The sequence below is a fragment of the Podarcis vaucheri genome (assembly GCF_965113315.1).
Source record: "Podarcis vaucheri genome assembly, chromosome: 5".
Classification (NCBI taxonomy): domain Eukaryota; kingdom Metazoa; phylum Chordata; class Lepidosauria; order Squamata; family Lacertidae; genus Podarcis; species Podarcis vaucheri.
Window position 1 is genome coordinate 93879204 of NC_138763.1, and position 124361 is coordinate 94003564.

Below are 124361 nucleotides of genomic sequence, written 5' to 3' on the forward strand. Positions count from 1 at the left end.
AATGTAGATCCTTTAGGACCGGTGTTATATGGTCCTGTTGGCTGCTCCAAGTCAGCAGTCTAGCTGCTGCAGTCTGGATTAGATGTAGATTCTGAGTCACCTTCAAAGGTAGCCCCACATTCATAAGAATGTGCAGCATCGTTCAGCATGGTTTTTGATACCCTCTTTTTGTCTGAATTTATAGATGCAAGAATGATTTTTTCCTTGATCTCAGTGTGTACTATTAATAAGTATTGGTGATTTTTTGAAATTATAATAAAAATAGAATAATTCATCATTTGCACGATATGCTGACTGGGCATATAATCATTTTAATTGCTGCTATCCTTACAAGCCAAGAAAGTGAATAATTGTCCTATTCTTTTAGCTGTTATTTTATTTGCTGGATTAACAGTTGTAAATGAAATAGAAATGTTAAATTTCAGTGTTGGGGGATATCTACACCTAGGTATTTATTTATTCTTGCATATTTGCCAATTCGTTTCCTTCAGTTAAAGAGCTGCTATATATCCATATTGTTTAATTACATTCATTACATGTGGCATAACTTCATTTAGGTTCAAGATCATTAACACTATGTCATCTGCAAATAAATTAGCTAATGTGCTTCACCATCAGTAGCGTTAGGATTATTGTGTGACATGTTTGCCTTGGCAATGGAAACCTTGCCTAATAACATCAGCGACAATGGACAGCCATGTTTTGTTCCTTTATTTGCTTGAAAAGCATCAGAGTCCTATCTGTTAGCTCTGATGCATGTCTGGCTATTTTTATATAAATATCTTTATATTTGAATGGCTTGTCAATTCCCATAAATTCTAAGACCTTAAAAGAGAATCCATTCCAATTTGTCAAAGGCCTTTGTCACATCAAACAACACAAAGTGCCTTTGACTCTTTAAGATTAGTATGATGAATTACATTTAACATGTGGCTGAAGGAATTAGCAGTTAATCATGTTTTAATAAAACCAGTTTGCTTTAATTGTATGTATTTTGGTTTAAATTTAAAGGATGTTATTTGAACAATTTAGCATCAGTGTTAATTGGAAACACAGTACAATCGTATTTAACTTGTGCAATTCCAACCCAGTGCAAAAGGAGATTTTAAGCTTTCTGCCTTGTTTGGGAAGCAACCTTGTTTAGATGAGGGGCGCAGGGTGCTCCCACAAGATCTCACGAGAACACCCCAGGGCCTCCAGGGTTGAGGCATGGAGAGGGCCTTGCTTCCCAAACAAGGCAGAAACGCCTGGCACAAAAAGAACTTTTCAGCAAGGTTCTCCATGCCTGTCTCTGGAAGCCGCCTGATGGGGTGGTTCCCATGGTTTGAGTATATGTGTTTTTGCGTATAAGGTAAAGGGACCCCTGACCATTAGGTCCAGTCGTGACCGACTCTGGGGTTGTGGCACTCATCTTGCTTTATTGGCCGAGGGAGCCGGTGTACAGCTTCTGGGTCATGTGGCCAGCATGACTAAGCTGCTTCTGGTGAACCAGAGCAGTGCATGGAAACGCCGTTTACCTTCCCGCTGGAGTGGTACCTATTTATCTACTTGCACTTTGATGTGCTTTCGAACTGCTAGGCTGGCAGGAGCAGGGACTGAGCAGTGGGAGCTCACCCCATCATGGGGATTCGAATTGCCAACCTTCTGACTGGCAAGTCCTAGGCTCTGTGGTTTAACCCACAGCACCACCGGAACCAAACCCCTGCATGCTTTATCCGTCTATGAGTCAACCTGTTCTTTATCTTTGTTTGGTTTAGGTAACACTATGATTCTGGTTCGTTTCCAGGACGATGGAATCTGTCCCCCTTCCTTAACTTCATTAAAGAGTTTTCCAGGTAGAGGCAATAGAATATTCTGAATTTCTAAATACAAAGCTCCAGCAAAACCATTGGTTCCTAGTGCGTTTAAGTTTAGATGCACATTTTAAATTTCTTCCTTTGAGATCTGTTTAAACAATGATTTGGAGCATATGATTTGCATTGCAGTCGACTGACTGACTGACTGACTAAATTAATGAGGTGGGTGAAAAGCAGGCAAATGCAGCCATGTTGGGGCACAAGACATCACAACCCCTTTCTAGAGTCTGGCATTTCTCTTACAGCACTTAATTGTCTTGTTTGGTGGAGCTAATGGGGGAGAGGGGTTTGGCAAAGCCCTCAGATTTGCAGTTTTGAAGTGAATGGTGTCTCTTGTTCAGCCATTGATGAATTCTGAACCCTACTCACATTTATTGACACATGAGACCCAGTGCTTGCCAGATTTCAAGATCCAGATAAGGATAATCTAATGAACAGTAATGGTATTGGTCATCAAATAGTTTTAAAACTGGAAGTGTTAATGCTCTAAACTAGTTTGCCCTCAAAATGATATAAACCTGGTATAAATATAGTAAAAAGAGCCTCTGGTAAATAGAATGCCAACTTGCTTGAATGGGGATGTTGCCTGGGTAAGTTTCTGACCGCGTGCTCTAAATTATATTAAGTAATATACACCAAAGCAGCATTCAAAATAAATAAATATTCTAATACTAATGGTTCTTCCTTTCTTTTTCTTCTGTTTTAATGCAGCGGTACAACTGGAAATCCTTTTGACTGAATGGATTTCAAAAGTAGCTCTCTGCTTCTAGCCAAAAAAAGGGTCAACCACATCAAAATGAAGCAAGTACCAGAGATCCTTGGAAATCCTACAGGGAAAACACAGAACTGTGAAGTGAATCGTGAGTGTTCTGTTTACCTAGGCAAAACACACCTTTCTGCTACACTACAGGAGGACGTTATGCCGAAATATAATGGCCACGATGCTCTCCCATTTATTCCTGCGGACAAACTGAAAGATCTCACTTCTCGTGTGTTTAATGGAGAATCGGCAACACAAGACACCAAGCTGCGCTTTGAGTCTGAGGATATAAAAGAACCTGCAACTCCACCTAACACTACACCTGTCAAGAATGGTTCTCCAGAGATTAAACTGAAAATCACTAAAACCTACATGAATGGAAAGCCTCTATTTGAATCTTCAATTTGTGGTGACAATGGAATAGATGTGTCTCAGGCAGAGGAGAATGAGCAGAAGCCAGTAAATAAGGAAAGGAGGAATAGAAAAAGAAGCATCAAATATGATTCCTTACTTGAACAGGGTTTTGTTGAAGCGGCATTGGCATCAAACACATCTAGTTCCTCTGATGAGAAGGTACAGAATTTATTTGCTACCTCTGCTCTTTGGGTAACTCGTGTCAGCCAAAGTTACCAATGTTTGACCTGTTTTTTCCTAACTGATCAGTCAGGTAGCAGCTGATGGCTCCTCCAAGGTTCTGAGTTTCAGAGTCTATTAATAAGTCTAGCAAATGAAGTTGGAGAGAATAGACATTCATCCCCATGCTTCACTCATTTGAGTCCATTTCATCCTTCCCCTTCTCTGGCGCTCCCCAGAGTGAACTTGAGACAAACAATCTAATAATAGGGGAAGTTTTAATAATGTATTTAATGATAATGGACCATTAAGGTCCAGTTTTGAATCATAATTATGAAAACAATTTTTCATCTTCGTTTTGATGATGATGAAACAATTCCAGTTGACGGGCTATTGAAGAGGGACTATTCGTATTAACTTTGATGCACCAAAGCAACATCATCATCATAAACAATAACAATAATAATACCTTTATTGTCATTGTACAACCTGTGTACAATGAAATTAAACGAGTCTTCCCCCCCCCCTCAATCTCATTCCACTCTTTGTGCTTATTGAACAACCCCCCCCCCCTTTCAAGGCAATTGCTCTATGTTATTTTCCGTTCAACAGCCTAACACCCCACGGATGGAAGCTATTTTTTAGCCTGTTGGTACGGCTGATTATACTTCTATATCTCCTACCCTACATGGGTAGCTAGCCAACATGATGCCCTCCAGTTAAAATCTCCTTCAGCCCCAACCATCTTGGTTTAGCTACCTATGTTTAGATGGACCGTTTTACTGAGACATTTTGCTGTTCAGACTTTGTGCAACGGAATGCAAAATGAATCTAGCGTCTCACACACACACTCATTCTGAAGCACTTCGTTATTAATTAAAAAGGTAACAAGGCTATACCAAGCAACTTTGGTATAGCGCTTTATGATCGGTAAAGAATGTGTTTCATGGATGTGAAGGAGATAATTTTTCTCAGCTGGGCTTCTGCCTATGCTGCCCTTGAATTTTTTTTAAAGTTGTATTTGCTGTATTGAAGGGATAGCTCTCTAGGGTCATTGTTTGTACAGTTAGGTGCCAAGTACCTTTCACTCAAAGTGTATGAATGTCCCAGCAAGAGACCAGGGAAAATAAAGGTAAAGGGACCCCTGACCATTAGGTCCAGTCGTGGCCGACTCTGGGGTTGTGGCGCTCATCTCGCTTTATTGGCCGAGGGAGCCGGCGTACAGCTTCCGGGTCATGTGGTCAGCATGACTAAGCCGCTTCTGGTGAACCAGAGCAGTGCACGGAAACGCCGTTTACCTTCCCGCCAGAGTGGTACCTATTTATCTACTTGCACTTTGACATGCTTTCGAACTGCTAGTTTGGCAGGAGCAGGGACCGAGCAACGGGAGCTCACCCCGTCGCGGGGATTCGAACCGCCAACCTTCTGATCGGCAAGTCCTAGGCTCTGTGCTTTAACCCACAGCGCCACCCGTGTCCCTAAAAATAAACTTAGGAGTAAAAAAAAGGAGGTGTCAGTATTGTTGTGTTTCTTTTTTGAGTTACTTATTTTGCCTTACGTAGGTGTAATAATCGGAAGACAGCTAGAAGCTAAGTTGTCCTTTCAATATGCAGTCCTGCAAGATGTTAGTAAAGTACCAGAGGGGCCCATTTACCTCTGATCAATAAGAACCTCCATGTGTTACAGATAACCTCTAATCCGCGGGCCACTTTTGGCCAGCTATGACATTTTCCACCAAAAACCCATACCCACCTGCCAATCAGACTCTAATCAGGTTTCTCTGAAGTTGTACTCTTCCTGAAATGGCAGGTATAAAGTTTTCGTGTATTTCTTAATCTAAAATAGTCAATGTCCTATGTGGTTCAGAGGGTCTTTTAGCAGTGACTGCAGCCATTCCTGGACATGGATAGTCACGATGATTCACACTCTGGTAGTCTCCTAGTTGGATTACTGTAACGTGTTATATGTGGGACATTCCTTAAAGATGACTCAGAACGTCCAGTAAGTGAATAACACAGCTTCCAGCATTTTGACTGGTACATCCATGACTGCCCATGTTATAACAATTTTGGAAGAATCATACGTCTACCTACTTTATTCAGAGTCCAATTTAAGGTACCTGTGCTTTACCTTTCATGTATGCTCCTCTCCATGTGTGCACCTGCAGCCTCAAGTAGTACAATGCAAGAGGAGCTTTATGAGTTAATTTTATTGGATGTATAAACTAGCCTTAAATAGTACTGGCTTTCTGATACAGCATATGGAAAAATTGTTTGTTTGCTACCATTTAATTCTCTTGACAGCTTGAATCACAAAGGTTTCTTGGGAGTCCTTGCAGCCTTTGCATGTGGTGTATGAAATTATTCTGGAAGACTGACCAGAATGAAAGTTCCTTGACCTTTCTAGAATGGTCCACAAACACACACTGTGATCACAGCCTTGGAGCTAGAAACTCGATTTTGTAAAATGAATACAGGGTTGAATCGCATAAACACTAATAATATATCCTCAACCTGTTTTATGCATGTGCCTAAAAACGTCATGTGTCTGTACAGCAGATATGAATTTTATTGGTGCATATGTCAGAAAGTCAGGACTCAGCCATTGCTCCCCACTGCACATGAAATGGCAAGTATATGCTTTTTGACACATTATGTGTGAAGTGGTAGTGAGACTTGTGTTCCTGAAAATTCCAATAACAGTAATATCTAGGGGCTCTAAAGCAACAATTAATACCAGTTGTGGCTTTCGGTAGCTGTCGCTTCAACTCCTTTTACTTCCAGAGAAGCTGAGGCTCCCTTGTTCCTTTAAAATTGGAGTTCACTCTTCATTTCAAAGTAATATATTTTCCCTGTTACCAAATAACAGAAAGTTCATAGCCTTGAAAAAATACGATGGGTGCCCTGATAGTTGTATCCCTTTAGCTGTGGATCTGTGACCCAAACTTAGTTAATATGGCTAAACGTTTTCATGAACATTCCAGTTAAAGTTACCATTCATTTGCAATGCTCCAGGCACACGGTGTATTGTTACCAATTAAGCGTGATTTATGGAACATTCTTCATTCCCTGCGCACTCAAATATGAAAATATTTTTGTTTGATCAAGTTGCTAGAATTTGTAAATATCTGCCTTTTTCTTTCTCTAAAAAGATTCCTGCTAAAGAAGATTCTTCTTTACTACTTGGAAAAGATGACAAAACTCATGTATTGAAGTACAATGTAGGAGACTTGGTATGGTCCAAAGTATCTGGCTATCCCTGGTGGCCGTGCATGATTTCAACTGATCCTCTTCTTTACAACTTCACAAAACTAAATGGTATGTCCTCTGTCTTTGGTAGTTTTGCATTTGCAGCTATTTCTATGTTAGGCCCAAAAACTAAAAGGAAAACCACTAGTAAACTGGGATATTTTATGTGTCTTTGTTGGCTTAAATAAACAAAGAAGATGTAAGCTTTACAAGTTGTACTAAGCTTTGTATTAGAGAAATAGCTAAAATAAATGTGAATAGTGTTGTAATTTGAATAAGATTATTACAGATATTTTGATCGTGGTGTATTGAACTGATCATTTACTACTCATTGATTTATTATATACTTTACTGACTCTATAGATAAGAATTAAACAGTTGGTGTCATGCTTTTTGTCTGCTAAGAAAAATAATTTGAGTTCTTCTGAGTCAATCTCTTGTAGGCTACTATTTGTATTGGTTTTCTTTTCCGCTCATGCAATTTCCACAGTTAAATGACAAAAAAAGACTTATAAGCTTGTTGCAGACAAGATATAGGGACAGTGTTTTTGATTTGTTTTGCTAATTTTCAGATTTAGCATGATACCACAGCTCAGCCAAGAGTCCTCCATATGTTTTGGACTTAACAGCTATCAACCCCAGCTATCGTGCCCAGTTGTAGTACAAACATAGAGAGCACCAGGTTGGGAAAGACTCACATAGTCTCTGACCTGCCCCCTTCTTTCAACCATACCCTATAAACCAGGCATCAGCAAACTCTGCCCTCCAGATGTTTTGGGACTACAACTCATGATCCCTACCTAACAGGACCAGTGATCGGGTAGTGGGAATTGTAGTCCCAAAACATCTGGAGGGCCGAGTTTGCCTATGCCTGCTATAAACCTTGCCACTGCACCTTCCTGTGATCCAGTGTAGGTGGAAGTTCTCCCAATAGTATAATAGAACCCAGTTATGTAGCTGTTTACATGGTGAGATTGTCTTGGCCAAGCTGTAACTTCATGTGTGTCACGGTTGCTATTTTTCAATCTTTAGCCCCTCACTACTGAATGCTTCTGAAAAAAAATAACTGTTTGAGATTAGTAATATTATTGACTTTTGCAAGGCCTTTTTCAAAGGACTGCATTGAGTAATGCCCTATTTCTTTAAACTGTCCAGCTAAAACTAATTTATATTTCCGAACGTTTTCCCCCCCTCTCTCTCTGCATGTGTGTGACATAACAGAGTTCATGATTTTTTTAAAAAAAGAATCTAAACCTATGTATTAAGAGATCAGCGCCTGAAAGAAACAAAGGTTAATCCTTTTTCCATTTTTCGTTAAATGTGTTTTTACATTTATGTATGTCCATATTAATATTTCTAGGTGACAAAATAATTATATAAGTGTGCCTGCTACCTTTTTCAGGACAAAAGAAGAGCTTTCGCCAATATCATGTTCAATTTTTTGGAGATGCCCCAGAACGAGCCTGGGTATTTGAGAAGAGTCTTGTACCTTTCAAAGGAGAAGAGCAATTTGAGCAATTGTGCCAGGAAAGTGCAAAGCATTCCCTTACCAAAGCAGAGAAGATAAAGGTAAAGATTAATGTGTTATGTATTAACATAGTTGTTCAGTTATTTGCTTGAATGTTCACATGTGCCACTGCATGCATGGGTATTTATTTATCTCAATTTATAAATTTATTTGTAAAGGGACCCCTGACCATTAGGTCCAGTCGTGACCAACTCTGGGGTTGCGGCGCTCATCTCGCTTTATTGGCCAAGGGAGCCGGCGTTTGTCCACAGACAGCTTCTGGGTCATATGGCCAGCATGACTAAGCTGCTTCTGGCGAACCAGAGCAGCACACGGAAACGCCGTTTACCTTCCCACCGGAGTGGTACCTATTTATCTATTTGCACTTTGATGTGCTTTCGAACTGCTAGGTGGGCAGGAGCAGGGACTGAGCAACGGGAGCTCACCCTGTCACGGGGATTTGAACCACCGACCTTCTGATCGGCAAGTCCTAGGTTCTGTGGTTTAACCCACAGCGCCATCCGCGTCCCTCATTTCAGTTTATATACCGTCCTTTATCCAAAGATCCCAAGGTAGTATACAACATTAGTAACATAATTTACACATCATAATAACAGGCTATAGAATAAAGAGGATTGTTTTCACCTGGCTCCTAAAGATATGCAATGATGACACGAGGTGAGCCTCTCTCTCTCGAGGGCATTCTACAGGTGCCACCACAGAAAAGGCCCGTTCTCATGTTGTCACATTTACAGTTTTAGCATAATGCCATAGCTCAGCCATGTTACTTCGTATGTCATGTTGTTATTGGGTGTATTACTGCTTCAGCCATGGCACATTTCTTTCCAAGTCATTGTTCCCTGCACAATTCAGCATCCCTTGTTTACTAGCATATATTTTTTTTACATTTTGGGAGTAAAAGCTTCATTTGAATATATTAATAGGAGACCGACATTTTTCATGATCCCTACGGGTAAGGGTTTCGTTTCATTCTCTTGTTGGTGTGCTTCTCTGCAGATGTTAAAACCTGTTTCAGGAAAACTACGCCCCCAGTGGGAGATGGGTGTTAAGCAAGCAAAAGATGCATTGTCCCTGACAGCAGAGGAACGAAAAGTCAAGTACACCTTCATTTACGTTAGGGGAAGACCTCTTCTCAATCCTCAAGTGGCCAAAGAAGCAGGTCTTGCTGTGAAGTCTCTGGAGGAAATGGATAAAATTTACACAGATGAAGACATTTCTCAGACTTTGAAATCAAAGAAAGAATCTGATATTCCTACCAAGAGGAGGAGGAGAGCAAAACTGCTTGCATTGAATGAATCAGACGAAGGCATTGAACCAGTTAAGAATATCACCCCTGAAAAAGTCCTTGAAGGCAGAGAAGCCAAAAGGAGCACAGGCTCTCCTGTTGCTAGGAAAAAAGTTGTTGCGTACACCCCACGAAACAGAAAGGGAGATGCAGTTTCTCAGTTCTTGGTTTTTTGTCAGAAGCACAGAGATGAGGTTTGTGCATTTGCTTCAGAACTTGTATTACGAAGCTTAAGTCATATGCATATCTGTTTTCCTTGTGATAGTGTCCCAGAGGTGCCACAAGCACTCTTAATACATGAACTCTCTCTGTTCTCTCATAAATATACACACATGCACACATGTGTGCATACAGAAACCTATTAATATACCCCATCTTTCCTCAGGAGATCAAGCATAATGCACGGGGTTAACTTATTTTCTCCTGTTATCAAATATGTGAAATAGTTTAAACTGAGAGAGTGACTTGTGATGGCCTAGAAGCATTTGATCCCCAAAGCAGCATTATGCATAAATGGGCTTTTAAATCAAAACAGAAGTCTTGGTTATTGAGGGTGGAACTGCGAACATTTCTTCAGTGTTGTGGTCAAGGTAGATAATGTAAACCAGTTCAGATCTCATCCTCACTTCAACCACTATTCTGTATACAGACTTAAAGGGTTGTCCATCTCTGACCCAGTGTTTGTTTGTTTGTTTGTCTGTCTGTCTGTCTCCCTCGTCTGTCTCCCTCCCCGCCCCCTCCACCTATTTGAAATACATTGATAGTTCTGAGTTTTCTCTGGTGGGGCAGTTCAGTTTGGAGGGCAGATTTAGAGTGGAAAAACAGCATAGATGAAAGGTTAAGCCCTGTGTGTATTTTGCAGCCTCAATCATTACCTTGGCAGATGCTTTGAGGGAAAGGGGGATATGTGTTTGAATCTTATGTTTGTGTGTATAGAAACGGTGGTCTTGGTAGCAGAGTACTCCTGGTGATGAAGAGAGAATCATAAATTGAAAATGATCACCTTTTAGTGGTATTTTAGTAAGTGAAACATACACCAAAATTTTCCAGGCAAAGGCCAAAAGTATCTGAGGCAACATGAGTACAGCTGTTAAGAGAGCTTGGCGCAGTTGCAAAGAACTTCCACTTTCGTTTTGATTAATCACAGTTTAGTGTGTCACCCGAACCCTGAACTGTGGTTAACCTTAATCGTGGAAAGTTGGCGCAAGCCACCTTCATAATCATGTTACAACATATTTACGATTAGCTGCAGCTTTTGGATATCATGACAAGGTGTGGCAAGTCTGAAAAAGACCTCACCATTTATGGTTGGTTTAGAGAGAAACAAACTACAAGCCCAGGTTTGGATGATTAAGCAAGCCAGACTGGCCTGGTTTGTTCACAGTGGGGGAACCTTTTTCAGTGTTAGGACCACATTTCTGTGTGGGTAACGTTTTGGAATCTTCATGAGTGGATGCAGCCAGAGCCAAAAGTGAGTGAGGCCAGAGTCAAAAGTAGGCAGACTTTCACCTTTTGCACAATAGGTTGCATTCCAGCCACACAAAAGCCAAATGTTTCAACCCCCTCTCCATTCCTCCATCCTCTTGTCTCCGCGCAAGCAAAAGGCATCACAGTTCAAGTACACATTCCAGCAGTTGAGGAGGGAGTGAAGTAAAGGCAGTGAAGGGTGTAGCCTGGCAAAGGATAGCGGCCTAGGTCCCAAGGACTGGATAGAGGAGACTAAAGGGCTGCATTAGCCTGAGATTCACCTTCTCTGTCTTCAACCATAGTACAAACCAGGCCATTATCACTGTCATTTGTGCTGTAGATTTTTACATACCAAAGAACAAAAATCAGTCTATCGCAAGAATTGTTCACTAGATTAAATATCTATAATTTTGTCATTTTATTTTTATGTTTTGAACAATTGAATAATTTCTGACAGTGTTAGAAACTGAGATATGAAACCTAGGAGCCTAGATTATGGGTGCAACAATGGAATGCCTAGGCATGCTTTTTTATAAGAAGACTACAAAGTTGAAAATAAATGAACAGCAGCTAAAATATCATGTTCATTTTTCACATGGTCTAGTCCTTCCCCTGCCCACCTCCCTAATATTCTTAAGAGGGTCTCTTACCCATTCTTCAGAGAGTGACTAGAAGTGGGGAGGCAGAAAAAGGTCCTCCTTTCCTTCCACTCTGCAGTTTTAATCTGAAATTGTAGATGCAGTGTTGCGCCCAGAGCTCTGAAACTGCGCTAATGAAATTCCCTGTTGCAAAATGCTCCTAGAACAATGGGGGGGGGTTTCGAACACTGGTTTCTCTCTCCCTACCACAGTTGTTTTAACAGAGGGTCCCATGTAGGTTTGCATGGGATCCTCTGCTAAAATGAATGGGGGTGGGGGCATCATTTTAGTAGGAAGTCCTGATTCAGGGAGGGGCTATGCGTCGGAATCCCCTGCTGAAAGAGGGGGTTTCCCTTTATTGTTTTAGCAGAGGACTCCATGTATATTTGTACAGAACCCCCTCCCAAATCAGGGAGGGAAATGCCCCTTTTGGCAGCAGATGCAGATTCGCCATGTGAAAAGTTGTGCTAAAGAGAAACACGTCCGTTTCCATTTCTCTCACCCATCAGTCCTCCCAGCCATCCTGGGTCCTGTAGTTTCAGATGGGATGGAGTGGGAATGGCAGGATCTTTCTCAGGAAGGGGAAGAGGACCCCACAGCTGACAGTGGGGGAAAGTTCAGGTAGTGAGAGAGTCCTGCACTGCCGTTGCCGGGTGCCAATCTCAGGGAGGCAGCATGAACTGGGCCAGTTCCTTCTCCATCTCTTCAGAGCCAAATTCCCAGGTAGCCCAATAGGTAGTTGGAGTATGAGTGGAGCTGGTTGAATTGGAGGTGTGATGAGAGCTGGAGAGTTCAACACAGGTCCCATCGCCAGTGCCCCTCCCAGCAGACATGCCCCTTCCCATCAGGAGCACCCGCTTGCAAGCAGAGTCTTCTCATTTGGGACCAGAGCAGGAGGGGCGAGTCCATTGTTGGGATGCCTTTGCTTATGTCTAGCTGTGTATCCAAAAACTCCTACTTGTGGATCATTGAACCATACACTTAGAGCTGATGCTGAGACTGTGTGCTGACTTTATCAATAAAGCTTTCAGCATTTCCTGAGTTGAGATTTGGAGTGTTTCATCTGATGGTGGGAGTCAGGGCAGTGATGTCAGATGATGGGGGGGACTGCCTCACAGGTAAAATTTGGGCACCTGCCCCCCGCAGGCAGGCAGTTTCCTCATCCTCCCTTAAATTGACAAAATAGTTGGCATGTTCCATAAGAAATCCCCCAGCAGACCATCTTGATAACATATATTGAAACAAAAGGTGACAACCCTGGACATTTGATATTTCCTTAAATGTATCCCATGTCTTCATGGAATGTTATGGAATCTGCTTTTAAATAACTATATAGTGGTGGCTTATTATGCCTATATGGAATGATGTGTGCCCCTGCAAATTAGGATGACACTTCAGGCTTCTGATGAACTGGATTATAGTCCACAAAGATTATGTCAGGGATGGGGAACTGGATCTATCTGAGGGAACTTGCTCACCCTCCATGGGTCATTTTGACTGCTGGGCGGGGTTACTGGTTTGTCAATCACTTGGTGTCATGTTCAAAGCTCTGGGATAAAATGGGAAATTATCTGCCTTGGTTGTCCTCTTCCCTTTTTTTGGTGTGCCCCTGTTGATTTTTTGACGGCTTTTGATACCATTTACCATGGCTTTTTTGTGGAGAGGATGTTGGGAGTGGGTGGCATTGCTTTGCTAACTGGACGGCCACTTAGGGAGTTTTGTACGACCCTGTGGAACCTTCAGTGTTGAGAAGCCAGGGTTTGATTTTATCCCCCATGCTGTTTAAAATGTATATGAAACCACTGAATGGGATCATCCGCCATTTTGGAGTGTGCCGTCAGCAATATGCTGATGCTGCACAGCTTTAGTTCTTTACGGCTGCAGGTGTAGCAGCAGGTGTGCTGAATCAGTGTCTTGCCTTAGTAATGGACTGGGTGAAAGCCAATAAACTTAAGCTCAATCCGGACAAAACTGAGGAACTATTTGTGGGTGGTTACCTAGACCGGATGAGTGGGATGTGTCCTGCTCTAGATGGAGTTACACTTTTTCTGAAGGAGCTAGTACATCACCAGTCTCAGGGTGGTGGTGAACAGCTCTCCTAGCTCCCCCTCTGTGGATGCTGAGCAAGCTGCTGTCAGCTGCAATGCCCCCCCAGAGCATGTAGCTGCTGGCAGTTCTTGGGCTGGGTTAGCATTTCCTGCTTCAACATCACAGTAGTTGCTGGGCTGACCCCTCCCTCCTATACTAATGGGTTGACTGAAGTGCTCTCAGCAGTGGCACCAAGCACGCAGCTGCTCAGCAGGGTGGCCTAGCAGTGTGATTCCCCCAGCATTAAATAAAGCACAGGGCGAAAATCTGTAAGCAAGGGCAAGCAAGGAGGAATTGCCTGAGCGACTGAATGAACTGAATGCCTGCAGCATTGCCCAGAAAAGGCTAAGTTGAAGGTGGCTTTTTGCTCTCTTCTTCCGTGAGACGATGAAGAAAGGGTGAGAGAGCAGAGAATTCATGGCAGAGACAGGACTCAAACCGGGGACTTCCTGACTCATAGCTCAGTTTCTTGACCCCAGGCCATGGTGGCCTTCCACATGTTGCTGGACTACAGCTCCCATCCTCCTTGACCATTGACTGTTTTGGCTGAGACAGATGGGACTTGGGTCTAACAACACCTGGAGGATCACAGATGCTGTGCCAGATCAGAAGTTTTCCACTTCATAATTACAGACCATATTTACCTGTTTAGAAAAAAATGCTCCACTTTTCCTTATAAAATAAACTCAAAAATCTTTGTACACAAATGGAAAAATAACAGCAAGCACAATAAAATGTTCAAATTAATGTAAAGCTAGTTCAGATTACTAAATTATGCTAATAAGCATACATAAACGCATACAAATAAATATTTTGCCTTCTGGATCCCACAGTATGAAAAGGAACCTTAATCTCTACTTTATTACTTTTAGATGCAGAGTGTTAGTTTTAACTATGTATATGTTTTAATTCCTACTTTGAACAAATATTATGTTTGTTCAGGTGATTGCTGAACATCCAGATGCCTCAAGTGACGAAATTGAAGAGCTGCTGGAATCACAGTGGAATATGCTTAGTGAAAAACAGAAAGCACGCTATAACACAAAATTTGCCATAGTGACCTCTCCTAAATCTGAAGAAGACACTGGTAAACGTAAAACTGTGCTAGTATACTCTAACTAAGTTTAATATATGTGGTGGTGTTAACCTAAGCACACAGCTTGAGACTTGTTGGGGGGCGGGCAGACTTTGCTGTTCTCCACTTCTAATTTTGGTGTGTCGTGATGATAGCCGTGAATGCAGTCTTTACAATAAAAGTCAATAATGTCTGCATTTCTTGGTCATTGTTCTGCGGAGTTTTTCTGTGTAAAACTACTGTTTAGATATTGCTGGTTTCTCATTCCTTTCCTGTCTATAAGCAGCTGCCTCACTGTTAGCAAAGTGAGAATGGTGGAAATGAGGAGAAATAACCTTAGCATTTAAATGTTATCATTAAACATAATCAGACTTCTTAAAATTACAGTGTCATTTGTAATTTTATTTCCCTTTATAATAAGTGAAACTGTTGACACATGCATAAACATCAGAAATGCATGTTTCCAAATTATAAATGACCAATTGAGCTAGAATAGCATCACAGCCTGCAAGGCATTTTGGTTGGTTGGTTGATATTAACACTTTGCTCAATATCCCGATATAGTACTAAAAGTTCTTTGGAATAATTAATAAACCTGAAGGAGAAAGGGAGGGAATTATATTAGTGATCTTTCTCAGTAAAAGTAGTAGCAGTAGTAGTAATAAAGTAATAAATATTTAGCATATTAACTTCATTAGATTATTATGGAAATTTTAAGCCATCAGGTTGCTGCTTTGGGCAATGAGTGGAATGAAGGTGTGTTTGACAGGTTTGTCAGTTTTGGAAAAAAATGTATAAAAAGTGCAGTCAGTTTTGTTATCTGTGTATGAAATAACATCTTGTGGGAAAGTTAACAGCTTTGTCTTAATGTGTAAAATAATGGATGTCTATTTTAAAACAAACAAACACAAACAAACAACACTGCACAACATTCTGTATCTCTAAAGGTTCGTCACAGAAGAATATGGGCGAGGCCAAGCGTAAAGTGTTTCAAGAATCCCCTAAAAGGAGATCAAGATCCAGAAGTAATTGAAATCTGTGCTGTGTACTATTAATTCATTATGAGTAATTCTTAAGTCTGCCTTTTATGTAATTGCTCACAAATCATCGTTTTTCTCTCAGATGTTGTGTTCCTTTGGCTTCAGAATTTTTATGGCTCCCGAATTAAATACTTGAGTGCTGTAGTGCTGAATTTTGTTCCAACTTCCTGATAGCTTCGTCCTACAAAATAATCAAAATGAATATAGCTTACTTCATATCTATACAATATGTATTTCATGCTTGGGCATGTTTTTAGCAGTCTGCAAATGATCACCATTGTATGCCAGTATAGATTATGCCAATATATTATGTTCAGAAAGCAGTGGCGTAGTATATAATAACTGCTGGCTGTGGTATTTTTAAGCTTCCTAATTGACATGAATCATGTCTGGACAGTTATCTGTAGCTGTAAAAAAAATATAGTTTATTAGCATTTGTTACAGGATATCATATTATGTTCTGAAGTTGAAGTTCGGACTGTTACATGAAGCAGCTGCTCCTCAAGGCACTTCTGCTGAGATGGGGAAAGCAGCTGAGATGAAGTTCATTACTATTACTTTTTCCATATAGATTCAGACTGCTAAGAAGTTTGCCTTTTTTAAAGTAAGTCTTTACACCAGAGCAGAGCTCTTGAAACATAGTTTGGCTGCTGATCCTTTTGTCTTGGAGCTACCTCTCTGTAACATGGAATTTGACTACTTCATTTCCCCTCAATATGTAAACATTCAGGGTGTTGATGGCATCTGTTCTTCTAGGCTTTGATTGAGACAGAACATTTAAAACGGGGTTTTCTTGGCCTTCGTACAAAATAAATTCACATGCTACATATATTGCTATACGTCTGCCAAATTGTGGGAGAAATGGCACTAGTGATCTCACAGACAGGGGTAACTGAAGCCTTCTATTGTATAAGACCTTAATTCCTGGAAGAAATTATTTTAAACCAAGAGTAAGACTTCAAATTGTGGGTCCATTGGTAAACTGCTTGAAACAAGAAAACGAATGTTAACTTGCGCAATAACCATGTGGTGTGTTTTGATAAGAAGCTTAGCCCTGAAAGATTTGTACTGTAAAACTAATTTTAGAAACAGGACTTCCAAGCCCCAGGTTTTTAAGGGTTAATAAAGCATATTAAAACTGATGAAAACTAGATGAGTTCAAGATACTTTCTAAATGAGCTTTAGATCTTTTTCATGTAAGTTTCCCCCCATCCCCCTGCTCCAAGGTAACTTACATGGAAATAAAAGGAAACCAATAAAGAGGACAAGGAAACCTAAAGAAGATTTTGAACTTCAGGAACTTCCTAGGAAAAGGCTCAGGATGGATAAGAAGAATTACCTAAAGGTAACTACATTGTTGGCTTGTTTGGTACATTATAATAGCACCAGACTTGATTATATCTTTCAGTTTTTCAGAGTTTCTATAATGTTCTGCTTCACTGCAAACAAATGCATTAGCTATGAAGTGGTTACTCAGAAGGAATTTAGAACACAAGTTTGGGGTGTATTTGAATACATCCTCTAGGATGTCATATGCATCATTGAATGTGACTCTTCCTGGACCTTTTTGCCAAGTAAGTGGGAAAGGTGTCAGGAAGCCAAGAGGGGGGGGGAAATAATGGACTGTATTTGGGAAAACAAATAACTCACATGGCTCTTTTCCTCAGGAACACTATATAGGAATATCAGTGCTTTAGAGAGCCATCACTGCTTTTTTAATGCAGCATTCCTGGAGCACTAATCCTCTTTCCATCTGAGACCTATTTGCATATCTAACTACCCTTCACAATGAGCAAAGGGGCAGAAACACTGAATTTTAATAGGCCTCAATTCCAGAATTAAGATGGACATAAATAAATGAGAAAGAACGAGCATAGCTAGACCACACACCATTTCCACATTGGGTTTAAACACTCACTTGCTAACAATGTTCAACCAAAATTAGCTCTCCTGGAACTTAAACTCATTAGATCTAGTCCTGCCATTTGGCAGAAGAGAACACATCTTTGCCCTTTTCTGTGTGATGGCCTTTCAGTTTTTTTAATAATGTCTTCTCCAGGCTAAACATACCCAGATCTTTTAACCATTTCTCATACCTCTGACCATCTTCGTTGCTCTTCTCTGAATACATCCCAGTTTGTGCAGTGCAGAGCAATAGGGCAACTTTCTGAAATATTTTGCTATGCAAAATGTAATTGTACACTACAGTCATGTGAACACCAGTGGCCATCTTTAATACATAGATCATGGGATATATTTTATAACAACCTTTAAAAACAAATTTTGAGGGTAAGACATGCATGCTTAAAATTGCTTTCAGTGTTGTGCAATTCAGTATCAGAAATCAGTATACAATAAAGTATGTTTCTGTGGGCTCCTGTTGATTGTGGGGCTGGTGTTTTCTCGGTTTGGATTAGAGTGCATTGACTTTCTGCTCTTTGATTCTATGAGTGCAGCAATTTCTCAGTTCTTGTTCATGATGGAGGTATTTGCACATAAATTGAAAATATGCATGAGGTGGGCTTTGTTGTTCTTACTCAAGGTAGCCCAGAATTTGCAGAACTGTTGGTTAAGTTACACTTTACGTAAGTAAAGCTTAATCTTAAACAAATGAGACTCTTACCTGAATGTGTACTCAGAATTTCAGTGTTAATCATTCATGGAAGAATCTTTTAGACCATAAACTTATAACTTAGTATATTTAAGGCTTGATTCAGACATCTTTCTAGAGTGCAAATTGGGTGGGTGTGGGGGTTCTGCTTGTTTGGAATTTGCGGGTTCCATTCCTGTCTAACAGCGTTCTGAACAATTGGAAGGGGAGAAGAAGGTTTAGGAACTGATGGATAGCCCTCATTTTCTTGAATATGGAGCTTTTCAACACCAGCTTGTCCTTTTCAACAAGTGCAACTGTCTTTCTTTTAAAAAATACTGTTGGTCACTTTGCTCCAGCAGCAGCTTGTGTCTATGATTTGCCCAGTAAAGCAATATAAAAGATCTTGCAGATATTTGTTGCATAATGTTGGGAAAACAGCCCGCAAATCTTAAGAGCCTTGCTTGTAAGTATTTTGGCTTCCAAGAGGCCAGCTGCCTCTGCCTCTTCAGAATGCTGAAGGGCTCCATTCCACAAGAATCCCAATAGGAAGGAAAGCCTAGAACAAACTGGCTTTTGCCCCCTTGCTTAACCCATTTTTTATTTTATTTTTTAGCCACTAGTCTTTCCCTGCTCCTCCCCTGTCCAGGGAAGAACTCCAGCCCTAACCCCTTCAGGAGCTGCTGCTGTGAGCTTGCCATACTTGGGGGTGGCAAGGGGAAGTACAGCTTGAGCAAGCTCAGTGCTTCCTAGCCTTCGCTGACAGATGGTGCGGCTGCAGGCAGGGAGCCATCCAGGGCTTTGAATGGGCAGAAGCAGCCTCTGTAATCAGCCACATTAAGAACATCATACTGTCCCTGGTAGTGCAGCATTGTGGATAACATTGCAACGTCTTGGTGTTTCTGTCGGTGTGTGAGAGAGGGAAATTCTTTCCTTTGGTTTCAGTTTTGTGCTGTTCTTTACACTGGATTAGGGTGTCCATGTGTCCTCTTTTTCCAGGACACATTCTCTTTCTCAGGGGTAAAATTTATGTCCGGGTGGATTTTTTTTAATTTGCCCAAATGTCTCTGGCTATACTTTCTGGATGAGACATAGACGTAACTGATGGTTGATGTTACAGGTAGGTAGCCATGTTGGTCTGCCGTAGTCGAAACAAAATTAAAAAATTGCTTCCAATAGCACCTTAGAGACCAACTAAGTTTGTTATTGGTATGAGCTTTCATGTGCTCATACCAATAACAAACTTAGTTGGTCTCTAAGGTGCTACTGGAAGCAATTTTTTAATGCTGGTTGAAGACTTGCTTTCTTGTTCTCTTCTCATGCTTTCTTCTTCTCTTCTCCTGCCCCCCTCAGCAATATATCGCCGATTCTATTCTTCTTTCTTTGGTGATCACTCGTAGCCAAGTAAGATTGTCTTCCATAAACACGGTTTTAACAATGAGTCTGTAAGTGACTGTGGAGGCCAATCCTGGATCCTTCCGTCCTTCCACAGAGGGGACATAGGTTTCCGGGTGGGAGTTGATCACAGTGTGGATTTGCCAAGCATGGCTTCCTCTTAGCACATTTCTCCCTTGCATCCTGAGTTCGAGTGTCTTCAAAGCCCATTACACCTTTGGTAAAGGCTGTTTGTTCTCCAGTTGGAGCGCTCTCAGGGAAATGTTTCCCAATTGTGGGTGTTTATACTACTTTTTTAAAAAATTGCCTTGAGACAGTCTTTAAACCTCTTTTGTTGACCACCAGCATTACACTTTCTATTTTTAAATTCGGAATAGAGTATTTGCTCTGGAAGACGATAATCAGGTATCCGCAGAACATGACCAGTAGGCGTATTTAAAATGAGAGTCATCATAGCATCCTCTTTTTTGCTCTTCACAATCTGGCAACCATACACTGGAAATAAGTGAGCACCTTTTTGCGATGCAGTCTCTGCCACAATACTCGCTTTGTCCCTTTTTTATGAAATCAAAGCATGTGGTTATAACATGGTTTTTTTAAAAAAACAGTCTTCATTGAGAATAGAATTGGGTGGCCTTAACTTAGTGAACACAATGTAATTTCGTGCATAAATGGAACATTTCATACTTTTATCAACTTGACTTAGTCAAAACACAGTTTAGCACCTTCTAAAATTCATTATAGAAACCCTTGATATAAGCACCAGTCAGATTTATGGTTACAAAAATACTGAGTTCTGGATAGACCATGCCTGCAACAGGTTTGTATAATACTAATACACCTTTAATAATACTAATAAATGATTGTTTTGACTGATAGTTTCTCACCTTCAAGAGATTCCATATAAATGAGATGGATGTGTTTTTTTTTTTTTACCTTTGTAGTATCTTCTGTAGTTTTGTATTGCAAAGACCTTTGCCTGGTAACGTCCACATTTATCCAGATTAGGTTTTTTATTTTTTCATTTCATTTCATTTTTACTTTTATTTCGTAACAGAGGGAGACAAGCAATGACAAAACAGCAAAAACAAACTCAGCTAAAGTCACAGAAACCTCTTCTTCACAAAAGAACCAGTCAGGTAATGTGGTCAGAACAAGCTTTGATGTAACATTTTCAATTAAATTCTTATAAATTCCAGTTGTTGAAGATTGCCAACTCCCTAGTTTGATGGGAAAGTGTGGCTTTGTTTGAATGCTGGCATGAGTTGTTGTTTTCCTGTATTGCTGTTGTTGGCCCATATCTTCTTCTAATATTGTGAAGAATGGGATTCATTAGACATACCTGGTAAAGTAGAGTACAGTGAACCCCACCCCTCAGTCATTCTATGGGCTAGTTTTTAACATGCCACAGGATTCTTTGGCTTGGACCTGGTGGCGCACTTGGCAATGAACAGAGACCAGTTGTGTTTACACAAAGTGGGATCTTACTGCCCATTTGGCCCCTTGCATCTACGGTGCTACGCCACACCAGACACCGTGTTGGAGAGACCCCCTGAAACAGCTTTTATGAGACCGGAAACCTCTGTTGTTCTGCTTGCAGTTCTTAGAATTCAAATTCAGACCTTTGTCATTCAATTAGCATTGCGTTTTTCCATGCCGTTTTGGTAGATTTAGTTCGACAGAGCAGTGATGAGGAGTGGGAGGTAGAGAGGTAAAGGTAAAGGGACCCCTGACCATTAGGTCCACTCGTGGCCTACTCTGGGGTTGTGGCACTCAGCTCGCTTTATTGGCCGAGGGAGCCGGTGTACAGCTTCCGGGTCATGTGGCCAGCATGACTAAGCCGCTTCTGGCGAACCAGAGCAGCACACAGAAATGCCATTTACCTTCCCGCCGGAGTGGTACCTATTTATCTACTTGCACTTTGATGTGTTTTCAAACTACTAGGTTGGCAGGGGCAGGGACTGAGCAATGGGAGCTCACCCCGTCGTGGGGATTCGAACTGCCGACCTTCTGATCGGCAAGTCCTAGGCTCTGTGGTTTAACCCACAGCGCCACCCGCGTCCCTGGGAGGTAGAGAACCAGTCTCTAAAAGCTATTGGTCTAGATACACCTCCGTGACAGTGCAATCCTAGAAATGTGAGCTCAGAAGTAAGCCCCACTGTGCTCATGGAACATGCTTCAAGGTAAGAATGCATAGGATTGTTGCTTTAAAAAGAAATCTGGGTGTTGTAGTGTGGCATGTTTCATCATAACTACTCCCACCATGAGGTTGTTTTTGAAACTATTTTATCCTTGAAAACAAATTTGCTAGTATTTTTTAAGCTCCAGTTTCTACTTAATGGACAAATTGAGGAAAATCCAATACGTGCTGCTCCACGTTCCATAGAATACAAATTAATTAACAAGTGACAAATGTGCAGACTTGTTTAACTGAAGTGTTTCTTAACTATGAGTGCCTTTTGAAAGTGCTCTACAGTTCAGTACTGCGGTAGTTTAAAAAGTCCGGTGCAAAAGGTTCCCGCACATTTGAGGGGAGGTTATCTACAGAATTCGAGAAAATGCGTTAGAATTCCAAGTTCACATTGTAAACAAATTATTTTGCCGCAATGACAGGTCTTTCAGATGCATGTAAACCCCTGAAGAAGCGAAATCGGGCTTCAGCAGCAGAATCGTCAGATCTTGCCTATAGCAAAACTTCATCTCCTTCTGCTTCCTTAACTGAGAACGAGGTAAAAATATGAATGAATAGTGGCGTTCATGTAAAACACCATAACTTCTTTTTTTTAAAACCATTCACAAAATCCACATAAAACAAGGCGATGAAATTTAGAGCGAGGCATTTCTGTTCTGTGAACACCTCTCCTGCACTTCACCGCCTCTCTTCTTGCTACACACTGGTAGACTGAGCTGTGCAAGGCAGGGAGAGGAGGAAGGGCTGGTGAATATCTGGCTCAGAAAGAAACTTCATCTCAGATGGGTCCAACAAAAGCATTCCTCATACCCAAATGCTCGGGAAGAGATGCTCCTATCACATGCACAGTGTCTCCTGAAATAGCACTCTGGATAACTCAGTGCCACCCATGATTATCGTGACTTTCTTCCTTGGTCAGCCCCTTCTATGTAGAACTCTGTATTGCTTTAAAACTATTAAAGGTAGAAGAATGAATTGAAAAGCACCTGGAAGAGCATACTTCAAGCTTCCAAGTCAGTATATAACACTTCGAATGTACATACAATTCAAGCTGTACTAGGACTAACGCAAGTTAAAATGCTGTGTAAAAATTGCAAAATCAAAAGTTTGGCAACTTCTCTGAACATTTTAGAATACGTTTGTATGTTGGCGTATAAGATATACTCAAAGCTAACCCGAAGGAGGAAAAAAAACCAGCCAACTAAGGAACTGCTTTACTTCCAAATGCATCTTATTCTGGTAAATTGTTACATAATTTCACATTAAATAGTATCATATATTTATGCCATCTTGTGTTTATATCAATGTTTTATGGAACTAATTGGAATAACTAAGGTATGTATCACAATGTATACAACAGTGTAAGTGTACATAGATTGAATAATCTCTATAAAAAGTTAAACACTCTGTTCCAAGATTATAGTTTATTTCAACTACACAGAAAGCTGTGTAATTATTGTTGCAACAATGTAAATCACAGATTGCATGTATGGTTGCAATTTGCTGTAAATACAGACATGGTGTAACCAGCCTGGATAGCACGGTGCTGATAACACCAAGGTTGCCGTTTTGATCTCATAAGGGATAGCTGCATATTCCTGCATTGCAGGGGGTTGGACTAGATTATCCTCGGGGGGTCCTTCCAACTCTGATCCTATGTCTTGGATAATGAATATGGCTCCTGAGAGAAGTAACAGAAGCTTCCCTCCTCATCCCTGCGATTCCTAAAATGTTCCTTTGGATTTGGATTGTTGCTCTTGAACAAGGTGGGGTAGGGCTCAGGTTGTTGCTGGATCAGGCGGGAACCTATTTCTCAGCAGACGTGTAGAAGTGTACTGTTTGGATCCAAGTCATTATTTTTAGATAATTCTATAAACGCACTGAACTAATATTCAGTTTGGGCCGTGCAACTTTAAGCCTCTCTTAGCTGGAGTCTGGGCTGGCTCTGGTTGCTTCGTATCCCCCACTCAGCTCTTGGTGTCCAGGCCCTCCTTTTGGACAGGAAAACAATCTTCAGTGTCACAGTGCCAGGTAGCATTTTCAGTGTATCAAGTCTGAAGGTCTGAAAAATACTCATATAGACTTGGTTGACCGAACTACATCTGGCATGGTTTTCGATTGCACCTTCCCTTCCTCTGACTCCTTTTCCCTTTGGGCATTTGAAAGAGCCTATACTTCAGGCATACTGAAGTTTCTGGGGGTACAAATTATTCTGGGAGACACAGCAGCTCTCGCAGTGGCCCTAGGAGGAAACACTACAGGTGAAATGTCTGAAGATCTGATTAGTTCCATGATCAATTCAATTACTCCAGTGCTGGATATCTCACCTATTTGAGATGAGAATAACTTAGTCTAGATGATGATCATGGATTCCTGGCTTGGTAGCTGGGGAAATAGTTTTGAGAAGGAAACTGCTTGGTCTCACAGGGATTCTATAATGACAATTTCCTGAAGCTGAGGGAGATTGTGGTGGCAGCGTGTTAGTACTTCTCAAGGCAAATGGGGGGACGTTGTGTTGCATCATGTAGACAGACAGCAAAGATCATTGTCACAATCTCTCCTAAATGAAGGCCTTCTGCTCTTCTGGGGTCCTGCAGGCAGTGGCCCTAAATACTTAATGAACAAACACCAATCCATTGGTTTCTGAATTCCAGAGAATATCCTTAGAGTAGTGACCAAGGTTGGGTAAGTGGTGATGTGACTTTTTCTTCTCTGTTTAGCAATCCACTGATACTTTTTTCATTAGGAGAAGTAGTAAGAGACAGTCAACCCACTAAGGGCAGATTGGCCAGTTGATTTCATAAACACCTTTCCTCCATTTCTTTATATCTCCTAGGCTAGCATAAAGTTCTGTGAGCAGCAGATAGGGATGTTCCTTGTTGCTGCACAGTGCTGAGGAGACCATGGTTCTCAGATTCCAACATCCTCGTGTCTCTGTCATGCACTAGAATCAAAAGTATAAGCATTTAACTGCTTGGAGGTTGAAAAGAACCTCCCCCTAACCCATGATTACTCCAAACATGTCTTTGGTACATTTCTGGCTTGTTCTGTGACCAATAGTTCGTGGGATTGCAAGAAAGGATTCATCAGCAGGTTGGGTGGGTCTAGTAAGATCTCTTCTAGAAGGGGTTTTGGAAGTCCTGGAGTTTCTGCAGGACAGTCTTAACACATTTTGCAGATAGGCTTCAGCTTTGGCTAACATTGTAGGCCCCTTGACATCTACTCCAGCTTCCCACTCTCATGTGCACCGGCTTCTGAGACCAGTGTTCCTCATTCTTCCCACAGCTTGTATAGTCCTTGTCTATCATAGTTCTGTGGGCACTAGCCAAAGCTCTTTCCAAGCTGTTAAAATTTTACATTTGTGTATGTGAATTTCCGCCCTGCTCTGCCTATACCAAAGGACAGTATACTTGCTCATGGCCTACTTCACTACAAAAGTGTGGCCGTACACTAAACATAGTGAGATTTATTTTTATACTTTGCTTTTTAACCAAGGTTGGCTGTCAGGGTAGTTTACCATCGGAATCCGCATAGTACAATATAATTGGGATTATGTTAGAATGCGTGTAGCAGTCTCTCCTGGACACTGGTGATGAAGTACATGATCTAAGTCCTTTTCTAGACGGAAGGGCACTGTAGGAGCTACAGAACTGATTTGACGGGGCAAAGCCTTAATTAACAGAAATCTCTTTAAAATGGCCCTTGGCAAAAGAGGTACCCATGGCATTTCTGGATCTTTGGTTAGGAAATACATTACCATTTGAAATGCATAAACCCGTCAATCCGTTTCCTAATGTGTGAAGATGTACACACAGGGTTCAGGGGAGCCCTGAGGTGGCAGCACTTGTTAGTAAGGAAACCAGGGTACCTTCTAGAATGTGGAAATCAATGGACAAACCACAGTAAAGCATTCTGTCCTGTGGGCAACCCCTGGATCACAGACCATATAAGTCCAACTGCTAGATTTTAGCGAGCCCCTGGGATCCCTTCCCCACCCATCAGCTGTTAAGTGGGGAGCATAAAGTGTGCAATTGCAGCTCCTTCCTCTGGAAGATGATAAAAGCAGAGAGGAAACATCCCAGCATAGAGGTATACTTGCGTTTCTTGAAAATACACAAAAAACACCCTTGCAGTCTGCAAATTGCATATATGCAATTATTGGGATGCAAACTGCATTTTAATGTTTGAGGCTTTGAATAGCTGCAAGATAGGGCTCGCTATTCAACTCTGCATTTTTTATTTTTTGCAGTCTTCTGAAATTTCTGAGTTTGGTTGGTTGGTTTGTTTTCCCTTGTTATGCAGTCATGATAAGATAAAGTGTGTTTCAGAGCTTTTTCATAAAGACAGCTATGGATAAAATGGAAGAGCAAAGTTGAGTGCAGTTAAATATACATCTATGTTACCATGGAACATCGCTTTGTATTCAGATCTGGCACTTGTATATAGGAGTGCGGCTCCTGACCGCTTCCCATCCAAGTAATGTATCCCCCCTCCGCCCTGAACTAATGAGCCAGAGATACTCAGTGCTAGTCTTTTGAAAGAGAGAAACGTGTATCTATGACACCGTGAACTCTTGGTCTAACAACTTCGAATTTGCGGGATCTGCAGTTCCTGCCTCTTCCCTCTGAAGATGACAGCCTAGAATCTAGACCGTGTAACTTGGAAGATGTGTCTTTATAGATAAATTCACAATCATGGGTTGGGTATTACTTTTTGGTAATTGGTAATGGAAATGCCCAACCTGAATATTTGAAATCCTTGCTATTTTTAAATGTACCTGTGCTAGACGCCCTATCACCCTTGAGTGGCAAAATGAGGATTCTGTTCTTGTGAATTAATGTGGATTTATGTCCATTTGGGAAGAAAGGGCTTATCTGTGCCTACCCTCTCTTGGTTCTGCTCCATTTCATGGTCTTATTCTTTCTGGGCTTTAGAAGGTTGAATTATTTCCCGTAGTGCCTGGTTGCTAGGTTATCATGTATTCATTGAAAGCTGTACGGCATCTCTAAAACTACTGAAGTTTCTTATACTGTTAGAACTTTTCTCCGTGAGCTCCATTTCATCAGTTAGGTTTTAGGCTAGTGGTTCTCAAAACATTTTGCAACAGCAGAACCTTTCACTTTGACCAAAACTTCAATGGAACCCATGCAGCAAATTGATTTTAAAATGATTTTTGCTCCTCGCTGCTTCACCCCTCTCCCACGCAGTATCCTTCAGCAACAAACGGCAATGGAAAACCAGGAAAGACGAGAAATGCTTCCTGCTATTCAATTCCTGGAAAGCACAGCAAGGGAAGGAGAGAAGGAGAAGGGATTCCCAGGACAGTTCTCCTGCCCCAGTGGTGCATTTAATCTCTTTGACTGTTGCAAAAATGGAAATTGCACATTGTTTGCAATTATCCGCCCTTACAAATACCTCCTTTTGGGTGAAGGTGATGGAGAGGGTTGTGGGGGAGCAGCTACAAGCATTCTTGGGTGACACAGACTATTAATATCCATTCCAGTGTGGGTTCAGTGCTGGCCAGAGCAAGATGGGAGGAGCATGACTTTGCTCCTGGTTCTTGGTCTCTTGCCGGCTTTTGATACTGTAGTCCGTTGTGTGTTCTTGAATGAGAATTGGGTTCAGAGTAGCAGTAGGAGAGTTCCTTTAAGTGCCATTGAATATCTGTCTGAAGCTTTTGGGGAGGAGTCATTAGGAGTTTGGGGTCAAGGTGCCACCAGTATGCTGATGACACTCAGCTCTTGTTTCTCCATAACATCTGAATCGGGAGAGGCCAGGCAGCCCTTGGACTAATACTTGGATGCAATGGTGAAGTAGATGAGGAAGAACAAGCTGAGCTTTGAATCCTGAGAAGACAGAGGCACTGTTGGTGAGTGGTTCCCATGTCTGAGAAATCAGTCAGTTGCCTGCCCTGGATGGCTTGCACTCCCCCTGAAGGAGCAGGTTCACGGCCTGGGGGTACTTCCGTATCCAGCTCTGTCGCTGGTGGCCGAGGTGGCCTCCGTGGCTAGAATTGCAGTCGGTATGACAGCTACGATCATTCCTGAGCTGGGAAAGCTTGGCCAACATGGTTCATTGCAAGCTTTGAACGGTTTCCTTGCAAAACCAAGATCTGTTCCTTGAAGGGCTGGTCGTTTTGTGCCCGAGTGATACACTGCTGCTCAGACAGAGGGGAGGGGATGGCCGTTTGTCTCAGCTCCTCCTCCTTCCCTGTTAGTTGCTGTGACTCAATTTCTCCCTGCGGTGGGGGTTGCCGCACAGCTGAAAAGCAGGTCAGCAGCTCCTCCTTCTGGCTAGCTACCATGGTGGTACATAGTGAGTAAGGCTCCTGGATCAGCCCGCTCTCCCATTCCTACTTCAAAACCCTTAGAAATAAATCAGAGCAGGCAGGAGACAGTGTTCACCAGCATCAGGAATGCTCAAGAATGCAATTCATTTTTAGGGGACAAAGGAAAAGAAAATAATTTTCAACATGTTTCTGGGTTAGGCTTCCAAGGACGGAAAGTATGTCTGATTGAGAAGCTTACTTGTGTTAGTATCAATTCTAGGCTGCCTGCCTCTAGAGTTGCCCTATTACAAGGGAATATTGTGCCAGTCTAGCACTTTTGCATCTGTTTCCTCATTCTTGTTAGGTCTGTTAGGTAATAGTTCACCTAGGCAGATAATACAGGTTTCCTATCAATAAAGCAGGAGTTACTTGCTACCTTCCTTCCTGTTGTTAATTTGATTTCTCACCTGCCTTTCACCATAAGGTCCTAGGGTTGTATTGGGCACTGTATTCAAAAATGGGTAATTTGCAGGTGTCGACTGCATTGGGTGTTGTGATACACTGTGCTATTGTTAAGTTTCACAAGCACTGCAAATAGGCAATGTTGATTCCCATGACCTTTTTGAGGTTATCAGACTAAACAGATATTTTTCTTTGCCTTGCTCCTGGGTTGCTTTGCTTTATCAGCAGCATATAGTGATCTTGTGTATTCTACCAATTTTTATGTGAACAGCGAGGCTTGTTAAATTTTGTCTTTTTTTGGTTTTTTTGAGAATTCCTTTCCTGAATATCTTAAGCAAAGAAAATATTTGGCAGTTCATTTTTTTAAAGGTATATTCAGATATTCCTATCCTCTTCAAGCCAACATAATTCTTGTCTGTAGCAAAGTATACCACATGGAATTTGACAAGATAAGCCATTAAACCCCTTCGGCTTCAACAGTTGTCTTTGTGTTATATGGGTAGATCTTATCTTATATGAGGATTAGGTTCCTGGGGACAGGGCGTCAAACGTTGTCAAAGGCAAAAGCTGAATAATTCCATTGGCTAAACAGCACCGTTAGTGTCCAAAAAATGAGAGTTTCGAGTTCTATGGTTCAATATATCCCGTAGGAGGGATGCCATCTTGCATCCAAATTGTAAATGACATTTTAGTTGTGTTTTGACTGCAAACCTTCATGGTAAAATCAGCCAATTGCTTTTAGATCAGCTAGAAAATTATTTTGTATGATAACTTATTTTAGAAAAGTAGTCTGTACCACATCATTTCCTATATTAATAGGAAATGCCAAATGAGTGTTATGTGCATGCACAGTTATGTGTGTTTCTGCAACATGCTAAAACTTGTTTGTTATCTAACACGTACTGTACTTTTCTTTCCTGCACATACATCATCCAGCAATAAATATGAATAAGAACCAACAAAGCTTCTGTGAGTGTCCCAAGTGTCATTTTTGTAGCCTTCTTTCTATAGTAATAATTGTAGCCCCTTTCGCCAAATGCCCAGGCAGGCTGATGTGATTCTTCATTCCTCCCCTTATGTTTCCCTAAATGCCTCCACTTTGCCTCTGCTCTCCGTTCCTCAGATTTCAGTTCACTTTGTGAACTTTGTGGCTTCACCTCTGTAGTACTCTTTTTCTAATGACCAAATGTGCTGGCCAAAGAAAGACATTAAATGCATCTTGGCATTTAATGCATAAGCAAAAAACTACTGGATAGGGTATTGATATTTACCGGGAGTGTGGCTGGCCGGTAAGGTTAGGTGAGGAGCCTAGTTTGTTAGTACAGGTTGTTTGGAATAACTATCTCTGTTGTTTTGTGGTTTTAAACATAGGTTTTATAGGAAGGGTGGTAGCTCAGTATAGATCACCTGCTGCTTTGCATGCTGGGTTCGATCCCTGGTATCTCCAGGTAGGTCTGGGAGATAATCTTGCTTTGAAACCCTAGATGGACCCAATGGTCTGACTCGGTATAATGGAGATTCCTAGGTTCCTATAGTTACAGATTAAAATGTTTTCTGGCTCCTAATTTAGAGATTATAAATTTCTAAAATCTCTATAATATTACTTTGTCATTATGCTCTTTTCACTGTAGGTTGAATTGCATATGAAATACTTAATTACTAACAATAACGAAAGCTATTATATATATCCTAAATCCAGCTGTTGTATATTTAAAATGGTCTATGTGGTTGACGCTACAGTTCTGACATTTGCTTTAGAGCCTGGTTGGCTCCAGAGATTGATAAGGCTGTACAAATGCAAAGGCCTAGCTTATAAAAATTCTCTTGATGTATTTCATTATATGACAGGCTTTTTGGAGATTTAAATATGAAAGATGGGTATAGGGCCATTTCTCTGTCCAAAACCACCCAGTGAGGTGAGATTCAAACTGGAAATTTCCCAATTCCTATAGTTTAAGATATTCCAAATGCGTACCATAAATTCCTGATGCTGTATTTTAAATTCATACTAGACATTAATTTTTATTTACCGTATTTTTTGCTCTATAAGACTCACCTTTTCACTCCTAAAAAGTAAGGGGAAATGTGTGTGTGTTTTATGGAGCGAATGCAAGCTGCACAGCTATCCCGGAAGCCAGAACAGCAAGAGGGGTTGCTGCTTTCACTGCGCAGCGATCCCTCTTGCTGTTCTGGTTTCTGAGATTCAGAATATTTTTTTTCTTGTTTTCCTCCTCCAAAAATTAGGTGCATCTTGTGGTCTGGTGCGTCTTATAGAGCTAAAAATCATGGTACCGTGGTGCCCCGCAAGACGAATGCCTCGCAAGACGGAAAACCCGCTAGACGAAAGGGTTTTCCGTTTTTGAGCTGCTTCGCAAGACGATTTTCCCTATGGGCTTGCTTTGCAAGACGAAGACGTCTAGCAAGTGTTCCGATTTTTTTTCGCTCCCCCCCCTTTTCTAAGCCGCTAATAGCCTTTTAGCCGCTAATCCGCTAAGCCTTTAATAGCCGCTAAACCGCTAATAACCGCTAATAGCGCTAATCCGTCAATGGGCTTGCTTCGTAAGACGAAAAAACCGCTAGACGAAGAGACTCGCGGAACGGATTAATTTCGTCTTGCGAGGCACCACTGTAGTTCTGACATTTTTTGTTGTTTCCTTTACCCTAGCAGACGTGGAAATGGATATGGCTTGGATGCAGGCTTCGGTTAATGCATATGCATTTGGACAGCACTTTGTATCCTCTTAGTTCTAGTCCAGTTGGCAGCGAACTCCTAATGTGGATGAAGTTGTGTATCTTCAGTTCAGGAACCAGTAGTATGACTAGCCGTGTGCAACTAGAGCTGGGTGCTTTGTCTGTCCAGGCGTGTTTAAAAGGTTTCAAAAATTTTAACAGTACTTGTTTGTCATATTCACTGTTCTCCTAAAGGTAAAGGGACCCCTGACCATTAGGTCCAGTCGTAGCCAACTCTGGGGTTGCGGCGCTCATCTCGCTTTATTGGCCAAGGGAGCCGGCGTACAGCTTCCGGGTCATATGGCCAGCATGACTAAGCTGCTTCTGGCGAACCAGAGCAGTGCACGGAAACGCCGTTTACCTTCCCGCCGGAGTGGTACCTATTTATCTACTTGCACTCTGATGTGCTTCCGAACTGCTAGGTTGGCAGGGGCAGGGACTGAGCAACGGGACCTCACTCCATCGCGGGGATTCGAACCACCAACCTTCTGATCGGCAAGTTCTAGGCTCTGTGGTTTAACCCACAATGCCACCCGCGTCCCTCACTGTTCTCCTACATTAGCCCAAATCTTATATTACGTTTGCAGTACATTCAGTAGACTTTCGGAGATGACACTTGAAAGTAAATAGAGGATTGTTTACACAATAAACAGTTTATTTAAACCCTTTGCTTCGTGCCAGAAATCCAAGATGGCTAACCATAAGGCTTAGCATTGCAATATAGCATAATTTAAATACTGTGGAATTAAATATTATTATTTTTTAAATCCAGATTGCATCAGTGTAACAATAAAATGATATAAAAATCATGCCTAGCCCTAACAACAAAAGCCTTCTTAAAATGAAAGCTCTTACTTACTTTTAAGGAAGGGAGTTGAGATTACATCAAACCTCCCTTAGGCGTAAGAAGTCTGAATATTATCACCAAAAAAGATGTCTAATTTCAGAGAGTAGGGGGAGCAAGGCTTTGATGATGACTTAAGCATCTGAACAGATACATACTGGGGACAAGTGGTCTCTTTCAGTTATCTGGCTCCAGACCATTTTCAGATTTTATAGGTTAATGCTAACACTTTGAATTGGGTCATAAAAACAACTGGAAGCCCATGAAGTGCACGTTCTTATTTTTATTCTATGTACACCACTATTACTATATCTATTTATCATATCTCTCTCTCCAGCTTTTGTATGCTGTGCAACTTACAATAGAAATAATGTAAATATAAAACATAAAGCATAAAATCAAAGCGAAACAAATACAGAAAAAACATTTGCACACAGCACCCTCAAGATTATTATTATTTAATTAAAAACTGAGAGGCCTGGAGCACACAATTTTTTTGGAAGGCATGAGTAAACAGATAGATCTTCAGCTGGGGCCAGAATGGCCACACAGACTGTGCCAGGCTAGCTTTCCTGAAAAGGCTGTGTACTATTAACTGGTATTAAAAAAAAGGTAAAGGACCCCTGACAGTTTAGTTCAGTCGCGAACGACTCTGGGGTTGCGGCGCCCATCTCTCTTTACTGGCCGAGGGAGCCGGTGTTCGTCCGCAGACAGTTTTTCCGCAACGGGAGCTCACCCCATCGTGGGGATTCAAACCGCCAACCTTCCGATTGGCAAGCCCTAGGCTCAGTGCTTTAGACCACAGCGCCACCCGTGTCCCTAGTTCCATCCGCTACATACCGTTTACATGGTAGTGTTGTGGAAATAATGCCTTCCCTTAATACATTTCTTTGTACACTTCGTGCAAAGGTGGAAAAGTGGTTTAGACCACAGCATATAGCCATTACCAAAACCAACCTCTTCCTGCTGCTAACCTGCCTTAAGTCATTTGGGGCGAGGAAGATGCACCCCTAGCAGGGTCTCCAAAGAGGACCTTAAGGTTTGTGTAGCTAAATATGGGAGAAGGTGGTCTTTCAGGTAACCTCAGCCCAAACCACTTAGGGATTTAAAGATGAAAGCCAGTATTTCATTTTGGGCCCAGAAATGGACTGGAAGCCATCACAGCTGACAAAGCACAGTTTCTAGAGACTTTCTTTTATAGGCAGCCTTACATACAATACATTGCTATGGTAAGTGGTAGGTTACTAGATTGTGGGGAATTGTGGTCAATCCAACTCGATCCAGACAAGGTTACAGTTGGTGCATCAGTTGAAGCTGCTAAAAGATACTTCAAGCTGCAGATGTTACTTGAGCTTCCAACAACAGTGCTTTACTAAGCACCCCTAGATGGCACCTCCATCTAGAAAAGACTGGACATCATACACTTGGATGGATGGTTGGATGAATGAGCCACCAACCAACAAGACATTGTTTTTATCTCGATTGGAACTTGGTTTATTCACCCTTATCTAACCAGTTCATCCAACCCATGCCCAAGCTCTGCTTCAGGACAACCACAGCATTTCCAGCATCTGATGAAAGAGAGAGATTAAAGTTGAGTGTCATTTGCATACTGGTGACACCTCAGAACAGATCTCCAGATGACCTCGTATTTCATGGAGATGCTAAACAGCATGGGTAAAAGAACAGAACCCTGCTGAACATCAAAGCACTACTGCCAGGGGATCCAGCAGTAACCCCCCAGCACTGTCTTCTGGAAATGGCTATCCCAAAAGGAGCAGAACCATCAAGCAGTGCCTCCTGTCTCCCAGACGTAATGTAGAAAGCTATATACAGAAGGCAGATTGTATCAAAAGCCGCTGAAAGGTCCAGGAGAATCAATAAGGAAGCAGTCCTCTTGTCTTTTTCTCAACAAACGTCATGCCAAGCATAGTTTCTGCCCCCAAACTAGCCCTGAAACCCAACTAAAAACCCCCAAAGTGAGATTAGTGTAATCCAAATCTTTTTATTACTGGTGTACTGATCTTTTGATCTCCTTGGCCAGGAAGGGAATGTTCACCACTGACTTATAGGCTAGATTTCTTCAGGGGCAATATAATAATGGCTTATTTTAAAGAAGCTGAGACTGCTGCCTCCGTCAGACATTTACAGCCCTCGTGGACCGACTCCCTGCTAGACAAAATAAGCAATGGATGGCAAGAGTCAAGTATACAAGTGGTTGACCAGACTCGCCCAGACACCTTGTCCACATCCTCAAGCTCCAATAACTCAAAAGTCATTCCAAAAAACCAAATCAGACACTTCCACGATTGACGCTGCTTTAATTGTGGAGCCCAAGTCTTGATGGATACAGGCAACTATCCTCGGAGCATCTTGCAAACGCAGCACAGCTTTCTACCACTGGTTCTGCTATCTCTTCCCTGGGCCATATTTCAAAAGGTCCTACACCACATTGGAAAGCCCCTCCGGACAACACTGAAAGGGTGCAATTGGGGGGGGGGGGAGAGAACGGTTTCTACACTTCCATCACTAACTCAGAGTGGACTGATAATAGTCTCTCACTTCAGCCAGACTGTCGTGAGCCTTTTCCCACTTGTGACCCGGCAGTATTCCTGCTTGCTTCATTGCCCTCCGTTCCGGTGTGTACCAAGATGTTGCGTGGATTCTGCTCAGCAAAAGAGGGCACTCGGGAGCAATCAATGGCAAGCACCCAAGTAATCCCTGAGGGCCACTAGGGTTTCAGCAGCTATTCCAACCATAGCTGCCAAAAAATATTCCAGAGCCCTTAGGAATTTATCAGTCTTTGGGAGGTGGGCCCCATTTCACAAGGCTCCCCCCAACTCTGCAGAGGGATAAAACCACGAAAAGCCTAAAATACCTTCCATTATATGTGGAAACTTACTGGAAAAGTGGTATATAAATTGTGTAAATAAAGTTAACTTGTTTATTTTATTTTATTTTATTTTATTTTGTAATTTATATTCTAGACCTTTATATCTCCAGGCAGTGCAATTTAAAATAATGATGACAAAGCATACAAACTAATATAGGAAACTAGAACAATGTAAGCATTTTGGTGGGACAAAATTTTGGAGCTGGCTTGGAGGAATTAAAACCCTCAACCTTCTTGGCTGAGACTAGGTATTAACCCAGTTATTGATATTGTTGCCTGCTTGTGTTTATGTATGTTAATTTAAGCATTTATATCCTACCCTCTTGATGGAAAAGACCATTTAGGACAGCTTATAACATTTAAAATTGCATTTTCATAAAAACAATAAGGAAGAGAGGAACTGCAGTTAAAACCGAACACAAATACATTATCTGCTATGTACAACGAACTGAAGAAAGTACTTTTTAGTGTGTTAGCTAATATGCAGCAGATTTAGCAAATAATTTTGGTAGTTCACAATAATATTGTGCAAGAGAATTCCTAGAATTTTTAGGGTTATGTAGATTTTGTACTTGTCAAATAACCACGAAGAAAATCTGAATTCTGCAAAGTTTGTAAGTATGCAGGTTAAGGATATCACTCTCAGTGAAGGAGAGCGTCCTATATTGAGGCAATGCACATTCAATTTTTCTTCTGGGGAAAGAGTGCCACTTTAGTTACTGTGCTGTCCTCACTGAGAGAAAGCTCTTCGTAAGCTCTGAAAGCTGTATTCTGAACTCTCTATCAGTTTCTACACTTGCATGTTGGAATCACATTGTATATGCAGGCAGGTTGTAAGTTTTAAACACATTTAGCTAAATTTCATGATCTCAAATTCAACTGTCTGGATTTATGTCTTAGCATTTATTTCTCCCGAGCACCATCAACTGACTCTTAACGCTTCTTTGGCTTCCCCTCTCACTTCCCATTTCCTCGTTACCTTGGCTCAGAACCAGATTCTATCGTGGTCCACTGATATTTCACTGGATATTGTTCTGTGCTGTGGGCAGAGATTCTGAAGCACTGCTAAATCTACAAGGGGATTTCTTGCAGAACCACAGAGCTGTCACCTTCAGCAGACAGGACCCTCTTGGAACTTTTCTCTCTTCCAGTTTTTAGTTTCTAACCTTTAAAGCCCTATACGGCCTAGGACCCTATACCTACGGGACTGCCTCTCCTGGTATGTCCCACAGAGGAACTTACGGTCTTCAAACAAAAACATCTTGGAGGTCCCAGGCCACAGAGAGGTTAGGCTGGCCTCAACTAGAGCCAGGGCTTTTTCGGCTGTGGCTCCGATCTGGTGGAACGCTCTGTCACAAGAGACTAGGGCCCTGCAGGACTTGACATCTTTCCGCAGGGCCTGCAAGACGGAGCTGTTCTGCCAGGCCTTTGGTCGGGGTTCAGTCTGACTCCCTCTCCCCTTTCATAAGAACTTGCATGAAAGTGGCCTCCCAATTTTTCTCACAGGCCCATATAAGTTCAGCACAAACAGTTGGGCCTGGGGAGCATTTAAGGTCCCCAACCCTAATCTGCGGGTTGCCATCCGATTGGATTTTATTCTGATCCTGATCTGATTTGAGGATGTATTTTAATTGATTGTCTGATTTTATGTTAATGTATTATATATTTGATGTTAGCCGCTCTGAGCCCGGCTTTGGCTGGGGAGGGCGGGATATAAATAACAATTATTATTATTATTATTATTATTATTATTATTATTATTATTATTATCAGTAATGGTGGATTTGATCCTAGAATAGGTTTTTCCTGCTCCATTCTAAGTACCCTTAGACAGCCTATCCACTAGGAAGCACCCATGTCAGAATATGAAACATTTCACTCACTGAGTATTTGACAGATGTTCCATTGAAATGTCATAAATGCTTTTTCTTTTTAGGACCATTTCCCTTTTGCTTATAGTAGAGCCTCTTCGATAACAGTGGGCCACACACACTCATACTTGCAGTGGTCTTCTGTCACACAAAAAAGGAGTTTGTTAACTGAGAATGTAAGAAAGTTTGGGCAGGATTCACCTAACACACCCCATCAGAGGAAGCCCTGTGCCGGGACTTGCACTTGCAAAATGGGGCTTTCCCCTCTCTCATGCCCCCTGACTGGCTCTGGGGAGGTTGGGGAAACCCTTAGCATGGGGGGCAGGGAGGGGAGAGGGGGTTGTTGCATCTGGCAAGCTGCAGTGCTTGCGCAGACAGTATTTGGAAGAATGTGACATTGTATTCCTCCTTTTATTAATTCTCCTTTAGATTTCAGACAGTCAAGGAGACGAGAGATCAGAGTCTCCTTATGAAAGTGCAGACGAAGGTCTTGCAGAAGCCTCTCTGTCATACAAAAAGTCGGACCGTGGAGGAGCAACAAGGAAAGAATATGTTTGTCAGGTAAGGGAGACATTTTGTTTGAGTAGGCGACAGGTTGCAGTTTTATGTAGCTTGGAAGTCAAACGGCTTAGTTCCTGAATGTTTTGCCTCCCAAACGCCGCAAACCCGGAAGTGACTGTTCCGGTTTGCAAACTATTTTTGGAAGCCAAACTTTCAACAGTGCTTTTGTGGCTTCCTGCAGCCAATCAGAAGCCGCGCTTTGGTTTCTGAACGTTTTGACTTCCGAGGTACGACTGTACTCTGAAGTGATCTCAGTAACATGCACTGCACTGTAGGCACAAATAGAATTGGGCAAGATTTTAATTGCTCTCACCGAAGGATCAAAAAGTTTGTCAATGAGTGGAGAGAGGAGGGTCTTCCTGTTCCTTTGCTCATACATACAGGATTGAAATTGTGGAATAGAAACGTGGTTTTAAATATGTCATAAAACTCAGAAAGGTAGCTGAGAAGGACAGAAACAGTTCATCAGTATCCTGTACCCTTTTTCAACTCTTTAACTTTTCTTCTCATAGCTCTGTGAAAAGCCTGGAGACTTGCTGCTCTGTGAAGGACGGTGCTTTGGTGCTTTTCATGCAAGATGCACCGGGTTCTCTGGAAAGGCCTCGGAACACTTTATTTGCAGCGAATGCTCTTCAGGCAAGTCTTCGCTCATGCATGCCAGCAATATTTGCATATTTTGTTTGAAGAAATTGTTATCTTTTAATGCCATGCTTACCTGGAGGATAAGATTTCCGTTATCAAGTTCACTCTAAGTTTTTTTTTCCCCTCTCCTGCAAAAAAATCTTTCTTATTTGGGATTGGGAAGGCTTTCCTCTGGTTTTCTCGGCTAGTGATCTGAAAGAGCTTTGCCTTCTCTTGCAAGTTTAGGACTTGGTTGAATTGCATGGGTAATCAGGAACAAGTTGCTCAGTAAACATACCTTGCGGTGTTGCTTTTTTCTGCTTGTGCTTCTGTGATGGATTGTGTGAACCTGCCTGTGGAAATGTACAGTGGTCCCTTGGTTCTCCAACTTAATCCATTCCAGAAGTCCGTTCCAAAACCAAAGCGTTCCAAAAACAAGGTGCATTTTCCCATAGAAATTAATGCAAAATGGATTCATCCGTTCCAGACTTTGAAAAGCAACCCCTAAAACAACAACTTAACATGAATTTTGCTATGTAACAAGACCATTGATCCATAAAATGAAAGCAAGAAACAATGTACTGCAATCACACAATCAATCAGTAGTTGAACTGGGTTCCTCACAGTCACACACACAGCCGCAAAAATAAATAGCAAAAACAGACAGACCTCAGTGTAACTCAAAATGGAAGCGTGGCACTCAAAACGGAGCACGTTTGGCTTCCGAAAAAGGTTTGCAAACTGGAACACTTCTGGGTTTGCAGAGTTTGGGTTCCAAGTTGTTCAAGTAACAAGGCGTTTGAGAACCAAGGTACCACTGTATCCAGAGGCAGTATGTCTTTCTCTGTTGTTGCTGCTGCGAATCACAAGTGGAAAGTGCACTGTTGCAGTCATCTCCTGCTTGGGGACTTCCCTTTGGCATCTGGTTGGCCAACTGTGAGAACAGGACATTGGGCTAGACCAGGTTTTCATGTCAATCCAGCAGGCCTCTTTTTACAGTATTAGAATATCACATCTCTCTCACTCTTTTCAGGTGTTGTGTTCCTTTCTTTATTACGGTGCTAAATGCATTTTCAGTTTGGGATACAAAACCCGCCTAAATCCCCTGAGCCATTTTAGATGTTCTAGAATCTGAATGTACTTTTGGAAAGCTATAATTTAAGGTAGATGTTTGCCCTGATCAGGGTTACGGCCCACCCAGTCTTCTCTCATAATGGCTTTCATCCAGAATGCGGCAGCTAGACTGGTGACTGGGGGTGGCCGCCGAGACCACATAACACCGGTCTTGAAAGACCTACATTGGCTCCCAGTACGTTTCTGAGCACAATTCAAAGTGTTGGTGCTGACCTTTAAAGCCCTAAACGGCCTCGGTCCAGTATACCTGAAGGAGCGTCTCCACCCCCATCATTCTGCCTGGACGCTGAGGTCCAGCGCCGAGGGCCTTCTGGCGGTTCCCTCATTGCGAGAAGCAAAGCTACAGGGAACCAGGCAGAGGGCCTTCTCGGTAGTGGCGCCCGCCCTGTGGAACGCCCTTCCAGCAGATGTCAAAGCGATAAACAACTACCTGACATTCAGAAGACATCTTAAGGCAGCCCTGTTCAGGGAAGTTTTTAACGTGTGATTTTTTATTGTATTTTTTGTTTCTATGGAAGCCGCCCAGAGTGGCTGGGGAGGCCCAGCCAGATGGGCGGGGTATAAATAATAATAATAATAATAATTATTATTATTATTATTATTATTATTTCATAGGGCAGTGTTTCCCAACCTTTTTTGGGCAAAGGCACACTTGTTTGATGAAAAAAATCTCAAGGCACACCACCATTACAGCCCCGTGACGTCAGCGCGCAGCGTCGCGCCGGGAGGGACGCACGAAAGTGTAAGTTTCAATTTTTTTCCCTCCCCTCCTGTGTAAAGGGGAATGCACTCTGCTAAGTAAAGGCACTTGCCACAGGGCCACGCAGCCAAGGGGTCTAACTCTGCAGGGAAAAGCTTCCTGTCTTTCCTCTGCCCCCTCCCCACCGGAAAGGGATGGTGGCTGCAGGCTCTGCCCCCCCTTAACATCTGCAAAATGATTAAGGCTGATACATTGTGTTACAGGATTTTATCTAGGTAACTTCCCTGAGCTGTCAAGTTGAAAGGGTACATTCAGGCATATTTGCAACATTTAACAACTTTAAAGATGTGCCCCCCCCCTGTAATTTCCATAACAGTTGGAAGGTCAAAAATATAACCTCCTATGACAACTCCTGCAACCCATGAGCTTTCAGACAAAGATCATGCATGGACAAATGTAAAGATCTTTGGAAAGTATTGATCGAAACCACAGTAACAAACGAATCAATGTATCTTCAAGGGAAAGAATAAGTAGATCCATTTGCATATATAGCTCTGTAGGCTTAATTATATTCCATTGCTATTTTGTTATTGCTCTTTTCCTCTGCTTCTATTTATTTTTAATGCATGTAACCTTTTTATTCCCCCTCCCCCCCGCCAATTTAACTCCTTGTAATACTCTCAATAAAATATAAAGAAACAAGAAAGGAGATTCCCACAAAACATTAGAAAGGCTTTCTGGTGGTGAGAGCAGTCAGACAGGGGAAGGGGCTTTTAGGGATAGGTCGGGGGGGGGGCATCTGCCAGGGATGCTTTAGCTGTGAGTCCTGAATTGTTGGGGGTTGGACTGGATGACCTTTGGGTTCCTTCCACCTCTATGATTCCATGACCTTTAAGGGAAGTCACCTCCATCTTCCTCTCAGAGCAGATGCCCACAAGCCCTGGGCGGGAAGAGCCAGAGAGAGAGAGAGAGAGAGAGAGAGAGAGAGAGAGAGAGAGGAGGAGGACATTCCTAAGAACCGGCAGCTCAGCTCTCGCCTCCTTCTTCTCCAGGGACACCCCAGGATGGCCAGAGCGTCACAAGAACCGCACCAGACATTCACCAGACCCCAAATCTTTCCCCCTTCCAGGCCTGAGAGGCTGCAAATTCTACCTGCCTTCCCCCCTCCAATTGATCAACACACAGAGATGCAGGTGGCCAGGGACCCACCTGTGCACACCTGAGCCTGCAAGGGGCAGCCAAGCCCCCTTCACCGCCTGCCCCCCCGCCAGCCCCCTCTCCCCTCCTCCCTAGGCGGCAGCTCCGCCATGACCACAAACGGCGGCGGCAGCAGCAGCCGCGCGCGGCCGGGGCTCCCCTCGCCGGCCGCGGGAGCCAAGGCGCGCGACGAGGGAGCCAAGGCGCGCGATAATTTTCTTAAATTATGTCAGCGGCGCCCGGCAGAGCAGCCCTCTCGGCCACGGCAGCCCGGCTCTCCCAGCCCCCGGGGGCCGCCCTCCTCCCTCGCGCACCCGCAGCGTTCCCGCCCGGAGAGGCGGCGGCGGCAGCAGCAGCCGCGCGCGGCCCGGGCTCCCCTCGCCGGCTGCGGGAGCCAAGGCGCCCGGCAGAGCAGCCCTCTCGGCCACGGCAGCCCGGCTCTCCCAGCCCCCGGGGGCCGCCCTCCTCCCTCGCGCACCCGCAGCGTTCCCGCCCGGAGAGGCGGCGGCGGCAGCAGCAGCTGCGCGCGGCCCGGGCTCCCCTCGCCGGCCGCGGGAGCCAAGGCGCGCGACGAGGGAGCCAAGGCGCGCGATAATTTTTTTAATTATTGGGGGGGCGCCTATGAATGAGAGGCGGGCGCTGTGGACGGAAGCGCTGCCCGCCGAGCTCGCAGGCAGGCAGACGGCGAGAGCCCCGCGCTGGGCGGCCTCTCCTCGCCGCCGCCCCGCCTCTCGCCGCCCGACTCGCCCGCCTCCGTCCCACGGAACACAAGGCAACGTTTGACGGCACACTAGTGTGCCGCGGAACACCGGTTGGGAAACACTGTCATAGGGATTGGATACATTTGCCTTTTGGTGGGGTGTCAGAAAGTGCATATACTTCATGTTATATATAATATTGGGAATGTTTTTATCTGTAAGAAATTGAGCCCTGCTTGCACATCAGGGCAGGGCAGTGAAATGTAAGAAAACTTAAGATACAGGTAGCTTAAAGGTAAAGGGACCCCTGACCATTAGGTCCAGTCGTGACCGACTCTGGGGTTGCAGCGCTCATCTTGCTTTATTGGCCGAGGGAGCCGGCGTACAGCTTCCAGGTCAGGTGGCCAGCATGACAAAGCCGCTTCTGGCGAACCAGAGCAGCGCACGGAAACACCGTTTACCTTCCAGCCGGAGTGGTACCCATTTATCTACTTGCACTTTGACATGCTTTCAAACTGCTAGGTGGGCAGGAGCAGGGACCGAGCAACGGAAGCTCACCCCGTCGCGGGGATTCAAACTGCCGACCTTCTGATCAGCAAATCCTAGACTCTGTGCTTTAACCCACAGCGCCACCTGCGTCCCACAGGTAGCTTACTGATGTATAAATAGTGCATTTGCTGAAAAAATGTGGCTGATAAAAGGTGAAAACTCTGGCTTCACTGATAGAGGCATTTAGGATCTTGGTGTTAAATATTCATAGGAGATGCATTAGTGAAGAAGTACCTGTGAAGACTAATCAGTCACAATGTTTATTAAGTGTGGTGGCGGCTTTTTAATTTAGAAATTTCAATTTCTTATGTTTTAATTAATTACCAGTAGAAGTAAGGTGTTTTTGTATTAGTCTTTAGAGTTTAAAAATATTCAACTTGTCTTTAATTCTTTTTATTAGGTGTTCACACGTGTTTTGTGTGTAAAGAGAAAAAGTCAGTAGTGAAACGCTGTATTGTATCCCACTGCGGAAAATTCTACCACGAAGCTTGTGTGAAAAAGTTTCGCCTCACGGTGTTTGAGAACAGGGGTTTCCGATGCCCTCTCCACAGTTGTGCAAACTGTCACGTTGCTAACCCTTCAAATCCCAAAGTATCCAAAGGTATTTATTTTCTGTTTCTTCCCCCACCTTACATATTTAGAGTACTGTTGCAGAGGTGATTCACACACCATGTTATCCACAGCCTAGATGCTACTGCCATTTGTCATGTGAACCCTCACCGAAAAGCATGAAGAGCTTCCATGCCAGCAGCAGAAGCTCTCAGAAATAACTAGTACTAGGATAAAATTCCATATACAGTGGAACCTCAACATCCTAGTGGTCCCGGGCCTTAAGGAAGTTAGATTAGCTTCAACCAGAGTCAGGGCCTTTTCAGCTCTGGCTCCGGCCTGGTGGAACGCTCTGCCTCATGAGACCAGGGCCCTGCAGGATCTGATTTCTTTCCACAGGGCCTGTAAGACAGAGTTGTTCCGCCTGGCCTTAGGCTTCAAGCCAATTTGATTCCCTCCCCCTCTTTCTTTTTTCTTTTTCCTTTCTCCTCCTGTGATGAGGCTGCATTTTAATTTTTTAATGTTTCAGTATTTTAATGTATTTTAATCTTGTTTTTAAGTTGTATTCATTCAACTTGTTTTTATTATTGCTTGTTAGCCGCCCTGAGCCCTTGGCTGGGGAGGGCGGGGTATAAATAAAAATTATTATTATTATTATTATTATTATTATTATTATTATTAACGGACATAATCAGTTCTGGAGGTTCATCCGTAAGTCGATCCGGGTCGCTGGTAGAAGCGCCGTTGTGCGCAGACGCATTCGGCGGCAGCTGCTTCTGCGCGTGCGCAAATGGCAGAAGTATTTACTTCCAGGTTTGCTGTGGTCGCAGCTTGGATTGGGCCCAAATAGAGGCGGTCATAAGTAGAGGTTCTGCTGTATTGGGAATTTCCACATGGCCATTAAGAATGAAGCCAGGATGTGGATAAGTCCTGTTTTGTCGAATGAATTTCATTGGAATGAGTTCTTCGCTATAAAACAGAAGCTGAGTGCCCAATCTTCCCCTACACACAGAGGGGAACCCAGAAGCGTCTCATGCTCGTCGCCGCTCATTGTACTAGCACCCCATGGTTTGGGAGGATTGTCAGAACTGAACCATTATATTTGTAGTCGTTTAGTAGTGTCCGACTCTTCATGACCCCCTGGACCAGAGCACGCCAGGCACTCCTGTCTTCCACTGCCTCCCGCAGTTTAGTCAAACTCATGCTGGTAGCTTCGAGAACACTGTCCAACCATCTTGTCCTCTGTCGTCCCCTTCTCCTTGTGCCCTCCATCTTTCCCAACATCAGGGTCTTTTCCAGGGAGTCTTCTCTTCTCAGGAGGTGGCCAAAGTATTGGAGCCTCAGCTTCACGATCTGTCCTTCCAGTGAGCACTCAGGGCTGATTTCCTTCAGAATGGAGAGGTTTGATCTTCTTGCAGTCCATGGGACTCTCAAGAGTCTCCTCCAGCACCATAATTCAAAAGCATCAATTCTTTGGCGATCAGCCTTCTTTATGGTCCAGCTCTCACTTCCATACATCACTACTGGGAAAACCATAGCTTTAACTATACGGACCTTTTTCGGCAAGGTGATGTCTCTGCTTTTTAAGATGCTGTCTAGGCAGTATTATTTAAAGAGCATTATTTGCACGGTCTCATTACGCAGGTTGGGGCTGGTGTCCTGATGGGACTTTTCTGTCCCATAACTGATTGCTGTGAACAGTTTATTGATGGACAGGACACTGTGAGGATGATGGGCATAAAATGGGGGAGAAGATGGTCGTAAAAAGGCTGAAAGAAGAGCGAAAATAATTTTCAACTTCCATATGTGGAATGTTATTTCTCTCATCTTGAACATACTTGACGATAGTTTGCATGTGTGGTCTTAAAACGTCACAGAAATTCTGTCGGGGCATGGTGGGGAGTGGTAAATAGTTGAGATGAGCTCAGTTTCTACTTTGCAAAGCAGTACAAAACCAAGCTATCCTTTCCTTTTAATGGTCAGCGTGGAATGAGGCAAGGATTAGTCTCCGAAGGGAGGCCATAAATCATTAAGTATTCAACAGAGGTGGAAGGTTAGAAGCTGTGTTAGTTTTGCAAACATGCAAAAGTTGTCATATTAATTCCAGCACATGAATGACTCCTTCATTAAAACCAATAAGACTTGGATTTTAAACTCTTATTTCTTATGCTCATTATAGATACCTGTTTCGCTTTACTGCCTTATGCAAAATAAGACCTTTTAGAGCAGAAATTGCCCAGTTCCTTAAACTTGTTGAATTTTTAGGGCAAGTCTCCTACATTTTGCATTAATTCTGTTAACAGAGAAATTTGCAAGATTAGCCCTGAGAGTTGATGCAAACAAAACGCTAGACAACGTATAACATTCAACATTCACCCTGACATGCACCCCGTAACGTTTTGCCACACTTCTGTTTTGCATCAGTTTGCTGGCGTTGAGGAATACAGTACCCTAAAGCCCAGACCTTAGTGCTTGCTTTCTGATACGGTTGTCTTAGGGTGGGGCATTGAAATCACTGTGCCAGAGCAGCCTTACTAGCCAAAAGGCTGCTCATCTTGTAGTTGGGGTAGACTTGGGAGCAGGGAAGGCAAAGGAGGTTCTTGCTTTTGCTCATTCGGTGCAGATCAGTGCAAATTAAGATGGAGCGCTGTCCGAGTGCAGTGCGCCTGCATCCTAAGATTTCCCATGCGAACCGTGGCCATTGGCAATGAAATTTCCCATTGATTCCCCAATGTTTTCAGTCAATCTTCTTAAAAGGTGATGCACACGTTTATTTTATTTTATTCATTTTATTTCATTTTATTTTTGTTTCTGCCAGGCAAAATGGTGCGTTGCATCCGCTGCCCTGTGGCTTATCATGCTGGAGACGGTTGCGTTGCTGCAGGGTGCTCAGTGATCACTTCCAGCAGCATAGTTTGCACCAACCACTTTATTGCCACTAAAGGGAAGAGCCATCACGCGCATGTCAATGTAAGCTGGTGCTTTGTATGCTCGAAAGGTAAATAAAGGAGTGTCTTTATTTTTTTCTTATAAAAGTAACGGGCGTTTAAATTTCAGTTTTGAAAAGATGATTATATTGAAGCTATTACTGCAGTAAGTTCTTTCCTTAAAGTTCGCTTATTCTATTTAAAGAACTTTCTTTGCCATTCCAAAATGTGTGTGTTGTGAGGGTGCGTGCGGGAAGACCGCACCCCCATCGTTCAGCCCAGACACTGAAATCCAGCACCGAGGGCCTTCTGGCGGTTCCCTCATTGCGAGAAGTGAGGTTACAGGGAACCAGACAGAGGGCCTTCTCGGTAGTGGCACCCACCCTGTGGAACGCCCTCCCTTCAGATGTGAAGGAAATAAGCAGCTATCCTATCTTTAAAAGACATCTGAAGGCAGCCCTGTTCAGGGAAGTTTTTAATATTTAACGTTGTATTGTTTTTAATATTCGGTTGGGAGCCTCCCAGAGTGGCTGGGGAAACTCAGCCAGATGGGCGGGGTATAAATAATAAATTATTATTATTATTATTATTATTATTATTATTATTATACCCAGAAATTTGCATGTTCCTGCATTGCAGGGGGTTGGTCGCCTTAGGTCAGGCATCCTGGTAGATGGCAGGACCCTTATCGATCGTGGGATTAAATAAAGTTTACCAAAAGTTAACAAATAAAAGCTGAAGAATGCTGGGCAATCCTACCCCCGAAGAAGCTCAACAACTCTGGGTTCAACAACTCTGGGCAATCCACCCACCCCACAGACGCTCCTCCTCCCTCCAGTGACAATGTGTAGATCACTGCCAGTTTTTTTATTCTGACAGCAGATCGCAGTCTCTTGGGAGTTGGACGTGCCTGCACAAGGTGAAACCTGGGGTCTCTTCCAACTCTACAATTCTGTATCTAAATGTATCAGTGTGTGGAGCACTTGCAGTAAGGCACGCAGACACATGTCCTTTTATTACAGTTTTATTGAGGTTAGAGAGGGCATAATATATGTGGTGGAGTCTCCTTCTTTGGAGGTCTTTAAGCAGAGGCTTGACAACCATATGTCAGGAGTGCTCTGATGGTGTTTCCTGCTTGGCAGGGGGTTGGACTCGATGGCCCTTGTGGCCTCTTTCAACTCTATGGTTCTATATCCTCTTAGAATATGGTTTTGTCCTCAGTCTTTGCCATAGATTCTATAGAGTCCCTCCTCAGTACTGGACAGTTAAGAAAACATCTGCCCATTGTCATGTGCCTGGTTTATGCCTGTATGGGTGACTGTCTTAGAACCACATCTAAGCTACATTGAGATATAAGTCTCTCTCAGGTGTCTTATAATCGTTAGTTTTAGCTCATCATTTTTACGTAATTTCTTTCACCGAGGTTGTGAATTTGTACAAAAACCCTTCGCGTTCTGTCATTGGTTGGTTGACCATAGTAAACGCATGGTTAAAAATGCAAGCAACAAGGTTTGAGGATTGTTAATAATAATAATAATATCCCACCCATCTGGCTGAGTTTCTCCAGCCACTCTGGGTGGCTCCCAACAGAGTAATAATAATAATAATAATAATAATAATAATAATAAAGCGATCAAACATTAAAAACATGTATTGGTGACAAATACACAAAGGTTTGTGGAACCTGCCTCTTTCCACAGACAAAAATGCATTTGTAAGAAATAGAACCATTGTGGTGACTGGCCAGTTTTCTTGGTAGCTCTTGCCTGCCTGCCACTGCCATGTGGCCCTTGGAAGGTTCCCCATGAAGAGATGTGCCCCCCCAGGCTAGAAAAGGTGCTCTCCCACCCCCCCACCCCTGGATTAGAAGTGCAACCTGTTCCAAACAAAGTTGCATTACCCCTGAAGGATCACGTTCACCGTTCGGAGGCATCTGGGAGGTCAGGCGTTCAGGCAGATCACTGCGTATTGTCCCAGGCTCCCTTTCTCCTCCCGTTAGGTGACTTGTGCTGCCGACCATTCAGCAAGTACATTACTATTTAAATGTGGATTTCTTTTCTTGCAGGGGGAAGCCTTTTATGTTGTGAATCTTGCCCTGCAGCATTTCACCCAGATTGTTTAAACATTGAAATGCCGGATGGAAGCTGGTACTGCAACGACTGCAAAGCAGGAAAGAAAATCCATTTTCAGGATATTATTTGGGTCAAACTGGGAAACTACAGGTTTGGACTTCTAAAAATAGAATGACTATTTGAAGTGGCCTTTATTTTTATTAATGCATGCTTGTATCCCAACCTTTCCTTGAGCAGGGGGAATTCCTGTACGAGCCCATTCATGACGGGGCTGAGATTCAGCAACCTTTTATTGGTTTTCTTCAGAGAGAACAAGGTTCTCAAATTCTCCCTTCTTCTTTTGGGCTAGGTGGTGGCCTGCAGAAGTCTGCCATCCAAAAAACGTCCCTCCAAATATCCAGAAAATGAAGCATGAGATTGGAGAGTTTCCTGTGTTTTTCTTTGGCTCTAAAGACTATTACTGGACGCATCAGGCTCGCGTGTTTCCCTATATGGAAGGAGACAGGGGAAGTCGGTACCAGGGAATTAAAGGAATTGGAAAAGTCTTCAAAAATGGTATGCCTATTTAATCATTTAGCTAAAAACAGAGTACAGTCCTACCTTGGTTCTCGGACGAAATTTGTTCCGGAAGCCCGTCCAGGTTCCAAAATGTTTGAAAACCGAGGCGTGTCTTCTCATTGGTTGCAAGAGCTTCTTGCACTCAGAGGAAGCCGTGTCACATGTTTGGGTTCCAAAAAAACGGAAGCATTTACTTCTGGCTTTTCAGTGTTCGAAAACCGAAACGTACGACAACAGAGGTGTTCGGGAACCAAGGTTCTGCTGCACCATAGGTTCTAGCTCCCTGGGGACCTGGGTGCCAAAGCACCCACAAAATTCCCCATGAAGGGGCCAGGTACCCACAAATTTCTGTGCCAGGGTTATGCACCATGATTGCAGAGCCAAGCTGGCACTCCTGCAGAGTACTGTAATACAATGTGATAGTTGTTGTTGTTTAGTTGTGTCTGACTCTTTGTGATCCCATGGACCAGAGCACGCCAGGCACTTCTGTCTTCCACTGCCTCCCGCAGTTGGTCAAACTCTTGCTGGTAGCTTTGAGAACACTGTCCAACCATCTCATCCTCTGTCGTCCCCTTCTCCTTGTGCCCTCCATCTTTCCCAGCATCAGGGTCTTTTCCAGGAAGTCTTCTCTTCTCATGAGGTGGCCAAAGTCTTGGAGCCTCAGCTTCAGGATCTGTCCTTCCAGTGAGCACTCAGGGCTGATTTCCTCAAGAATGGATAGGTTTGATCATCTTGCAGTCCATGGGACTCTCTCCTCCAGCACCATAATTCAAAAGCATCAATTCTTTGGCGATCAGCCTTCTTTATGGTCCAGCTCTCACTTCCATACATCACTGTTGGGAAAACCATAGCTTTAATTGTACGGGCCTTTGTTGGCAAGGTGATGTCTCTGCTTTTTAAGATGCTGTCTAGTGATAGTACCATTTTTAAAATAAAACACCATTGCACTTCAGCCACAAACCACAATGCTATAAATGGACTGAGGCTGCATTGGTCAGCTTTCAACTCTCTTTGTTTCTGCTTGCATTGCATTTGAAGAAGCTTGTTAACTTGCTTTTCACCCAAGCAAATGGGTATATTTATTTTAGAAATGGTATTAACAGAGGTTATTAAAAAAAAACAAAAACATAACTGCAACTGTGGCCTTCAGCAGATCCAGCAGCGAAGAAACAAGAATGAGCAGAGATGATCGGAAGATGCTTTGAAACACTATATTCCCCAGAAACCTCTGGGTCAAATCTTCTTTAGTGTCACACAGTGGCTAGGTGACCTTAGTCCTGCCACTCTATTTTCAAGCCTCTGTATCTGTACTATAGTGATTACTCACCTGCTTTACAAGCTTGTAAGGGTTACTGAGATAATGCATGTAATGCAATTTGAATAACTGAAAGCACTGTAAACACTAAGGATGCCAGAAATTGTCTGAAGGTGCAGGTCCCTACTGCCAGACTAATATCTTGTCTTTCAAGCAGTTAAATGATGTGTTTATGGTCACTGTATGAAGAAGTCTCTCACTGTGGTTCATCTGTATGTTCTGTTTACTCATTTCAAGTATTAGATTTTACTATTACGTTGTATGTTTTTAGGCTGCATTGTTAATTGCTGTAGGAACTCTTGAAGGTGTGGTGGGATAATGGGCAAATACATAAATATATTACATAAAAGAGTCTTGGGCATTGATTTTCCACTTCCTAAAAGTCCTCATAGTGGAGCTTCTTTAATTTGAAACCTGGCATTTAACATTGATGTCAACCCCAAAGATAATATGAAGTGCTGCTGGATCAAACAATTGAGGTACAGTGGTACCCCGCTAGACGAAAGGGTTTTCCGTTTCGGAGGCGCTTCGCAAAACGAATTTCCCTATGGGCTTGCTTCGCAAGACGACAGCCCATAGGGAAATCTCAGGGACAGCGGGGAAGCGCAGCGCGTCTTCCCCACTGTCCTCGGACCTCCTCCCGCCGCTGGCTTCGGAACGAAGCTCCGATGCCAGGCGGCGGGGGGGGGGGAACGCCTCCTCCCGCCGCGCGGCATCGGAACGAAGCTCCGATGCCGGGAGGGACACCTTCTCCCGCCACCCGGCATCGGATGGCTTTCCTGAAGACTTGGGGTGGGAGGAGGGTTTTCCTTCCCACCGCCAACATTCAGAATGCTGTTCTGAATGTTGGCGGTGGGGAGGAAAAACCCTCCTCCCACGCAAGCCCCGGGAACAGAGGGAAAGCGCTGCGCGCCTTCCCCTCTGTTCCTGTACCTGTCCTGAAGGCTTGTGGTGTGGAGAAAAGCCCTTCTCCACACCGCCAGCCTGGCAAGCGGTTTCCCTAGGAACGCATTAATTGATTTTCAATGCATTCCTATGGGAAACCGTGCTTCGCAAGACAAAAAACTCGCAAGAAGAAAAAACTTGCGGAACAAATTAATTTCGTCTTGCGAGGCACCACTGTACAAGTATCCAAGCACTTCCCTCAAATCCTGTGAGTGGGCATGTTCATAATCTCTGCCTGTGCATTATACGTTAGAGGGTAGGGTATGTTCATGTGGATAAAATATTTGTTCCTACAATTCATGCAAATAGTTTATTTTTAAAGCTTTGCAAGAAGCTGAAGCCCGCTTCCGAGAGATAAAGTTCCAACGGGAAGCCAAAGAAACGCAGGAAAATGAGCGCAAACCTCCCCCTTACAAACACATCAAGGTAAGGTGCTTAAGGGCAGGTGCTGTTCATTTGATCCACCCTGGAAGCTTAGTTCACCTGTTCTTTAGGACAGGATCCTAACATGCAGCCTATTGCTGTGTCCCAAGACCTTTTGAACTGGGACCAATGGATGTTCTCCTGGGAAACATTTTTCAAGCCCTTGTTGTTCACAGTTGACCTGAATATGGCACTTTGAAGAGCCTTGCATCAGTCATAAGGCTGAAGAAATAAAAGGCAGTTCTTCGGTTCCCTTACCCGTCTAGTTTGGGATGACAACAAGTTCATAGATAAATCAAGGGTTTTAATTTCATTGGAATATTAGAGAAGAATATATAAACCTGTTGGTAATTAAAATCCATATTTGAACGGAGGTGGAAAAAACCAAATCCTTACCCAAAACAATATTGTTCTTGAGGAATGGATGTGATTTTTATATGACTAGTTAATCTGTGAGTTTTAGGCTTGTTTACAGACCCAACTGAGGGCTCTTAATCTGTCCCTCACCTGGGGCAAGGCCTCACCTTGCCCTGAATCAGTTTGTGTCTGAGGGATGCTAATGCTTAATTATGATTTATTTGGTCCATCTTGATTCAACATGCTATCTGGCATCCAAATGTAGGCAAAGATTGCTGCCTATCCCACAGGAACCATTGTCCTGAGTTGGGTGACATTAACTTCAGAAGCATCCACGCTGGTTCTGGTTGTAACTGTCACACCAAATTTGACAAAGTCACGTCAAACTGGGTGGAAATATCTTCAGCGGCATACAAATCAGCACAGTTTGGACACTTAAAGTGAAGTCACGCCAAAGTCATGTTTCAGTCCGCCATCTAGATTCAAAATGGCACCTAGTATCCAAACATAAAGACTGCTGGTTCTTCCTCAAGGATCCTTGTGCTGAGCCAAGGGACAATATTTTCAGAGGCATCTGAATTGGTGTGTGTTGGAACTATCAAGCCAAACTGGGAGACGGTATCATCAGAGCTGGCCAAATTGGTGCAGGTTGGGTTCATTATGCCAGATTTGGCAGTGTACCGCCAAAAGGGGGCTATGATATCTTCAGAGGCTTCCAGACTGGCACAGTTTGAATCAAGCAAAGTCACATTTCAGACCTACAGGTTAATTTGAACTGGTAGTCAGCACCAATGAAAAGTGCTTCTCCCACCTGAGGAACATTCATGCCAAGTTTGAAATTTAAACACTTTAGTCCTGTCCCACCAAAAATCAGCAAAGTCATATTTCAAAGCGCCATCTTGATTGATGATTGCCTGAAATGGAATTGACTGCTGCTTCCGAGATTAGTTGGGGTGTGTGTGTTAATTTTAGAGATTAAAAGAGTTGGAATGTAGATTGCCTTTTTGAGAAATAATAGCCAATAACTGCTTCATTGTTGTTGTTTTTTAATATGTTATTCAGGTAAATAAGCCTTTTGGAAAAGTTCAGATTTACACTGCTGACATTTCTGAGATTCCCAAATGCAATTGCAAACCCTCTGATGAGAACCCCTGTGGTTTAGATTCAGAGTGTCTAAATCGGATGCTAATGTATGAATGCCACCCACAAGTATGTCCGGCCGGAGAGCGCTGCCAAAACCAGTGTTTTACCAAGCGCCAGTATCCTGAAACGAAGATCATCAAGACTGATGGCAAAGGATGGGGCTTGGTTGCAAAGAGAGACATTAAAAAGGTAGGCATTAAATGAGCTGGGTCCATTCATGGGAGCATCTTGTGATGCTTCGCTTTGGAACAAGAAGAATTCTTCCCTGTACACGTAGCGTTGGGTTCTCTATTTTGCTTCCTCTAGGGCCACCTTCCCAAACTAGTGTCCCTCAGATATCTTGGACTCCATCATCCATGGGTTGAGTTGTGATACAGAACATCTAGGGGACACGAGGTCTAGAAAGGATTATCTAAGAGCATCAGTGGTTGCCATAGGCCTCAAAATGGGCCTTTTCTGTGGTAACTCCCTGGTTATGGAATTCTCTCCCCAGGTAGATTCATCTGGTGCCATTAAACACCTTTAGGAGCCAGGTGAAAACATTCCTCTTCAACCAGGCCTGTGACTGGTTTTTAATGTGTTTGGGGCAGGGGAGTTAATTGGTTTGGTTTGTTCTTGTTTTTTTCTTATGCATTGTGTTTGTATCTTGTATTTTTTATAAATCAATAAAATGAAATATATGGGAGCAAAGATGGAGTAAGGAAAGAGAATGGGGGATAAAAAGGGAGATGAGATGGAATAGACAAGGTATGGATAAGACTCATTAGATTTATTTATTTTTTAATCTCCCTTCTTCAAAAAGACCATACATGATTTTGTTCTTTTCTGTTAAGTTTTATGCTGTACTTTACATTTTGGTTTTGTACGATTCTTATTTTGATACGTTATATATTATTGGATGGCATGCTGTTAATAAATACAGTGGTACCTCTAGATACGAACGGCATCCGTTCTGGAGCCCCGTTCGCATCTAGAAGCAAACATAACTAGCGACGGCACGTCTGCGCACACACACACGGCACTTTTCGTCACTTCTGCGCATGTGCGTGACGTCATTTTGAGTGCATGCGCAAGCGGCGAAACCCGGAAGTAACACGCTCCATTACTTACGGGTTGCCATGGAGCGCAACTCGAATGTGCTCAACTCAAAGCGTATTCAACCCGAGGTATGACTGTAATAAATAAAATTATCTATTCCTCAGGGTGAGTTTGTGAATGAGTACGTTGGTGAGTTAATTGATGAAGAGGAATGCATGGCAAGAATCAAGTTTGCTCAGGAAAACGATATCACCCACTTTTATATGCTTACTATTGATAAGGTATAGTATTTTAAAATGATTTGAATCTCATGGTTGACCTAGATAAAAGAAAAAACACAACTACAGTGGTGCCCCGCAAGACAAATGCCTCGCAAGACGGAAAACTCGCTAGACGAAAGTTTTCCGTTTTGGAGGTGCTTCGCAAAACGAATTTCCTATGGGCTTGCTTCGCAAGACGACAATGTCTTGCGAGTTCCTGCTGGTTTTTTCCCCTCCCCCCCCTTTTTCTAAGCCGCTAAGCCGCTTATCAGCTGATCCAATCAGCAGATAAGCCGCTAATAGCGCTAATCCGTCAATGGGCTTGCTTCGCAAGACGAAAAAACCGCTAGACGAAGAGAATCACAGAACAGATTCTTTTCGTCTTGTGAGGCACCACTGTACCGTAAACCATTGTGATCAGTGGCAGCTTGGCCATTTGTCAAAAGCTGCCTCGGGGTGCTTCTGAAACAGGAGTTTGTTGAGGAATTGGTGCTGCTCTTGTATACAAGCTATTCTCAGGGGTTTTTTTCTTATTTTTCTTATATATTTTGTGTTTTTTTAGTATTGCAATTTTATGTTTTTTAAAAAATACTGAATTTCCATTTTAACACTCCAATAAAAACCACATTAAAACATTCCAAATTATAATACAGTTTTAAAAAGCCAAATATCAATGCCAAATCATATGACTTTTGGGTGTTATCCCATGCTCTGAAGTTCGGGGAACTCCTGTGGAATTTTATGTTGTTAACTGCCCTGAGATCTATGGATACAGTGGTGCCTCTGGTTACAAACTTAATTCGTTCTGGAGGTCCGTTCTTAACCTGAAACTGTTCTTAACTTGAAGCACCACTTTAGCTAATGGGCCCTCCAGCTGCTGCACAATTTCTGTTCTCATCCTGAGGTACTACTTCCAGGTTAGCGGAGTCAGTAACCCGAGGTACCACTGTAATAATACTAATACTTCTCTTTGGTCATCACCTGAGCAGAACCTGCTGTTATGTGACTCCTAGCCCAAATTGATATGAGTGTGTCTATTGCAGCCAGTTGCTTCAGACTCCCTTGTCCAGAGCACCGCTGAAGTAGCAGCTTACCTGAGGGTGTCAAGCTGTTTTGTAGGGGTGCCTGCCTCTTAGGCTACAGCAGGGGTCAGCAAACTTTCAGCAGGGGGCCGGTCCACTGTCCCTCAGACCTTGTGGGGGGCCGGACTATATTGAGGGGTGCGGGTGAACAAATTCCTACGCCCCACAAATAACCCAGAGATGCATTTTAAACAAAAGCACACATTCTACTCATGTAAAAACCCGCCTATTCCTGGACCGTCTGTGGGCCGGATTGAGAAGGTGATTGGGCCAGATCCAGCCCCTGGGTCTTAGTTTGCCTACCCATGGACTACAGCAAAGCAGCATCTCAGCCACCTGGCAAAGGAGACTTTAAATGTCTACAGAGTAGATCTCCCAATATCCCCAATATTCTAGTATTTCCTTTAATACATGTGAACTAACACACGCTATCATTATAATTCTTCCTGCCAAATTCTCCAGACCCTCCTTCCCAAGCAAAGCAATAGGTTGGCTGCATTTTCATCTCCTGCTCTGTATCATTTTGAACGTTGTAGCTTACAGGATTCAAAAACGATTAGTATACCGTTTTTACATTTATCTTTTAAGAATCTAATACTGAGTAAAGCTATGCCGATTTTAGGGACGCGGGTGGCGCTGTGGGTTAAACCACAGAGCCTAGGACTTGCCGATCAGAAGGTCGGCGGTTCGAATCCCCGTGACAGGGTGAGCTCCCGTTGCTCAGTCCCTGCTCCTGCCAACCTAGCAGTTCAAAAGCACGTCAAAGTGCAAGTAGATAAATAGGTACCGCTCCGGTGGGAAGGTAAATGGCATTTCTGTGCGCTGCTCTGGTTAGTCATGCTGGCCACATGACCCGGAAGCTGTACGCCGGCTCCCTCGGCCAGTAAAGCGAGATGAGCGCCGCAACCCCAGAGTCGGTCACGACTGGACCTAATGGTCAGGGTTCCCTTTACCCTTTACCTTTTACGCCGATTTTAGTTATGTGAAAGATACACAAATCAAGACTTCTTTTGAAAGATGCTTCCAGTGGTGCTGTTCCTGTCTCTTTTTATAATCTGGGAAGATTCAGCAAATGTAGTGCAGTTACAACTAGGGATACGTTGGGAGTTTGCCGGCCTATTTTAGCATTGTGTTGGCGTGAAGAGCTACAAGTTCAACTCGACATGTATGATTAGCTCTGCCGGAACAACGCTTGCTTTGCCGTTAAACCAAATCCCGTCTGGTTCTATTCCCAACTTTTAGGACCGCATAATCGACGCCGGACCCAAAGGAAATTATTCCCGGTTTATGAACCACAGCTGCCAACCAAATTGTGAGACTCTGAAATGGACTGTACATGGCGACACTCGTGTAGGACTGTTTGCTGTGTGTAGTATCCCGGCAGGTACATACGAACGTTAGGACGGCAGAATCGTTTTCCGCAGCTCAGAGCCTTGTGTAAAATGTGTCCTCTGTAGTGTTCACAGGCTTCTTAATTTACTCCAGTGCCGGGACCAGTTCCGCATGTGTGGTGGACCTGCCTCGGTCACCAGAAGTGCACAGGGGATCCTTCCCACAGCAGATCAAGCTTTGCTTTGGAACCGACGTAAATCACTTGCATGCCTTTTGATCTCCCCTCTCTCTCTGAATAGAACTTTTGCAGCATACAAAATATTTCCTTTGAAATCAGTCAGTGTTTCCCAGAAAGCGAGATAAAAAACTAAGATCTTTTTAGCTGTACGACCACAGCTTTCCTAAAATGTAAGGATGTGAAACTTGAAAATGTAAACATCAATACAATATGGCACTGGGTCACGGACAGGAGAAACAGGCAAGAGAAGAAAGAATAGGTTGAAATACAATGTTAAAATCCTAATAACCATCACATGGTTGTTCTTGCTTTTGTTTATCTTCAGTTCCCCTTTCCGTCTCTTATACTGTAGTTGCTCCTATATTGCCATGGGAGGGGGGTTTCCAGTGGAAAAGGTGTGAAGTTGCAGTGAAAAAATTATTTTGTTTTTTCTTACTCAGGGACAGAATTGACTTTTAATTACAATCTTGACTGTCTGGGCAATGAAAAAACAGTGTGTAAATGCGGTGCTCCAAACTGTAGTGGCTTTCTTGGAGACAGACCAAAGGTATGTATTATTTGTTATTATTTTGTTTTGTTGTTGTTGTTAAATACCGCATTTTTCGCTCTATAAGACGCACCAGACCACAAGACACACCAGGTTTTTGGAGGAGGGAAACAAGAAAAAAAATATTCTGAATCTCAGAAGCCAGAACAGCAAGAGGGATCGCTGCGCAGTAAAAGCAGCAATCCCTCTTGCTGTTCTGGCTTCTGGAATAGCTGCGCAGCCTGCATTCGCTCCATAAGACGTACACACATTTCCCCTTACTTTTTAGGAGGGGAAAAATGAGCCTTATAGAGCAAAAAATACTGTATATACGCTGCCCTTCATCCGAAGATCACAGGGCAGTTTACAACATGTAGAGTGAATAAAGAACACAATGCATTCATGTTTTCACTTAGTTTCTATTTCACCCAGCCCAAGTTCTCAGGGTGACATATATGTTATGTGGAAATTGGTGCTCAGTTAGGGCCAACACTCCCTACCCGATTTCTTCTTAAGAATCTGGGTTCCTCGGTCAGTGAAAATAAAAGAGAGACCAACCAGGCAAAACCCAAAGCAAAGCAGGCTGTTAAGCCTTTTATCATTTTATTTGTTGCAACAAAGATTCGACCTCTCTTAAGGCAGCGAGAAACCCAAGACAAAGGCTGTTCTGTCTGTTAAAGGTTTACACTTGGCGTGAAACGGCAACAAGCCCCACCCACGAAAATGGGTAATCGAAGATAGGCCACCAAATTAGGACAGTTTACTGTTGGTCAGGGAGGTCAAATTATAACGTGTCAATCAAAGTGTCTGGAATTGGCAAGTCTTGGACCTTTTCAGACAGAATTTACATCTGATGACATTACATACAGGCAACATTTAGAGCAGTCGACATGATCGGTACGTACTAGACAGCAGACATAGCCATACACCGTCGAAGGGACTCTGCCCAAATGCTTCTCCTGGAAGCTACAGCCCTCTCCCTCAGGGTGGATTTGATTTAAATCACGATATAAATCACTATTAGCAAGACTTGGTTTATTTATTTATTTATTCCAGAAAGATTCATTCTTGCTGGAATAATCTTAATATTTACAACCAGAGGAAGGTTTCGTTTTTGGAATAATAAATTTTCAGAGTAGTTTTTACAGTTATATCAAAAATTACTGATTTGGTTATACTATTAGAAATACAGATAATTATGAAATTATTGTGAGGTTTAATAAGTTAACTGTTTATATTTGGACAACTTTTTGCGGTACTTTATTTTTCTCCTTCTAATAATCATTTCCTTCATAGCAATTTAAACAATTTATTTAACTAAAGCAATTACATTATAGCATATGTATCCATGTTTGTTAACTGATGTGGTTAAACTTTTCTTGTGGGTTGTTTTTTTTAAACAAAAAACTTAAGACTGAGTTTTAGCACACATGAAAAACTTAAAAACAAATCCTTATTTCCTGATGAATAGCCTCTGGACTATAATGTAACTTAAATAGAAAACTTATCTTTAGAAATACCTTTCTTCCAAAAGCATTTAAAAACCCCGATTTAACTCCATTTTTTTAAAATAAAATAAATAAAAAATCATTGATTTTTATCCACTCTGCTCTCCTTCCATAAGTCCCAAAGCGCAGAGATTTCCCAAAACTCGAGAGTGAGCTTATGATAGGAGGCAGTTGTTCACCTGGTGCTTTTTCTGTGTTTTCCCTGGTAGTCCGTTTCTGCTTTCTGTGACCTTACCTGGTGGTGCTTGGATGCTAATTTGGGCTGGCTGATCCCTACCAATCCTTGGAAGGGCTAGTATGGAAATCAGCATTTTCTAAGTCCAAGCTGCTTAGAGAAGGTGGGAAATCTTCATCCCCCCCCCCATGGACACCCTGTCACATGCCAGTGGTGGGCAGGGCAAAAGGAGCATCTCACCCCCATCGTTCTGCCCGGACACTGAGGTCCAGTGCCGAGGGCCTTCTGGCAGTTCCCTCCCTGGAAGAAGCCAAGTTACAGGGAACCAGGCAGAGGGCCTTCTCGGTAGTGGCACCTGCCCTGTGGAATACCCTCCCATCAGATGTCAAAGAGAAAAACAACTAGCAGACTTTTAGAAGACATCTGAAGGCAGCCCTGTTTAGGGAAGCTTTTAATGTTTAACAGACCACTGTATTTTAATACTTTGTTGGAAGCCGCCCAGAGTGGCTGGGGAGACCCAGCCAGATGGGCGGGGTATAAATAATAAATTATTATTATTATTAAAAGGGGGCAGGCAAGCAAAATGTATTGCCACAGTTCAAGGACGTAGCCTGTCTGGGCAAAGACACTTAAGGAGATCACAGAGCAGGGCTCGGGGGGACTGGGCTGCAGAGAGCATGAAGCTCAACACAGAGTGGCCTACATTTGGGTCCCTGGGCCTGAGAGTCCCCGTCCTTGGCTGAGCGCTTTATACATCATCAGATTTAGCAGTTACCTTGAAGGTCTGGTCTTGTAAATTCATTCCAGCCTACTCACGGCCAAAGACAAACTGCCACATTTTCCGCAAAGTTCAGAATGCCCTGCGCTGATCACATTGCCACATTTGCCCACCTCAGTCGCAGGACCCTATCCGTATTTAGCCTCCAGTTCACGAAAATAATATGAGCCTGCTGGACTGGACCAGTAGCCCACCTAAATGCTTATTGGAAAACCTGCAAGCTGAGATGCCCAACAGCTGCCATTCAAAAGCATACTACCTCCAACACAGATCTGGAACAGAAGCATCGTGGCTGGTAGCTGCTGGTAGCCCTTTCCTCCATGAATTTGTCTAATCCTCTTTTAAAGCCACCCAAGTTGGCCATCACTGGCTCCCACGAGAGCACATGCCAGTCTTCCAATATTTAGCTTTGCCAGAGGTCCGTGAGTTCAAGTGTTGCAAGAGACAAGAGAAAAACTTCACTGTGGCCACTTCCTCCATGCATTATTTTATATACTTCTGCTAAGTCACTTCTTCCTCATCTAGTTTGTCAAAGGCTGCTCAGAAATATAAAATATTTGAGAAAAGTGGCTGAACTGCTAGAGCGGTCCAGTGTTTAGCGGCTCTGGTTTGAGTCCAGCCACCTACTCCTTCTGGGGTTTCCTTTTTGCTCCAGATCTTTGCAGGCAGGTGTTCGAGGCTTGCGAGTATTGATTTCTGCAATTTCTCTTGGGAAGCTGTAACTCTGCAATGAACTGTTTGCTGCTGCTTCTTTTTTTTTAAAAGAATTCATCCTCTAATGCTTCGGAGGAGAAAGGAAAGAAAACCAAAAGAAGAGCAAGGAGACGCAAAACAAAGAATGAAGCAAGGAAAAAATCGGAGGATTACTGCTTCCGTTGCGGTGATGGAGGCCAGCTTGTATTATGCGACCGAAAATCTTGTACCAAGGCTTATCATCTCTCGTGCCTTGATTTGGTGAAACGCCCTTTTGGTGAGTAAAAGTGAAGGCTTGACTCTATGGCCTGCTCCCCCTTGTCTTCCCTTTGAAAAGGACAAGGGGAAGCTTAAGCAGCCTTTACTTTCACCTTCTTTTAAAACTGGCTTCTTCAACCACTACCCACCCTAGTCTGGACTTTATCGCAAACTCTGGTTGGTTTGAACAAGACACCTTCATAACACGTCGTTTGGAGTTGCTTGTATGGAAGCTGGCCAGAGCTTGTGAGCCAGCCATGAACTCTGACCTGGGTAATGCAAACAAGCTGACCACAAGGGGAACAGGGTGGTGCTGACGTCCTTCTCCCAGGAAGATGAAGCGGGGAGAGCATGGGAGTCCAGGGCTCATGCCCTGTTCATACATGGCTTGCATAGGTGACCCAGGTGGTAAGGGAGATTAAAAACAGAAAAAGGGTGGCAGAAAGAGAGGGAGAAAATGGACCTGTGGCTCCTGGCATACCTGCCCCCAAGGGAGTGCTCCACCATGGCACTGAAATTGTGTGTCCAGGACCAAGTGAATTCCTAGAAATCATAGCCCAACCATCTTTTACCATTGCCTTTTAGGAAGTCTGAGTAGATATTATCTGCCCGTGCTTTGGTTTAACACACGTACAGTGGTAAGTACTGAATTCGTTCCGGAGGTCCGCTCTTAACCTGAAACTGTTCTTAACCTGAAGCACCACTTTAGCTAAGGGGGCCTCCCGCTGCTGCTGCTGCGCCGCTGGAGCCCGATTTCTGTTCTTATCCTGAAGCACTATTTCTGGGTTAGCGGAGTCTGTAACCTGAAGCATCTGTAACCTGAGGTACCACTGTATATGAATGAGAAGGGGGAGGGTTCTTTAGCGACTGCCTTACAAGCTCAGAACTTGGTTACACAACTTTTTAATCCGCAGTAGTACCTCGGGTTACAAACACTTCAGCTTGCAAACTCCACTAACCCGGAAATAGTACTTTGCTCCCGGAATAAAAATGGAAATCCCATGCCAGCGGGAGGCCCCATTAGCAAAAGCGCACATCAGGTTAAGAACGGACCTCCGGAACAAATTAAGTTCGTAACCCAAGGTAATTGTAATTGGCACTGCCGAGATTATTTGCAACAAGAATGTTCCCTTAAGGCAGCTATTTCTGAATTGACTCTGTACCCTTTTTCTGCTGGCAGGAAAATGGGAGTGCCCTTGGCACCACTGTGATGTTTGTGGCAAGCCTTCTGTCTCCTTCTGCCACTTCTGCCCAAACTCTTTTTGCAAGAACCATCAAGACGAGACAGTGCTTGATTCTAACTTAACTGGACAGCTGTTCTGCTCGGATCACATTGGCGAGAATTTTGCTGAAAAGAAGGCGAAGAGACCCCCTAGAAAACTGGCCGCGCTGAAGTGCAAACGAAGACAAAGAAACAAATGGAAGAGGAAGGAATGTAAATAATGACGAACTGCAGTTCCTGCTGCCAACGCTGTCTTGTAGATAAGTTGTGAATAGGGTCAGGGAAGGACACGTCTTTTACATACATTCTGCAGGAATTGGGTTTGGGGCAGATCATTTTTAATCCACTGAGCCAACTGCAGCAGTGTGTTCTGTTGCTTCTGCACTGATCATGAACTGTGGCATGCAACGTTCAGCCACTTTCAGGACAAACCAGGTTTACTCTTCAGCAATAATGACAACACTTGAACTGTTAGGAGTGAAAAACCAATTCATTCCAGAATTTCCTAGTTGGAGGTGTGTTAATTTCCAACCAATTAAGGCGTATATGCATAGCTTTTTGAAATAGTAGTCACCACCCAGCAAGTGTTTAAATAGTGCTTAAGAAAGACATTATTAGCCTTTAAAGCAAAACGTTGTGCGTAGAGCTGCCTAAATTACCTGCATTAAGTGAGGCATATGGACATCGTACAGTTTAGAGGCACAGAGCTCAGTATAACAATATGCATTGAGCTCTGTTCAGAAGGATGTCTGGTTTGATTTGGATTTTATTTGGATTTTATTTTTGTTTTATTGTAATATTCTGCCAAGGAACAAGAACGTGATGGAAACAGGCAGCATACCACAACGAAAGCTTTGAAAGAAAGAACCGTCTCCTGTTGAGTTTCAAAGAAGGAAAATGATACCGTGACCACATTTAAATTGATATTAAAATCTATGCCCTTTTTTTTAGATTGTATTTGCATAATAAAAGCCTTTAAAAAACCATACTAATGCTCATTTACTATTCTTTTTAAAAGCCATGAATGTCTTCAGCAGTTAAATAGTGTTTTTTTTGTATCAAGGTAATAATGAAAAAGAAGTTAAGCAGCAGCTTCTAAAATAATACGGGTGGTAGGCCGATTCAAATTAATAGACCTACCTTAAAATAGACTCTCTGAAATTAATGAACATGGCTGAGTAAAACTTACATAGCACCCTAGATTTATTCTTTGGGTTCTTTTGAGTGTGGCATTGCAGTTATATAGTTGCCCTGTGACATGAGTGATTTTATTTCTCTTAATTAGCATTTCTAAATTTTGTTATCAACAGTCCTTTGGCAGATGCAGTTATGCAGACAATTGGGTTCCTTTCCTGTTAACTCTGCCAGTTTGAATGTTGTTTAGTTATTTAAATTCTAAAGTGAGAAAAATCCCGTATTTTTAGCTCTATAAGACTCACCTTTTCCCTCCTAAAAAGTAAGGGGAAATGTGTGTGCGTCTTATAGAGCGAATGCAGGCTGCACAGCTATCCCAGAAGCCAGAACAGCAAGAAGGATCACTGCTTTCACTGTGTAGCAATCCCTCTTGCTGTTCTGGCTTCTGAGATTCAGAATATTTTTTTTCTTGTTTTCCTCCTCCAAAAACTAGGTGCGTCTTGTGGTCTGGTGCGCCTTATAGAGCGAAAAATACGGTATCTAGTCTGCCACCTTTAAAATAATCAAATAAAAATTGCGGCCATTTCATCTTCATGGAATGAGCAGCCTTGTACTGAACTGCAAGGAACGAAGTTGACAGCCCATCTTGGTTCATGCCATTTGTAAACCATGTCATAGTTTTCCCAAATCAGCATCGTTGGGAACCATTTCTTTAATGAAACTCTATGATTCTTCCAGCAGTCAGCTATATGAATCTACTGGCAATTTTTACACGAAAAGTTTGACTGTCTCAGAGCATTGTATTCCAGTTTTAAGCTGCCACAATTTGACATAACCCTAATTTGGCACAATCGGAATTTGGGGTTACCACAGCTGTTTTGTAATGAACAAATCTCTTGGTATTCTTTTACCGAGATCTTGAGAAATACAGAATGTTATGTTGGACCTACCGTGAAGGTCCATTTTCTGCAGGGAATGGAGGAGAACCTGGAAGGGTTTGTCCCACTTGCCTGACTAATATGCAAAGTGGATGTCACTACCTCATGTGAAAGGCTGGTCTTCCTTACGATGCAGTTACACCAGCTGAAAAGAAAAACAGTTAAGCAGCAGCTACTAACATAAGCAGAGAGAGGTCTGAGTAAAATGAGTGCCAATTAAACAAGATGGAACCACCGCTAACATGAATGTGAGCAGTAGCAATATTGTGTACCAGTCACTCAAAACAGACCAAGTTGAAAAAAAGAACCATTAGATACTTTGCACATGTCATCTGTGTAAAACCCTAATTAAATGTTAAGAATAACTGCTGTTAAGAATTTTAAGAAAATACTACTCCAATACACTACAGGCCACAATTAAAAACCAATGGGAGCAGGACATAGGACATGGTTTAAACCATACCCAGTGGTCTAGAGGCTAGGGCAGGGGTCTGCAACCTGCGGCTCCGGAGCCGCATGTGGCTCTTTTACACCTTTGCCACGGCTCCGGGGCGGATACTAGCGAGGGGAGGAGGCGCATTGTGCGCCCCGACACTCCCCACTGTGGCGGGCGCTGTACTGGCTGTGACGTCGCATGGGGGCGGTGCGTGCGTTAAGCCACGCACCGTCCCAACGTCACCTTCCCGCCCGCTGTCAGATCGCAGCTCCGGAGATATATTTGTTTTAAATGTCACAATGGTTTTGCGGCTCCCAGGTTTTTTTTCTTCGGAAACAGGTCCAAGTGGCTCTTTTTGTCTTAAAGGTTGCAGACCCCTGGACTAAGGTCTAAATCACCATTCAAATCCATCTCGGCCAAAAGAACTCACCCTAAAACTTACATACCGTATTTTTCGTTCTATAAGACGCACCAGACCATAAGACCCACCTAGTTTTTGGAGGAGGAAAACAAGAAAAAAAAAATTCTGAATCTCAGAAGCCAGAACAGCTTGAGGGATCGCTGCGCAGTGAAAGCAGCAATCCCTCTTGCCGTTCTGGCTTTTGGGATAGCTGTGCAGCCTGCATTCGCTCCATAAGATGCACACACATTTCCCCTTACTTTTTAGGAGGGAAAAAGCGAGTCATTGAGCAAAAAATACGGTATAGATGATACCTAACACCATGGAAGCTGGCACAGATACACCCAGAAACTTCATCTAAATGCTGGAGATAGAAACGCAATAGGCATATAATGTACCTCCATATGTGGGAATGGCCCCAAATCCAATCCTTCTGGATATTGGTGCTGCAGGAAATTTCCAAAATAACAAAACAGGCAATAGAAGCCACTCCAGAACTTGCCCGATTAAATATCTTCCAGGACAACAACACACATGTACAGTACAAGGAACTCATAAGTCACTCTCGGCAGCTAGAAATATCATAACTAGACACTAGAAGGACCTATCGGGAGTGAACATAGACCACTGGTACCAAAACGTATGAGAAACCGCTGTACAGTGGTACCTCGGGTTAAGAACTTAATTCGTTCTGGAGGTCCGTTCTTAACCTGAAACTGTTCTTAACCTGAAGCACCACTTTAGCTAATGGGGCCACCTGCTGTCGCCGCCACGCAATTTCTGTTCTTATCCTGAAGCAAAGTTCTTAACCCGAGGTACTATTTCTGGGCTGGCGGAGTCTCTAACCTGAGGTACCACTGTACTAGAAGAGTTAACCAACCAACTCAAACTAGCACAGCGACAAGCTACAGAGGATGCCTTCACCCCAGTGTAAAAGGTAAAGGGACCCCTGACCATTAGGTCCAGTCGTGGCCGACTCTGGGGTTGCAGCGCTCATCTCGCTTTATTGGCTGAGGGAGCCGGCGTACAGCTTCCAGGTCATGTGGCCAGCATGACTAAGCTGCTTCTGGTGAACCAGAGCAGCGCACGGAAACACAGTTTACTTTTCCGCTGGAGTGGTACCTATTTATCTACTTGCAATGTCTGTTTTCAAACTGCTAGGTTGGCAGGAGCAGGGACCGAGCAACGGGAGCTCACCCCGTTTCAGGATTCGGCAAGTCCTAGGCTCTGTGGTTTAACCCACAGCGCCACCCGCGTCCCTCACCCCAGTGAGGTTCCCCTTTATTACATATGCAGGAGAATGACCTACACCCCCCCCCACAACAGCATACAAATCAATATGGCTAACCTGACCCATCAACCTTCACACAAATAAGACACAGCGCAATTGACTAAACACAACCAACGAAGCTCGGGAACCACAACTTCTCACAATATCAATAAAAAATTCACAAAGGGCCCACCCCTTGATGCTGACAACACCCCCCTCTCTAAGAATAGGCAATAGAACAAAAGAACAACCCCCATCTCCCCCCCTTCCCCCAATTGTAAGATGTCTATGACAAAAATGTCTCAACAAATGTAAACCGTAAAAAAGACGACGAATTGAAAGTGGAGACAGCAAAGCAAACAGGTACAGGGAGCAGTGCAACACAAAGAACCCAACACAAACAAATTAGAAAGAATAGCTGCACATTATGATGCTACAAGAAGGCGAGGTTATTAGAAAAATCTGAACTTTATTATACATACTATATTATGCTGAAAATATGTACCCAAGGACGTGAGGTTTTGAATTTACATCTGTACAAACACAAAATAGATTAGAAAACATGCAACATTTTACAAAACATTGCTTCTTAGAAAGGTACCAGTTTCCCAGAGGGCTCGGACTTAAAACTTTTGCCTGGTCTTAAAACATTTCTCCAATTTCAGATTTTGCTGTGAAAATGCAATTCCAAGCTACAGTATCAAAGTACCTTCGATAAGTTTGGCAAGTGTCACTTCAACATGATCCGTGGGGGAAAGAGTTGTGTGGTTACCAAAGGCGAGAGCCAAAGCTGAATTTTTCAAAGTGTAGTTAACCCTTTAGGGTTAAGGTCTGCGTTAAAGCTTTGTCAACGGAACCGGTGGGTTTCAATTGCTCTTGATGGCTGGGCAAAAAGAAACTGAAATTTTGTGACAGCCATTCGTGTCTGGCTTCTTTCATCACTCAGACTGAAGATCCTGAATGGATGAGCAGAACGATCTCGCCAGCGATGAAAGGAATGGCCTCTTTGTCTTGCTATGTCTGGCAGTGGTGATCTTCGTCGCATCACAACTGGGTCGCACATTTTAGATTGTATTCACCTGTTGTAGATCTCCCCCTTTGTAGAGACTTAGCAATTTCTCTCCCTAATGAGAGGGTTCATATATTATTTTGAAACCGCCAAGAAGTCCTCCCATCTTAATGATGGGTGACAAAAAAAGAAGTGGGAATGGTTATCACATGTAAAAAGCATGTTCTCGGCCCTCTGGAGACACCCCTACCTTCAAATTGTAACATGAATTGGCTTCCTCCTACCATGAAACAAGCTGTTCAGCTTTGGCTACGTATGTCAACAGGTTACAAAAGATGGGAGGTTTCACGCAAAAAATCTCTTTACAGAGCATATTGCCTCTTAAGCACCTCAGCTGGTGGTGTTTACTATCTGTAGTTTCACATCTAGCTTCCTTCCTGCAAATTTAAACATCACCAGACCCCCCAGTAAGCATTTTTGTACCCACTAAATGAACTAAACAGAAAAGGGAATGCAAACTTCCATTTGCCAAGATGTGTGACATATTGTGGCTAATACAATATGCTATCGTGTTGAAACTAGTGTGTGCTTTGTTTACTGTTATTCATTGTCTGCCCTGGCAAGCACATCTGTATTTCAAACATCTGTACTGTTATTTCCAAAATATTCACAGACATTCAAATGCTTTCTTTATCCTCACTTCCAGAACTGTCTGATCACATTATCAATGTTTAATTATCATGGCATGCAGAACTTTTGATCCATTGGTTTATATCATTTTAATCTTTACAAGATTAAACCTGCAACTTGTAGCTTATGTTTTAAACATTTCCATCTGAATAATTTGCCATTAACATTCATGCCATACTCAAAACTGACCAAAAAGAAAAAACAAGATAAACATGTCAAAATAATTAACGTTTTAAAAACAATCACATCGTTTGTGATAGCTGCTAAACTTTTTAAAAAAATCTTATGTCCTAAACACTTGGCCTTCCTATCATAGCTGAAATTTAGATGTGAGAGAACGAGAATGAAGCTCAGGTCTCTTACATCTTGCCAGCTGCCATTTTAAAACGCTCAACATACTAACCTTTTCGTAGCTTTTAATTTCAAAAATATAAAATCTATAAAAGATTCTGAATTAAAGGCTATCCAAACTGGTAGTTATGTTTCGGGGTTTTTTCCTGTGAAACCAAAACAAATGGCCAAAAAAACGCCCACCATCCTGTTTTTAATCCGTATTACTTCATAGTCTAGCTTTAGCTGTTTACAAAGTTAAATAAATATCTGACCTTTATCTGGAACCCTTTTCTGAAACCTTACATTTGCTACTGATCCCTACTAATCGTTTGGCTGAGGAGCAATTTTTTTTTTCTCCCATAACAAAGGTTATTCTGTTGTCAATACTCATTCCCACCCTCCAAGTTCTTTGGGGCAAGTAACATCAAACCGAAGACCACAGAGACACAGCGTGGTTACATCAGGATATAATTTAAAATAAGACCTTGTCTCTTTTCCTAGCTTTAGATTCTCTTAAGTGGATTCTCTAATCAGGTGCAGTTTGATAAATGCCAATATAAGCCTGGCTTAAAAGCTAGCATCTAGTTTGCTCCAATTTAAAGCCCGGGCTAACACAAAGCTCTTACATTGCGAATGATCTGTGCCTCTCTTTGACATCGGCTTTATTAATTTTTTTTAAAACTGTACCCACCATTTCTTGTGGAAATGCCAGTTGTAAGATTCCTTCTATTATCGTCCAAGCATAAACTGTTGAAACGATCAAGTTCCGAAAGCATAGCAGTTAGGAAACTGCTCCAAAGGCAGTCTCCTCCGTTTCTCCCTCTGAGAAGAGAGTCTTTTGCAACAGGTCCGCTGCTAAAAGGTGCTCTCCAATCTCGCGAAGCTGCAGGTAACGTCCGTGTAGATGGGGAGGAAAATTCCGAAGGATGCCATTCATTGACAAATCTCCAGCAACGGTAGCTAAATTAACCCTGGAAAAATCAGGGGTGAGCCAGCCAATTGCCAATATGACTCGTATTTAACACATTCCAACATGGACACAGGGATGCTGTTCCAAAGTAATTTCATGCCATGACATTCACAGACACTGTTTCAAAGGCCAGTCTTTGGTAGATTCAAAAGGTACCAGCTGGGCAAAAAAAAAAAAAAAGCCGGAGGGAAGAAGGGCTGGTTCCAACATAAAAGCAACATGCTTCCATTTCTCAGAACTTAGTTAAGTGACCCTGAAGCAGAGCTGAACCTTTAAAGAGCGGAGGGCAAATCAAGAGTCCTGCATTTCCACACAGAAGAAATTAGGTGCCATCCAGACCAAAACAAACCCCTTAACCTTTTGGTCTTTAGTGCTACTTTACATTTTAAAAAATGTATACATGTAAAAAAAGGGAGCCCGTTTACAGGACAGATGCATGTAAGTTGATGTATCTGCCATTATGCAGTTCTATGAATCGACTGTGTTGTTGGGCTTTACACAAACAAACAGCGTTACCCTTCATGTTTTCACAATCACTATGGGGGGGGGCATCCAACACGCCCTAAGCCAAAGGAGAGAAATGCAGCCACGCCCAATTTAAACGCAGAACCTAGAGTCAAACTAGGCATCGCTGCTGCAAAAAATGGTCTCAACTGGAAGGCAATTCCTCTCAAGACATTTGAACATAAATCTTTCTGCAAAAGGTAGATGCATTTCAGTTCTTCTTCAATCTGCTGCAATCGCTGCACAAGCGCGCGCACACACACACACACCCGGGACTCTTAGACAAGAATAATAAAGACAAGCGTTGCCGTTCTGCTCTTTTTCTTCCTGCTTCCGGAATTGATCGCCGCGAGTATTCTGGGTGGTTTACAATGAGGCCTAAATGGGAATGTTGTTCTGGCTAGTCAACACACTATGTACAATGCTGGCTTATTCTATGGTCTGTTTGGTCTACACTTTATTACTGAATTGTTTAAGAAACGTTAGTTATTGGTTTGTATTTCTTCAGTCTGGTCCACTGGCCAGTGGCGTAGTTCATTTCAAAAACTGTGTCCACCAGCATCGTGGTGCTTCCTGTGCCGTCAGCCTTTGGCAGCAGTTCCGTGTGTTCGCTCAGTTTGATCTGAATTATGTCGCCCTGTTCTTGACAAGGGTTTTCTGTGGAGGCAACAAGAGACACACGTCACGGGCGGGAGCTTAGCAAACACAAAACGGTTCAGGCCAGGAGCAATGCAGAAAACAAGATCTGCTCTGGTACACACCAGCAGCACCCTCATATACTTATTTCCAAGTCTGTGCTGCTATTCTGAAATAATTGCACCTACGACATTCAAGGATAGCTTTGTATCTCAGTGCACACAGATCCCCTACTCCGCCCCCAAGAGGAAGGTCACTGCAATGCCTCTGGGATCATTAAGCAGCCTTTTGCATCCCGGGCCTCTGCATAAGATGTCTTCATCTGACCTTGCCAGTTATCCCTGATCCTGCCAGCCAAAATATCCGAGAGATCTGCATTGGCTCACACTACGTTTCCGAGCACAATTCAAAGTTGGTGCTGACCTTTAAAGCCCTAAACAGCCTTGGTCCTGTATACCTGAAGGAGCGTCTCCACCCCCATCATTCAGCCCGGACACTGAGATCCAGCGCTGAGGGTCTTCTGGCGGTTCCCTCGCTGCGAGAAGTGAGGCTATAGGGAACCAGGCAGAGGGCCTTCTCAGCAGTGGCACCTGCCCTGTGGAACGCCCTCCCAGCAGATGTCAAGGCAATAAACAACTATTTTACTTTTAAAAGGCAACTGAAGGCAGCCCTCTTTAGGGAAGTTTTTAATGTCTAATGCTGTATTGTTTTTAATATTCAGTTGGAAGCTGCCCAGAGTGGCTGGGGAAACCCAGCCAGATGGGCGGGGTATAAATAAATCTATTATTATTATTATTATTATTATTATTATTATTATTATTATTATTATTATTATTATTATATCCAGGCACCTGGCTTTGATATTCAAGGCAAAGAAATACAGTTCGGAATACATGCCTCTGGATCCAGCCATGAACCCAAGGATGAGAGCCTTCTCTGGCCTTGTGACTTTGTTTGCGGTCTTGAACATTTCTTGCGCTGCATACATTTGTTCCTTCTGCAAGGAGGAGTCAGTAAGATTTTATTTCAGGAGAGGAAATGATCAGGAGAACAGAAAATAACTTCAAGCATCCAGCCTCATTGTTTCTCAATTGACAAATCCCTTATCTTGTGCAGGAATAGAAAAAGCATCAGTGCCCCTTGATAGAACCTCAGAGCTTTTATTCTAATCTTATTTTCATATAGTCAAGAGCGGTACATTGGCCAGAGCTCTTCATATTCTTGCAGCTGATATTCTCTCTCTGTCTGTGTGTCTTAAATCTACCACTATGTTCCAAGACAGAGGTACAGAGTAGGCCGTCACTTGGGTATCTTTCTGGGGGTCTTTGATCAAGTACCGAAATAGAAAGGTAAATGAATGCAAAGCCCTCTGGGAGATACACGGAAGCCCCAACCATCAGCCAATTGTTGGGGTTTAAAGAGCAGAACAGGGCTGACCAAGAGCACCTAAAATCAGCTGAACTCCCTGGTAGAACCAAGGGGGCCTGGAGGAGTTAACCTGGATTCTAGCTGCCCCCCCCCCCCCCAGTGCTCTATGAATCCAACCTGCTTCCTCTGGAGAGTACGAAGTGCCCCACTTGCAAATGTAGTTATTATTTTTCTGGGGGAAGACCCTTGAATCCCAAGAGCTCTTTCTGTGGAAGGGAAAATCTCTGCTTTTTAAGAGCATACCCCCACCCCGCTCTAAAGAGACTTCAAATGAGTTCCACGATCAGGGTTGCAGCATCTCCGATGGAGCATCTTCAAAGGAGCTTGCTGCAGCCACCATTCAGCTAAAGGGCTGTTGCAGGAACCTCTCCTTCAAGCCCTTGGCCTGAAGCCATTATGACATCTGGTAACTGGCAGGTAAGCGGTCTTCCCCACTTCTCAAAATTGGCTCATGGGCACGGGTGGAAGATTGGTTGTCACAACATAAAAACACAAAGTACGTAATAAAAATAAAAACTAGAATAACCCCACCAGCACATTTCAAATACCTTGTTAAAGAAGAACGTTTTTGCCTGGCGTCTAAAGGTGTATAATGAAGGTGCCACCTGAACCTCCTTAGTGGGTCATAAGTTGTATAGGCAGGGCACATATCAGTTCTCAACAGTATTGAGGTCTATTTGTAATCAAAGCAAATCCTGAAAGCGTTCTTAAAGAGCTACAAGGTAGGGCTGCCATACTTTCGGATTTTCCCGGACATTACCAGGATTTCAAAGGCAGAATTGACATTGGGGGGGGTGGATTTCCGAAAGGCGGTGCTTTGCCCTGGATCTTGAAAAATCAACAACTTTCGGGGCATCCTGGTTTTTACTTCTTGAAATGTGGCAACAAGGTTATTAGCAGCCATACCCTGGAATGTTAGCGGTCTTATGGTTTAGTACTACCCAGATCCGCATATTCATAAACAAGATTGCAAACGCCTGGCTATTTCTGTAGAAGCAACGGAAAGGATCCAAGCGCATTGTCTATATGCATTGTGAGAGAGTTCTCTTAGCTTACTGTTAGAGAGAGGTTCTTCTTGGGCGGCGCTTGCTGAGGAGGAGCTGCCGGTGGCGCCTGCACGGCTGGAGGGGCGGCGGGAGGAGTAACAGGAGAGGTAGGCGTCGCCGCAGCTGTGTTTGCGTTACTGTTATACATGGGTGTCCTTTGCTTAAACTGAGTCGGGACAGCAGTGCCAGGGGGCGTCGCAGGCTCTTCTTTCGCTTGCAAGGGTTCCCGGACAGAGCCAGCTGTTTGCAGCAAAAGATGTCATCAGCAACAACAAAATGGTCTTCGTACCGTTTACTCTCATTACAAATTTTAACGCTTCCCTACTTTTCACTAAAGGATAACATGTAACTTAGCAAAAAGGTCCCCCTCCGGCAGGCAGTGACAGTCTCTCAACCTTCTTCCTGATGCCCTGCCTTCATTTACCTCGCTTTTGCTTGTCTGCTTTTCTGTCTTCCTTGCTTGCCGCCACAGCACAGGGAAAACAGGTGATTGCAGAAGCCCAGAATTCCTCAGGCCATACGTGAAATTAAAATCCTGAGTGCTGCGGGGGCTTGAAAGACACCATTTGGGTACAAACTGAGATTATTCAACTGAAGCCTTTCTCCAGAAACAGCACGCCTGCTTCCTGTCAGATCTGAAATCGCCAATCGCTGCTTGAAGCTTATGTTTGTTTCTCTCAGATCTGAAACCTTTTCTCCTACACACGCTCACAACTCTAATTTCAAAAAGAGAGATTCTAAATATTACAAAGGCAAGAATCGATGCACAAAGGTTATGCACAGAGGGCAATGTGAAGAACCACGCCATGCTTCCCAGATACAGGGGGAAATGTTCTCGTGACACTTCCTCTGGGTAAAAAAAAGAGAGCGAGATATAAAATAGCACCACACAAAGGCAAGATCCTATAAAATTAATGTTATGTGCTTCAGTCCAGTCATGGGACACGAGCAGGGGAGGAAGGCATGACCCAAAAGGAAAGCCACATTTGGGCAACCTACAGCCCTCAGCTACTCTTACTCTTCCAGAGCCCCACACGCCCAGTCACTTTCCACCCATCAGCCGTCAAGTGGGCAGCAGCGAAAGGATCCCTCAACTAAACAGTATGGAGGCAGAGATGTTGTCCGGTTGGGAGAACTGTGAAGTGGAGGTTTCAACCTTCTCCTCCCCTCCATGCTCCTGAGGCAGCTACCCAGTGACATCTGTACTGAGGGTGCGCTGGAAGAAGCTGAGGTGAGAGAGAGTGTGTGCAAGTGTGTAAGCGCCCTGCCCATTATGTCATAAAGGTAAAGGGACCCCTGACCGTTGGGTCCGGTCGCGGCCGATTCTGGGGTTGCGGCGCTCATCTCGCTTTATTGGCCGAGGGAGCCGGCGTACAGCTTCCAGGTCATGTGCCCAGCATGACAAAGCTGCTTCTGGTGAACCAGAGCAGCGCATGGAAACACCATTTACCTTTCCGCCGGAGCAGTACCTATTTATCTACTTGCACTTTGATGTGATTTCAAACTGCTAGGCTGGCAGGAGCAGTGACTGAGCAACGGGAGCTCTACCTGTCTCAGGGATTCGAACCACCAACCTTTTGATCAGCAAGCCCTAGGCTCTGTGGTTTAGACCACAGCGCCACCTGTGTCCTACACAGTGCCACATTGTGCCATACAGCCACCAAATGCCTCCCCACCACCAGATATGGCCCTTGAGGACAAAAACATTGCCCACCCCTTCTTTATGCCACCTGGTTTCTGTTTCCTCCGAAATGCTTATATTCTGGTTTGCTTCTGAAGTTTCTGCGGGTTCTGGTTTAAACGCGACACCCGAAACCCGGTAATCTTTGAGATTATCCTAGGAGTTCAGACAATTGCCTGGCTTTGAAATATCAACAGCCACATCCCTCTTTTCCACTCAATCCTTTATGAAACTGCTTTGAGGTTTTATTACAATCAAGCAGCCTAATAAATGCTGTGAAATGTAATAAATAAAGAAGCACAAAGTGACCGAGTGTACTTTGTTGCTGCACAAATTTCCTCAGTGCTTTTTTCAAGAGCCTTTGAGGAACTTCATCTTTGCATCTTGGGATGTTAACTGAGAGAATCCTGTCATTTTACAGAAATGAGTGGATGTGGCAATTAGGGCGGAAGCTGACATAACTAATCTAAAGGAAGATGAAACTTCATCCATCACTGGCCAAGCAAGGTCTCTCTACATGACAGCACACAGACCATGCCCAGAAAGGATTCAAGGTCTCAGGAAGTATTATTCACAACAGGTTTGATTCTGCTTCATACATTTGCATTGTAACTTTAGTACAGACTAGGGAATCTCCAGTTTGCAGGCCTAATCCGGCACACCAGGCCTCCCCATTTGGCCCGGGGAGGATGCTTCTGGCAAGGCATGCCCATCTGCCCTACACCTGATGTCATACATGTGGGTCAGGTGGTGGGGTCTCCCTCGAAGTGGCTTAGCAGGCACGGCTGGGAACCCCCTGCAACCCTATGCGCAGGGCTTCCCAGTGGCTTGCAATGCTGTTGCGCCGGGCTTCTGAAGCACCAAACACCCAGCTGGTTGGGAAACACTGATGAACTGACTCTGACAGGTGCCAATCAACTGATGTTGGATGACTGGCAGGTGAGTTGTTCCTTCCACCTGCCGGTGTGTGTGAAGATAAGGATTGAGCTTACCGAGCCAAAAATGTTTCCCACCTCAGCTCTAGGCAATATTGTTATTATCTTTGGGCTTATTATAGAAACCGAAGCCCTGCACATCTTCCTTGAATTCAGGTATTTTTGGCTGTTTGAATACAGAACAGATTCAAAGCTTGCTGCAGGTGATGTGTCCTCGTTTGACTTGCACCCTGCGCACTGTTTTAAAACATTAAATAAACCTATTCTAATGAAAGTACTTGCCATAGCCTTTTGAGTGTCGTCGTTTTTACAATGTGGAACATATCAGTAACGAACACATTCAGAAGTGCAATAATGGAAAATTGTGTCACTTACCGGGCTGCGTGGTGTCGGAACTTGGAACATAAGAGGAAGATGGAACAACACTGGGTGCTGCAGGCAGATAGCTTGTAGAAGCCAGAGCAGGGTCATTGTTCAAAGAGGCAATTTTCTGTAAAACAGCACATGCATCCTTAAACTATTTCAAAAATAATTTTGACAATTCAAGGGTACATTGTTCGTGCCTGTGATTGCAGAGCAGAGCCCTACATGGATGAGGCTTAGAAAGCAGCCCAATATATAATAATGTTCTCAATCCTACCTGAGTAGATACGAGACCAGCAGCATAGTCTGGAGTAGCATTTTCGACGACTGTCTCTTCTTTCGCTTGCTTTTCCACCACTTCTGTATCTACACCGATAACAAACATAGAAGCTAGTTAGCCATAACTGCTGCCTTGTTTTGGTTACCCAAATAAAGAATTTTTAAAAATCCAAAATTACTTCCGAATCTTGAATTCTCTCCTCCCCCCCCCCAATTTTTTTTATTGGTTTTCACAATATTATAAACAAACAAACACATAAGACAAACAAACATAAATCATAGCCTTATTGAAATTTACACTTATTAACTTTGTTAAATGACTTCCCCACTTCCCCTTGGTTGAATTTCATTGCATGTCCTTTTAACGGTTTCCCAAATCATAATTCTTATAAAATTTAACTTAAACATAAACACCCTTAAATCTTCACTTTATGAAATTAAACATATTAATTCATCACTTAACACAAATAAAATCCTAAGCCGAATTTTGAATTCTCTGTACAAGCACGGATTCCACAGGGGAATGGTACTAGAAACAGCTGGAAGTAAAGTTTGGGCTGCAGGAACTCAGAACAGACATAACTGTGGCTATTCTATTCTATTCGTTTTGCTAACTCTCAGATCCAGCCAAATTTGTGTACAAACACAACAGAACAATTCAATTTGCCTCACTAGGCAAGTCGAAGAGCATGGGAGTCTTCATATAGTAGTTTTGCTTTATTAATGAAAACAGATTTAGATAGATGAATCAATAGTCATTTATATATTCCCTCTTGTTTCCCTGCATGTATTTTTCAAATGATGTGTGTTACTATTTTCCAAACCTCTCCGCTGGTCCGCAGGCAGGTGCCCTATTGTGAATTGTTCACTCTCTCAAGCCTATCACAAGTTAACAGACAATTATTCCATATTCTCAAATCTCAACTCCCTATAATTCCACAGCAGCTTTAACAGAACAGAAAAGGAAACAATTAGCCTTTAGCTCTAAATTTAATTTGACAGATGAAGTACAACAGACTTATGTTTGTAACCCTATATACTAACCTAAGGTCTTTCTTCTCCTTTTCGCTTCCCGGCCAGCACCAACCGTATCCAACTCCGAGATGTCGAGTAACTACAAATACACCAAACGAACACTTACTTTCACATTTATTGCAGAGTTTACTAGCTTCTGATGCATGGATTGCCCTGTCTACCTTTTACACTTCCACATACGTGCAACACGTGAGCTACTTCCCTTATACAATATTAACAAGGGGAAGCGAATTTAGTACAGTGGTACCTCTACATACGAACGGGATCCGTTCCGGAGCCCTGTTCGCATCTAGAGGTATATGTAACTAGCGATGGCACGTCTGCGCACGCCGCTTTTCGCCGCTTCTGCGCATGCACGCCATTTTGAGCGCATGCGCACGCAGCGAAACCCGGAAGTAACGCGCTCCGTTACTTCCGGGTTGCCAAGGAGCGCAACTCGAACGCGTTCAACTCGAAGCATATTTAACCCGAGGTATGACTGTATATGTATCCATACTGTACCTCACAATACCAAAGAGTACTGTGATTTTTTTAATTAAAAAACAAAACAAAACTGTGTAAACAGGGATGAAATAACACTCAAGCTAGTTGGACAAATACACAGGGCTGTTGTTTTTTTAACTTTGAAAAGACTGGATATTCAGAAGCCAAGGGAGAGTGTCAAGGAAAGCACACTTGAAGCTGCATAAATACCTTTACTCCTCTCTCTTTGCGCAGAGGAGTTCTCGAGGGTGGAATCGGAGTTCTGTTTCCGGCAGGGCTAAATACACTTGGAGTAGTGGGATTCCTGAAAGGTGCTTGTTTAGGTATCCCTTTGAGTGGAGCTATACAAAAACAAAAGGGGGGGGGATCACTGAACTGAACACAGCGGTAAGACTCCTAAAGGTAAAGGTAAAGGTAAAGGGACCCCTGACCATTAGGTCCAGTCGTGACCGACTCTGGGGTTGCGGCTCTCATCTCGCTTTATTGGCCAAGGGAGCTGGTCATGTGGCCAGCGTGACTAAGCCGCTTCTGGCGAACAAGAGCAGCACACGGAAACGCCATTTACCTTCCCACCGGAGCGGTCCCTATTTATCTACTTGCACTTTGACATGCTTTCGAACTGCTAGGTTGGCAGGAGCAGGGACCGAGCAACGGGAGCTCACCCCGTCGCAGGGATTCAAACCGCCGACCTTCTGATCGGCAAGTCCTAGGCTCTGTGGTTTAACCCACAGCGCCACCCGCGTCCCTTAGGGTTAGGTAAGGCTCCTACTGAAGACCAAAACATTTCAAAGCAATACTGATTATACATATAGATGAATTCACAAATGTAGTCCAGAGGACATTAGCGTTCTTCAAAATAGCTGTTTCGTGCTTTGCATATATACGTGTCTCTTAGATCTAAGAGAAAATTAAAATCCTACTTGTTGTATCGATCTTTTTGACTAGCCCTCTTCCTTTGGCATGGAAAGGCACTCCAGCGGTCTTCTTGAGCTGCTGTGCAGTTTCAGTAGCTACAAAAAATAATTCTAATTAATACTCCACCAGGAAAACGTATCAAGTCATTCTTAAACAGTGCTCTTCATGGAACAATTAAAACTTGACCCTCTCCGGAAAGAAATCATACCGCTCAATAATGCACAGACTGAATTTACAAACAGAGCTTCCCCTTTTTAGTGCTATACCTGGAACTGGAAGAACCCCTGGTCCTAGCGTACCTGCACACTTTTCATTCTAAAATATGTTGATATTGATCAATGCCACCAGCTCTCAACCCACCCATTCCAAAGGAATGTATTGCGCATGCCTGCCTTTCCCCTTCTCACACATGACATGATTCTTGCCCCTTTAAACAACTCTGTAGAACAAAGGGAAAATTTAAGGTGTGCAGCCTGAAAATCAGAAGCGAAAGAAGAAAAAGGTAAGGCTGTCAAAATTCACTGTTCTACATTTATCTTTTTTAACGAGAGAGAGATTGGGTAGGGAGAGAATGGTGGGGCTCCAACTGGGGTCACCCATATATTATATATATTAAATAGAGCCCCATCCCACCAGTTGAAGATCAAAGTTCTAGACTACAAAGCGTCAAGACTTCCTCCAAGGCTGGTTTCAGCATCTCAAATTCTATTGTGTATGTTGCATCTTTTTCAATTATTGTACAATACTGAGGCTATTCCTCTGGTGTTTTTCTTAACAGGTGCCTTGATACTTACACTTCTGCAGCAGCTCTGCTCGGAGAGTAGCGCTTTTTGGTTTACGTTTCAGCTGGAAGTGCTTCACAGGAGGAGTAAGTGGTCCAGCCAACGTGGTCAAGGCGTTCTTATTTAAGTACTGGCACTCCAGCGGCAGCATAGCTGACGATTCACATTCACTCACTATGTAATCGGAAAACAAATAGGAAATTAGTTCCTGTAACAACCAACATTAAGAAAAGCGTTCGTCCTTTGGGCAGACAACTACACCTTCCTCCCAACCTGGAAGACCAAACGTTTTCTCAATATCCTCAAGTTATCTTCATCTTGTCCATCACGTTCCCCATGGGGAGCTCACTTGCACAGCTAATCCAGCAGGCTTGAACTACTGATGGCCCATGACTTCACCCCAGCTTTCTCCAAAGATCGGCTGAGTTCCCCATGTGTAATTCAGCTGTGCAGCTGAGCTGGCTTTGTCTCTACATGTCTTGCACCAAAGGTCACATATGGGGGCAGGAGGACATGGCTTGGGGAAAACGGCTTCCTGTGATACTTGCGCTGGGTGAACTTTGGACCATGGGGCAGAGGCTCCCTACCCTGATTTACACCATAGCTGTCAACCGTCCTCTATTTGGCGGGAAACTCCCTTATCCCAGCGCCATGTCCCGCTGCTGTCCCTTATTGATGATGTCCCTTAAATTTCCCAGGTTTCAAAGGAAGCAGCTCTTCTCCCTCCCCCCCGCCAGCCAGGGAGGAGGGAGGCTCCAACTGTGTTGCTTAGCTACCCAGCCCAGCCCCCTCCAGCCTCCTCTCACCAGCCTCGGCCCCCGGGAGCCCCTCCCCGCCGGGACTGGCGGGAGCCTCGGGCCCTTCCACCACCATCCTCCTCGCGGCCGCCAAATTGAGCATCTCTGCCTGGGGCCTCTGCCCATCGCCGCCGCTCCCGCCAGGCCGTACTGCGGCTGCGCCGCCGAAACACCCAAATGAGATGGGCAGCCTGGCACAGCCTATGAATTGCTGAGGAGCCTTGAGAGGAGAGTGAGGGCAACCACAGAGAAAGCAGTTCAGAGAGAGGAGGAGGAAGAGGAGGCGCTGGCAGGTGTTCCAAGGGCTAACCATAGAGGGGGAAAGCGGAGGAAGGACCGCAAGCGCTTCTCCCATAGATTTGTAGTGGGAGACTAGCATAGATGGTCTGGTATGCGGGTTTACTTCGGGCGCTATTCCCCCTCCCTTCCTCCCGCTCTGCCTGGTGGAATTGAGAGTTGCAGATGGAGCACGAGAGAAAAGATACAGAACTGCAGCAGCATCTTCGTAGTTTGGGCTTCATTTTGCGTGAAAAGTGGCTGCTGCTTGTAGTTATTTAATTGCAGTGTTTCATCGACTGGTGTCTTGAGCAGCAACCTCTGGAAACGAAGGGCTAAAAACCGGTGCTGCGCTCCCAAATTATCTGGTCCCTTTTAACTTCGTATTTCAGCTGGCTGACGAAAATCCCTTATTTTGGCTGCTGATCCCTTATTTCCGAGGCTGCTGGTCCCTTATTTTCAAATCTCTAAGTTGACAGCTATGATTTACACTCATCAATTCAGGCAACTTGTTGTGCAAAGAGATTTATATTTTGGAACAGCCCTCCCCCAATGTGTAAGCTGTAGGAGAGGCTCATCAAGCAGTGAAACGGAACTGTGCTGCCCCCCCTGCCAACAATGGGCTTCTCTCACCTGTGTTGTGGCAGCGCCCACAAAGCACTGGCTTCCAGTGGGATCTCACTGAAATCTCGTGAGATTTCAGTGCTGCTGCCAACGCCCCTTTTCCACTGGCGGGTCCCTCACCTTGCCTCATAAGTGGGCCAGGTCTGATAAGCGGACCGGGTATGGGGTTTTAGCCTCCTTTTCAGTCTCAAGGAAAAGTGGCAAGAGCACAGGCTATATTAATAAATAATAATGATAATTTTTATTTATACCCCGCCCTCCCCAGCCACGGATGGGCTCAGGGCGGCTAACAAGCAATAATAAAAACAAGTTGAATGAATACAACTTAAAAACAATATTAAAATACAACATTAAAATATTAAAATGCAGCCTCATCACAGGAGAAGAAAGGAAAAAGAAAAAAGAAAGAGGGGGAGGGAATCAAATTGGCTCCAAGCCAAAGGCCAGGCGGAACAACTCTGTCTTACAGGCCCTGCGGAAAGAAATCAGATCCTGCAGGGCCCTGGTCTCATGAGGCAGAGCGTTCCACCAGGCCGGAGCCAGTTTTGAAAAGGCCCTGGCTCTGGTTGAAGCTAATCTAACTTCCTTAGGGCCCGGGACCACTAGGGTGTTGCTATTTATGGACCTTGAGGCTCTCCGTGGGGCATACCGGGAGAGGCGGTCCCATAGGTATGAGGGTCCTAGGCCGTGAAGGGCTTTAAAGGTCAAAACCAGCACCTTAAATCTGACCCTTAAATATTAGCACCATCTCACATCCCTTGAGCTTTACCCGTCAGACATATCTTGAGGCATAACTGAGCCAGCAGAACATGAGACCCTTAATCTCAGGGTTGTGGGTTCGAACCCCACGTTGGGTGAAATATTCCTGCATTGCAGGGGGTTGGACTAGATCAGGGGTCGGCAAGGTTTACCTCGCCTGGGCCACTTCACTCCGGCGGAGATCCTTCTGTGGCCGGATTGCACGTGCGTGTGCGTACGCGTCCGCAATTTCCGGTCTGCATCTGCGCAGATGCAATTTATGGCGGCTGCGCAGACGCGATTTCCAGTGCCGCAGAAGAAAGTCCCCACACCACACCGTGCCGGTTTAGCGCAGCACGCAGCGACTCACCAAGCAGGTGACTCAGTTCAGGGGCGGCTGGTGGGCCGGTTAAACAACCCCCGTGGGCTGCTTCTGGCCCATGGGCCTTAGGCTGCCTACTCCTGGACTAGATGATACTCATGGTCCCTTCCAACTCTGCAATCATGCTCTGCCCCTCAGGTGGGTGACATTTTCTGTCAAATGCTCCCTTTGAACTCCCCTAAGGTTCCACCTCCAAAAATCTTTCCTCTGAGCCTCAGACCCAGAACACCTGGCAATCCTACCCCTACATCCTGAGAAACGCAGGATTAATCTATTAATCTAAACATAGCCCAATCCACAATTTACCAAGCAAACGCAGTACAATTTCACAGGAATTTACATGAAATTTACCTACCTTTTTCTCGCAGTTCTCCTAAAATATCCTGAACATTGGGATTCTGCTCTTCCAGATCAAGGTTAAGGGAACCTATATCGGGAAATGATTTCAAGATATCGGCCACCATTAAGACCCAGGGGTCCGGATCCAAGGTCGCAAGCTGGATGATTTCTGTCAGCGCATTTTTCATCTAACAAAAATGAAGAGAGAAGGCAAGTCAAGAGTGGAATGTTCAAAGCACATTAAGAGCTGCTTTGTCAAAACTTTACTGAATAGACCAAACCTGTAGCTCACATTCGCTGGGGTAAAAGATGTAGAGTAAGGAGTAGGGAATACAGAGGCAAATTTGCCCATCCCTACATCTGTACACTGAGCACTGAAGGAAAATGGGTGGCAGCACTTCTACAGCCCTCTCTCCAAGGCAGATGCCCTTCCTTAGAGCGAGGCTGCCCCCCAAATGTGCCTGTTTAAAGTTTAGTATGAGTAAACTGTGAAACTTTAAACGGTATTTGTCACAAATGGCAAAGGCACAGGTGCTCTCTGGTCATCTCACCCACAATTTCTCTCCCTGTGAAGAAGGACACTTCCTCACAAGTAAGAGAGTCTCAAAGAGTCTAGGAATGCCCACACTGCTGCCCCAAATGCAGCGGCAAAATTTTTCTATAGCAGGTCTCAGAAGCAGGCATGAGTGCACAGGGGGAGGTCTCAGATAGCAAAACGTTTTGAGCCAGCCCCAGCCACACCCTGATATCACTTAAATAGCAATGAGGTCTTCTATTTTTTTCTGAACAACAGAGGTTAAATAATACTTTGTTGCACAGTGAGGAACGATTTTCCTCTACTTAAACAGAATACAAACTATTTAAACTAAATGTTACTCCAACACAGTCCATTTTATAAAATGGTCCATTATACAGTCATACCTCGGGTTAAAGTAGCTTCGGGTTGAGCGTTTTCAGGTTGTATTCCGCAGGCGACCCAGAAGTAACAGAACGGGTTACTTCTGGGTTCTGCCGCTCGCGCATGCACAGACGCTCAAAATGACGTCACATGCATGCACAGAAGCGGTGAATCGTGACGCACGCATGCGCAGACACCCGTTGCATTCTGCTCAGGATGCGAACGGGGCTCCAGAACAGATTCCGTTCGCATCCAGAGGTACCACTGTACAGTGATACCTAGGGTTAAGTACTTAATTCATTCCGGAGGGCCGTTCTTAACCTGAAACTGTTCTTAACCTGAAGCACCACTTTAGCTAATGGGGCCTCCCGCTGCAGCACGATTTCTGTTCTCATCCTGAAGCAAAGTTCTTAACCCGAGGTACTATTTCTGGGTTAGCGGAGTCTGTAACCTGAAGCGTATGTAACCTGAGGTACCACTGTATAGGGTACTGCAATGACAGATATTTGAGAGACACATTTTTTTTTAAAAAAGCTACGGATTTGCTTTTTAAAAATCAGAGCAGGAAGAATCACAATTATTACAACATAGCTCCAATTTAGAACAAAAACAAGCTTGATTAGAAAAAGGAAATATATGATAAAATCCTGTTAAGGACAAACAATTTAAAGCAATCATACAGTATAAGCTGAAAAATTGGGAGATGTGTTAATGAAAAGTTACATAAATATTCTTAAACTGTGGATAGTATTAACAAATGCGTTGTTACCCAAGTCCAAGGAGAGTCACATGGTTGTAGAGAAGATCTGTGATGCCATACTTAAGATTACTATATTCAGCTTTTGACACAAAGAGGAATGGCCAGTATCGGAAAAGTTCATAAGCATTACAAAAATGAAAAATAGACTTTGAAGCAAAATGGAGTGCTAAGGGAGTTAGGTGATTTATATATAATTAAAGCATTACAGAGAAGAAATAATTCTCTCTGTCTTCTGAGGATAGGGCAAGGAACAGTGTATAAATTAGTCAGATCAATATAAGGTGACTAGGGATACCTGTGAACCTTTCTTTGCAGATAGCTGCCTGCTCATCTAACCTTAACAGACTATGCAGCAGGCAATCTGTTCCAGACTAAGGCATGGATCTGATGATCCACTGGATTCCTATGCACACATTTTCTAAGAATGGGGAATCCTTAGGTTCAAGTTCCTGCTCAGAAAAGCTCAGCAGGTGGCAATACAGTTTCAGCTTGAGGGATTGTTTTGAGATTTAGCAATGTCTCAATAAAAAATGTTGGGAATTAGAATTAGGACCTTTCTTGCATATTTTGGTATTACATATGTGGCATATGTTGGGAACATTACTGGAGATGTCAAAGTGCAGGTGCCAAGTTGTCACATGTCAAGCTGTAGGACAGAGACCAGTTTTACTGAATCCAGAAAGTTCCTAAGTGCATTGAAATGAAATGAAATGAAATTTATTACAGTCCCAGACCAGATTCACATACTGTTTCCTATGTGCATTTACTCCAAAGAGAGGGCCAGTTGTTTCAGTGGTTCATGCACACGTATTTGAAAGTAAGTGCATGAAACTGCAGCCTTAAAAGTGATGCTGCTTAGACAGAAATCTGCCTTTTGCTTCTGAGACATAACTGCAGTGCAAAAGACATGCAACTGCAAAACCAAAGGTTTTGGATTCTGCTTCTAGATTGTGGAAAAGCTCTATTTAGTTGCAAATCAGTATGCTTTCACTGCTCTAGCAACTATTTAGTACCATTTAGCATGTTTCCCCAGGTGCATTCATACACCTGGAAAGGATGCTAGCAATATCTCTAGCTCACAAAAACTGGGATGCTCAAATCAGTTACTACGGCTGCCAGTAACTGCAGTTGACTGAGGCACATCACCACTAGTATTTACTTCCAGCTTTCCTCTGAATGGTTACCTATCTATTTTCTGGACCTATCAATATATCTGATAGTTTGTTTTCCCCATGGAAACAATCACCAATGCCCTAACAGCAGAAATGGTAATGCATACCCATACTAGTAGAGCAATGCTTCAAAATGATCTTGCATAAACCTAAAAGTATAATAGTACGTAGAGTAAGAATGCTGGAACCCACTGAAACAAACCATTAGGTTTGGAAGATCACATAATCCTGGGATGTGGCTCATAAGCCATTTGGAAATCACACCCTGTAGCACTAGACCTTACTTCCCAGTTACGACCAGCAAATCAATACTAGCTAAAAATGGGAACTCCTCTCTAAAGCAGTCATAAAGACTTTAATAGATATTACACTCCCAAGCCAGTATTAAATAAATGTACTGCCAGAGCCCTTGCCTACAAACAGTAGCAGAGTTTTCTAGTGGGCCTTTGCAATTTTGAAGATGCTTGTTAAATTTGTCGTAACATTGCACTATGTGATTTATGTGCTTTTATCCTTTCGTTTCAATAAACCAAGGTTTCCTTTTCCAAAGTTTGGTTTGTTGCACACACACACACTTCAGAAAAGTGCCTACTGCTTTCAACAAAAGGGTGTGCTCCTCTCTGGAAGGGAGACGTTTGGGGGGTTGAGTGAGAAGCAGATACTTATGGGATCAATTCAGACATTTGTATGGAGTCTTTCCCTGAAGCTGTATGAAAAGTACCGTATTTTTCGCTCTATAAGATGCAGCAGACCATAAGACGCACTTACTTTTTGGAAGAGAAAAACAAGAAAAAAGATATTCTGAATCCCATAAGCCAGCTTATCCCATAAACTGTTCTGGCTTATGGGATAGCTGCGTGCAGCCTCTCCCAGCCAGGGAGGCTACGCGGCTAAGAAGCCAGGACAGCCAGCGGGATCGCAGCGCAGCAATCCTGCTGGCAGTCCTGGCTTCTGACTTAGCCACGCGCAGCCTCTCCCGGACAAGTGGAGCCTTCATGCCCTGCCCAGGAGAGGCTGTGCATGGCTAAGGCTCCCCAAAGAGCCGCGCTCCCTTTAAAGAGCCACACACACGCTCCACGCGGCTCTTTAAAGGGAGCGCTGAGCAGAGCCTCCCGCCTGCATTCGCTCCATAAGACACACAAACATTTCCCCTTACTTTTTAGGAGGGGAAAAGTGTGTCTTATAGAGCGAAAAATACGGTATACCAACGCCTTTCTATGGTCTTAAGCAGAACAGCCCAAGTAAAGCACTAGCACTCAGCTCCACTGCATGCATAAACCAAGTCTGGGATGAAGTTGGGAAGGGATCTTGCTTCAAACTCTTGCAAGAGATGGGCTGGGCCAGACTGAACATACATCGGTGATGTGATATGGCAGAAGCAGGCAGTGATTTCTGTTGAATCACCTAGTGCCTACTGGCTACTAATATCCCCCCCCCAAATAATTAAGCACATCTCCATCCGATTTCCCCTCCCCCAAAAGCACTTGTAAAAAAATCGGAAACAAGAGTGCATTCTTTCAGGGTATTGTCCAGAGTTTAACATTTTGCCTTATCCGATTAAAAGGTCACAACTTATGGAGCCTTGCTTTGGAAAAGGGGGTAAAAAAACCCAGCCAGGTGGACCTCAGGAATATTGTGAGTATTTGTGTGTTTGTGGGTGTGTATAAATAAGAGATCGGTCAATGAGGAATTGCAGCCCACCCCTGTGAACAAGGAAAACCCATATTGCAGGTTTGCTGCAATTCACCTTGGGAATAGTTTTGAGTATTTGTGTGTGTTTTTGTGTATGTGTATAAATAAAAGATCATTCAATAAGGAAGGGCAGCCCACCCCTTCAAAAGTGCACCTCATGGTAAGCAAAGGACCTCGGAAAAGGTTGAGTATTTGTATGTGTGTGTTTGTGTGTGTATATGTGTATAAATAAAAGATCATTCAATAAGGAAGGGCAGCCCACCCCTTCAAAAGTGCACCTCATGGTAAGCAAAGGACCTCGGGAAAAGTTGAGTATTTGTATGTGTGTGTTTGTGTGTGTATATGTGTATAAATAAAAGATCATTCAATAAGGAAGGGCAGCCCACCCCTTCAAAAGTGCACCTCATGGTAAGCAAAGGACCTCGGGAAAAGTTGAGTATTTGTATGTGTGTGTTTGTGTGTGTATATGTGTATAAATAAAAGATCATTCAATAAGGAAGGGCAGCCCACCCCTTCAAAAGTGCACCTCATGGTAAGCAAAGGACCTCGGGAAAATTTGTGTCTGTGTGTCTGTGTGTGTATATAAATAAAAAATCACTCTATAAGGAGGTGCAGCCCACCCCTTCGAAAGTGCACCTTAGGGTAAGCAAAGGACTTCGGGAAAAGTTTGAGTAATTGTGTGTTTGGGTGTCTATATTTAAATGTGTATGTGTGTGTAAATAAATAAAAGATCACTCAATTAGAAACTGGACCTCGGGAAAAGTTTGAGTATTTGTGTGTCTATATATAAATGTGTGTGTGTGTGTGTGTGTGTGTGTAAATAAATAAAAGATCACTGAATTAGGAAGTGCAGACCACCCCTTCGAAAGTGCACCTCAAGGTAAGCAAAGGACCTCGGGAAAAGTGTGTGTGTGTGTGTGTGTAAATATAAAAGATCACACAATTAGGAAGTGCAGCCCACCCGGGCGAAGGAGGAAAACCCACCTTGCAGGTCTGGCTGCAACGGACCTCAGGAATACTTCCGAGCCCTTTCTTGGCGCGCGTCTATATATGTGTGTGTGTTGTTGTCGTTGGCACCCGAGTATTTATGTGTTTGGGTGTCTATGTATAAATGTGTATGTGTGTGTAAATAAATAAAAGACCACTCAATTAGGAACTGCAGCCCAGCCCTTTGAAAGTGCACCTTAGGGTAAGCAAAGGACCTCGGGAAAAGTTTGAGTATTTGTGTGTTTGGGTGTCTATATATAAATATATGTGTGTGTGTGTGTGTGTGTGTGTGTGTGTGTGTAAATATAAAAGATCACACAATTAGGAAGTGCAGCCCACCCGGGTGAAGGAGGAAAATCCACCTTGCAGGTCTGGCTGCAACGGACCTCAGGAATACTTCCGAGCCCTTTCTTGGCGCGCGTCTATATATGTGTGTGTGTTGTTGTCGTTGGCACCTGAGTATTTATGTGTTTGGGTGTCTATGTATAAATGTGTATGTGTGTGTAAATAAATAAAAGACCACTCAATTAGGAACTGCAGCCCAGCCCTTTGAAAGTGCACCTTAGGGTAAGCAAAGGACCTCGGGAAAAGTTTGAGTATTTGTGTGTTTGGGTGTCTATATATAAATATATGTGTGTGTGTGTGTGTGTGTGTAAATATAAAAGATCACACAATTAGGAAGTGCAGCCCACCCGGGTGAAGGAGGAAAATCCACCTTGCAGGTCTGGCTGCAACGGACCTCAGGAATACTTCCGAGCCCTTTCTTGGCGCGCGTCTATATATGTGTGTGTGTGTGTGTTGTTGTCGTTGGCACCCGTCTGCCTCGGCGGGAGACCCTTTCCCTACGGTGCGTGTGTGCGGCGATGGGATGTGCGTCCACCCGAGCCCCCTGTCCCACCCTGGGGCGAAGGAGAGGACCCCCACCCCCTCACAGATGGGCCTCGGGGGGCAGGAGGAAGCGGCGCCCACCCGGGGGGGGGGGGCGAAGCGACGACTGAGGGGCGCCGGGGCCCGTCCCGGGGGGGGGGGTGTCCCGGCTTCCCTCACGGCTGTTTGGGGGGTGGGCGGCCTCCTCAGGGGTCTCTCCCTCCGCCTCACCTCGTCCACCGCGCGGCGAGGCAGGTGCAGCATCCCCAGCAGGAGCTTGAGCTTGACGGGCGACGAGAGGCCGTGGAAGCAGAGGCGGATGTTGTCCACCACCGAGGCCGTGAGCAGCGAGGCGATGCTGGGCGGCGCCCACAGCTCGTCCGCCGAGCCCAGCTTGTTGTGCAGCCACAGGCCGGTGTCGCTCTCCCGCATCGACGCCATCTTGGAGCGGGGGGGGTGGAGGGGAGGGGAGGCTCTCGGCGGGCATTTTATGAAGACACCTAAAAAAAAAAAATGGAGGGAAGGAAGGAAGGAAGGACTACAGCCGCAAGGCCCCGCGGCCCCTTTTCCCGCCTCTCTCCGTCCGTAACGCAAAATGGCGCCGCCCACGCGCCGGGGAGAAAAAGCTGACGAGGTCTTAAGAGCCGGGCGGCGCGAGGTCGCCGTGCAAAATGGCGGCGCCCGCGTCAGGTCAAGCGAGAGAGAGAGAGAGCTTCCTTCCGGGCAGCAAAATGGAGCTTTTCCGTACGGAAAGATGGCGCCTCCCAGCCAGGATGGGCTTGTGCGGAGGTCGAAGAGCGGCCGTTTCTTTTTATATACTGTATATAATCACACACGCATACACACATATTTATGATATGTAAAATGAATCATGGAAATAGAAGAAAGGAAATCATTGATATTATAAGGATGTGAAATGAGTACTTTAAATTGTAAAACAAATTTTTTATATATATATATATATATATATATATATATATATATATATATGTTCTGTTTTACAATTTAAAGTACTTTAAATTGTAAAACAAATTTAGAATATATATATATATATGTATGTATAATATGTTCTGTTTTACAATTTAAAGTATTCATTTTTACATCCTTAAAATATCAATGACTTTTTTCTGTTTCCGTGGTTCATTTTATATATCATAAACCTCTGCATATTTTACAGAAACCATACCATTCAGGCATATTGCATCCATCAAAACATCAAAACTTGCATTTATCTTAATGCTGCCAGTGTTTTCAGCTGTACCCAATTATTTCCCATATATTCAATAAATGTTTTCCAATCTTCTCTAAACGTATGTTTTTCTTGTTCTCCGAGTCTATATGTTAAGTCTGCCAGTTGTGCATCTTTTGTCAACTTAAGTTGCCATTCTTGTTTAGTTGGGACCTTGCTCATTTTCCATTTGAGGCTAACGAAACACGGGCCGCTGTAGTAGCATACATAAATCACCTTTTTTGACACCTGGGAATTTCGGTCTGAATTATCCCCAACAGAAAGGACTCTGGGTTTGGGGGGAAAGTACTTTTAAACATTTTTTTCAATTCATTATGGATGAGGTGGAGCGGCTGATAGAGTGGTGCAGAGCTAACAACTTGCTCATAAATACAAGGAAGACAAAGGAGCTTGTGGTGGACTTCAGGAGACAGAAGAGCAACGTCCAGCCACTTTTGATTGATGGGTTCTGTGTGGAGAGGGTAACAACGTTCAGATTTTTGGGCACTGAATTACAAGAGGATCTGTCATGGAGTGTCAACACAAGGGGGCTTGTGAAGAAGGCACAGCAGAGACACTGCTTTTTGAGAATACTAAGGAAAAACCATCTTCCGCAGAAACTGCTTCTTGCCTTCTATCACTGTGCCATTGAGAGCGTGCTCACTTATGGCTTATGTGTGTGGTACGGAAGCTGTACTACCCAGGACAGGGTCGGGTTGTGCAGGGTTGTTAAGGCAGCAGAGAGCATTGTTGGCTGCCCACTCTCCACCTTAGAGCAGATTTATGCCACAAGGTGCCATAGGAAGGCACTGGACATAGTAAAAGATCCATCGCATCCTGGTCACTGTCTCTTCGAGCTCTTGCCGTCGGGACGGAGATACAGGACGATGAAGACAAGAACGAGCCGTCTTAAGAACAGCTTCTTCTCCAGAGCGATCTCGGCCCTGAATGGGAAGCCAGGACTTTGAAAGTCATCTAATCTCCCTTGCTGTATTATACTGTATTGTTTAATTAGTGTTTTTATGGTGCAGCCAAGTAATTTCGTTGTCCCCGAAGGGGGCAATGACAATAAAGATATTATTATTATTATTATTATTATTATTATTATTATTATTATTATTATTATCATTATCATTTCCCAATTCTCTCTTACCCTTCTACTGAAGAGTGCTGTTTCCACGGGACGCAGCAACCGTTTTTCACTTTGCTGCTTCAGAAATCTTTTGATAGGGAATGCCCTCAGTGGCTCTTCCATTTACTAATCTGTCAAATGCAGCAATGATGGTGGTGGTGTTATCAGTGCTCTTTTTTCTACAGAAAAAGGGGCTGGTACTCATCATGAAATTGTTACAGTGAGTGCCACACTTTTAACACCTGGGGGGGGGGAAGGTGCTGGTATTGCATGTCCCCTGAGAACCCCCAGAAAAAAAGCACTGATAATTATATTTATGTATGTATTCTATTTATGTATGCAAAGTGTTATGTACTGAAGTTCTCACCCTGGGCCAGCAGGGGGATACTGTAGATAGTTTTCACTCAGGTCCACATATGCAAATAAGGGATCGAAAGTGACGTTCAGTGATTGGATAGTTACAGAAAATGGTTACTGTTGCGTTCTAGTGGAGCTCTATAGAAGCAGGCTGGCTGAACCCTTCAGTTCAGTTCTGGCCTGTGAATAAGCAAGAGCTGTTTGAAGAATCGCTGTGTCGTCTGATATGTTCACCCACAACTTAACAGGTACTCTGAAACATGGTAGCCTCCAGATGTAGAGGCAGAGCATAGGAGAGGGCTAATTTTCTTTTAAAGCCATCCAAGTTGGTAGCCAGGTTGCAAAGTTCAGGTCCTAAGAGGCCATGGCAAACTTGTTTTTAAAGCAGTATTAGTAAAAATAAAAAAGAAGTAAATTTATTTACTAAGCAACAGTATTAATAAAATAATACAGGACGTAACGCATCCGTAATATAAAATTTCATAATATAAAAAAGGCTTTGCGAAGTTCCTGAGCATTAAAACACAGTTTCCCTTGTGCGTCTCGGATAGCTCCGATTGTAATATTTTGCCCTTTTAAAATCCAGAGAGAGAAAGCAGACAAACGCAAATCCAGCTTGATTTGACATTAAACCTCTGAATCGCCACAAGAATTTACAGGGTTTTTATATACCGTAACTCCTTTTTGTTGCTTTTTTTTTTTGCAGGCAGTTCACAGAGGGCTACTCTCTGTGTTACAAAGCTATTAATGTCACTCAAAAGAAACTGAACCATTTGTGCCAGGGAAATGCAAAAAAACAACAACAACCTCTTGGGTCTCTATATAAGCGGCAGACTAACAGATAATGAGTTGTATCTTCCACCTGAGGTTGACCACAAATACAACGTCTGTCTGCGTATGGGACCTTGTAGCAGCCATCTAAGCCTTCAGTGGGCATCACTTGGAAACACAGCTTTTAATAAAGGCATTTCTTAAGGAAGCGGGTGAGTGTTTGGTCCAATAACTAGCTCTAAAATGCTCTGTTCTCAAAAGTGGATTCCAAGGGGGAAATTAGCATTTCTAATTAGTTGAGGTCCCTTCTGGATTCTATCTACAATAGCCAGTCTCTTGGTTGAGACTTACTCAAGGTCAAAACACTTCTGGAAAGGTCGGTTCTGGAAAATAATAACAGTCTAAAACATATTGTCAAGTATGGGAAACAACCAAGATTACCTGGAGCTTTTAATACAGGATGGCAAATATGACCTGTAGGCATTATTGAAATTTGGTGGAATGACTAATGACTGGAATGTAGGAATTAGGGGGTAAAAGGAACAGACCAAACAGGAATTGGCAAGGAGGAGCATTATACATAAAAGATGTGTACACTTGTGAAGAAATCCATGACCTGGAGCATGGAATGACCTTAACAGACTGGAGAACTAGGCGCAAGCTAACAAAATGAATTTCAGAGGGGACAAATGTAAGGTTTTGCACTTAGGCAGGAAGAACCAGATGCACAATACAGTGGTGCCTCGCAAGACGAAATTAATCCGTTCCACGAGCCTCTTCGTCTAGCGGTTTTTTTCGTCTTGCGAAGCAACCCTATTAGCGGATTAGCGCTATTAACGGTTTAGTGGCTATTAAACGCTTAGCGGCTATTAGAGGCTTAGCGGCTATTAAAGGCTTAGCGGATTAGTGGCTAAAAGGCTATTAGCGGCTATTAAAGGCTTAGCGGATTAGCGGCTAAAAGGCTATTAGCGGCTTAGCGGCTTAGAAAAAGGGGGGGAGCAGAAAAAAAATCGGAACACTTGCAAGACGTTTTCGTCTTGCGAAGCAAGCCCATAGGGAAAATCGTCTTGCGAAGCAGCTCAAAAACGGAAAACCCTTTCGTCTTGCGGGTTTTCCGTCTTGCGAGGCATTCGTCTTGCGGGGCACCACTGTATAGGGTGGGGGACATCTGGCTGTACAAGCTGTGCATGTGAAAAGGATTTAGGGGTCTTGGTGGACCACAAGCTTATTGTGAGTCAACAGGGGGATGCAGCAAAAAAGGTGAATGCTATTCTAGGTTGCATCAAGCATCGTGTCCAGATCAAGGAAAGTAATAGTACCGCTCTATTCTGCCTTGGTCTGACCACACCTGGAATATTGTGTCCAGATCTGGGTACCACAATTTAGGAAGGATGTTGACAAGCTGGAACATGTGCAGAGAAGGATGAGTTAAGATGATCAAGGGTCTGGAAACCAAGCCTTGTAAGAGTGGTTGAGGGAGCTGGGTATGTTTATCCTGGAAAAGAGGAAACTGGCATAAGAAATGCTTCTGGCCTGCTTTATCTGGTTCTCCAATGCCTCAGTCAAATAACAGGTGATTAATGAATTTCACACACTACATACACCATTTACCTACCTCAAGAGAGCTTTCCACTCTCTAAGCCACTCTTGGGAGCCAGTGTGGTGTAGTGGCTAAGAGCGGTGGACTCATAATCTGGTGAACTGGGTTTGGTGAACTGTAAGAGTGGTTGAGGGAGCTGGGTATGTTTATCCTGGAAAAGAGGAAACTGGCATAAGAAATGCTTCTGGCCTGCTTTATCTGGTTCTCCAATGCCTCAGTCAAATAACAGGTGATTAATGAATTTCACACACTACATACACCATTTACCTACCTCAAGAGAGCTTTCCACTCTCTAAGCCACTCTTGGGAGCCAGTGTGGTGTAGTGGCTAAGAGCGGTGGACTCATAATCTGGTGAACTGGGTTTGCTTCCCCGCTCCTCCACATGCAGCTGCTGGGTGACCTTGGGCCAGTCACACTTCTCTGAAGTCTTTCAGCCTCACTCACCTCACAGAGTGTTTGTTGTGGGGGAGGAAGGGAAAGGAGAATGTTAGCCGCTTTGAGACTCCTTAGGGTAGTGATAAAGTGGGATATCAAATCCAAACTACTACTACTACTACTACTACTACTACTACTACTACTCTTCTTCTTCTTCTTCTTCTTCTTCTTCTTCTTCTTCTTCTTCTTCTTCTTCAGGGAACACTACATTTGGAACAGTGTCACTTGTTTCTGCAACTGTACATTACACCATGCGCGTGCCCCCCCAGCTTATATGTGGCAGACTTGCGTGCGACTGCGCATATGCGCAGTGCTGGGAAATAAATTTAAAATTCAATTCAAACCTGGAAATGGCAGGAGAGAACTGGAAAGTCCTCGTAGCTCACGAGGAGACCCTCCCCAAAACCCAAAGAGGACGTCAGTGAGGGCAGAGGATGTCCCAAAGATACTGGAGGAGCCCTGGGACTTTGTTTAGGCTGCTCAGCCTCCCTGTCTAGCCGCTAATGTGCAGGGTAGCAGCTGGTCCCAGAGCTTCAATTCTAGTTGTGGATATTTTTGGATACAGTACAGTATTTTTTGTCTGGATTGGAGAAAGACCAACAGAGAGGGTGTTTTGAGCGTGCTCCCTACTTACGTGATTTTCACTTAACGCTCACATAAGTGGGGGAAAGACTGTACTGTGACCTGCTTTGATTCATTATGGCAAAAGGCAAGTAAATTAAATAAAGCCTTTTTAAAAAACAACAACACCACACACACAATTTGATCCATTGTTTGACCATGTGTATTAGCATAAAACTTTCTACCCTTGTATCTCCCCCTGTTTTCTTAAATCTGAGTTCCCAAAAATAGGGGGGCGTCTTATACATGGGGCGCCTTATAGGTGGAAAAATATGGTATATTTCTGCCTCTGTAGATGTATGGGAAGCAACATATACGCTTTGGGGCCAGGATCAGATGTCCAATGTGGAGACTTCATGAAATCCAGAGGGTTCTCTTGCAATTTGTAATGCTTTTTTTTTTTACAATTGCTGACTCTTTCATCCATCACATCCAGAGGTTGGGGGTGTAATTGTGTAAAAAAAAAGCATTCTGAATATTGGGTTTGATTGGTTAAGAGGCTGGTGGCAAGAAAAGATAGCTACACTGAATTTATTCCTCCGTTCCAGTTGTGACTCATTACCTCTTGGACGCTCCATCTCAAAAGCAGCAAACTTAGGGATAAAATCCCTCCCCCTATTTTCTCTCTCGTCCTTGGGTGGGGGGGGGTCAGCATCTTGCCTGATAAAGAGTTCTGGAGAACTTGGAGGGGGGGGAATGTTCATGATTCTGCCATATTTTAGATAGTCCTGGTAGAGATATTACAGCACTGCGGCTTTGGGATTAAAACTAAGGCAAGTCTTGGTTGACTTTTCCACTGGGGTGTTGCTTCCCTCTTAAAAGTGATACCATTCATAATAAAGCAGCGATCCCCAGCCCATTGTTCTTGAAGCCTCTCCTTGAATAGAGCGCTCTGCAGCGGCGTTGCCATGGTAGAATCCTCTCCCCTTTCAGGGAAGGATAAAGAGAGCCAGTGCACATGCTCAGAGATGCTCACTAGCAGTTTGCTGCAGCCATTCAAAGAGACCATCACAAAGGCCAGGGATACACACCAGGTACTTCTATTTTATGATTTGCTGCAAAGGGGTTTCCCCCCCTGTTTTATAAAACTGAAAAGATGTCGTGCACTGGCTCATCGCATGCTATAATTTGTCCCTGAATAGCTATCGCTCGCTGTGCAAAAAATAAACGGCAAGGTAACTGGCAGGGAACAGGTGATTTCTTCTTGCCATATTTCCTTGCCGGAGCTCTTGTGATAAGCCGGCCTGCTGGGGCTGAGAGCTTCTTTGGAAAAACAGAGACAATGTTTGTTTTACGGGTGCAGTGAGAAGGCTTATTTCACCATTCCAGACAACAAAGACTTCCATGAAGCTCAAGTCACTTCTAGGCAGTGATCGTCATTCCTAACATATACGGGTAGGAGAAACCCCTGCCTTTGCAGAGAATTATAGCGAGGATTTAAATTTAATATATTGGCAAACGGCTGGTTTTAAAATGCACTCAGGTTTTCAGTCAATATTATTTAAAGAACAAAAGCTATGCGAAGTAATATGTTTGTGTTAAGCAATTTTATCCAGAATTGCAAAATTGGAATTCTTATGGCTTTTGCAGGTAGCCGTACCACTGACGGGTCGTGTGTTTTCATGCAGCAGCTGTGGTTCAGAAGCCACATACTGGAAGAACTGCCTTTGCAGTTGTTTAAATGCATCTTTGCTCTCGATATAAAATGGGGGAAATTCCAGCGTTGCCCTCTGTGCATGTCAAATGAGCATTCTTATATAACATCATCATGTATAGACGCTGCCTTCCCTCACAGCACTTCTTCATGGCTTTGGACTGTGAGACCCCCCCGCATGGCAACACATTCCATCGTTTTGCTTTGACCATTTGCGCCTGAAGAACATTCTAACAACCTTTGAAAGTTTGTGACATTTTAAAATGAGCAGCTGTCGCAGTAAACAATGCCCCTTCACATGCCACAAGAACTTCATGTATAATGTTTTTGTAACTTTAAAACTGTGGTTTGATTTTGTCGTTTGTCACCTCGAGCTTCTTATGAGGAAAGGGGGGGGTTAACAGTGTGTTAAGAAATAACTAAATAGTAGCACGCTGTTGATATTCTGGGTTTGTAAATGAATAATTGCTCAAGTATCTCAGGTGTCAAGACGTTTAGAGTTTGGGTGAGTTGCCACAGTGGTGTTTTGCTACATCGTGTGTCTGTCACAATTCCTTTCTAAAATGTTGAAAGCAAATACTGAACATGCAGATTTCCATGGATGTAGGTGGCACTCTGCTGGCTAAAAAAAAGTTAGGGTACTTTGCAGCAGAGATTATTATCCTCAAGCCCACCTGATGTTTTGGTGTCATGAAACGTTTGTGCAATGCTGAAACACATTTTCAGCTGTGTGATACTTGTACCTGTGAAATCTAACAGTTCACTTAAAAATAAATGAAATTGCACAGTGAAGTTTGTAAGACTTGACGTTTCACAGCTTCTCAGGTAATAATTTGGCCACCTGTAACAAACCCTTACGGGACGCAGGTGGCGCTGTGGGTTAAACCACAGAGCCTAGGACTTGTTGATCAGAACGTTGGCGGTTCGAATCCCCGCGACGGGATGAGCTCCCGTTGCTCGGTCCCTGCTCCTGCCCACCTAGCAGTTCGAAAGCACGTCAAAGTGCAAGTAGATAAATAGGTACCACTCCAGCAGGAAGGTAAACGGCGTTTCCGTGCGCTGCTCTGGTTTGCCAGAAGCAGCTTAGTCATGCTGGCCACATGACCCAGAAGCTGTACGCCGGCTCCCTCAGCCAATAAAGCGAGATGAGCGCCGCAACCCCAGAGTTGGTCACGACTGGACCTAATGGTCAGGGGTCCCTTTACCTTTACTAACAAACCCTTAAGAAATTTATATCGACCTACATCTTCAGGCATATCCATGCAACCGTAGACAAAGTAGCAGATAGTATAGGGCTAGACAAAATTGTAGTATTGTATTTTGGCTAAGAAACCATATGATATTTGCTTGGCCCTGTGTCAGTTATTAAATTGTTTCAGTTTCATGGATATGACTAGTAAAGGTAAAGGGTCCAGTCGTTGCCGACTCTGGGGTTGTGGCGCTCATCTCGCTTTATTGGCTGAGGGAGCCGGCGTACAGCTTCCGGGTCATGTGGCCAGCATGATTAAGCCGCTTCTGGCGAACCAGAGCAGCGCACGGAAACGCCATTTACCTTCCCGCCGGAGTGGTACCTATTTATCTACTTGCACTTTGACGTGCTTTTGAACTGCTAGGTTGGCAGGAGCAGGGACCGAGCAACGGGAGCTCACCCCATCGTGGGGATTCAAACCACCGACCCTCTGATCGGCAAGTCCTAGGCTCTGTGGCCAGCATGACTAAGCCGCTTCTGGCAAACCAGAGCAGTGCACGGAAACACCGTTTACCTTCCCACCGGAGCGGTACCTATTTATCTACTTGCACTTTGATGTGCTTTCGAACTGCTAGGTTGGCAGGAGCTGGGACAGAGCAACGGGAGCTCACCCCGTTGCGGGGATTCGAACCACCGACCTTCTGATCGGCAAGTCCTAGGCTCTGTGGTTTAACACACAGCACCACCCGCGTCCCTTTAACCCGCGTTAAATTGTTTCAGTTTCATGGATGTGACTAGAGAGGGGGCTGATTAAGATGTTTGGAATTAGCTGGGGATTTTGATGTCTTCCTGATGCTGCTCTGGATATTCGGTAGATAAAAACTTGGGTTTGCTTACCAGGATGGCCATCCAAATAATGTACTACTTCAAAATGCCACTTTGTCTCTGAATTCCTTTTTTCCCTAGTGAAGGAGGAAGACGCCACTAGCGAAATGGTGAAGTCCTGCATAAGCAAAGTGATCGTTTTAGTGCCTTTAATGCTTGTAGTTGGGCTTTTTTCTACCAAGCCAGCTGCAGCCGAAGAAGAATCAGGAACAACAATCCCTGCTGAAAGTACGTACTGCGTTCTATCTAGTCTCTCATGCCGATATCCTAAGGCTCATTTCACACAAATCACAGTTTGCCACTGGCTGCAGTTCCTTGCTTGAATATCCACTCAGTTATGATTCCAATATGTATGCTCCTTGTGTGTGTGTCTATGGTACACATGTTTGCATGCAGCTCCTAATTGATTCTGTTGCTGCCAATACAACACTGCCCAAATCCTTCAGAAGAAGTATCAGTATGCAAACAAATTTGTGAACACTGGATAAGCCAATAAGCCATAATAATAGTAATAATAATTGTTTGTTTGTTTGTTTCTACCCTGCCCATCTGACGGGGTTGCCCCAGCCACTCTGGGCAGCTTCCAATATACGGTATATAAAAACATAATAAAACATTACACATTAAAAAGCTTCCCTAAACAGGGCTGCCTTCAGATGTCTTCTAAAAGTCAGATAGTTGTTTATTTCCTTGACATCTGGCGGGAGGGCGTTCCACAGGGCGGGTGCCACCACCGAGAAGGCCCTCTGCCTGGTTCCCTGTAACCGCACTTCTCATAGGGAGGGAACCGCCAGAAGGCCCTCAGAACTGGAGGTTGTTTCTGTCGGTGCAAATTATATTACACAGACACACACATGCAGTGCTTTTTTCTGGAGGGGAACGCAGAGGTACGCATACCCCTAAACATTTTGTCAATCTAAGTTTGGCCTCATTGAGGGGAAGTATTTCAATATGAGTAGGAAAATGAGAGTACCCTCTAAACATTTTTTTTAGAAAAAAAAAGCACTGCAGACATGCATATATATCTCAAGTTATATACAAACTATTTCAATTGATTCGTATTCTTCTGTAGTAGAAGAATATCTATGGTGCCACACTCCCATGTGATGTGATAACATCATCCATAGTCTGAGTGTTGTCAGAAAAGCGATTTGCATAAGCTACAAGTCATGATCAAACCCACCGCACATCCTTATAGGCTTTCCATGTGTTTCAGCGCAAGACTCCACTGTTCTCCTGCTTGTCTTTGTTTCCCATCTATTGGCATGAAATGCTGAGGTGTTCTGCTATCCTTCCCAAGTGTCGGAATGGTCTGAAGATGAGGACTGGGGAATGCATTCTATGGCAGACCAGCTTCTTTCCGGTGGAGAGCTGGAGGAGGAAGAGTTGCCCCCCTTGTCCACAGCATGTTCAGAAGCAGAGAGAGAGAGAGAGCTTAGGAAGGAGTTACCCAGTTATGAGATAATGACAACAGAACCAGGAGGGAGGGGGCAGCTAGTTGAGACGTCACTTGAGAGCGTAGGGGACCCCCCCCCCCCCACCACGGACTCGGAAGTCTGAACGTATCAAAGAGCAAAGGCGTCAGAGGGAGCGAGGAACTTCTGTTTGGCTTCTAGGATTAGACTAGCCAACTGCCCTCCTTTCCTTGCAGAGAGCTGTGTGCTTGTGCTTGCAACATGATGCCGTAATAAAAGGACTATAAATCTATCAACTGCTCGTTAATTCTTATCTGTGCAGTTACTACAGGGAGGGGAGGACTGATACCAAGCAAACTGCTGAATTTCAGATAGGCAGAACCCTGGTTCCAGCTAATAAGAGGAGAGGTCCGGTCCTCCAGTGGATCAGGAACTGGCTAAGTTGAAGGAAGCAAAGGGTAGCACTAAAGGGACAGTTATCTAGATGGAATAAAGAATAAAGTGGAGTCCCTCACAAGGATTTGTGTTTAGACCTCTGCTTTTTAACGTATTCATAAATGATCTGGAGTTGGGACCGAGCAGTGAGATGACCAAGGTTGCGGATGTGTTCAGAGTTATTGAAACAAAAATGAGATTGCGAAGAGATCTGAAAGGACCTCTCCAGACTGAGTGAACAGGCAATAAAATGGCAAATGCAACCAGCAAGATAACAACAATAATAATTTTATTATTTACACACTGGTTTCCCCAGCCACTCTGGGTGGCTTACAGCATAGATCTAGGGAGATGGTGTGACTTTGCTACAGGGCAAGGTTGCAGCGTTTGGGACTTTTTAGTTTAGAGGAAAGGCAAGTCAGAAACACGATATAAGTTTATGAAGTTCTCCACGCAAGGCATGGAGAAAGGGGAGCGAGAGAGAAAGCCCCCCCCCCCGCCTCCTCTCTCATAACTCTAGAACTCTTAGACATCCAACGATCCAGTGTGGTGTAGTGGTTAAGAGCAGTGGACTCGTAATCTGGGGAATCGGGTTCGCGTCTCCGCTCCTCCACATGCAGCTGCTGGGTGACCTTGGGCCAGTCACACTTCTCTGAAGTCTCTCAGCCCCACTCACCTCACAGAGTGTTTTTTGTGGGGGAGGAAGGGAAAGGAGAATGTTAGCAGCTTTGAGACTCCTTCGGGTAGTGATAAAGTGGGATATCAAATCCAACGAAGCTTCACGTTGAAAGGTTCAGGGCAGATAAAATAAAGTTTCTTTTCATGCAGAGTGCAGTTAAATGATAGAACCTGCTCCCACAGAAGGTACTAATGACCACTAATCTAGATGTCTTTTAAAAAGGATTAGACAAATTCCCATGGAGGAGAAGGCTATTGAAGGCTACTTCGCCATGATGGTTAAGCTCTGCCTCCATAGCTGGAGAATACGAGTTGCTGGAGACCAGAGGTGTGCTTGAATCGTGTCCGACTCTTCGTGACCCCATGGACCAGAGGATGCCAGGCACTCCTGTCTTCCACTGCCTCCCGTAGTTTGGTCAAACTCATGCTTGTAGCTTTGAGAAAACTGTCCAGCCATCTCATCCTCTGTCATCCCCTTCTCCTTGTGCCCTCAATCTTTCCCAGCATCAGGGTCTTTTCCAGGGAGTCTTCTCTTCTCATGAGGTGGCCAAAGTATTGGAGCCTCAGCTTCAGGATCTGTCCTTCCAGTGAGCACTCAGGGCTGATTTCCTTCAGAATGGAGAGGTTTATCTTCTTGCAGTCCATGGGACTCTCAAGAGTCTCCTCCAGCACCATTAGGAACATCCTAATGGTAGCAAAAATGAGGGTGGAGGGGAGAGTCTGTGTGGGAGGTGTTGGAAATCATCACCGTGGAAGGAAATTGAGTGAAAGTACTGCCCAAAACACTTCATTTGCACTGTTATTGGAATTTTATCCTAAAACCGTGAAGCATAGCTCTGAATATATTTTACAGTTAATATTTGCTTTAAATATTAAAGGTTTTTTTGTAAAGAGGTATAAACTTGCCCTGTTGCTCTGCACATGAGAATTTTGCAGCTTTTGGCTTTGATCATATTTATCTCTTCCCAGCTCTGTGCTGGTGTCATTCTCCAGACTGCAGCAAACAAATTCAGTTGCTAAAAACTCCCAATTTTCTAACTTTTGCTGGTACTGTACTCATTTAGTTTGCATGCTCAAGTTTGGTTTTGATATTTGGGTAGACTGTTTATATTTTGCAATTCAGCTAGAGGTAGCAATTTAATTGGGCATTTGAGGCACGTGCTGTTTCTCAGATTGTGAGTCAGGGACTCCTTCCCAAATTGAGCGGAACCTGAATGTTATTTTGTGCGAAGTCATGACCCAGTGACAAAACTGCTATGTCAGGATAGTTCATGCTGAGCCCTTTGCAGACATTCTTGGGCATTGTGCAATTTTCTGCTGTGTCACAGGGACTCAAAAACAAAAGCTGAAATTGTAATGAGTATGGAAAAGCTATCGGACTCATGCTGTCTTAGGCAGATTGCCCTATATTGATACACTACATATTTCTGTGTGTGCTTTGGTTATTTGACTAAAACAGTTGTTCCCCAGCCTGGACCCCTGCCAGTTCTGATGGTTGGGGTGAATGGGAGAGGTAGTTCAGAACATCTGTAAGGCAGGCAAGTTGTGGAAAGCTGTTTTTGTCAAACCAGTGAAGTCATCAGTAGAGAGAAACTGGGTATATAGAGTGCTTTTCTCCATCTGTCCAAATACTAGGAAGTCATTCTGTGAAGTCATCCTGTGAATGTTGGAAGACTCAGGAGGTACTTCTTCAGTGCATAATTAAAACAACGGAATCTGCTGCCAATTTTAGTTGGCTTTAAATCAGACACAAACTTGGATGGCTTAAAGGAGGTTTAGACAAATTCGCTGAGAATAACGCTACCAAGCCTACTAGCCCAGACCCTATTTTACAGGGACAGTCCCGGTTTTACAGAAGCCATGCCAGTTTCTGATCTGGTCCCAGAATGCCCCGCTTTTCCTTAAAAAGTTAAAGGTAAAGGAGCCCTGACAGTTAAGTCCAGTCGCAGATGACACTGGGGTTGCGGCGCTCATCTCGCTTTACTGGCCAAGGGAGCCGGCGTTTGTCCGCAGACTGTTTTTCTGGGTCATGTGGCCAGCATGACTAAGCCGCTTCTAGCAAAACCAGAGCAGAGCACAGAAACGCCGTTTACCTTCCCGCCAGAGTGGTACCTATTTATCTACTTGCACTTTGACGTGCTTTCCAACTGCTAGGTTGGCAGGAGCAGGGACCGAACAATGGGAGCTCACCTGTCGCGGGGATTCGAACCACCGACCTTCTGATCGGCAAGCCCAAGAGGCTCAGTGGTTTAGACCACAGCGCCACCTGTGTCCTCCGCTTTTCCTTAGGACATCCCTATTTTCATTGGAGGCTTTGGAGTTACCCGACCCCCCAGACATCTGAAGGCAGCCCTGTAGAGGGAGGTTTTTTAAATGTTTAATGTTTTATTATGTTTTTATATACAAGTATGTTGGAATCTACCCAGAGCGACTGGGGCAACCCAGTCAGATGAGGGGTATTATTATTGTTGTTGTTGTTGTTGTTGACTAGGACATCCCTATTTTTATCAGGAAAATGTTGGAGGGTATGGTAGCCAGAATTGCTATATTCTACCTGCACTGGGGACGCGGGTGGCGCTGTTGGTTAAACCACAGAGCCTAGGACTTGCCGATCAGAAGGTTGGCGGTTCGAATCCCCACAACGGGGTGAGCTCCTGTTGCTCGGTCCCTGCTCCTGCCAACCTAGCAGTTCGAAAGCACATCAGTGCAAGTAGATAAATAGGTACTGCTCCGGCAGGAAGGTAAACGGTGTTTTCATGCGCTGCTCTGGTTCGCCAGAAGCGGCTTAGTCATGCTGGTCACATGACCTGGAAGCTGTACGCCGGCTCCCTTGGCCAATAAAGCGAGATGAGCGCCGCAACCCCAGAGTTGGTCATGACTGGACCTAATGGTTAGAAGTCCCTTTACCTTTACCTGCACTGTCAGAAGTGATGCGTCTCAGAGAGCCATTTGCCAGGCAACACAAGTAGGGCGAGTGATGTTGTGCTTTTGTCCTGCATGTGGACTTTTCAAAGGCATCTGGTTGGTCTCTGTGAGACGAACAGGATGGATTATGCTTGAGCTTTGGTTTGGCCCAGCAGGCTCTTCTCCCGTTGTTTTCATTTCCAATAATATTTCGTGCTTGTCTGCCAACATTTCTTCACCCTTAGGTCGCCCATGTGTTGACTGCCATGCTTTTGAGTTCATGCAGAGGGCTTTGCAAGATTTAAAGAAAACGGCATACAACTTAGACTCACGGGTAAGGCTTGTTCCTTAATATGGGCACAACGCGTTTTTGTTTCTTTTAACGCTTTTCCAAAAGAGAGCAATTGTGTGTGGGGGGGTGATCCTTCCCCCTGTCCTCTTTATCTCTCTCTCTCTCTGTTCCCACGTTAATTGTTTGTCTCTACCCCTGTTGGTGCCCATTTCTTGCTCTCTTTAGGTTCTTTTGCCCCATTGTGTGTGAACTCTTGCCCATGCCCAGAAATCAGTGAACCATCCAAAAGGTTTGAATAGTTTGCAAGCCGGCACACAACGCCAGCTCCAGAAAAAGCAAAATGTTTTAAAGACTGGTTTGGAATTTAAAGCGTTTGGAATTGAATGTGGAACAAAGTCATCTAACATGCAAGTGAGGAGGCTCGCAATATCAGAAAAGCAAAAATTCTTAGTGAGTTCCAGTGTGTTCCTCAAGACTTACCGTATTTTTTGCTCTATAAGACTCACTTTTCCCCTCCTAAAAAGTAAGGGGAAATGTGTGTGCTTCTTATGGAGTGAATGCAGGCTGCGCAGCTATCCCAGAAGCCAGAACAGCAAGAGGGATCACTGCTTTCACTGCACAGTGATCCCTCTTGCTGTTCTGGCTTCTGAGATTCAGAATATTTTTTCCTTGTTTTCCTCCTCCAGAGGTGCGTCTTATAGAGCGAAAAATATGGTACCCACCCCAGCCAAAAAGAAAACCTGTGTTGGGGGATTATTGGCTTATTTATTTATTATGTTCTGCACCTTCAGGCAAGCATGACTTTTTCTTAAACTATGTGCTTCGGTTCAACTGTTTAATATTCAGAGAAGGCAGAAGCTGAGGAAGCCCTTTGTGAAATCTGAGCAGGGAGAAAGTATGAACTCATCAACAATCTGCATGCAGTCTGTTTTGAAGCCAGTTTCCAAATAATTTAACCTGACGTGACTTTCCTGAAAGAACCTAGGGGGCATGGCTTGCTGAGGATGCTGAGAATTATTATTTGATAGCTTTGGCCGCTGCACAAAAAATAGAATCCCAAACGTTCTACAACCAGACGTCGTAAGAATTAAACAGATATAAAATGTCCATATAGCACCAACACATTGCTCTGAAAACAATAAGTAGTTCTCACAGAATGGGGGTTTCGTCTAACTCTCTGATTTCAGTATTGGTCCCCAAGCTGCTTTCAAGTACATATTCAGTTAAGCAGAACAGCAATGGTTACTATAGTTGTTAACTGGATTCAAAGTTTGCCTGGCAACAGCAGAGGCTGCAAACACACCCTCCATTGGCTGAGTGGATTACCACAGATCCCACATTTCAGCTCCCACAAATGCTGCTGGTTTGAGCTTTTCAGCTGGATTTTCACTCTTTTCCGTCCCTAAGATCAGGGCCCTGGGAATTTAATTTGTTGACTGGATGAGATCCAGAATGTGCAACTTTATTTTGTGAGGGAAGAGGAAATCAGTTCCTCATTTCAACCGCTGCTCCAAGCCCCTTTGGTCCTTTTTTCTGGTCCCGACTAAAGTGACTAAAAAGAGGATTTTCTTTTTTTAAAAAAATTAGCCATGAAAAACCTGGCCATTAGTGTAGAGCCAGGAAATCAGGCATAGGCAAACTCGGCCCTCCAGATGTTTTGGGACTACAACTCCCATCATCCCTGACCACTGGTCCTGTTAGCTAGGGATGATGGGAGTTGTAGTCCCAGAACATCTGGAGGGCCAAGTTTGGCTATGCCTGCAGTAAGTGAAAGAAGCTTCAGTCAACGCACCACCTTCCTTTTTCTCTCCTAGAGAGCAATCTTGATCTATTCTCATTTCTTTTGCACACTAACCAAGAAGATTTTCATCTGCAACACAGGATGCTATCAAGAGTTCAGAACAAACACCTTTCATGGCCTCTCTTTTCACTTAAATCTAGTGATCTTTCTCCATAAATGCTGTTCCTTGCAGGGACACTACAAGGTTCTCAAAAGGTCTGGGCCCAGGGACATAAAATTGCCTAGCATTTGCATATGCAGTATTTTGTAGAATTTGAATTTTAACCAGAGTTGTGGCTCTCCCTGGAAAATAACCACAGGTTACTGGAAAGATGAAGGAATTGGACATTGTTTCCTGGTCAAGGGTGCCAACTTTAATAAAATATTGGGAAAGAGTTGCGTAAGCCCTGCCCCCACATAACTGATCACAATTTGAATGGCAATGCTCATTAACTTTGGGAGCGGTCTGGCCCTCTCAAAAAAAATTTTAAGAGGGCCAAAGGGATCTCAGCCCCTAGGAATTGGCTCCTATGTTCCTGAACCTTCTTAAATGGTTCCTTTTTCACAATCTCTATCAATAGGTTGAATATTAGGAGGATAAAAGTACAGTCATCTAAAATAAAGATCTGGGCCTTAAATTACACAAATGTTTAAAGAAAAAAACTATACACACAGCGTATCCGATGAACTTTGTGCCCATGTCATAATTCAGTTCAGTTCACAGCAGAACCTTATTTAAGGTAGCAAAGGTGACATTTTATTTTATTTTATTGGTTGCATCCAACTAAGGTTTACTCAGAGGATTGATATTAGTGGACCTAGCAGTCACATCCATTCATTTCAGACAGTCCACTCTGTGTGAAACTTCATTGAACACCACCCTAGATGTGCTTTGCGTTGGCTGTCCGCGAGATGGGCAGACAAGACAAGCGTGCTTGCCTCAATTTTAACTCCTGCAACAAAATTGCTGACACATTCTTGGAGCTCATTTACATGATAGCTAAAGAGCAAGGGATGCTGAGTCAAGATTCGCTGCTTCTGTTATGCCACTGAGATGGTAACTTGAGGACTTCACCTTGCCTGCATTCCAAAGGAGCACATTTAGTGGGAAAGAGAGAGATCTGCCTTATCCTTGTGTCAGGCCAAGGCTCCATCGTTGCAGTAACCTTACTGTGCCCTTCAATTCAGCTTCATCTTGGTTAAATAATCAGGCAAGTGCTTAGAAGACAGGGAGAGACCCAGAAGCAGACACATCCTGTTAGCATCACAGCGCATTTGAGGAGAGCTGCATTCCGACACAGATTTTGAGGATTATTTCTGAGTAGATTTGAATAGGTTTCTGCTGCAATGCAGTTGCTTTCAGGGCTGAAAGCTCCTCTGCAACCACACCTGGAGCGAGCAGGAGACCCATCAACTTGATCTTCTTCCCCTATAGCAAAACCCTGAAATAACGCCCTCCCCACAACTGAAAATGAACAGGGTTTGTGGGCAGGGGCAGATCTCTCATTCAGCAAACTGAAACAGGGCCAGGACACCAAAATGGAAGCTCAAGGAAAATGTCATCTTTTGAGTTTACAGAAATGAAAGGATTGGACTGTAGGGAAAATGCCGCAATTCTGTTAAGAATTATTTTGGTCTCTAAATCCACAAGGACCGTCCTCCTGTCTGGTTTGGTACTTGATGCTAGCTGATTCCTTCTCGTTAAGAGTCTGTCTGGACTAGATGGGGTGATTCAGTGTGCAACTCCCTGTTGTTGTTGTTTAGTCGTTTAGTCGTGTCCGACTCTTCGTGACCCCATGGACCAGAGCACGCCAGGCACTCTTGTCTTCCACTGCCTCCCGCAGTTTGGTCAAACTCATTCTGGTAGCTTCGAGAACAGTATCCAACCACCTCGTCCTCTGTTGTCCCCTTCTCCCTGTGCCCTCCATCTTTCCCAACATCAGGGTCTTTTCCAGGGAGTCTTCTCTTCTCATGAGGTGGCCAAAGTATTGGAGCCTCAGCTTCACGATCTGTCGTTCCAGTGAGCACTCAGGGCTGATTTCCTTCAGAATGGATAGGTTTGATCTTCTTGCAGTCCATGGGACTCTCAAGAGTTTCCTTCAGCACCATAATTCAAAAGCATAAATTCTTTGGCGATCAGCCTTCTTTATGGTCCAGCTCTCACTTCCATACATCACTATTGGGAAACCATAGCTTTAACTATACGGACCTTTGTTGGCAAGGTGATGTCTCTGCTTTTTAAGATGCTGTCTAGGTCTGTCATTGCTTTTCTCCCAAGAAGCAGGCGTCTTTTAATTTCGTGGCTGCTGTCACCATCTGCAGTGATTATGGAGCCCAGGAAAGTAAAATCTCTCACTGCCTCCATTTCTTCCCCTTCTATTTGCCACAACTGTAGCAAGCATCTCCCTCATCTTCTCAATCTCCTCTCAACTCTTTCCAAGCGCACACACATGCGCGCACACACAGAGCGAGTGGCTGGCCAAAGCTCGTAAGGCTGAATGCTGACTTCTCTAATTGTCTGCTCAGCTCTTCTGCTTGCTGTTGTGTTGATAAACTCGGTTGCGTTGTACACAGTGCACATTGAGCTCCATGCAACTTGAGAAATGAAGTGAGATGAGCGCCGCAACCCCAGAGTCGGTTACGACTGGACCTAATGGTCAGGAGTCCCTGTACCTTTACCTTACCACTCAGATCCATGAATGACAAGTTTGGTTCCTTTTCTCCAGCTTCCTCGTTTGTGACAAAATGCAGGAGATTGTGATGCAATCGGTTTATGCTAAGTTTGACCCCCCCCCAACGTTTATTCCTCTCTCCCCCCCCTTTCTATTCCTACAGACGGAGACCTTGCTTTTTAAAGTGGAGAAGAGAACTCTGTGTGACTGTTTAACTGCAAATGCATTGAACTGAATACTGGAGACCCACCTAGCAGCCGCTGGTTCGTCAACAACTTTTAAGATGCTGCTGTTAATGCAGACAGATTTAGGAAATAAAATACTGCGAACATGTAAGCCTCAGGGCACTTGCGCAACTAGGTGGAGGATTTGGGTGTGATATTGATGTGTCTCTCCTGTCTGAATGCTTGTGTAATTCTTCGTCTTCACCTGTGTTGATGTCATCATGAGCTCTAAGATATTTTCCAAAGAAAGGGAAAAACTGGAAGGGGTTCTAATTTATTGCAAAAATATTAAAATATTATTTGGGGAAGCTCTGGGGTTTTTTAACTTTACATTTCCCTCCCCACACGAAAAGCAAAACACAGAGCACATCATTCTTCCTGGGATTTCTTCCCCTAACAGACACACACACATTTCCCTCTAATGTTTTAGGAAAGTCTTTTTTCCTCTCTCACATGCAAGATGGGGACCCCCGACCATAGGACGCACCTTGTTTTAGAGGGGGAGAACAGGGGGAAAAAATCTCTCCCTCTCTGCGCAGCGCCCCTTCAGTGAAATGGCAGGAGAAACGGAGCCCCTTCCATTTCTCCTCCTGCTTCGCTGAAGGGGTGCTGTGCAGAGAGGGAAAGCTGCACAGCGCCTCTCCAGCCAAGTGAAGCCAGGAGAGCAAGAGGGATTGGTGCGCACCGACCCCTCTCGCTCTCCAGGCTTCAGCAAAAGCAACATGAATGCAGGCTCCATGCTTCAGCAAAAGGAGCGCTCCCACTGCACTTCGGAGGCTTTGCATTGCTATCGCTGAAGCCATGGAGCCTGCATTCACTCCATAAGATGCACACACATTTCCCCTTAATTTTTGGAGGGGAAATAGTGCGTCTTGTAGAGCGAAAAATACAGTATGTTGTCTAACATGGTGGTTTCAAAAATGCTGGTTGCTTCAAAAATATTGTTTATACTCATGAGCAAATTATAGATAGATTAATTGATCAAAATAGTAAAACTCATATGATTAATCGATTCCAATAAGTTTGAACTTTTTTTGTTCAAAAAAACCACCTCCAGGTATAGAGTGGTATATCAATTCAGTAAATAATAATCATAATAATAAAATAAGGAATTGATGCTCTGAGTCACTGTTGTTGTTGTTTAGTCGTTTAGTCGTGTCCGACTCTTCGTGACCCCATGGACCAGAGCACGCCAGGCACTTCTGTCCTCCACTGCCTCCCGCAGTTTGATCAGACTCATGCTGGTAGCTTCAAGAACACCATCCAACCATCTCATTCTCTGTCGTCCCCTTCTCCTTGTGTCCTCCATCTTTTCCAACATCAGGGTCTTTTCCAGGGAGTCTTCTCTTCTCATGAGGTGGCCAAAGTATTGCAGCCTCAGCTTCACGATCTGTCCTTCCAGTGAGCGCTCAGGGCTGATTTCCTTCAGAATGGATAGGTTTGATCTTCTTGCAGTCCATGGGACTCTCAAGAGTCTCCTCCAGCACCATATATTGCACTACATTGCACCAAATATCTGCTGCTCCTCCCAGGGAAGGTGTTACTGTCATAGTGGCGCAGAAGAGAGAGAAAACCCCAAAACCCCAGATCCTTTATGACTGCACTAATATACAGAAATGTAACCCAACAGTGATGAGTCAGATTTCTCAATAATAAAATAATATTTGCCACTTCAGTAACCATTGATATTCTGTTGAAAGTCTTTAGGGTCCTACTTGCTAGCAAGAACAGCTGTAGAAACTAAAAATCCTAAAACAGTAGTTCTTGGCTTGAGGGTATTTTGAGAATCCTCAAGAATCACAAGAAAGTGAATGTTAAAACAACTGGTGGGTCTTCAGGACTTGAGCAGCCTACAGCCTTTCAGAAGTTATTGGGGATGGTCCTCTAGGCTCTAGGCAGTTTCCCAAACTTGGGTCTCCAACTGTTTTTGGACTACAGTTACCATCATCCCTGACCACTGGTCCTGCTAGCTAGGGATGATGGGAGTTGTAGTCCCACAACAGGTGGAGACCCAAGTTTGGGAAAGCCTGCTCTGGAAGACCATCTCCACCGTCTCATCACAGATGTATGGAAGTCCCCTTGTAACCATGTTGTTGCTAATATTTGTGTGCCTGGATATATGGTGTACTCTGCCATCCCGGTGTCGTATAGTCTCCTAATCACTTTGTTGGTTAACTTCCACAGATTTACACAGATGGACTTAAAGAGTGTGACTGACCTGATGTTCTATCACTAGTTGCGTATCGCTTATTTTCAAACATTACTTCCCAGTTTGAGTTTCCAAAATGAAAGAACACCAGCCCTCCAGAAATGGAGAGCTAATACTTCTTAAAATCCAGTTCATTGATTATTATTTTTTGTTTCTACAAGAAACTCACACAATTTCTGGAGTATATAATGTCTTCCTCTCGAGTCTTGCTAGAAGCATCCCAGGTCTCTAGCTCATAGTTCTGTCCTCAGCACCTTCCTGTGACGTATATTGCCTGAGTTCCCTGTGATAATGACCTTGCAATTGCCTGATCCTGTTTCTGGATTATGTTTAGACCTAGATCGATACACTGTACTTGACCTTGGCTTGTTGGAACTGTGCCACCTCTTCAACCCTGGCTGTGTTGGCAGGTACCTCCTAGGATGAGAGACTAGCCCCTGAGAGCACCTCCTGGAGTGTTATAGCTGATTTAAATTATTACCGTATTTTTCGCTCCATAAGACACACTTTTTTCCTTCCTAAAAAGTAAGGAAAATGTCTGAGCGTCTTATGGAGCAAATGTGTGGTCCCTGGAGCTGAATTGCCCAGGGGCAAAAAGCAGTTCATGCTCTTTTTTTTTTTTGAAAGAGGGAAGTGGGTGTGGAAACAAAGCCGCTGATCGTTTGCCGATTGGGGAGAGAGATAAGGGACGCTAGAGATAAAGGAGGCTGCCTGGGAGGGGGGAGGTAAAGACAGCAAACTTGCAAAGGGGGGAAACAAGAAGACTAAAGTAATAAGGAGAGAAATTAGAAGAAGAGGAGCAAAAAACTTCTCCAGCTAAGGAAAAGGCACTAAGGCAAACAGGAGGGAAGAGAATGTTGAAAGGAAACAGCTGATTGGTGGGATCAAAAGAGAGATAAGGGACGCTAGGGGAGGCTGCCTGGGAGGGGGGAGGTAAAAGCCCATGGATCCTCAGGATTTTTACATTGGGTCACCCCAAATTCACCATCAGATCGCATAGCATGTCCATGGCTACAGCCTGCACCAAAAAAATCATGTACCCACTGTTGCGTGGGGCCGCAATGGTGCAAAAACGTGGTTACAAAGCATGGATCTACATGGATCCTCAGCATGAACCACAAAAATCATACATCCACTGTTTCATTCAGAATATTTTTTTTCTTGTTTTCCTCCTCTAAAAGCTAGGTGTGTCTTATGGTCAGGTGTGTCTTATGGAGTGAAAAATACGGTGATTTGTTCATTTAAATCGCCTTGCTTTACGTCAGTCCGCTCCGACATGCCGCTGTCATACAGCAGATACTGCAATTGTAAATTCTGGTCTGGGCCCAACTTCAACCTTCAAGCTGGCGAGTTAGTGTTATACAGCGCTCTCTTCCGAGTCTCGCCTTCTATTGCTTATCCTCTCCCATACTGTCAGTCTAGGATAGTCAGTACACTCCAGACACTTTCCTCACAAGCTTTGTACTTATTTTGATGGTTTCCCCCTCCTTTGGTTTTGCTACGTATCACCCTTTCAAATCTAAGTTCCAGCAGAAAGTTCTTTTGATGCAGCTGCTCCAGTTTGGGCTCATGAGGCTGTATTCCTGAACCACCCGCCCCACACCTGGTGTCCTATGTGACGTCAGGAGTGGGGCAGGTAGGGCAGATCCGCTGCATGACAAAAGTTCTCCACGATTCCTGCAAAAATCAGCTTTGCCAGCCCCGGGCTTGGCTGTTGGGCTCTTGGGACAACTGGCCTGTCCATCGATTTCATGTATTTCCTTGCATGTGAACACATCTGTTGTATATAATGCAACTCCCTTCTTGTTTGGTCTGTTCCCTTTCAATAAAATGTAACTTCCAAACCCTACATTCACGTAACGAGTCTTATTTCACTAGGTTTCAGTAATGCCTGTTAAATCTTATTCACCTTTCCCTATGATAGCTCAGTTGGTAGAGCGTGAGGCTGTTCATCTCAGGGTTATGGGTTCAAGACCCAGGTTGGGCAAAAGATTCCTACATTGCAGAGGGTTGGACTAGATGACCCTCATGGTCCCTTCCAACTCTACAATTTTTTGAGTCTTTGAGTCTATTAAGAGTTTAAGTTCATCCGGGTGGCGCTGTGGGTTAAACCACAGAGCCTAGAACTTGCTGATCAGAAGGTTGGCGGTTCGAATCCCCGCGACGGGGAGAGCTCCCATTGTTCGGTCCCTGCTCCTGCCCACCTAGCAGTTTGAAAGCACGTCAAAGTGCAAGTAGATAAATAGGTACCACTCCAGCGGGAAGGTAAATGGTGTTTCCAGGTGCTGCTCTGGTTCGCCAGAAGCGGCTTAGTCACGCTGGCCACATGACCTGGAAGCTGTACGCCGGCTCCCTCGGCCAATAAAGTGAGATGAGTGCCGCAACCCCCAGGGTCGATCACGACTGGACCTAATGGTCAGGGCTCCCTCTACCTTTACCTTACTGTGTGAATTATAGAGGCATTGATAACCCTAGATTGAACAAAACCACGACCACATGCTTACTCTTCTTCTTGCACGTTCATGGGTGCCAGCACAGTCACCCCCCCTTTTACCCACGCTCCTCTAAGTAACCAAAGAACTGAACAAAACTACCCCAAACGATCACAGCCTCAGATGTTTGTGCTGAAGGGTTGCTCACAAATTCATTGGAATGAGATTGGAGCTGAACTTCATGGGGTTTTTGGGGGTCCTCCAGCCCTGCAGACCTGTTCGTAAAACAAAGGTTCTTCTCTTCTTTTCCCCATTATTATTCCCTCCCACATCTGAGCCTTCTCTCGCCTCCTCCCCGTTCAATCTAATGAGGCCGAACTGGAGGGTAACCATAGCCTGGCAGATTCTCTTTGGTTGCATAACTAAAGAGAGGATCAAGTACAGGTGATGTTCTGCCACGGAAACAAAAAAAACACCATGGAGATCCTTCTGGAAGGCTGAATGCTTTCCTTCTCTCCCAACGCCTGCCAAGCTCGATGTGATGTCATTAAAATGCCGCGTGTGCAGTAGACCGGCAGCCTTAGAACTGGGTGTGAGAGAGGTCTGATTTGCGGTCAGTGAAAATCCAATACCATGGCATTAGTAGCCCCTGGAAACCTAATAGGGCAGCCCTATTGCTATGGGTTAAACCACAGAGCCTATGGCTTGCCCATCAGAAGGTCAGCGGTTCAAATCCCCGCGACGGGGTGAGCTCCTGTTGCTCAGTCCCTGCTCCTGCCAACCTAGCAGTTCGAAAGCACGTCAAAGTGCAAGTAGATAAATAGGTACCCCTCTGGCGGGAAGGTAAACAGTGTTTCCGTGCACTGCTCTGGTTCGCCAGAAGCGGCTTAGTCATGCTGGCCACACGACCCAGAAGCTGTAGGCCAGCTCCCTTGGCCAATAGAGTGAGATGAGCGCCGCAACCCCAGAGTCAGCCACGACTGGACCTAATGTTCAGGGGTCCCTTTACCTTTACCTTACCTATTGGAGGTTAATGCGGTGAAGTTTTCATCTTATGCTCAAACCAGTGTAAGTGCAAATCATAATCATAATAATTATTATTTATACCCCGCCCATTTGGCTGGGTTTCCCCAGCCACTCTGGGCGGCTCTCAACAGAATATTAAAAGCACAATAAAACGCCAAACATAAAAAACTTCCCTAAACAGGGCGGCCTTCAAATGTCTTCTAAAAGTCAGATAGTTGTTCATTTCCTTGACATCTGGCGGGAGGGTGTTCCACAGGGCGGGTGCCACCACCGAAAAGGCCCTCTGCCTGGTTCCCTGTAACCTCACTTCTCATAGGGAGGGAACCGCCAGAAGGCCCTTGGAGCTGGACCTCAGTGTCCGGGCTGCACGATGGGGGTGAAGACACTCCTTCAGGTATACTGAGCTTTCTCTGGTGACCTTCAAAGGAAACCAAACTCAAGGTATGTGCAGGAACCCCTTAAACCAGGGGTCAGCAAGCTTTTTCAGCTGTGGGCCGGTCCACCATCCCTCAGACCATGTGGGGGGCCGGACTATATTTTGAAAAAATGAAAGACTGAATTCCTAACCCAGCACAAATAACCCAGAGATTCATTTTAAATAAAAGGAAACTTTCTACTCATGTAAAAACACGCTGATTCCTGGACCGTCCGTGGGCCAGATTGAGAAGGTGATTGGGCCACATCAAGCCCCCAGGCCTTAGGTTGCCTAAAGGTAAAGGGACCCCTGACCATTAGGTCCAGTCGTGGCCGACTCTGTGGTTGCGGCGCTCATCTCGCTTTATTGGCCGAGGGAGCCGGCATACAGCTTCCGGGTCATGTGGCCAGCATGACTAAGCTGCTTCTGGTGAACCAGAGCAGCACACAGAAATGCTGTTTACCTTCCCGCCAGAGTGGTACCTATTTATCTACTTGCACTTTGACATGCTTTTGAACTGCTGGGTTGGCAGGAGCAGGGACTGAGCAACGGGAGCTCACCCCGTCATGGGGATTCGAACCGCTGACCTTCTGATTGGCAAGCCCTAAGCTCTGTGGTTTAGCCCACAGTGCCACCTGCGTCCCATAGGTTGCCTACCCCTGCCTTAAACATTTCACTGCTCAGAGAGCGGTGTATAACATGTATAAGTTGAAACATTATTAACATTAGAAAGCGCGACATTGCCAGACGGCAACACTGTGATTGATGGGTGATGGCAGGCTTCCTGCTCTGAAGGTGGCCATTAGTGTTCCTCTGCTATTTCTTCTTTTTACTGGTTTTGTTTTGGTTTTTACATTGGTGTTGTCATTGCATAAACTGATGACTCCGTTTTGCTCATGTAGTGGGGTCTGAAAATCACCCTTTTCTGTCTCCCCAAAACACAGAGTCACAGGACCTTCAGCTTTTCCTTCTTGGGACTTCATTCCTAGCACTCGCATGGCATTTCTTAATCCAAGGCTATCATTCTCTCTATTGGAAGCCAGCAGTGACTGCAACACCAAACCATGGTTTTGGAAAGGAAGACTCCTCCATGTCTTTGGATCTTATTTCTCCTAGGAATCTAATGCCCCCCTGTTGGTATTCCATATGCCTTTTAGGGGTAGCCTCTCACAGTCCGAAAGCCTGGGGTCTGGGGAATGAGATAGCTCAGCAAAAGTTCAAAAGAAGTCGGGCAGAGAGTTAAAAAACAACAACGACACTCCAAAGCCTTGCATATGCTGACACAGGCAGCCTGTGAAAGGTTACCCTTCTCCCAAATGCTGAATGGAAACAAATGGAACGGCAGATGACATTAAGTGGGATGCTGTTTCATCCAAGCCAGTCGACATTCTTCTAGCAATCTCTGTCTTAAATAAAAAGCCAATGCAGGCATATCCCTTTCCCGACAAGGCATCAAGTGTCTCTTGCATTCCAAGGCGTGGTGAAAAGAGCGGCATCGCCCAGCACCACAACTTTGCGGGCTGCCCGTCGAAACTTTTCAACACTTCTAACAATGCACTCGCTATTCTACACCCACATTCTAGTGGAATATAAGCCTGGCTTCTGCGAGAGTCCAAAGTCCCTATAATTATGCTACCTGTTGTCCATTTAACTGAAGTGGGTTAATGAGTGAAGAACAATTTGCCCCTGGCTGGGATGTACCGTATTTTTCGCTCTATAACACGCACCCGACCATAATACGCACGTAGTTTTTAGAGGAGGAAAATCCGTAGGCATGCCACCCGTAGGCATTTCCTCCATAACACGCACAGACATTTCCCCTTACTTTCTAGAAGGAAAAAAGTGAGTGTTGTGGTGCAAAAAATACAGTAATTCACATTTTGTCACCTCCCCCCAAAAAACAATGACATCTGTAATCATGAATGGTGATGGAAAATGTGAATCTTTGTATCTTTTTCCCCAAATTTTTTTTATTGGTTTTCACAGTATTATAAACAAACAAACAAACACATAAGACAAACATAAATCATAGCCTTATTGAAACTTACACTTATTAACTTTGTTAAGTGACTTCCTCGCTTCCCCTTGGTTGAATTTCAATGCATATCCTTTTAACGGTTTTCCAAATCACAATTCTTATAAAATTTAACTTAAACATTAACATCCTTTAAAAAAATGTGAATATTTGTAAGCAAGAAAGGCTGAATCATAGAAGGGACCCTGAGGATCATCTATCATCTAGTCCAACCCACCGCAAGGCAGGAATATGCAGCTGTCCCAGACAGGGATCAAACCTCCAACCTTGGCATTATCAGCACCATGCTCTACCTAATTGAGCTATGCAGGCACAGAGTTGGGTGATGAGCAACTCTGGAAAGTAGCTTCATAAAATCAGAGTTGTAGAGTTGGAAGGGGTCCTGAGGGTCATCTAGTCCAACCCCCTAGAATGCAAGCATCCATGACCTCTGCTTAAATAAGCTCCAAGGAAGGGAAGTCCACAACCTCCCAAGGGAGCTTCCACTGTCAAACAGCTCTGTCAGAAAACTCTTCCTCATATTTAGCCAGAATCTCCTTTCTTGTAACTTGAAGCCATTGGTTGGAGTCCTACCCATCCTCCATCTTCCATGTGACAGCCCTTCGGGTATTTGAAGATGGCTATCATCTCTCCTCTCAGTCTCCTCTTTTCAAGGCTAAACATACCCAGCTCCTTCAACCATTCCTCATCAGGCTTGGTTTCCAGACCCTTGATCATCTTGGTTGCCTTCCTCTGCGCACGTTCCAGTTTGTCAATATCCTTCTTAAATTGCGGGGCCCAGAACGGGACTGAAGTTGGGGAATCTGCTGGTTTCGTACCCCAAAGATCCCTTATAGGCCATGAGGCAAGGTGAGGCAGTTGCCTCAAGGTGGTCTGCAACCCTAGGAAACCAGAAACCCACAGAGTCCTGCTCAAGAGCTGTGCTGCATGTGCAGTTGTCCCTGACAGGCAAGCTCATAGGTTTGCAAGAGAGCAGCGTCCGTCTCCAGCCGGTACACCATGGTACAAAGGCGAGAGAGAGGTCAGTTGGTGGAATGGAAAGGGGGGGCAAGGAAGGGAGGTGAGATGAGCACCCTATCACCACCACAGTTCCCTCTCTCCACCCACAGATACATTACAGTCAGTAAAAAAAACCCAACCCACCTCAAGGAGGGTGCAAAGCAGGATGGTCTAAACCCCAACAGAGAGGTTTGGAGCGCTGCATTTGGTCTCTGCACCTGATAGTCCCTATCCAGCCCCCTTAAAGGTAAAGGGACCCCTGTCCAGTCATGGCCGACTCTGGGGTCGCGGCGCTCATCTCGCTTTATTGGCCGATGCAGCTGGCATACAGCTTCCGGGTCATGTGGCCAACATGACTAATCCACTTCTGGCGAACCAGAGCAGTGCACGGAAACACTGTTTACCTTCCTGCCAGAGTGGTACCTATTTATCTACTTGCACTTTGACATGCTTTCGAACTGCTAGGTTGGCAGGAGCAGGGACTGAGCAACGGGAGCTCACCCCGTCGTGGGGATTCGAACCGCCAACCTTCTGATCGGCAAGTCCTAGGCTCTGTGGTTTAACCCACAGCGCCACCCGCGTCCCTCCAGCCCCCTTAACAAACTACAATTCCCAGGGAAGGGGGACACCGTTTTCTGGTTCGCCTCAGGCAGCAAAATGTCTTGAGCTGTCCCTGTTCAGTGCCTTTTGCACTTTTGCCACAAAACATAGTTTGGCTCTTTTAGGGAAGGCAAATATCGAAATCACGCCACCAGTTGCGTGCATGCGTAGGAGAGTGAAAAGTAAGATCATTGAGAGGGAAAGGAAGCAAAACGAGAAAAGGAGCACATAGAGCAAAGGCTGGAATGATGTTTCGTTGAGATTAAGTTAAAGGACATGACATAAGAGAAGAGATAGTAGAGAGAAAATTAGAGACTTTAGTTGCGTGCAATTGTGAAACAGAGGGAAGAGAAAGATAAATGTTCAGCACAGATCTTATGAGACAAACTAAAGAATGGTACAAGTCAGAGAACTCTGAAGCAGATTAAGGAGAGAAAATAGATGGGGGGGTGCAAAGAACAGATTTTGATGAAGTGCAATGACCAAAGAATGAGAAAAGAAAATAATCGAGGGAAAGAGGGGATAAATACTGTAAATGCACATGTAAGAGTTGAACCAAGGATGGACACCAACCCCGCGGATCCCCCCCCCAAAAAAATCCACCCTCAGCTTTTTGCCCATGAAACAGAGGAAATCGGGCAGACATGGTGTCAGAAAGCAAGAGACCATTGGTGAAGAATATATTTATGGGGTGTGGGAAGGGCAAGATGTGGGTTGAAAAGGGTCTAGGTGGGAGTTGACAGAATTGGATTGTAAACATACTTTTGAGGAGTTTATGCCGCCCTGACCTCTCTGGAGGAAGGACAAGATAATGAGAGAGATGGAATCAACCAAGGGAAGATAGCTGCAAAGGTAGGCTGGAAACCATAAGGGTGAAAGTAGGTGAAAACTCATCAGCTGGAGAGTGAATAAAATTTTCATTGGTCTTGGTGGAGGGCAGCAAAAGCAGAAAACTGTGTGTGCAAACTGTTAGGATATTTCCGTTCCACCTTAAAAGGGAGCAGGCTTTGTGAGTCACAGAGTCTGCGCATTTCCTATTCACAGGATGTTTATGTTTTCTGTTGCTTTCGTTTTCTCTCTCGGTGCCTGAATGCTGAAGCAGGGGTCATGTTTTTTCTCTGTTCTGACTAACGCAGAATAAACTTATAAATAATGCTCTCCTGCGTGCATCTTTTGCTGTGCATTATCTGCTGATAAGAGCGTGCATAAGCCCTGGAATGTGGCAAGCTATTTCTGGAGCTCGTGTCGCTAATTGCTGATACTGCGTGTCTACGGGAGATCGATGGACGTCCGGAGGCGACGTGGGGCCATGATGGACTTTGTCTCCCTGGCAGTATCCCAACACAAACTTCTTTGACTGGCATAATTTGTACAGGCTACAGAATTCAGTTTTTCTTAGTGTAAAGGTAAAGGGACCCCTGACCATTAGGTCCAGTCATGGCCGACTCTGGGGTTGCGGCGCTCATCTCACTTTATTGGCCGAGGGAGCTGGTGTACAGCTTCTGGGTCATGTGGCCAGCATGACTAAGCCACTTCTGGCGAACCAGAGCAGCGCACGGAAACACCGTTTACCTTCCCGCTGGAGTGGTACCTATTTATCTACTTGCACTTTGATGTGCTTTCGAACTGCTAGGTTGGCAGGAGCAGGGACCGAGCAACGGGAGCTAACTCTGTTGCAGGGATTCAAACCGCCAACCTTCTGATTGGCAAGTCCTAGGCTCTGTGGTTTAACCCACAGCGCCACCAATTTGGTGCAGAATTACTCAGCATTTTCCCTGCAAAGTACACACAAGGACAAGGGTAGGGAATAGGACACTCAGGTCAAAGTGGATGTGACTTGAGAAGGCTGGAGAGTCTCCAGGAGATGACAGTTCTGGGGAAAATGACAGTGTGGGGTAGGGGACAGTTTGGGAATAAACAAGGCTCCTGTTTACATATAAGGATTGCCTTTACTCCTATCCCTTATTAACAAGAACCTGAGCCAACAAAAACCGGGTTCACTTCCCAGCTCCTCCTTGGGCCAGTCACACTTCTCTGAAGTCTCTCAGCCCCACTCACCTCACAGAGTGTTTGTTGTGGGGGAGGAAGGGAAAGCAGATTGTTAGCCGCTTTGAAACTCCCTAAGGCATGGGTAGGCAAACTAAGGCCCAGGGGCCGGATCCGGCCCAATTGCTTGCTAAATTTGGCCCGCGGACGGTCCGGGAATCAGCGTGTTTTTACATGAGTAGAATGTGTCCTTTTATTTAAAATGCATCTCTGGGTTATCTGTGGGGCCTGCCTGGTGTTTTCACATGAGTAGAATGTGTGCTTTTATTTAAAATGCATCTTTGGGTTATTTGTGGGGCATAAGAATTCATTCATTCCTCCCCCAAATATAGTCTGGCCCCCCACAAGGTCTGAGGGACAGTGTGTTGAATGGTTTCTTTAAATGTAAAGGTTCATCATTGTTCCACTCGATGTGTATGTCTTTAAGGGGCCAGAGCAAGATAACGAGACTCAGCTTTACAGCTGTGAAACATAGCAGGTGCTGCTGAGTTGTATTGATTAAGCTGTGTCAGCAATTGGGTGTAGTATATAAGTATATAAGAAGCAGCACCTAGCTCTCCCATTATCCTGTGGGATGGGTTGGTGGTTGGGTCTGGTTTGTTGTTGATGTATTTAGTGTATAAGGAGTTTTTGTTTTTGTTATTAAAACCTTGCTTATTTATTTTTGAGTCCCTTTTTAATGCATGGTCTCCCCAGCAAGCTCTCTGCAGCGCTACCATACTGCAAACAGCCAACATCTTTGGTTATGGGCCCAGCTGCTGAGTGGATGACTGCATATTTTTGGACTGTGAGAAAAGTTTGAAAACTCCTTCTCCTGTTAAATTTTCTGCGATGCATCTCGTGCAGTGGAACAAAATAATTGCAGGGGTGTGTGTGGTATGGTGTTTTGTTATAACGGTTGTCCATTTGAATGGAAGTCCCAGACACAAACCATTATTTGTCTCTCCACAACAGAGAGTGAATTATGTGCATGCGTTCAGGCCACTCGTGATGTGGAATGGTATCTGCAAGTATTTGCAGACCTACAGATGCAAATAACACTACCAGTAAAAGTTTACCTTGATTCCCAGAGTGGATTTGCTATCCTATGTTCAGAAACCAATACGCAGTGCATTAGAGTCTTAAGATTACGTTTACAGTTTGTAAAGAAACTAATTGCTGACGAAATGATTGTATTTGAATATGTTCCAGGTGATAATCAAATTGCAGACATTTTTACAAAAGCACTTCCAAAGGTTACACATGAAAGACATGTACAAAATATGCTTTATGTTTTTGTTCCACAATGATGAACCGCAGGGGAAATGTTGAATGGTTTCTTTAAATGTAAAGGTTCATCATTATTCCACCTGATGTGTATGTCTTTAAGGGGCCAGAGCAAGGGCCAGAGCAAGATAACGAGACCCAGCTTTACAGCTGTGAAACATAGCAAGTGCTGCTGAGTTGTATTGATTAAGCTGTGTCAGCAATTGGGTGTAGTATATAAGGAGCAGCACCTAGCTCTCCCATTACCCTGGGGGATGGGTTGGTGGTTGGGTCTGGTTTGTTGTTGATGTATTTAGTGTATAAGGAGTTTTTGTTTTTGTTATGAAAACCTTGCTTAAGTTATTTTTGAGTCCCTTTTTAATGCATGGTCTCCCCAGCAAGCTCTCTGCAGCGTTACCATACTGCAAATAGCCAACACAGTGGACCGGCCCCCTGATGAAAAAGTTTGCTGACCCCTGCCCTAAGAGGAGTGAAAGGCGGGATATCAAGTCCAAACTCCTCCTCCTCCTCCTCCTATCCCGCTTCCAAAAGAAACAGTTGCCTCAAATCAGAAGGACAAAGCTTTAAGGTCTGCAAGGCTTGTGTTCTCTGTGGGCACTGCTCTCTTAACACTCCTCTGGGTCTGCCATGGGCTCCTTAAAGGGAGCCTCAGTCTTAATTTCATAGCAGTTGTCCCAAACAAAAGAACGCCAAGGAGTTATTCAATCAATCAATCCTTTATTCGACCGATAGTCAGAAATAAAACACAATAATTATAAACTATAGGGCCACAGTACTAGACCTCTCACAGATAACCCACATCAAGGCATTCAGTTATACATTTCCGACACTTGAGTGCCAGGAAAAGAAATTTAGCCACTGACAAAGTTGTTTTCCCAGAAGACTTATTTAGCAGATATGCTGTCTGCTTTCCTCTTTGTCGGGAACTGAGCTGGGGTAAGTATGGGGTTATAAGATACTGTCTTAAATCGTTGTAGCTGGGACAGCTCAGTAAAATGTGCTCTGTGGATTCTACCTCGCCCAATGCACAGTGGCATAATCTCTGGTCATATGGGACTCCTCCATATCTTCCCTTCAGAACCGCCGAGTCAAGAACATTCAGCCTAGCCGCAGTAAATAGTCTGTGGTATTCCACGTAGTGGATATCCGCCAGGTAGCGAGCTGGAGCAGCCCGATACAACTGCTCCCCCAGAAACAACCCATGTTTCACACGGGCTGTGTCCTCCTGTCTGGCAATATCCCTTAATCTTTGAGTGATCACCGCCTTTGCGTGGCTATACGTCATGGACTCTATATAAAGGGAGGACAACCCGCACTTCTGCACTTCCTCCACTATCTCCCCTTCCCATGGAGATTGAAAGTTATCCCTCAGAATCAAGGGGGCAAAACCCACCGGTCTGAAACAGAGCTTGAGCCATAGCCATAACTTCGCTTTCAGGGCCACATACCTAAAGGCTTGACAACACCAAGGAGTTATTAAAGAGTGATATTTGCCCTTCCATCAAAGAGCAGTCCAATCTACACCAGACCAGCCACCAGGCTAGTGTGTGCACAACATTCCCTCCACCTCAGGAAGTGATAAGAGGACTACACCGATGGTTATCTCACAAAGCTGCATGAGATCTTCAAGACATCTCATTTCCTGTTTCCAGACCTCTTTGCAACAGTCAAAACTGGGACACACACCACCGTTGGCTTGGAAGGAATACACTCCCAGAACAACAACGCATTTGATGTCATTGAATTTGATGTCAACAAATCAAGGGCTCCATTATATCCTAGTGATAATTATACCAGCCGAATTAAGTGGTAAAACATTTCCAGGGTAGCACTAATGATCAGGGTGGGCTATGGCTATAACTAGAATAGTTTGAAAGGAAGACGAAATAAATGTTTCCATTGATTTGCATAAACTATGCAAATTAAGTAATCTGCAGAACGACGATTATACTGTTTAATAAGGATCAGACCAGGGGAAATAACTGACATGCAATGAAAGGCAAAAAAAAACTTTGGATGCTGTTATTTTGAATTTTTGATAAATTTCAACCTGCAAGCACAACGCTCTGGATGAATTCAAAGGCTATACGGGGCTGAAGTCTTAGCAGAAGCAGTATTTAAAAACTTACAACACAGAGGCCTGTGGCAACTTAAAAACTAACTAATTTACTGCAACGTAAACGTTTGCAACGATATATTTGTTAGTCTTTCAGGTGACACAAGACTTTATTGCTTTTGCAGCAACAGACTAATGTGACCATTTCTCACGCTGGCAACTATAGAACTTGGAATACTGTTTTGAAAATCCATACTGTTGGAAAATCCTGCTAGCGTGATCCTAATTTGTTCGTAATCAAGGGGGCTGGAGACAGTCCCAGATTTCAGCCAAAATAACTCTTATTTAGTACATTTATCTTCCAAAGTGGTGTACGCAGTTCCTCTCCTCCCCATTTCATCCTCACAACAACATTGTTTGGCTAAGAGATGGTCACCCAGGGAACTTCATGGAGATTTGAACCCTGGTCTCCCAGGTCATAGCCCAACACTCTTAACCATTATGCCACACTGGGCTTGGATTTCAGGTTATCTGTGTTAAAAAA

At 44.1% G+C, this 124361-nt stretch overlaps 3 protein-coding genes across 4 annotated transcripts; 2 read left to right on the forward strand and 1 right to left on the reverse strand.

The window, feature by feature from the left end:
- The first annotated feature begins 2569 nt into the window (after positions 1-2569).
- On the forward strand, positions 2570-62647 carry NSD2 (nuclear receptor binding SET domain protein 2). Its single transcript, XM_082223365.1, has 22 exons — positions 2570-3189; positions 6341-6506; positions 7840-8006; positions 8962-9444; positions 14386-14530; positions 15466-15543; positions 16785-16903; positions 20601-20682; positions 22157-22272; positions 37232-37363; positions 37876-37999; positions 42663-42863; positions 45630-45809; positions 47804-47960; positions 48160-48365; positions 50951-51054; positions 52471-52740; positions 53754-53870; positions 56174-56315; positions 56942-57048; positions 60254-60458; positions 61620-62647. Exons 1-22 carry the CDS (start codon positions 2596-2598, stop codon positions 61880-61882), a joined length of 4158 nt encoding a protein of 1385 aa, XP_082079491.1. The 5' UTR covers positions 2570-2595; the 3' UTR covers positions 61883-62647.
- A 3641-nt stretch (positions 62648-66288) lies between these two features.
- Positions 66289-88942, reverse strand: NELFA (negative elongation factor complex member A). 2 transcript variants are annotated; one of them, XR_014219949.1, is made up of 12 exons: positions 88692-88935; positions 82101-82272; positions 78941-79102; positions 78152-78241; positions 77442-77572; positions 76758-76827; positions 75712-75800; positions 75447-75561; positions 72466-72695; positions 70879-70978; positions 68563-70002; positions 66289-66963 (listed from the first exon to the last, which is right to left on the reverse strand). XR_014219949.1 is itself a non-coding variant. In XM_082223172.1 (11 exons), the coding sequence occupies exons 1-11, from the start codon at positions 88899-88901 to the stop codon at positions 69818-69820; spliced, it is 1554 nt and encodes a 517-aa protein (XP_082079298.1). In that variant the 5' UTR covers positions 88902-88942; the 3' UTR covers positions 66289-69817. The 2 variants fall into 2 exon arrangements, 1 of the variants encoding a protein (XP_082079298.1); XM_082223172.1 differs by having other exon boundaries at positions 66289-70002; positions 88692-88942.
- Positions 88943-95558: 6616 nt separating this feature from the next.
- On the forward strand, positions 95559-109219 carry NICOL1 (NELL2 interacting cell ontogeny regulator 1). The gene is given in 5 exon segments (XM_082223361.1): positions 95559-95624; positions 95627-95639; positions 98415-98561; positions 104011-104099; positions 108673-109219. Coding segments are annotated over 5 exon segments (372 nt in total). The 5' UTR covers positions 95559-95573; the 3' UTR covers positions 108745-109219.
- The last annotated feature ends 15142 nt before the right edge of the window (positions 109220-124361 follow it).

Excerpts from the sequence above, each read along its gene's own strand:
- NSD2 (XM_082223365.1), top strand. The coding sequence starts at position 2,596 with ATGGATTTCAAAAGTAGCTCTCTGCTTCTAGCCAAAAAAAGGGTCAAC. Across the intron at positions 45,810-47,803 it reads GTGCTTTGTATGCTCGAAAG|GGGGAAGCCTTTTATGTTGT; the intron begins GTAAATAAAGGA and ends CTTTTCTTGCAG. Across the intron at positions 52,741-53,753 it reads CAAAGAGAGACATTAAAAAG|GGTGAGTTTGTGAATGAGTA; the intron begins GTAGGCATTAAA and ends TCTATTCCTCAG.
- NELFA (XM_082223172.1), bottom strand. The coding sequence starts at position 88,901 with ATGGCGTCGATGCGGGAGAGCGACACCGGCCTGTGGCTGCACAACAAG. Across the intron at positions 78,242-78,940 it reads AGCAGAGCTGCTGCAGAAGT|CTACTGAAACTGCACAGCAG; the intron begins GTAAGTATCAAG and ends TATTTTTTGTAG. Across the intron at positions 76,828-77,441 it reads GCAAAGAGAGAGGAGTAAAG|TTACTCGACATCTCGGAGTT; the intron begins GTATTTATGCAG and ends GTGTATTTGTAG.